The sequence below is a fragment of the Papio anubis genome, chromosome X (assembly GCF_008728515.1).
Source record: "Papio anubis isolate 15944 chromosome X, Panubis1.0, whole genome shotgun sequence".
NCBI classification, from domain to species: Eukaryota; Metazoa; Chordata; class Mammalia; order Primates; family Cercopithecidae; genus Papio; species Papio anubis.
In genome coordinates, this window is record NC_044996.1 from 100193702 (window position 1) to 100336492 (window position 142791).

The following is a 142791-nucleotide window of genomic DNA, read 5'->3' on the forward strand; positions in this document are numbered from 1 at the left end:
CTGGTTGTTCAGGCTCCATTCATGGCTCAAACAGCCTCAGGTACTGCTCAGGCCCCCACTCCAGAGACCTCAAGACATCAGCCTTGATGACTTCCATGTGGTGTTAAGTCTGTAAGCATTGAGAACTCAAAAATAATAGAGGTTTGGCAGCTTCCATTTAAATTTCAGAGAATATGGGAAAGTTTGTGTGCCCAGGCAGAAGCTTGCCACAAGAGTTGAGTCACCACAGACAACCTCTACTAGGGAAGTACCCAGTGAAGCTGTGGGAGCAGGACCACTTCCCTCCAGATTCCAGAATCATAGAGCCACTGGCAGCATGCAACTCAGCCTGGAAAAGCTGCAGGGCATCAGATTCCAACTCGTGAGAGCAGTCACATGGGCTTCACCCAGCAACACCTGAGACCTCAAGAGCCCATCCCTTGCACCACTGTGCCCAGGATGTTAGACATGGAGTCAAGGGAGATTACTTTGGAGCTTTAAGATTTAATGTCACTCCTGCTGTGTTTTAGGCTTGCATGGGTCCTCTTACCCCTTTCTTTGGGCCAATTTCTCCCTTTTGGAATGGAAATGTTTACCAAATGCCTGTACAACCATTGTGTCTTGAAAGTAAATAACTTGTTTTTTATTTTACAGGCTCATTGCTGCAAGGAACTTGCTTTGAGTCTCAGATGAGACTTTGGACTTTGGACATTTGAATTGATACTAGAACAAGTTTAAGACTTTTGGAGACTATTGAGAAGGGATGATTGTATTTTGCAATGTGGGAAAAACACAAGATTCAGGGGTCATGGGCAGAATGCTATAGCTTGGATGCTTGTCCACTCCAAATTTCATGTTGTAATTTTATCCCCAATGTTGGAGGTGGAGCCTCATGGGAGGTGTTTGGGACATCGGGGGCAGATCCTTCATAAATAGATTAATGCTTGGGTGGGGAGGGAGTGAGTGAATTATCACTTTATTAATTCCCATGAAACCTGGTTGTTAAAAACAGCCTGGCACCTTTCCCCTCTCTCTGGATTTCTCTCTTTCTCTGTCTTTCTTTTGCTTCCTCTCTCTCTCTTGCTTCCTCTATCACCATGTTATCTCTGCAGACAAGCTCCCTTTCACCTTCCACCACGAGTGGAAGCAGCTTGAAGCCCTCATCAGAAGCAGATGCTGGCAGCATGCTTCTTGTACAGCCTGCAGAACCATGAGCCAAATAAACCTCTTTTTTTTTTTATAAACTACTCATCTTCAGGTATTCCTTTATAACAGCATTAAACACACTAAGACAGTATAAATCTAACAAAACATGTACAGGACTTGGTTGCTGAAAACTACAAAATGCTTTTGAAATAAATCAAAGATAAAATACATGGAAAGACATACTGTGTTTATGGATTGGAAGACATTACACAATAAAAAGGTCAATTCTCCCCCAAATTAAAATGCAGATTTAATGTAATTTCTGTCAAAATCTCAACAAGGTTTTATAGCTATAGATAATAGTCTAAAATTTATATGGAAATACAAAGGATATAGAATAGCTTAAGACAACTTTGAAAAAGAAGAATAAAATGGAAGGAATTACTCTACCTAATTGCCATACATATTATAGAGTTACAATAAAGGCTTGTGTGGTATTGGCAGAGGGATAGACATATAGATCAATGGAGCAAAAGAGAGAACTCAGCCAAATACAAGTACAGACAACTGATTTTTGACAGAGATGCAAAAGCAATTCAATGAAGGAAGGATAGTCCTGTCAACAAATACTGCTGGAACAATTGGATATTCACAAGCAAAAACACATATGTTTCCTAAAACCCACATTTCCTACAAAAGTAAACTCATTAAATGTAAACCATAAACTATAAAATTTTTTAAAGACAACATGAGAAAATCTTCAGAACCTGAAACTTAATGAAGAATTTTTAGACATAACACCAAGAGTATGATTCATAAAAGAAAAAAAAATTGAACTTAGATTTCATTAAAATTAAAAATGTTTGCTCTTTGAAAAACCTTGTTAAGAAGATTAAAAGACAAGATACAGCCTCTAAGGAAATATTTGCAAACCACATATCTGACAAAGAACTCACATCTAGAATATATAAGGAATTCTCAAAGCTCTCAAAGAGAAAAACAAATCTTATTTAAAATGGGCAGAAGGCATGAAGGGAAAGTTCACTGAAGAGCATATACAGATGGCAAATAGGCATGTGAAAAGATGTTCAACATTACTATCCATTTGCTAAATGCAAATTTATACCAAAATGAGATGTTACTACACACCAATTAGAACATCTAAAATAAAAAATAATAAAAATACCAAATGATGGCAAGAATATAGAGAAACTGAATCTCTCACACATTGCTAATGGGAATGCAAAATTGCACAGCCACTCTGAAAAACAGTTTGGCAATTTCTTAAAACAAACAAAAATCCTGAATATGCAATTACAGTATAACTCAGGAATTGCACTCCAGGGCATTTATCCTAGAGATGAATGAAATGAAAATTGTATTCACACAAAAACCTATACACAAAGGTTTATAGCCATTTTGTTCACAAAGCCAAAAACTGGAAATAACCCAAATATCCTTCAACAGGGAGTTGTTAAACAAACTGTAGTACATCTACACCATGGAACACTCCTCAGCAATAAAAAGGAACAAACTACTGATACACACAACAACTTGGATAAACATCAGAGCTTTGTGCTGAGTGTGAAAAAAGTCAATCTCAAAAAGCCCAATACTGTATGATTTCATTTATATTACATTCTCAAAATGAAAGACTTCTGGAGAAACAAATAAGTAGTTACCAGGGTTTAAGGATGGTGGCGTAACTACAAAAGGGTAGGAAGAAGGAGATATTTTTGGTGATGGGACAGTTCTGTATCTTGATTATGATGGTAATAAGACAAATCTACACATATAATGAAATCACATAGATTTATACACATAGCTTGCGCCATGCCAATTTCCTGGTTTTGATATTGTACTACAGTTATAGAAAATGTAATTATTGTGGGAAACTGGGTGAAGGGTACACAGGACCTCTCCATACCCCCTTTGTAACTTCTTGTGAGCCTATAATTAATTTAAAGTGTGTAAAAAGGTTCTAAATAAAGAAGGTAGAGCAAGATAGTGGGGGAAAAAAAAAAGCTCCACCAATCATTCCCTCACCCCAATAAAGACACCAAGTTAACAACTTTCTGTAAACACACACACACAAACACTTCCATAAGAACCAAAAATCCAGTGAGCCCTCATAGTATCTGATTTAAACTTCATATTGCTGAAAGAGACACTGAAGAGATAGAAAAAAGCAGTCATGAATCATTGATGCCATCCCTTTCCCATCCCTGGCAGTGGTGGCGTGGTGAAGAGAGTATCTCTGGGTGCTAGGGGAGGGAAAACATAGCGATTGTGAGGCACTGAACTCAGTGCTGTCCTGTTAGAGCAGAAAGGAAAAACAGACCAAATTCAACTGATGCCCATCCACAGAGGGAGCATTTAAAGCAGCCCTAGCCAGAGGGGAATCTCCAATCCCAGTGGTCCAAACTGGAGTGTCTAAAACACTCATCACTGAGGGCCAAAGTGCCCTAGGTCTTTAAGTAAGCTTGAAAGGCAGTCTAGGCCACAAGGACTGCAACTCTTAGGAGAGTCTTAGGGCTGAACTAGGCCCAGAGATAGTGGACTGGGTCGGGGGGGCGGGTGCCACACGACATACTGAGACACCAGCTGGGGAAACAAGGGGATTGCTGGCATCACCCCTCCCCTAACCCCAGGCTGCACAGCTCATGGTTCCAAAAGAGACTCCTTTCTTCTGCTTGAGGAAAGGAGAGGGAAGAGTGGGGAGGACGTTGTCTTGGATCTTGGATACCAGCTCAGCCACAGCAGGATAGGGCACCAGTCAGAATAGTGAAGCTGTCATTCCAGGCCCTAGCTCCTAGATGACATTTCTAGACACAACCTGGGCCAGGAGGGAACCTGCTGCCTTGAAGGAAAGGACCCAGTCCTGCCAGCATTCATCACCTGTTAACTGAAGAGTCCTACCAGCAGCAATACCCAGGTACTATGTTGAGGGCCTTGGTGAGCCTCTGAGACTTGCTGGCTTCAGGTGAGACTTAGCACATTACCAGCTGAGGTGACTATGGGGCAACACTCCTTCTATAATAATTGAGAAAAGCAGAGGGCAAAGTAAAGGGGACACTGTCTTGCACCTTAGGTACCAATACTGCCACAAGGGGGTAGAGCACCCAGTGGGCTCTTAGGGTCCTGATCCCAGGACTTGACTCTTGAATGGCATTTCTGGACCTGCCCTAGGCCGAAGGGGAGCCCACTGCCCTGAAGGGTTAGTCCCAGGCCAGAAAGCATTCACCATAAGCTGACTTAAGAGACCTTGTGCCTTAAGGGAACATCAGTGGTACTCCGGCAGTACTATTCATGGCCAGGGGTGGTGGTGGCTATGAGATGAGGCTTCCTTGCCTTTGGAAAGGGGAAGGAAGAGTAGGAAGGAATGCATCTTGTGGTTTGAGTGCCAGCTCAGTCACAATACAATAGAATACAAGGTAGACTTTCTAAGGTTTTTGACTCTAGTCCCTGATGCCCAGATGGCACTTCTGGAATCACTCAGGGCCTAGAGAACCTCACTGCCCTGACAGGAAGGATATAGGCCTGGCTAACTTTGCCACCTTCTGATTGCAGAGCCCCAGAACGTTGAGTGAACACAGCGGTTGCCAGGGAGTGGTTACATCAAGCCTTAGGCGAGACTCACTACTGTGCTGGCTCCAGGTTGGACACAGTGCAGTCATAATGGTGATGGCCACAGGAGTGCTTTTGTCACTCCATCCCCAGCTTTAGGTGACTCAGAACAGAGAGTCTCTGTATGTTTTAAAGAAAGCAAGGGAAGAGAACAAGAGTCTCCACTTGGAAATCCAAAGAATTCTCCTATATCTTCTCCAAGACTATCAAGGTGGTACCTCTAAGAGTCTACAAAAGCCACAGCATTACTGGGCTTGGAGTGCCCTCTAAAGCAGAAATAGCTTAGAATACAACATCCAAATGCTTTAAAACATCTGAAAGGTCTTCCCAAGAAGGATGGCTACAAATAAGCCCGGACAGTGAAGACTACAATAAATACCTGATTCTTCAATGCCCAGACACTGAAGAACATCTACTAATATCAGCACCATCCGGGAAAGCATGAATTCACCAAATGATCTAAATAAGGCAGCAAAGGTAGTACTAAGAGGGAAGTTTATAGCTGTAAGTGCCTACTTCAAAAAAGAAGAACAATTTCAAATGAACAATCTAATGATGCATCTTAAAGAACTAGGAAAGCAAGAGCAAACCAAATCAAATATTAGTAAAATAAAATAAATAATAAAGATCAGAGCAGAAATAAATGAAACTTAAATACAAAAATACAAAAGATCAATGAAATAACAAAAAGTAGTTTTTTTGAAAAGTTAAAAGAAATAAATAAACCTTTAGCCAGACTAAGACAAAAGGAAAGAAGATCCAAATTTTAAAAATCAGAAATAAAGAAGGAGACATTATAACTGATACTGCAGAAATTAAAAGGATCAGTAGTGGCTACTATGAGCAACAATATGCCAATAAATTGGAAAATCTAGAAGAAATGGACAAATTCCTAGACACATCCAACCTACCAAGATTGAACCAAGAAGAGATCCAAAACCTGAGCAGACCAAAAATAAGTAACGAGATCAAAGCTGTAATAAAAAGTCTCCCAGTAAAGAAAAGCCCAGGACTTGATGGCTTCACTGCTGAATTCTACCAAATGGTTAAAAAGAACTAATACCAATTTTATTCAAACTATTCCAAGAAATAGAGGAAAAGGAAATACTTCCAAATTATTTCTACAAGGCCAGTATTACCCTGATACCAAATCCAGAAAAAGCTGCATCAAAAAAAGAAAACTACAGATCAGCGTCTCTAATGAATACTGGTGCAAAAACCCTTAACAAAATACTAGCAAACCGAATTCAATAATACATTAGAAAGACCATTCATCATGACCAAATGAGATTTATCCCTGGGATGCAAGGATGGTTCAAGATATGCAAATCAATCAGTGTGATTCATCATATCAATAGAAAGAAGGCCAGAAACCATATGGTCATTTCAACTGGTGCTGAAAAAGCATTTGATAAAATTCAACATCCCTTCATGATAAAATCCCTCAAAAAACTGGGTATTGAAGGAACATACCTCAACATAATAAAAGCCATATATGACAGACCCACAACTACTATCATACTGAATGGGGAAAACCTGAAAGACTTTCCTCTAAGATCTGGAAGATGACAAGGATGCCCACTGTCACTACTGTTATTCCACATAGTACTGGAAGTTCTAGCTAAAGCAATCAGATAAGAAAAGATATAAAGGGCATCCAAATGAAAAGAAATAAGTCAAATTATCCTTGTTTGTAGATTATATGATCTTATATTTGGAAAAACCTAAAGACTCCACAAGAAAACTATCAGAACTGATAAACAAATTCAGTAACGTCATAGGACAAAATCAACATACAAAATCAGTAGCATTTCTATATGCCAGTAGTGAACAACGTGAAAAAGTAATAAAAAAGTAAGCCCATTTACAACATAAAATTAAATACCTAGGAATTAACCAAAGAAGTGAAAGAGCTCTGTAATGAAAACTATAAAACACTGATGAACAAAATTGAAGAGGACACCAGAAAATGGAAGAATATTCTATGTTTGTGCATTGGAAGAATCAATATTGTGAAAATGTCCATACTGCTCAAAGCAATCTTCAGATTCATTGTAATCCCTACGAAAATACCAGTGACATTCTTCACAGAAATAAAAAAAAATCATAAAATTTATATGGAACCAGAAAAAAAACAGAATAGTCAAAGCTATCCTAAGCAAGAGGAACAAAACTAGAGGAACCACATTACCTGACTAAAAATTATGCCACACAGCTATCGTAACCAAAACAGCATGGTACTGGCATAAAAACAGACACATGGTCCAATGGAACAAAACAGAGAATCCAGAAACAAATCCACACATCTACAGTGAACTCATTTTAGACAGAGGTGCCAAGAACATACATTGGGGAAAAGACAATCTCTTCAGTAGATGCCGGGAAAACTGGATATCCATATGCAGAAGAATGGAACTAGACCTCTATCTCTCACCATATACAAAAACCAAATCAAAATGGATTAAATACTTAAATCTAAGACCTCAAACCATGAAACCGCGACAAGAAAACATTGGAGAAAATCTCCAGGACATTGGTCTGAGCAAAAATTTCTTGAGCAATACCCCACAAGCACAGGCAAGGCAGAAATGGATAAATGGGATCACATCGGGTTAAAAAACTTCTGCACAGCAAAGAATACAATCAACAAAGTAAAATGACAACCCACAGAATGGGATAAATATTTGCAAACTACTTATCTGACAGGGGATTAATAACCAGAATATATAAGGAGCTCAAACAACTCTATAGAAAAAAGTCTAATAATCCAATAAAAAGATGGGCAAAAGATTTGAATAGGCATTTCTCAAAAGAAGACACACAAATGGCAAACAGGCATATAAAAAGGTGCTCAACATCACTGATCATCAGAGAAATGCAGAAATGCAAAAACTACAATGGGATATCATCTGACCCCAGTTAAAATGGCTCATATCCAAAAGACAGACAATAAATGCTGGTGAGGATGTGGAGAAAAGGGAACACTTGTACACTGTTGGTTGGAAAGTAAATTAGTACAACCACTGTGGAGAACAGTTTGAAGATTCCTCAAAAATTAAAAATAGAGCTACCATATTATCTAGCAATCCCATTACAGGGTATATATCCAATAGAAAGGAAATCAGTATATCAAATAGATATCTGCACTCCTATGTTTGTTGCAGCACTGTTTACAATAGCTAAAATTTGGAAGCCACCTACATGTCTAACAACACTGGAATGGATAAAGAAAATGTGGTACATTCAAAAAATGGAGTACTATTCAGCCATTAAAAAGAAAGAGGTCCAGCCATTTGCAGCAACATGGATGGAACTGGAGATCATTATGTTAAGTGAAATAAGCCAGGCACAGAAAGACAAACATTGCTTTTTCTCACTCATTTGTGGGATCTAAAAATTAAAACAATTGAACTCATGGAGATAGAAAGTAGAATGATGTTTATCAGAGGCTGGGAAGGGTGGTGGGGGGCTGGGAGGAAGTGGAGATGGTTAATGGGTACAAAAATAATAGAAAGAATGAATAAGACCTACCATTTGATATCACAATAGGGAGACTATAGTCAATAGTGATTTAACTGTACATTTTAAAATAACTTAAGGAAGGTAATTGGGTTGTTCACAACTCAATGGATAAATGCTTGATGGAATGGATACTCCATTCTTCATGATGTGATTATTATTCATTGCATGCCTGTATCAAAACATTACATGTACCCCATAAATATATACACCTACTGTGTACGCACAACATTTTTTTAATAAAAAGGTTCTCACATGGACACAGGGAGGGGAACAACACACACCAGGGCCTGTTGGGGGTGGTGGGGGGCAAGGGGTGGAAAAGTATTAGGACAAATACCTAATGGATGTGGGGCTTCAAATCTACATGATGGGTTGATAGGCGCAGCAAACCACCATGGCACATGTATACCTATGTAACAAACCTGCACGTTCTGTACATGTATCCCAGAACTTAAAGTAAAATTAAATTAAATTTAAAAATTAAAAGACTCTAAAAAACACTTGGAAATCAATTTTAAAAATTGTGGTATATCCATATAATGGAATACTACTCAGTAATAAAACAGAATGAACTGATGCACACAATGATATGGATGAATCTCAAAAACATCATGCTAGCCATAAAAAAATAGCTCATGTCCTTTACAGGAACATGAATGAAACTGGAAGCTATTATCCTTAGCAAGATAATACAGGAACAGAAAACCAAATACTGCCTCTTCACACATGTAGCAGCTAAATAATGGGAATTCATGGACACATAGAGGGAAACAACACACACTGGGGCCTGGGAGGGTGGAGGGTGGGAGGAGGGAGAGGATCAGAAAAAATAACTAATGGATACTAGGCTTAATATATGGGTGATGAAGTAATCTGTACAACAAGCCCCTGTGACATGAGTTCACCTATAAAACAAACCTGCACATGTACCCCTGAACTTAAAAGTTAAATTTAATAAAGAATATGTATTAACAATTAAACTAAATAAATGACAATATGCAAAACCCCAAGTGTATATCTTAATTTCATTAATCTTGGCCCAGAAATTTTTGTTAATAATTTTATTTTTTTATATATATATATGTGTATATATATATATATATATTTTTTTTTTTTTTTTGAGACGGAGTCTTGCTCTGCCACCCAGGCTGGAGTGCAGTGACCTGATCTCGGCTCACTGCAAGCTCCGTCTCCCGGGTTCACGCCATTCTCCTGCCTCAGCCTCCCGAGTAGCTGGGACTACAGGCACCTGCCACCACGCCCGGCTAATTTTTTTTGTATTTTTAGTAGAGATGGGGTTTCACCATGTTAGCCAGGATGGTCTTGCTCTCCTGACCTCGTGATCTGCCCGCCTCGGCCTCCCAAAGTGCTGGGATTACAGGCGTGAGCCACTGCACCCGGCCTGCTAATAATTTTTTATCTCTCCTCTTGCTATCTTCTTATGCTTTTTTAATTTACAAAAGATGATAAACAGTTAAAGTAATTGTATTAAAAACATCATGCTAAATAAAATTAATTTTATACAAAAGAATATATATTGCTTGATTCCATGTAAATTAAGTCTAAAATAGAAAAAAACTAATTCATGAAGAAAACAATTAGAAGAGGTTTTGGAGAATGGAGATTAACTGGGAAGGGGCATGAGAAAGCTTTCTGGGGTTGTAATATTCTGTATTTTGATAAGGGTTACGGTTATATAGGTATATGGAGCAAGGATCCAATAAATGATACTGGGATAATCTGTTATTCTTATAAAAGACAGAAGTAGATGCCAATACAAGCATTAATTCCTAATAGATTAAATACCTAAATATGAATAATGAATCTTTTAACTTTTAGAAGAAAGAGAATGAAACTTTGGAGCAAGGAAGGCATTCTTGATAATAGTGTAAAAAGGAGAAACCAGAAAGAAAAAAATTATAAAAGTCACCATAAACACAGTGAAAATATAAGCCCCAGTTTGGTAGAAGATATTTGCAGCTCACATATCTAGCAAAGGATTGGTACCCAGAATATATATAAAGAACTCCTAAACCAACCAACCAGTCAAATAGAAAAATGGGCGTAGGCTATAAATAGAGAATTCTAAGAGGAAGAAGGTCAAATGGCCAAAAAACATTTTAAAAGATTCCCAAGACAACGGTCTTGAAGACAATGAAAGTTAAAAAGAATAAGGAGACAGCGTTTTGCACTCATCAGATTGGAAAAAATCAGTGACTGTTAACACCAAGGGTTGTGAGGATCTCGGGGAAGGGAGAACGCAGTACTGGTGGTAGGGTAAATTGGACCAATCACTTTGGAAAACAGTCTGGCATTGCCTATTAAAACTGAAGATGCTCCTACCCCATCACCCAATAATTTCTCTTGCAGATAGCTGCACTACAGAAACTGCCACACATGTACATGAACAGAGAAATGAGACTGTTCACTGCACCAAGGTTTGAAATAGAGAAAAATGAAAACTATCTGTTGCAGCATTTGACACAACCAATCACTTCCTCTTTCTGGAAACATTTTCCCCATTTGACTTCTAAATAGCCCACCTCCTGTTCTTCCTCTTACCTCACTAGCTGCTCCTCTTGACTGTTGGATTCTCCTCCTCTTCCTGGTCTTTACATTTTGGAGTGTCCTAGCAGTCATTGTACATCTGTTCCCTAGTTGATCTCATAAATAATCTTGGCTTTAAATACCGTCACCAGTCACCAGTCTGGACTCCCTTCCTGACCTTGACTAGGATATCCAACTACTTATTTGACATAACTAATTGGATATCAAATTGGTAGTGCAATGTGTTAACATGTCCACAGCCAAAGCCTTAATTTCCTTCCAAAGCCCAGTCCTCCCCCAGGCTTTCCCATCTTAGTACATGGCATCGCCATTCACCCAGCTGCTCAGGAAAACCTGAGTCCTCTCTTTTGCACACATTCTTGCTATATTTCTTTCCTTTGAATTCTCCATTGCATCCCGTTTCAGGCCATGATCACTTCTTATCTGGACTGCTATGATTGCCTCCTTTCTATCTCCCAATCTCTACTCTAACCCTCCTACAGTCTGCCCTCCTCCAGCAAACAGATTGATCTCAGAAACACGTATATACTCTGAGGCCAGAGTAGACCTATGACTTCCTACATTTCTTACAAAACCCAAACTCTTCTGACCACTGATAACTCTCTGAGTTCATCTTCTCTATAACTCCCCACCCAGGGTCACTATCCTCCAACCACACTGGCTTTCTTGCTGTTTCTTGAATGCATCAAGATTATTACTACCTCAGGGTCTTTGCATTTGATATTCCTTTTGCCATGGGCATGGGTAAATGTGACTGACTCCATAGTATCCTTCTGCATGACCTGGAAGAATCCTCACTGTGTGTCTCATACAAACTGGGAGGTTCCAATGGAAATAGGATTTGGAGCACCCTGCAATGTTGCAAACTGTTGTATGGAGAATACTTCTTGACTTAAAGAAACGTACCATTGCATACCACCATGTCCTAGAGAGCACATGATGGGGCCAGAGGATGAATCTAAAGCCAAGATCAACCTCTGGCAGGGCCTCTGTGAAGGAAATGAAGATTCGTACAGTGTACTTCTGAAAAAAAGCTTTCCTTTCAGAAGGCAGATCTGAGAATAGGGAAGCATGGTCAGGAAGTGGAATATGCCCCTGAGGGTACAAGGCCAGGAATCAGGGTATCTCCCTACTTGAAAAGTATATTAATCTCCTAAAGCTGCCATAACAGAATACCACAGAGTGGCTTCAACAACAGAAATGTGTTTTCTCACAGTTCTGAAGGCCAGAAATTTGAGATCCAGGTGTTAACAGGGCTTTGTCTGAGGCCTCTCTCCTTGGTTTGTAAATGGCCATATTCTCCCTGTGTGCTCATGTGTTCTTCCCTCTGTGCCTGTCCACGTCCTCACCTCTTCTTCTTATATGGACACTAGTCATACTGAATTAGGACCCCTCAATAATGACCTCATTTTACCTTAATAAGCCTCTGTAAAGGCCCTATCTCCAAATACAGTCACATTCTCAGATACTGAGGGTTACGGCTTCAACATATGAATTTTGAAGGGACAAAATTCAGCCCATAACGAAAGAGTTAATGTATTCTTCTTTGAAGCACAGGGACAGATATTTGAAATATTTCTGTTCTTATTTTACTTCTTTACCCCCAAGACTTCAAAAAAGTCTAATTAACATTGTTGAAAAAGAACTGTGGGCTGGCCGTGGTGGTTCACGCCTATAATCCCAGCACCTTGGGAGGCCTAGGTGGGCAGATCACCTTAGGTCAGGAGTTCGAGACCAGCCTGGCCAACATGGTGAAACCTCATCTCTACTAAAAAATACAATAAATTAGCCAGGCATAGTGGCACATGCCTGTAATCCCAGCTATGCAGGAGGCTGAGGCAGGAGAATCGCTTGAACTCAGGAGGCAGAGGTTGCAGCGAGCCAAGATCGTGTCACTACACTTCAGCCTCAGTGACAAAGTGAGAGTCTGTCTCAAAAAAAAAAAAGAAGAGAAAAGAAAAAGAAGTGTGATTTTTACCACATTCACCCTTTTGCTGACTCTGAGTAGCAGAAATGTAGCAGATTATAAAGGAGACCATGTTGAAGAGCCAGTGCTTGGACAGCGCAGTTGGATGTAGAGATCCTCCCTTGGAAGAGCTGACAGCCATAGTAGGCAGAGGCAGGACTGCCAAAGCCGCACACTCAGCCACGTAACCCAAGCTCCCTCCCCACTATGTGCCACGGCAAGGAAATGAGAAAGGAAGGGGTTCAAGTGATCCAGATTCATGTATTTGTTTTGTCAAAAATATTTATTGAACACCCGTCATGAGTAAGACAGTGTACTCAGTTATGGGGACATTTAAGAAACAAAACAGACAGGGTCCCTGCCTTACACTGCAGTAGAAGGGAGAGACAATGATGAAATTAATACATAGTATAATTGTAGGTCATCAAATACCAATGTAGAAAAAAAACAATAAAGGGAAAATAGAGTAGAGAAGGGGTAATATTTAAAACAGAATGGTGAGAGGAAGCTTCTCTGAGGAGGTGACTTTGAGAGAAATCTGACTGAAGTGAGGGAGGGAGCCATGTAAGGGTTGTAGGAAAGCATCCTAGCACATGGAGAGAGACAGAATTGGGGGGGGGGGGAGAGAGAGAGAGAGAGAGAGAGAGAGAAAGCCAGAAGATCTCTATTCATTCTTAGGGTAAATAGATTGGGTTATGTGTCAGATACAGGAATGTGACTCTCAGACCCTCCTTCTAGAAAGAACTTGCTATCCAACTATGAACAGTATGGTTAAGTGGGAGCTTCCACCTATTAGCTTTGTCAGGGTTCACTCAGCTTTCAAGCTGAGGTCATATCTTTCTCAGGGTATGACAGTCATTGTGCCTGGCCAATGACTGAGTAAGGAGGTGATAGCTGAAGACACACTCTTCTTGGAGCAGCTTCCAGAAACTAACTGAGCAAAGCAGTGCTAAAAGGGCCTGGCCATCTCCACACAATGCAGGACTCCTTGAGTGTGCAATCTCTGCCCCAGAGTTCCCGCTTGAACTGGTAGAGGTCTCGTCACAGTCTGATGGCTCCCCCTGCCTCGTTCTGTTTCCTCTCTTTTCCTGGCACAGTTGCTACTCCTCAGTGGAACCTCTTCACTCCTACCTCTGTCTCAGCATCTGCTTCCTGGAGAAAGCAAATTGCAACAGTTTTAGAGAAGAAAATATTTCCCCCAAGTTCAAAATAATCTACCAGAGCAGGATGTTACATGGAAATGTCTTCCAAGACCATAAGGTGATAGATATCACACTCAAAGTGAATTGTGAGATTTCAAGATAGGTTCTGAAAACCAATTAGATGACTCACCTTCATTGAGTGAGTGCATAAAACAGTTGGCTTGTTGGAGACTAAGAGAAGAAGGAATTTATACAGAATTATTCTAGAGATAACTGTGTTCTGCATAGCCCCTCCCCGAACCATGTCCCCAAAAGAGATGGTAAGGTTTCCTGTTTCTCACCTCAAGCCTATGAAAGGCTTTTAATAAGTCCACTTGGAGTATGTTCCCTGGAACCTGGGGGAGAAAACAATGGCGCAGTGTCCAATTCATTCCAAAGAATTTTCAGAGGAGAGACATTTGCTAGCTGGAAGAGCTTGCTGTGTTGAGGTAGTTAACACTCCGAGTTTGTGGGAACAGAGGATGGTGTTGGAGATACGACTGACCTGGAATCATTTAAATCCTGCCAAGAGGATCCCTGGGAGAGGGAAAACCTCCTCAGGGAGAATCTGAGCTGACTGGATTGGGAGTTGAGGGGAATATCAGAACTTAAGAAAATGTATTCCCCGCTTATTAAATGTCCTCATAGGGCCTCTGAAGACCCCTATTTCCCCACCCCACTGCACCCAGAAGGAGTCTGCTTAAAACTCGCCAGCTGAGTTTGGAGAATTTGGGTTAAAAGTTCCAGTAATTTGAGAAGGACTAGACAGAAGGGATTTTTACTTGCTTTTCTCATTTGCTGCCAATCCTACACTCTGCTTTAGTTGGTATGCTTTTCATTAGGTTCTCACCAGCATAAAACATTTGCGTTTAATGCACTTATTAGAAAAAAAAACACATTTTCAAAGGACTATTGGAGGTTGTCTGAGACTCGCCCTGTTTTATAAACACCTTTAAAAGGTAGGTAGAGGAGTCAGAGAGACAAAAAAACACCGACCATCTCCAGGTGCCATTGAAATCACTGCTGTTTATCCTCCAAAGCTTCATTGGTCAAGTCAATGAGTCTCAAGGCAATTGTAAATCTGAAAAATTACTACTCCTTGATGAAACCTACCTGCATTTTAATCCTGCAGGTAAAGAGTTTGGAGAAGTGTGAAGTGTATCTTATTTCTTCCTAAAGACACATATTCCCCTCTCATTGACCACAGCTGCTTTGGGGAAAACTTTAAGCGCCTATTCATTCCTGGCCCCCAAAGTACTTCCTTTTCAAAAAACCATTTGGATCTCCTTCTTCATCCTACATTGATTTAATGTGAGCCAAGGATGTCTGAACTTGGGCTTGTTACCAATGGGATCTGATGTTTTACATCAAGAACTGATGGCTGCCTTGTGAAATGCTGCATTTCCCTCTCTCACATAGTAGAATCTTGCCAAGTTCATGGACCATGACTAATGGAAATGCTATAAGGTGGAAAAGTTTTTCCAATTAAAATATTGGTCAAATTTACAGGTGATAATAGGCCATATTGGGAACGTGTACTTGTGACCATTAGCCAGGAGACACTCATGTTGTTTGTGTATCTGATGGTTTGGGCCTATGAGGAACTGGTTGAGGTGGCCTAATTCACTCAACTCTTCCTCTTCCAACAAAGGGTCAAGGCACAGAAGCCAGCTTTACTCCTCCACAACAAAAAGGTGCCTCCCTTGACTACTTCACAAGCAAGGAAAGGAAGCTGCAGTTTAAAAAATGCTTTGGGAATGAGACGGCTTCTAAAGCAAGCACTGAGGGTGTTCATCTGAGTCTGACAACCTGCCACTAAGGACTACATTTCAGCCATCCTTGGCAACTCTGCAGGGAGTGTGCCTGTTGGCTCTCATCTATGGCCAGCAAAGAGCCTTGCAAATAGAAGGGATTAATTGATCGATCTCACGTAGACCACAGAAGCTTTTCTAAGGGAAGACACTTAGGAAACATAACTGAAAGAAGCCAGAAGAGTCATCCCCAGTATTCAGATCTCAGAGACTACTGACATGTATTTTACTGGTTCAAACACAGCCTCTGTAGCTCATCTGATTCCACATTTTGCCTGGTTCAAGTCAACTGGTTCTGATCACAAGGTAAGCATAATAAGTGACTATAACTGGAAACCATTCCTGGAAAACTAAGCAAAAATGTTCTCTATGATAGCATCAATAATATTATGCTCCTATGGGAAAGATGACATAACCCAAGCCTCAATTCCTTATTCAGGGCCTTTTCTATTACAAGACAAAATCAGGCAACCTAAAATGTTCACAGGAAGTCTGTTGTCTTGGTCCGTTGTGCTGCTATGACAAAATACTCAAGACTGGGTAATTTATAAACAACAGAAATTTATTTCTTATAGTCCTTGAGGCTGAGAAGTCCACTGTGAAGGGGCTGGCAGGTACAGTGTCTGATGAGGGCTGCTCTCTGCTTCAAGATGGTACCCTATTGTTGCATCCTATGGAGGGGATGAATGCTGTGTCCTCACATGGCCGAAGTACAGAAGAGAGAAAATCCAATCCCTTGAGCCCTTTTTATAGGGGCCTAATCCCATCCATGAGGGCAAAGCCCTCCTGATAACATAATCACCTCCTAAAGGCCCTGCCTCTTAATACTGTCATACTGGGCATTAAGGTTAGGCATACGAATTTTGGAGGACATATTCAGACCATGAGAACTGGTCAGGTAAAGACCACATTAACATTTGTAAAGGGTGAGGTGGTATGAGGAATACTAGCCTGTGAGAGTTTCTGCTAGAAAGTGTTCCTTGTTCAAAAAATTGTGGAAAACACTGAATACTATTCCTCTTCTTGGAATTTTGTAGAACATTTTGACATTCCAAGGATTCTAAAAAGCTCATCAGTTACACACAACAACAAAAACCATACTTATGCAACCATGAAAGGCTTTATTATAAAACCTATGCACATTCTTGCAGATGTGTTTTTCCATAGAACACACTTTAAGAAACACTAAAACTCCTCTACATGTATCTTCCCACTAAATAGCGTAGATCCAGATGCTGAGTCAATCTGGAGGGCAATGCTCCCAAAAGAGCAAGGTGGCTCCAGGCCCACTCATATGAACCTGGTGTTGACACTGGCCATAAGGAGAGCAATGAAAGTTCTTCCCTGGGGAGAGTCAGCCTGATGTCATGCAGTGCTCACTAGGTCCAGATTAGGAATTTCGCAAGAAGCCCAAAACCCTAAAAACATTAAATGTTCCACTATGTATATATAATAATTCCAAATAAATTCAACTCTAATTTGTAAAATAAATATAAGCAAGCTTAACAGAATTCTGAGTGGTTCCATAATGACAGCTTCAACATTTAAATATTGAATTTTTTCCAAAAAATTAATACACCTGCTTTGCTGGTGCCCTAAGCACATGTTTAGTCTGTGTTAGGTTACTAATATTGGCAGAATTTCTATCCCAGCATCTGCTATTCATTGACCCTAAACTTATCAATTCACTTTTTTTTTGGCCTCAGTTAAAATGGCATAGATTAAACTAGGCTAGATAGTTATTGATATTACTTCCAGCTCTAAAGTTTTGTGATTCCTCCTGTTGTATTAACTAGTCCTTGGTCTTCAACATGACATTGGAGCATTTCCCAGGTGCTGACTGTAGTACACACTGTCGGCTTCTCACCTAAGGAGGCACTGTGGATGCCCACCCACATACCTTTGGCACTTCCTTTATTCCCATACTTTCCACCTAACTGATGGCTTCCAACTGCAGACACTACAACGCTTTGTCTGAAATCTTCTTCTGACCATCAGAGCTCACTCAGCCTAGGTGGAGCAGCCTGGAACTGCCCCAGAGTTCATATTCTTCAGTACAACCCTCAACCAATGACTGGTGAGAGTTGGTCTTTAAATACTCCAGCTCTCTACCTCTCAGTCAGGGTAACTCTGAGGTGTGTGCTCCACACTGTCTCCCAAAATTCCCCAGAAAGATAGAACCCCAGTTGTCTGCAGTGGTAGTTGACCTGATAATGCATCTTTATTGGTTTCTTTTACTACCCTATCTCAGCTGTCCTCTCTCCTACCAGTATTTCTGGGATCATCGCCCAAATAATCTACTTGCACTCAAATTCTTGTTTCAGATTTTGTTTCTAGGGAACCCAAACCAACATACTAGCCAGAATTCATTCCTCCACCTGACCCTCTCCACTTTCTTCCTCTGTATCCACACCTTGTTCTGGTTTAGCTACCCACCCGGCAAAAAAAATATAATTATATCCCTAACTCTAAGGACGGAGCCAAGCCAACCACAGTAATCTTACTCCTCTTCCCAGTGATGGGGTAGGATTTAATCCAATTCTAGCCAATGAAACCTGAAGGGAGAATTCTGGGAAATAGTTCCTTCCTCCAAAATAAGAAACACAAAGACAGAGACACCCCCTATTCTTCCACTGGAAGTTGACATGTCTCAATATAATGCTCAGAACTGCAGCTACTAACTTGTGCCTAGGGGAGCCATCTTAGAGGAAAAAGTGACTCATTGGGTTAGGCCATTCTTGCATTGCCATAAAGAAATAACTGAGAGTGGGTAGTTTATAAGAAGGGTGGTTTAAATGGCTCATGGTTCTGAGGGCTGTACAGGAAGCATAACACCTGCATCTGCTTCTGGGGAGGCCTCGGGAAGCTTACAATCATGGTGGAAGGCAAAGGAGGAGCAAGTGTCTGACATGGTAGAAACAGGAACAAGAGGTGGTCAGCGGGTAGGGGTATCACACCACTTTTAAATGACCAGATCTCGTGAGAATGCACTCACTATCAGGAGGATAGCACCAAGTGATGAGGGATCCACTCCCATGATCCAATCACCTCCCAGCAGGTCCCACTCTAACACTGGGGATTACAATTCAACATGAGATTTGAGAGGGACAAATACTCAGGGCAGAATTGTCAAGATAGCCATTTATCTTGCTACTCAAGAGTTATGGACAATGTGAGAAGGCTTCCAACAACCTAACGTGCATATCTATGTTTGTCTTCCTGCCCAAGGCACTCACCATTGGGAATGCTGTAGATACGAGCTGGTCTCCTGGTTTCAGGAGAGGTGGTAGGGTTGAGGAATCTTATGTGAGCTAACTTACTGGAAAGAAAGTAGAGATTTTGCAGGATGGAAGAAAAATATCCAAAAGTAAAGCCAGAATCAGAGAGTAGAGAGAAATTAAAACCAAGATCATGAGGGTTGAATGGAAAAAAATAATCCACAGTTAAAAAGAAAGAGGAGAAATAGTACCAAGAAGCCAGATCTCTGGCTCCCTCTGAAGGGTGAGGCTGGACACTTGAAGTTTCTGACACATGGCAATATAGAAGCCTTTGTAGGCACCAGTAGCTCATACAGTGATCTCTGCTGGGTAGAGTAGAGAAGGCACAGGTCAACCTCATGTGGCCAATTCAGAAGCATGCCATCTTCTTGGATGTGTTGCCAGAATATGTGGAAAGCCTTCTGAGAACCCAATGTCACTTCTACGCATCTGGGAATTCAAATTCCACCAGAACCCCTTGGAGTAGATGGTACTGGCAGAGAGAAAGTTGAATCCTATTGGATTGCCGTCTTATACATTAAGGAGAATAATTTTCAAATATTAAAGAGTAGGGCCAATATTGTTGGGAAAGAATTAAAGCCTAAGCAATCTGAGAGAGCTATATGAGACCTCTTCCTTGGGATTCCATGCTTAACAAATTATCTTTGAGTCCCTGAAAACACTTAGACGTTTGATCCCGAGACCAATGTCAGGAGAGCATAAAAGAATAATGCTTGTGTTTGTTGGGTCTTCCAGGAAGCAGACACTGTGATGCAGTTAAAAGTGCAAGAGGTTTATTGGTAGGAAATGCTTGTGAAAGATAAAAGGGAAGGAAGCAGTCTGGGGCAGGGACAGCGTCAAACCACATGCAGATCTGACAAAGCCTCAGCCAACCCAGGCAGCTCTGAAGCAAAGATTACCCATTAAAGGAATCCCATGTTGGGGAGACATGGCCAAACCTTAACACCTCCATCATGCTCAGTCATTTGTCGGGGGATGCGCAGAAAGAGTGTATTCTCAGCTCAAAAGCCATGATGGATTCTGAAGTGCTAACAGTTGGAGACCATCAGCTAACTGCACTTCTCATGGTTGACCTGCAGTTCTTTCTTGACCTACATAGAGTGCACCTCCATGACTGTCATAATGTGGAATAAGAGAGGTGCCAGGAGTCTGAAGATGTTCAGACATACTGTGGATTGTTTTAAGGTGGCCTCTAGAAAATCTAGAGTGGATTATTGAATGGAGTGTTTGTGAGCTCTTACAATAGGCACTGAAGATCACCAGGGACCAGGAAGTGTTCACCAAGAAAATGCCATTCCCGTTTTTAGCATTACCAATTGACACACCAAGAGAATGCAGATGATATAGTGTAATTGGATTTCACTAAGATATTTATGAAAATCATTATCATCAAGATGAAAACATTGGACCTGGGTAACAATTGGGCAAATTTTTATATTCTTGGGCAATCATATTTATGGAGATTAATTAATAAAATCTATATTATGAGTAGCTAAAGTCTTCTCCCACTACAAGCTCCTCTTCCACATTCTTAGCTTCAGGCAATGGTACTATATTTTCCTAGATAGCTAGATTTGAAAGCTCTAAGGTTTATGGATTCTTGTTTCTCCTTCATTCCCTTTGTTGACTCGAGTCAGGCATCATAGGCTTCTTATTAACCTCTCGTGTTCATTCCTTCACTTTTATTCCCACTGCCATGTCTCTGGCACTAGGCACCATTCTTTCAAACTGATCCCAAGCCATGGTCTGTCAAGTACTCTTAATACATTAGTCCATCCCACACTCTGTTCACATTGGCCTTCTCTGCCTCTCCAAATAATCAGCCTGCTAGCCAAGGGCCCCACAATGGGGCCCTCCATTTATGCACCCTGACCACCACTTGCTCAGATGCTCCACCCCTGGGATCAGACAAATCTAAATGCTGCCCTCACTGTGCCTCTTCCTGGCTCTTGGCTGCACTGCAGATTTCCTCCATGCTGAGCCACATATTTTTAGAGTCTTCCAATGTTTCTGAAATTAGGAAGTACTTTATAATCAAGGTCAGAAGAAAACCGTTAGTCTCAGGACCGAAGAAGAAGTTATAAAAGGCTCCCTGCTGTCTGTGACTATAAAAATTTTGTAAAGTTTGGAAGGAATCAGTTCATCTAATTGTCGTTAAAGCTGTATATTAACTTTGGATCCTTAATTTTTACTTAAAATGAGGCAGCATATGCTAGAAACTGCTCTGGATGCTTGAAGCAAAGCAGACATAAATCCCTACCCTGGTGGAGTGTATATCATGAAGAACTGTTGCCAGGTTCTGAAAAATCTATCTGTCACAGGATCTGGTTGACTGTTAAGAGAAACTCTTTAACTTCTAGTGACAAGTAATTCAATAAGTGGGGAAAAAAATGAAACTGTGGCTCCAACCGTATAGACATGCAGATAAAACCTGTTATACTTTGTGTGGCAGAAAAACATTTGGAGACAGTAACCCATGCATTAGTTACTCCTGTATTTCTTCTTCTTTCATCCACCCCATACCCCACCACCAATTCAAGCAAATAGTTGTTCCCTTTCTCACTTCCTCTGGGGAAGAATGTGGCAAGTCAGAAAATAGCTATAACCTTAGAGAGAGGGGATCTAGACCCTGTGTCTTGGCCATAAGAGGAACACAGGGGGAAGGAAGTGACAGGACACCCCAGAAAGGAAAAGATACTTAGGTACATCTAAAGACATGGAAAGCCAAAGCCCCAAGTGGAGCTCAAAAGGATTTAGGAGAAACTTGAAACTGGACATGACAGGGCACTTGGAAGGGGCACAGTAGGGTTTCCTCCCTGATCACCTTTATGCAGCAAGGACTCAGATATCAAACAGCCCTACCCAGTGACTGCACGTTGAGTAAATCCCCCAGAACCTCAATAAAATTCCTTCAGAGAAGGAACTCAAGAAAAAGCCATGCTAGTATTGCAGACCAACCCAAAATAGAAGGCTTAAAATGGAAATTAAGTTATAAACTGTAAAGTTGTATGTCTTACACATCTGAATTTATACACTGAAAATCTGCTATATTTGCCATGTCATGAAATGAAAGGTGTCAAAGAGGTCAAGAATCATGATTAGGGCAGCAGCAGGCCATCTGGAGTGGCTTCTGCCATCACACCAACTGCAGCAGGAAGACCCTTCCAGGGCTGCATGCTCCACGGAGCTGGTGGGAGCTGGGGGCAACCTGCCCCTTCCAAGTTGGGGTGGGAGCTCCCAGAGTGCCACTACAGTCACCCAAACCACAGCTGCGGACCTGGGCATCCCTATGCTCATAGGCTGGGAGCGGGCGGGAGCCTGGCCTTCCCAGGCACAGCTGCAGCCACCCAAGTCACAGCTGAGAACCTGGGCCCCTGCTCCACTAAGGAGCTTTGCCTTCCTGCACAGGGCTGCAGCCACCCAAGTCATGGCTGCAGATCTGTGCCTCCGACTCCACAGGGCAGGCAGGAGCCTGGGGTACTGGGAGTAGGCAGGATCCCCGCACTCTTGAGTGCAGCTGCAACCACCCAAGTCGCAGCTGCAGACGTGGGCCTCGTGCTCCATGGAGCAGGCAGGAGCCCAGCCCTCCTGGGTGCAGCTACAGCCACCCACGCCGCAGCTGCAGAGCCAGGCATCTCTACACTCTTGGGGACCCAGGAAGGCTCTCTGTGACCCCAGAAGCTCAGAAGTGTCCACTCCCACTGCCTGACCCCTTCCCGCTCCTGGCACCCACTCTAATCTCAGTTGGAGTGAGCCCAGGTGCAGTCACAGCCTGGCCAGGTGTGTGTAGGCTCAAGGCAGTGCTGACATGCCAGGTCTCTGCCACCTTGGCCCCTTCTGGACTTTGGGCACTGATAAGCATGGGAGGGAAGCCAAGACAGTGTTGAGGGCAGCTTGGTGCTGACCTGAAGGTGCCCCTTGGCACAAACATCCTGGGTGCCATGAATGGCAGTGGAAGGCAGACAGGCTCCTGGGTGGAAGTGGGTGGGTCCCCGGTGAGGCCCCACCTTCAAGCCTGGGAGGGCCTGAAGGTTGGGGGCTGGAGCTGCCAGTCCCATGGACAAAGTTGTAACTTGTGGAGCCTTTTCTAGGTCTCCCAATGGCTGCCTCTGAACCAACTGGCACGCACGCTTCTTCACCTTTAAGGCCTTAAAAGCCCTGGGCTCAGCCAGAGCTGAACAGATGATGGGGCAACCAGCTGCAGAGAGGAGCTACCCTCTTCCTGAGAGCTGGAACAGATGATGGGATGACAAGCTGTAAAAAGGAGCTACCCTCTCTGCTGAGAGCTGGAACAGATGATGGGATGACCAACTGCAGAGAGGAGCTACCCTCTCTGCTAGGAGCTGAACACTCAATGGGACACCCTGGCTGCAGAAATAAGCTGCCCCTTGTGGGAGACTGAGCTGTTCTATCACTCAATAAAGCTCCACTTCATTTTGCTCACCCTTCACTTGTCTGCATACCTCATTCTTCATGGTCACAGGACAAGAACTCAGGACCTGCCAAATGATGAGGCTAGAAGAGCTGTAACACAAACAGGGCTGAAACTTGCCCCTTGCTTGACATGTTGCAGGTGAAGAGAAGGAGAGAAGAGCTGTGGCCCTTCGGGGAGCCCAGACCTGGGAGCTCCCTGAGCCAGGGCTGTGACTCCCTCTTCAGGGCCCTGCAGTTTCCAGTGTCTCCAAGCTTCCAGGCACCACTGCAATCCTTGGCGCCAGCCGGGGAAGCTGCTTGCAGTGTGCCTGGTCCACCCACAGCCTCGCAGAGAGCTGGCACCCATGCCGGCATGTGGAGCTGCCCACCCTGCTGCAACAGCTGGTATGTCTGACTGCACAGTGACCAGACCCCATGCTCACTCACACACTTCTTGCCACTCCACGCCTGAATCACAGTCTCTTGTGGAGGCGTGGGATCTATGCCAGTAACATGAGCTGAGTGCAAGTAAGCTGCCAGGTTGAGTGGGCAGAACAAGTCCAGTGGGTCCAAGCAAAACTTGGGCAAAGGTGCCACTGCCACAGGTTTCCAGCCAGAAAAGTCACACCCCAACGATCCTGTAACAATGAGAACATTATGAAAAGCAAGTCACTTGGAATGTTTGAGGAGAAAAGCAATTCAGGAAAATATTAAGAGTCTATGAAAAAAAATTCAAAATTTGGTTTTGATTCTAAAAGGGAAAGCAGTCTATTTAAAATCTTTTGAATAAATTTATGCTGTCACTTTTAAATGTATATTTGATACAGAGTTCCTTATACTTTCTCCTTAAAAGCTTTTATTTAAATTAATGGTGCATCTTACAATTGGTAGCATTTTAGAACTGAGTAAAAATGCTGGTTTTCATCATTTTCAGGATTTTCAGCTGTCAACAACTTACCCATCAGCAACCAAAATGTTCAACAATAAGGGATTTATTTAATAAATTGTGCTACATCTATATAATGGAGTACAGTACTTAAAAATGGTCCTATAGACCATTTTTTGTTTAATGACATAAGAAAATGCTAAAGTTAACTAAATTTAAAAGAAAATGTGTGTGTGGTGTGTGTGTGTGTGTGTGTATGTGTAAACGTGCATGTGTGTAATCTACAGCTCTGCCTCCAAGGTGTCTCCCAAGCCATCTACCCTCAAAGATTGTTATTTCATCTAATTGCAAAATGGCACACCTGAAGTCCCATCTCATACACTTCATACAGAAGGTCCACCAATGCTAGAGTGATCAACCATTCAGGTTTTCCTGGGATTCAAGATCTTCAAGGCTAAAACATGAATAGTCCTGGGCAAATTGGGACAGTTATTCCTCCTAGTCGGTGGCCTGTCCAATGTCTCAGACGCTGAGTCAGTCCTCGCTGCTTTCCCTGAGTCCTTGGCTCCTGTGCTGCAGAATCAACCTTCAGGGCCTAAAACAAAGCCTTAAAGTCACAGTAAGTACCAATACATATTTTATTACACCACATTGAACCTGGAGCACCATTTCCAGGACTTTGCTTGGGGCTCTGTACTTGGCCTTGTACCTCTTCAATACTTTTGTACTTTTTATCAATGCCTCAAAAAAACAAACAAACAAACAAAAAAAGACATGCCTGTAAGAGTCACAGATGACAGAAATTAGAATTAACAGACTCAAAAGTCCAAAATATCTCCAATAGTTGAAACTAAAGCCAGACACAAGATATAATTAAACAGGGGAAAATATCAAGATCACAAGTTAAGGCTTTCTTTAAAAAATCAATAATACATGTATAGGCTAAGGACACTTGATGAAGCCGTTCATACGGAAAATAACCTGGGATTTTAATCGCTGAAAGCTCATATGAAACAAGATGATATGCAGCTGCCAAGAAAAGGAAATACAATCTTTCAATATATCAATAGAAATAATGTGCCTGAATTAGGAGTAAAATCCAGACCACATTTACTCCCTAAGTTAGGAATCAATGAGTTATGTCTTTGGTTCTCATTATGCATCATAATCACCCAGAAGGCTTGTTAAATCACAGATTGCTGGGCCCCACCACAGAGTTGCTGATTCAGTAGATCAAGGTGAGGCCCAGGAGTATGTATTTCTAACAAGTTCTCAGATGAAAATGGCCCAGGGACCACACTTTGAGAACCACTAAGAATGTTGTCAGAAAAAACACCATACAATGGTGAATGTTCTAGAAGCCGTGACAGGAGGAAATTTTGAAAGATCTGTATATATTTATCTTGAATAAGAGTTACATGGTAACTTCACACTCATATTTGAAGACTTTTATGGCAAAACAAATGGGTTTTGTAGTGCTAGAGGCAAAATTAAAGCCAATGATTGGAAATTACAAAGAGGCAAAATTGAACTCAGCGTAAGGATACGCTTTCTGTTAAACCACTCAAAAACAGAATAGGTTATGTAAAAAAATGAATTATAAACTTGTATTTATGGTGTAATCCCTTTTTAAAAAGGATATGTTGGCCGGGTATGGTGGTTCACGCCTGTAATCTCAGTCCTCTGGGAGGCTGAGGTAGGAAGATTGCTTGAAGCCAGGAGTCTGAAACCAGCCTGAGCAACATAATAAGATCCTACTCTTACAAAAAAATTTTTTTTTAATTAACCAGGTGTGATGGTGTATACCTGTAGTCGTAGATAGGATCTAGTAGTAGTAGAAGATCACTTGAGCCTAGGAGTTCAAGGCTGCAGTGAGCCATGATGACACCACTACACTCCAGCCTGGGTGACCGAGAGAGACTCAACAAGATAGATAGAAAGAAAGAAAGAAAGAAAGAAAGAAAGAAAGAAAGAAAGAAAGAGAGAGAGAGAGAGAGAGAGAGAGAGAGAGAGGGAGGGAGGGAGGGAGGGAGGGAGGGAGAGAGAGAGAAAGGAAGGAAGGAAGGAAGGAAGGAAGGAAGGAAGGAGGGAAGGAGGGATGGAGGGAGGGAGGGAGGGAGAGAGGGAGGAAAGAGAGAAAGAAAAGGCTATATTTTTTAAAAATCTAGAATCATAATATATACCAGAAGTTCAGTGGTAGTTATCTTTTGGTGGTGATGGTAAGGCAGATTTTTTCTGTACTATCTGATTTTCCTAAAATAAATATAGATTATTTATACAATAAAATACTGAGAGTAAAAGAATGAAATAGGCTGCCTTGTAGGATAGATGGGCTTTTCCTGTCACCTGAAGTAATCAAACACAAGCTAGAAAAAAGGCTTAGTAAATTGCTTAGAGAAGTGGTTCTCAAACTTTAGTGTGCATCTGAATTCCCTGGAGGGCTTGTTTAAAACACACAGTGCTGGTCCTAGCCCCAGAGTTTCTGATTCAGTGGGTCTGAAGTGAGACCCAAGGATCTGCATTTCTAACAAGTTTCAAGTGATGCTGATGCTGCTGATCCAGGGGTCACAGTTTGAGTAGCTCTGGTGTGGTAGGCATATTTATAAAATGGCTCCCAGTGATTCTCATCTCCTGGTATTCATGCCCTTATATAACCCTGTTCTCTTGTGTGTGAGTTGGACCTATTGACTTGCTTCTAGCAAATAAAATGCAACAAAAGTGATGGGATGTTGCTACTAAGATTGGGCTGTAAAAGACTGTGAGGGACTTCTGCTTGCAGAAAGATGAAGTAGAAGTACTTTAAAGGTGAAGTAGAAGTACTGTTTCCTATTCTTTCTGCTAAGTACAACTAAAAATCCTGGACATTACAGTCAACCCTCAGTATCTACAGGAGGCTGGTTCTAAGACTCCCACAGGTACCAAAATATGCAGATGCTCAAGTTCCCTATATAAAATGTCATAGTATTTGCATGAAACCTATAGACATCCTGCAGTATGCCTTAAATTATCTCTAGATTATTTATAATACCTAATATAAGGTAAATGCTACATAAGTGGTTATTATACTGTATTTGTATTTTTTATTTTGTATTGTTTTTAGGTTTTTTCCTTTGTTTAATTTTTCAATTTTTTTAATTCCTTTTACTCATTCTTAATTTTTTTTTCCAAATGTTTTTGATCTGAGATTGGTTGAATCCGAGGATACAGAACTCATAGGTATGGAGGGATGACTGTATATGTAAACCAAACATAAGAAGATACTGTAGGTTGATTAGTGTGTACAAACATACAGTTAAATAGAAGGAATGAGTTCTAATGTTCAATAGTAGAGTGGGATGACTACAGTTAACAATATATCGCATATGTCAAAATAGTTAGTAGAAAGGACTTGAAGGCTAGGCATGGTGGCTCATACCTGTAATCCCATCCCTTTAGGAGACTGAGGCAGGCAGATTGCTTGAGTCTAGGAGTTCAAGACCAGCCTGGGCAACATAGTGAGACCCCATCTCTACAAAAATTAAAACATTAGCCAGAAGTGGTGGAGCATGCCTATAGTCCTAGTTGCTCAGGAGGTTGACGTGAGAGGATCACATGAGCCCAGGAATTCGAGGCTGCAGTGAGCTATAATCATGCCATTGCACTTTAGCCTGGGCAATAGAGTGACACTCTGTCTCAAATTTTAAAAAGGGAGGGGGAGACTTAAAATGGTCCCAGCACATCAAAATGATAATTACTCAACGCAATGGACACCCCGAATACTCTCACTTGATCATTACACAGAATATGCATGTAACAAAATATCACATGTTCCCCATAAATATGTACAAATATTATGCATCAATAGTTTTTTTTTAAGGGAAGACACTGAAAAGTGAAAATAGGACAGATGGGCTAGGGACCTTGGGATCCAAGGAATGACATAATTGTGAGTTCCTTGTTTTCTTTTTGCCTCATATATCCAAGACCTGGAGAGTCTTGGATAAGTGCTGGAGAAGCTGGCAACTTGGAAATGCCAATGGACGGAGTTTTTTTCAAACCACAACAAAGGCCATATCTCTCTTGCCAAAGGACTAGGAAAGGGGATAGCCTAGAAGGACAGAAAAAACTGTGGCCTTACTCAAACCAGCAAGGCCAAGAGGAGAGCCCAGATTTCCATTTTTGCCAGGCCATAATGAAGCACCCCACCCTCCCCCAACCCCTCATCCACTGGGGTGGTGTCAGAGAAGGTTACTGGGGAGCTAAGATCTTCTTTGCCCCAAAGGCAGTAGCAAGGAATACCACTCTAACTGCATCATCAGTGGAGTCCAGGTAGGGAGCCTGGATTTCAGCCTCCACCCTCCTCCATCAGTGACCTCCACTGATACTGCAGGGGAATGGTGGAAAAGGATCCCCTTCACTTGGGAAAAAAGGAGAGGGATGTGAGCACTGGACTTTGCGTTGGACCCCAATACTGGGTCTGCCTCAATAAAGCCCAGTGTTGGGCAGGCCCCAGTGGTCCCACACTCTATGCCAGTACCCATAGGCTAAGCCACCAGCTCACCCCACCACCAAGCTAACACCAATGGCCCTGAAGCTTCAGGCCAACCCCAGAACTAGGCTGGTCCCCACAGCTCTAGTCATCAGGCCACCACTCATGGACTCAGCCTCCAAATTGGCCCTTGTTATACAGACTTCAGCCCTCCTGGCATGAAAACAGACACATAGATCAGTGGAACACAATAGAGAGTCCTGAAATAAATTAACACATTTATGGTCAATTAATTTTTGACAAAGGTGCTAAGAGCACACAATCAAGAAAGGACAGTCTCTTCAATAAATGGTGTTGAGGCAACTGGACAGCCACATGCAGAAGAATGAGACTTAAATGTAAGACCTGAAAATATAAAACTACTAGAGGAAAACATGGGGAAAAACTCTATGACATTGGTCTGGTCAATATTTTGTTAATATGACCCCAAAAGCACAGGCAACAAATGCAAAAATAGACAAATGGGATTTCATCAAACTGAAAAGCCTCTGCACAGCAAAGTAAAGAGACAACCTATGGTATGGGAGAATATATTGGCAACCATACATCCGATAAGGGGTAATATCCAAAATATATAAGGAACTCAAACAACAAGAACAAGAAATCAAATAACTCAATTAACAAATGGGCAAAGGACCTGAAAAAAACATTTCTTAAAAGAAGGCATTGAGTAGCCAACAGGTACATGTTAAAATGTTCAACATCTCTAATCGTTGGGGGAAATGTAAATTAAAACTACGATGAAGATTTGGGGCAGAACAAGATGGAGCAATAGAAGACTCCTGCAATCATCCCCCTCAAAAGGACTCCAGTTTAACAACTGTCTACACAAAAAAGCACCTTTATAAGAACCAAAAATCAGAGGAACACTCATGGTACATGGTGGTAACTTCAAGCAGATACACCATAGATCACAACATCCAAGCCCTTTTGGATATCTGGAAAGCCTTCACAAGAAGAACAGGTACAAACAAGCCCAGACTGAGAAGACTACAATAAATACTTACATTTTCACTGCCCAGACACCGAAGAACATCTACAAGCACCACTGCCATCCAGGAAAACATGACTTCAACAAACTAAATAAATAAAGCACCAGAGACCCATCCTGGAGAAAGAGAGATATGTGACCTTTCAGACAGAGATTTCGAAATAGCTGTGTTGAAGAAACTCAAAGAAGTTCAAGAGAACACAGAAAAGGAAGTCAGAATTCTTTCAGACAAATTCAACAAAAAGATTGAAATAATTTTTAAAAATCAAGCAGAAATTCTGGAGCTGAAAAATGCAATTGGCATATTGAAGAATGCATCAGAGTCTCTCAACAGCAGAATTGATCTAGCAGAATGAAGAACTAGTGATCTTGAAGACAGGCTATTTGAAAATACACAGTCAGAGGAGACAACAGAAAAAACAAATTTTTTAAGCCTACAAATCTAGAAAATAGCCTCCAAAGGGCAAATCTAAGATATATTGTCCTTAAAGAGAAAGTACAGAGAGACATGGGGATAGAAAAATTATTCAAAGGGATAATAACAGAGAACTTCCCAAGCCTAGGGAAATATATCAATATTAAAATACCAAAAAAATTACAGAATACCAAGCAGATTTAACACTAAAAACATAGGCCGGGCGCGGTGGCTCAAGCCTGTAATCCCAGCACTTTGGGAGGCCGAGACCGGCGGATCACGAGGTCACGAGATCGAGACCATCCTGGTTAACACGGTGAAACCCCGTCTCTACTAAAAATACAAAAAACTAGCGGGGCGAAGTAGCAGGCGCCTGTAGTCCCAGCTACTCGGGAGGCTGAGGCAGGAGAATGGCGGGAACCCGGGAGGCGGAGCTTGCAGTGAGCTGAGATCCGGCCACTGCACTCCAGCCTGGTCGACAGAGCGAGACTCCGTCTCAAACAAAAAAAAAAACACTAAAAACACTACCTCAAGATTCAATAATCAATCTCCCAAAAGTCATGGATAAAGAAAGGATCCTAAAAGCAGTAAGAAAAAAAAAAATAACATTTAGTGCAACTCCAATACATCTTATGTAAACCATAAAAAATACACCTACTATGTATCCAGAAAAAGTAAAAATTAAAATTAAAAAAAAAACCTATGATGAGATAATAGCTTACACCTGTTAGAATGGCTATTATCAAAAAACTAAAGATAACAAGTATTGGTGAGATTGTGGAGAAAATGGAACGCTGGTACGCTGCTGGTGGGAATGTAGATTGGCATGGCCATTTCAAAAACCGTATAGTGGTTCTTCAAAAATCTAAAAGGAGAATTACTGTTTGAGGCAGTTATCCCACTTCTGGGTATATGTGCAAAGGAAGTAAAATCGGTATGTCAAAAAGATATCTGTACTCCCTTGTGGCAATCTAATTGTCCATCAATGGACGAACGGATGAAGAAAAGTTAGTATATATACACAATGAAATACTATATAGCCTTTAAAAAGAAGGAAATTCTGTCATTTGCATCAACATGGATGAACCTTGATGTCACTGCTAACCTAAATAAACAAGGCACAGAAAGACAAATACTACATTACCTCACTTACATGTGGAATCTAAAAAAGTTGAACTCATAAAAGCAGAGTAAAATGGTAGTTACCAGGGGTTACGGGTGGTGGTGAAGGTATTGGAGAGATAAAGAATAAAAAATTTCAGTTAAATAAAAGGAATAAGTTCCAGGAATCTATTGCACAACACAGTAACTATTGTTAATAAAAACATATTCTTGAAAATTGCTAAGAGAGATTTTAAGTGTTCTCACTGCAAAAATGGTAAGTATATGAGATAATGCATATAACAATTAGCTTTATTTAGCCATTTCACAAGGTATGCATATTTCAAAACATGTTTTATATGATAAATATGTATAATTTTATTTGTCAATTTAAACAGGTAAATAGTTTTTTAACTTTTATTTTAAGTTTAGGGGTACAAGTGCAGGTTTGTTACACAGGTAAACTTGTGTCATGGAGCTTTGTTGTACAGATCATTTCATCACTCAGGTATTAAGCCTAGTACTCATTAGATGTTTTTCCTGATCCTCTCCCTCCTCCCGCACTCCACCCTCTGAAAGGCATCAGTGTGTCTTGTTCCCCTCTTTGTGTTCATGTGTTCTCATCATTTAGCTCCCACTTACAAGTGAAAACACGTGGTATTTGGTTTTCTGTTCTTCTGTTAGTTTGCTAAGGAAAATGGCCTCCAACTCCATCCACGTTCCTGCAAAGGCCATGATCTCATTCTTTCTTATGGCTGCATAGTATTCTGTGGTATACATATATATCACATGTTCTTTTTTGTTGTTGTTGTTTGTTTGTTTTGTTTTGTTTTGTTTTGTTTTAATTTATTTATTATTATTATACTTTAAGTTGTAGGGTACATGTGCATAACGTGCAGGTTTGTTACATATGTATACTTGTGCCATGTTGGTCTGCTGCACCCATCAACTCGTCATTTACATCAGGTATAACTCCCAATGCAATCCCTCCCCCCTCCCCCCTCCCCATGATAGGCCCCGGTGTGTGATGTTCCCCTTCCTGAGTCCAAGTGATCTCATTGTTCAGTTCCCACCTATGAGTGAGAACATGCGGTGTTTGGTTTTCTGTTCTTGTGATAGTTTGCTAAGAATGATGGTTTCCAGCTGCATCCATGTCCCTACAAAGGACGCAAACTCATCCTTTTTTATGGCTGCATAGTATTCCATGGTGTATATGTGCCACATTTTCTTAATCCAATCTGTCACTGATGGACATTTGGGTTGATTCCAAGTCTTTGCTATTGTGAATAGTGCTGCAATAAACATACGTGTGCACGTGTCTTTATAGCAGCATAATTTATAATCCTTTGGGTATATCCCCAGTAATGGGATGGCTGGGTCATATGGTACATCTAGTTCTAGATCCTTGAGGAATCGCCATACTGTTTTCCACAATGGTTGAACTAGTTTACAATCCCACCAACAGTGTAAAAGTGTTCCTATTTCTCCACATCCTCTCCAGCACCTGTTGTTTCCTGACTTTTGAATGATCGCCATTCTAACTGGTGTGAGATGGTATCTCATTGTGGTTTTGATTTGCATTTCTCTGATGGCCAGTGATGATGAGCATTTTTTCATGTGTCTGTTGGCTGTATGAATGTCTTCTTTTGAGAAATGTCTGTTCATATCCTTTGCCCACTTTTTGATGGGGTTGTTTGTTTTTTTCTTGTAAATTTGTTTGAGTTCTTTGTAGGTTCTGGATATTAGCCCTTTGTCAGATGAGTAGATTGCACAAATTTTCTCCCATTCTGTAGGTTGCCTGTTCACTCTGATGGTAGTTTCTTTTGCTGTGCAGAAGCTCTTTAGTTTAATTAGATCCCATTTGTCAATTTTAGCTTTTGCTGCCGTTGCTTTTGGTGTTTTAGACATGAAGTCTTTGCCCATGCCTATGTCCTGAATGGTACTACCTAGGTTTTCCTCTAGGATTTTTATGGTATTAGGTCTAACATTTAAGTCTCTAATCCATCTTGAATTAATTTTCGTATAAGGAGTAAGGAAAGGATCCAGTTTCAGCTTTCTACTTATGGCTAGCCAATTTTCCCAGCACCATTTATTAAATAGGGAATCCTTTCCCCATTTCTTGTTTTTGTCAGGTTCATCAAAGATCAGATGGCTGTAGATGTGTGGTATTATTTCTGAGGACTCTGTTCTGTTCCATTGGTCTATATCTCTGTTTTGGTACCAGTACCATGCTGTTTTGGTTACTGTAGCCTTGCAGTATAGTTTGAAGTCAGGTAGTGTGATGCCTCCAGCTTTGTTCTTTTGACTTAGGATTGTCTTGGAGATGCGGGCTCTTTTTTGGTTCCATATGAACTTTAAAGCAGTTTTTTCCAATTCTGTGAAGAAACTCATTGGTAGCTTGATGGGGATGGCATTGAATCTATAAATTACCTTGGGCAGTATGGCCATTTTCACGATATTGATTCTTCCTATCCATGAGCATGGTATGTTCCTCCATTTGTTTGTGTCCTCTTTTATTTCACTGAGCAGTGGTTTGTAGTTCTCCTTGAAGAGGTCCTTTACATCCCTTGTAAGTTGGATTCCTAGGTATTTTATTCTCTTTGAAGCAATTGTGAATGGAAGTTCATTCATGATTTGGCTCTGTGTTTGTCTGTTATTGGTGTATAAGAATGCTTGTGATTTTTGCACATTAATTTTGTATCCTGAGACTTTGCTGAAGTTGCTTATCAGCTTAAGGAGATTTTGGGCTGAGACAATGGGGTTTTCTAAATATACAATCATGTCATCTGCAAACAGGGACAATTTGACTTCTTCTTTTCCTAACTGAATACCCCTGATTTCTTTCTCTTGCCTAATTGCCCTAGCCAGAACTTCCAACACTATGTTGAATAGGAGTGGTGAGAGAGGGCATCCCTGTCTTGTGCCAGTTTTCAAAGGGAATTTTTCCAGTTTTTGCCCATTCAGTATGATATTGGCTGTGGGTTTGTCATAAATAGCTCTTATGACTTTGAGGTACGTTCCATCAATACCGAATTTATTGAGCGTTTTTAGCATGAAGGGCTGTTGAATTTTGTCAAAAGCCTTTTCTGCATCTATTGAGGTAATCATGTGGTTCTTGTCTTTGGTTCTGTTTATATGCTGGATTATGTTTATTGATTTGCGAATGTTGAACCAGCCTTGCATCCCAGGGATGAAGCCCACTTGATCATGGTGGATAAGCTTTTTGATGTGTTGTTGAATCCGGTTTGCCAGTATTTTATTGAGGATTTTTGCATCGATGTTCATCAGGGATATTGGTCTAAAATTCTCTTTTTTTGTTGTGTCTCTGCCAGGCTTTGGTATCAGGATGATGTTGGCCTCATAAAATGAGTTAGGGAGGATTCCCTCTTTTTCTATTGATTGGAATAGTTTCAGAAGGAATGGTACCAACTCCTCCTTATACCTCTGGTAGAATTCAGCTGTGAATCCATCTGGTCCTGGACTTTTTTTGGTTGGTAGGCTATTAATTATTGCCTCAATTTCAGAGCCTACTATTGGTCTATTCAGGGATTCAACTTCTTCCTGGTTTAGTCTTGGAAGAGTGTAAGTGTCCAGGAAATTATCCATTTCTTCTAGATTTTCCAGTTTATTTGCGTAGAGGTGTTTATAGTATTCTCTGATGGTAGTTTGTATTTCTGTGGGGTCGGTGGTGATATCCCCTTTATCATTTTTAATTGCGTCGATTTGATTCTTCTCTCTTTTCTTCTTTATTAGTCTTGCTAGTGGTCTGTCAATTTTGTTGATCTTTTCAAAAAACCAACTCCTGGATTCATTGATTTTTTGGAGGGTTTTTTGTGTCTCTATCTCCTTCAGTTCTGCTCTGATCTTAGTTATTTCTAGCCTTCTGCTAGCTTTGGAATGTGTTTGCTCTTGCTTCTCTAGTTCTTTTAATTGCGATGTTAGAGTGTCAATTTTTGATCTTTCCTGCTTTCTCTTGTGGGCATTTAGTGCTATAAATTTCCCTCTACACACTGCTTTAAATGTGTCCCAGAGATTCTGGTATGTTGTATCTTTGTTCTCATTGGTTTCAAAGAACATCTTTATTTCTGCCTTCATTTCGTTATGTACCCAGTAGTCATTCAGGAGCAGGTTGTTCAGTTTCCATGTAGTTGAGCGGTTTTGATTGAGTTTCTTAGTCCTGAGTTCTAGTTTGATTGCACTGTGGTCTGAGAGACAGTTTGTTATAATTTCTGTTCTTGTACATTTGCTGAGGAGTGCTTTACTTCCAATTATATGGTCAATTTTGGAGTAAGTACGATGTGGTGCTGAGAAGAATGTATATTCTGTTGATTTGGGGTGGAGAGTTCTATAGATGTCTATTAGGTCTGCTTGCTGCAGAGATGAGTTCAATTCCTGGATATCCTTGTTAACTTTCTGTCTTGTTGATCTGTCTAATGTTGACAGTGGAGTGTTGAAGTCTCCCATTATTATTGTATGGGAGTCTAAGTCTCTTTGTAAATCTCTAAGGACTTGCTTTATGAATCTGGGTGCTCCTGTATTGGGTGCATATATATTTAGGATAGTTAGCTCTTCCTGTTGAATTGATCCCTTTACCATTATGTAATGGCCTTCTTTGTCTCTTTTGATCTTTGATGGTTTAAAGTCTGTTTTATCAGAGACTAGTATTGCAACCCCTGCTTTTTTTTGTTCTCCATTTGCTTGGTAAATCTTCCTCCATCCCTTTATTTTGAGCCTATGTATGTCTCTGCTTGTGAGATGGGTCTCCTGAATACAGCAGACTGATGGGTCTTGACTCTTTATCCAGTTTGCCAGTCTGTGTCTTTTCATTGGAGCATTTAGTCCATTTACATTTAAGGTTAAGATTGTTATGTGTGAACTTGATCCTGCCATTATGATATTAACTGGTTATTTTGCTCGTTAGTTGATGCAGTTTCTTCCTAGCCTCGATGGTCTTTACATTTTGGCATGTTTTTGCAATGGCTGGTACCGGTTGTTCCTTTCCATGTTGAGTGCTTCCTTCAGGGTCTCTTGTAAGGCAGGCCTAGTGGTGACAAAATCTCTAAGCATTTGCTTATCTGTAAAGGATTTTGTTTCTCCTTCACTTATGAAACTTAGTTTGGCTGGATATGAAATTCTGGGTTTAAAATTCTTTTCTTTAAGAATGTTGAATATTGGCCCCCACTCTCTTCTGGCTTGGAGAGTTTCTGCCGAGAGATCTGCTGTGAGTCTGATGGGCTTCCCTTTGTGGGTAACCCGACCTTTCTCTCTGGCTGCCCTTAAGATTTTTTCCTTCATTTCAACTTTGGTGAATCTGGCAATTATGTGTCTTGGAGTTGCTCTTCTCGAGGAGTATCTTTGTGGTGTTCTCTGTATTTCCTGGATTTGAATGTTGGCCTGCCCTACTAGGTTGGGGAAGTTCTCCTGGATGATATCCTGAAGAGTGTTTTCCAACTTGGTTCCATTTTCCCCCTCACTTTCAGGCACCCCAATCAGACGTAGATTTGGTCTTTTTACATAATCCCATACTTCTTGCAGGCTTTGTTCATTTCTTTTTCTTCTTTTTTCTTTTGGTTTCTCTTCTCGCTTCATTTCATTCATTTGATCCTCAATCGCTGATACTCTTTCTTCCAGTTGATCGAGTCGGTTACTGAAGCTTGTGCATTTGTCACGTATTTCTCGTGTCATGGTTTTCATCTCTTTCATTTTGTTTATGACCTTCTCTGCATTAATTACTCTAGCCGTCAATTCTTCCACTTTTTTTTCAAGATTTTTTGTTTCTTTGCGCTGGGTACGTAATTCCTCCTTTAGCTCTGAGAAATTTGATGGACTGAAGCCTTCTTCTCTCATCTCGTCAAAGTCATTCTCCGTCCAGCTTTGATCCGTTGCTGGCGATGAGCTGCGCTCCTTTGCCGGGGGAGATGTGCTCTTATTTTTTGAATTTCCAGCTTTTCTGCCCTGCTTTTTCCCCATCTTTGTGGTTTTATCTGCCTCTGGTCTTTGATGATGGTGATGTACTGATGGGGTTTTGGTGTAGGTGTCCTTCCTGTTTGATAGTTTTCCTTCTAACAGTCAGGACCCTCAGCTGTAGGTCTGTTGGAGATTGCTTGAGGTCCACTCCAGACCCTGTTTGCCTGGGTATCAGCAGCAGAGGCTGCAGAAGATAGAATATTTCTGAACAGCGAGTGTACCTGTCTGATTCTTGCTTTGGAAGCTTCCTCTCAGGGGTGTACTCCACCCTTTGAGGTGTGGGGTGTCAGACTGCCCCTAGTGGGGGATGTCTCCCAGTTAGGCTACTCAGGGGTCAGGGACCCACTTGAGCAGGCAGTCTGTCCGTTCTCAGATCTCAGCCTCCGTGTTGGGAGATCCACTGCTCTCTTCAAAGCTGTCAGACAGAGTCGTTTGCGTCTGCAGAGTTTTCTGCTGCTTTGTTGTTGTTGTTGTTGTTGTTGTGTAGCTGTGCCCTGTCCCCAGAGGTGGAGTCTACAGAGACAGGCAGGTTTCCTTGAGCTGCTGTGAGCTCCACCCAGTTGGAGCTTCCCAGCAGCTTTGTTTACCTACTTAAGCCTCAGCAATGGCGGGCGCCCCTCCCCCAGCCTCGCTGCTGCCTTGCCGGTAGATCACAGACTGCTGTGCTAGCAATGAGGGAGGCTCCGTGGGCGTGGGACCCTCCCGGCCAGGTGTGGGATATGATCTCCTGGTGTGCCTGTTTGCTTAAAGCGCAATATTGGGGTGGGAGTTACCCGATTTTCCAGGTGTTGTGTGTCTCAGTTCCCCTGGCTAGGAAAAGGGATTCCCTTCCCCCCTTGCGCTTCCCAGGTGAGGCGATGCCTCCCCCTGCTTCAGCTCTCGCTGGTCGGGCTGCAGCAGCTGACCAGCACCGATGGTCCGGCACTCCCCAGTGAGATGAACCCAGTACCTCAGTTGAAAATGCAGAAATCACCGGTCTTCTGTGTTGCTCGCGCTGGGAGTTGGAGACTGGAGCTGTTCCTATTTGGCCATCTTCATATCACATGTTCTTTATCCGATCTATCATTGATGGACATTTAGGTTAATTCTATGTCTTTGCTATTGTGAATAGTGCTGCAATGAACATACATGTGCATGTGTCTTTATAACAGAATGATTTCTATTCCGCCCAGTAATGGAATTGCTGGGTCAACTCATATTTCTGTCTTTAGGTGTTTGAGGAATCACCACACTGTCTTCCCACAATGGCTGAACTAATTTACACTCCCACCAACAGTGTATAAACATTTCCTTTTTTCCACAATCTTGCCAGCATCTGTTATTGTTTTACTTCTTAATAGTAGCCATTCCTGACTGGTGTTAGATAGTATCTCATTGTGGTTTTAATTTGCATTTCTCTAATAATCAATGATGTTAAGCTTTTTTTTCATATGCTTGTTGGCCACATGTGTCTGCTTTTGAAAAGTGTTCATGTCTTTTGTCCACTTTTTAATGGGGATGTTTTTCTCTTGTATATTTATTTAAATTCCTTATAGATGCTGAATATCAGACCTTTGTTGGATGCATAGTTTTTAAAAATGTTCTCACATTCTGTAGGTTGTTTATTCTGTTGATAGTTTATTTTGCTGTGCAGAAGCTCTTAAGTTTAATTAAATCCCATTTGTCAATTTTTGCTTTTTTTTGCAATTGCTTTCAGCATCTTCATCATGAAATCTTTGCCTGTGCCAGACTCCTGAATGGTGTTGCCTAGGTTGTCTTCCAGGGTTTTTATACTTTTGGGTTTCACATTTAAGTCTTTAATCCATCTTAAGTTAATTTTTGTATATGGTATAAGGAAGAGGTCCAGTTTCAATCATATGGCTAGCCAGTTATCCCAGCACCATTTATTGAATAGGGGATCCTTTCCCCATTACTTGTTTTTGTCGGGTTTGTTGAAAAGCAGATCGTTGTAGGTGTGCAGTCTTATTTCTGGGTTCTCCATTCTATTTCTCCATTCTATTCCATTAGTCTGTATGTCTGCTCTTGCACCAGTACCATGCTTTGGTTACTGCAGCTTTGTAGTACAGCTTGAAGTTGAATAGGGCAATGCCTCCAACTTTGTTCTTTTTGCTTAGGATTGCCTTGGCTATTCAGGCTCTTTTTGCTTCCATATGAATGTTAAAATATTTTTTTCTAATTCTGTGAAGAATGTCAATGGTAGTTTAGTGAGAATAGCATTGAATCTATAAATTGCTTTGGGCAATATGGCCATTTTAATGATGTTGATTCTTCGTGTCCGTGAGCATGGAATGTTTTTCCATTTACTTGTGTCCTCTCTGATTTCTTTAAGCAGTGTTTTGCAGTTCTCCTTGTAGAGATCTTTCACCTCCCTAGTTAGTTGTATTTCTAGGTATTTTATTCTTTTTGTGACAATTGTGAATGGTAGTTCATTCATGATTTGGCTCTTGGCTTGACTGTTGTTGAAGTATAGGAATGTTAGTGATTTTTGCACATTGATTTTGTATCCTGGGACTTTGCTGAAGTTGCTTATCAGGTTAAAAAGCTTTTGGGGCCGGGCGCGGTGGCTCAAGCCTGTAATCCCAGCACTTTGGGAGGCCGAGACGGGCGGATCACGAGGTCAGGAGATCGAGACCATCCTGGCTAACATGGTGAAACCCCGTCTCTACTAAAAAATACAAAAAACTAGCCGGGCGCGGTGGCGGGCGCCTGTAGTCCCAGCTACTCGGAAGGCTGAGGCAGGAGAATGGCGTGAACCCGGGAGGCGGAGCTTGCAGTGAGCAGAGATCCGGCCACTGCACTCCAGCCTGGGCGGCAGAGCGAGACTCCGTCTCAAAAAAAAAAAAAAAAGCTTTTGGGCTGAGACTATGGGTTTTCCTAGATATAGGAGTATGTCATGTGGGTAGTTTGACTTCCTCTCTTCCTATTTGAATGTACTTTGTTTCTTTCTCTTGCCTGATTGTCCTGGCCAGAACTTCCAATACTATGTTGAAAAGCAGTGGTGAGACAGAACACACTTCTCTTGTGCCAGTATTTCAAGGAAAATGCTTCCAGCTTTTGCCCATTCAGTATGATGTTGGTTGTGGGTTTGTCATATATGGCTCCTATTATTTTGGGGTATGTTCCTTTAATACCTAGTTTATTAAAAGTTTTTCACATAAAGGGTGTTGAATTTTATTGAAAGCCTTTTCTGCATCTATTGAGATAATCATGTGGTTTTTGTCTTTAGTTCTGTTTATGTGATGAATCACATTTATTGATTTGCATATGTTGAAGCAAACTGCAAACTTGCATCCTGGGGATGAAGCCTACCTGACTGTAGTGGATAAGCTTTTGGATGTGCTGCTGGATTCAGTTTGCCAGTATTTTCTTGAGGATTTTTGTATTGATGCTCATCAAGAATGTTGGTCCAAAGTTTTCTTTATTTGTTGTATCTCTGCCAGGTTTTGGTATCAGGATGATGCTGGCCTCATAGAATTAGTTCCTTTTCAATTTTCAGTTTTTTTTTTTTTTTTTTTTTTCTTTTGGAGTGGTTTTGTTAGGAATGGTACCAACTTTTCTTTCTCCATCTGGTAGAATTCAGCTGTGAATTTGTCTGGTCCTGAGCTTTTTTTGCTTTGTAGGCTATTTGTTACTGCCTCAATTTCAGGACTCATTATTGGTCTGTTCAGGGATTTAATTTCTTCCTGGTTTAGTCTTGGGAGGGTGTATGTGTCCAGGAATCTATCCATTTCTTCTAGATTTTCTAGTTTATGTGTGTAGAGATGTTTATAGTATTCTCTGATGGTTGTTTGTACTTCTGTGGAGTCAGTGGTAAACTCTCCCCTATTGCTTCTGATTGTGTTTACTTGAATTTTCTCTTTTTTTCTTCTTTATTAATCTAGCTTGTGGTCTATTTTACTGTTTTTTGTTTTGTTTTGTTTTCCAAAAACAAAAGAAACAGCTCCTAGATTTGTTGATCTTTTGAATGGTTTTTTTGTGTGTGTGTCTCTATCTCCTTCATTTCAGCCCTGATTTTGGTTATTTTTTGTCTTCTGTTAACTTTGGGATTTGTTTGTTCTTGGATCTCTAGTTCTTTTAGTTGTGATGTTAAGTTGTTAACTTGAGGTCTTTCTAACTTTTTGATGTGGGCATTTGGTTATAAATTTCCCTCTTAACAATACCTTAGCTGTGTTCCAGAGATTCTGGCATATGTTTGTTCTCATTAGTTCATTAGTTTCAAAAAAAATTCTTGATTTTTGCCTTAATTTCATTATTTACCCAAAAGTCATTCAGGAGCAGGTTATTCAATTTTCATGTAATTGTATGGTTTTGGATGAATTTATTAGTCTTGATTTCTAATTTGATTGTGCTGTGGTCCAAGAGACTGTTTGTTATTATTTCAGTTATTTTGCATTTTCTGAGGAGTGTTTTACTTCCAATTATGTGATCAATTTCAGAATAAGTGCCATGTGGTGATGAGAAGAATGTATATTCTGTTGTTTTGGAGTGGAGAGTTTTGTAGCTATCAATCAGGTCCATTTGATACAGTGCTGAGTTCAGATTCTGAATATCTTTGTTAATTTTCTGTCTTGATGATCTTTCTAATATTGTCAGTGGGGTTTTAAAGTCTCCAGCTACTATTGTGTGGGGTCTAAGTCTTTTTGAAGATCTCTAAGAACTTGCTTTATGAATCTGGGTGCTCCTGTGTTGCATGCATATATATTTAAGATAGTTAGATCTTCTTGTTGAATTGAACCCCTTTACCATTATGTAAAAATGCCCTTGTCTTTTTTGACCTTTGTTAGTTTAAAGTCTATTTCTTCAGAGCCTACAATTGCAACCTCTGTTTTTTTGTTTGTTTTTGTTTTGTTTTGTTTTGTTTCTGTTTTCTAGTGCTTGGTAGATTTTCCTCCACCCCTTTATTTTTAGTTTATGTGTGTCATTGCATGTGAGATGGGTCTCTTGAGACAGCATACCAACGGATCTTGGTTCTTTATCCAGCTTTCCACTTTGTGTCTTTTAATTGGGGCATTTAGCCCATTTACATTTAAGGTTAGTATTGATATGTGTGGATTTGATCCTGTCATCATGATGTTAGCTGGCTATTTTGCAGACTTCTATATGTGGTTACTTTACAGTGCCACTTATCTGTGTACTTCAGGGTGTTTTTGGAGTGGCTGGTAACAGTCTTTCCTTTCCATATTTAGTGCTTCTTTCAGGAGCTCTTGCCAGGCAGGTCTGATGGTAATGAATTCCCTTAGCATTTGCTTATCTAAAAAGGATCTTATTTCTCCTTCACTTATGAAGCTTAGTTTGGCCAGATATGAAATTCTGGATTGGAATTTCTTCCCTTTAAGAATGTTGAATATTGGCCTTCAATCTCTTCTGGCTTTTAGGATTTCCACTGAGAGGTCTACTGTTAGTCTGATGGATTTCTCTTTGTAGGTGACCTGGCCTTTCTCCCTAGCTACCCTTAACATTTTTTCTTTCATTTCAGCCTTGGTGAAACTGATGATTATGTGTCTTGGGAATGATCTTCTCATGGAATATCTTGCTGAGGTTCTCTGCATTTCCTGAATTTGAATGTTGGCCTGTCTGGCTATGTTGGGGAAGTTCTCATGGATGATATCCTGAAATATGTTTTTAAATTGGTTCCATTCTCCCATCTCTTTCTGGTACACCAGTCAGTCATAGTCAGTCTCTTTACATAATTCCACATTTCTCAGAGGTTTCGTTCATTCCTTTTCAGTATTTCTTCTCTATTCTTGTCTGCTTGTCTTCAAGATCTCAGATTCTTTCCTCCACTTAGTCTATTCCACTTTTAATACTTGTGATTGCATTATGCAATACTTGTAGTGTGTTTTTCAGCTCTATCAGGTTGGTTACATACTTCTCTGTACTGGCTATTTTGTCTGTCAGCTCTTGTAATGTTTTATTATCATTGTTAGCTTCCTTGCATTGGGTTATAATGTACTCTTTTAGCTCAGTGAAGTTTGTTTTTATCCATATGCTAAATTCTACTTCTGTCATTTCAGCCATCTCAGCTTCAGCCCAGGTCCACATCCTTGCTGGAGAGGTGATGTGGTCATTTGGAAGAAAGAGAGTTTTCAGTGTTCTTATGCTGATTCTTTCTCATCTTTGTGGGCTTATCTACCTTCAATCTTTGAGGGTGCTTTGGATTTTTTTTTTAAAGTCTCATCACTTTTCCACAGGGCTGCTGTAGTTTTCTGGGGGTCCACTCCAGTCCCTAGTCACCTCAGATTTTCCAGTACCTGCAGGTACCACCAGTAAAGACTTCAAGACAGCAAAGATGGCAGCCTGCTCCTTCCTCTGGGAGCTCTGTCCCAGGAAGGTAAGGACCTGTTGCCGGCATGAATGCACCTGTACAAGGTGGCTAGAGACCCCAGTTGAGAGTTCTCACCCAGGCAGGAGGAACAGGATCAGGTATCTACTTAAAGAACCAATCTGTGCTGGGCGCAGTGGCTCATGTCTGTAATACCCACACTTTGGGAGGCCAAGACAGGTGGATCACCTGAGGTCAGGAATTTGAGACCAGCCTGGACAACATGGTGAAACCCCATCTCTACTAACACAAAAATTAGCCAGGCATGGTGGTGCATGCCTCTAATCCCAGCTACTCAGGAGGCTGAGGCAGGAGAATCACTTGAATCCGGGAGGTAGAGGTCACAGTGAACCAAGATCACACCATTGCACTCCAGCCTGGGCAACAAGAGTGAAACTCCACCTCCAAAATCAATCAATAAATAAGTAATCTGGCCACACTTTTGTTGAACAGCTGTGCTGTGCTGGGGCACCACTTCCACCCCAAGTTGGCTTGGGCTTTCCAAAGCCTGGAGGTTGAAACAGCTAAGTCACTCAAATAGCAAAGATAGTGGGCTGTGCCTCCATCTGGGAGCTCTGTCCCAGGAAGTTTTCAAATCTCTGTCAGCCAAAAAACACCAGTGGGGGTGACTGGAGGCCCCAGTTGGGAGGAAGAGATTGGGCACCCACTTAACAAAGCAGTCTGGCCATATTTTGGTAGAGCAACTGTGCTGTGCTGGGAGACCCCTTCTGCCTTCAGTCTGTTTGGACTCTCCAAAGCCCACGGACTGGAATGGCTGAGTCATCAAGGCAGCAAAGATGGTGGCCTGCCCCTCCCCTCTAGGAACTCCATCCCAGGTAGGCACAACACTGCTGCTGGTTGCTGGCTGGAATTGCAAGCCAATGGGTCTCATCCCATGAGGTGCTATGGAAGTGAGGCCCATAGACCATCGCTGCTCAGCCCTTTAGATTCAGCTTATTTCCTAGGGGTATGTGTGGAGGTCTAACCTTCTGCTCCATTGGAGTTGCAGTTACTTTTGCTGGGAAGCCCAGAACTGGAGTATGTAAAGCTCCTGGATCTCTGTGTGTGCCTGAGCAGCTGCTCTGCCAAGACTTTATGTAGCTCTGTGTGTTAGACTTATGGCCCTGGTGGAGTGGGTTCACAAGGGGATCTCCTGACCTAAGGATTACAAAGATCCATGGGAAAAGTGTGGTTTCCCAAGGTTGCACTTTCACTCACTGCTTCCCTGGGTGAGAGAGGTTCCCTTGGCTCCATGTTGCCAAGGATGGAATGGGTGGGCTGTTGTATTGACTTAGTTTTCTCCATTCTCCATGGGTTAAATTGTTTCCTTTATTAGTCCCAATGTGAGTACCTGGATGTTTTAGTCAAAGGTGTTGTATTTACTCACTCCTTTCATTCCTCTCCATGACAGCCAGGCACCCTAGCTGTTTCTAGTCAGCCATCTTGGCCAGTCCCACCAAATAATTTTTTCAGTACAATTATTTATAGGATTTGGATGCTGAAAGCTACAAATAACTGATGGAAAAAAATAAAATAAGATCTAAGGTGAGAGACAAAAAGTGTTCATGGATTTGAAGACTCAACATAATAAAGATGTCAATTCTCCCCAAACTGATACACAGAATTATCTAAATTCCTATAAAAATTCCAGAAGATTTTCTACAGATGTATACAAGATTATTTTAAAATGTATACATGGAAAGTCAAATAAACTAGAAGAGCTAATATAATCTTGAACAAGAAGAATAAAGTGAAAGAAATCACTACCCAAATTTAAGATTTCATATAGCCACTGTAATCAAGATTGTGTGGCATTGACAGAGGAGTAGACACATAGATCAGTGAAATAGAGTAGAGAACCTAGAGAACCCAGACATAGAAACATACAAGTACAGATAAGTAATTTTTGGCAAAGATGCAAAAGTATTTCCATGGATGAATATCCTTTTCAACAAATGGTGCTGGAGCAATTAGATATCTATCAGCAAATATATAAACCTTGACTTAACCTTATATGTGATACAAAAATTGACTCAAAATGGATCATAGATTTAAATGTAAAACTTTAAGCTATAAAAATTTCATAAGAAATCATAGGAGAAAATCTTTGCGACCTAGGGTCAGGTGAAGAGTTCTTACACTTGTTAAATATTTCTAATTGGGACACCATTAGACTGGGTCTAATTAGGAGACTATTAGACTGTGGCTTTGGCACTTTAAATTTTCACATGAACAAACCAAGGCCCAAGGTACACAGTAAATTAAAACTAGAAATTTTACCAATCAGAAATCACCAACTAACCTCTAACTAGGGATTTTCACTCTAACCAATCAAAATTATTTATTTGTCTTGCTTCTGCAAACAAGCAGGTGAAAAAGTCAAATATTCAGAGTACACAGAGGGGAATAGAAAGATCTATCTTTCTGTTCTCAAACTGTATAACCTATGTGACAATAGAGGCTTCTAAAAGTCTATCTTCCTCTCTATTCTCAAGCTTTGTGGAAGTTTCCCCTCTTGCTCCTCCTGGCAGAGTGCTAGCTGTTTGCAGTCTGATGCTGCTCCAATTCATGAATCACTGAATGCTCAAATAAACTTTTAAAATGGAAATGTACCAAAGTTTTTCTTTTATTAGATCTGATGTCAGAAGTTGGATCCCAGGGAGACTGCCTGATGATGACCTCTAGGAGGAACAAGTGAACAGATATAGGTACCCCGCTGAACTCCTTGTGCTCATTGCCTCTTGCTTTGTACTTGGAGGTCATCACCAGTAAGATCTCTCAGATGCACTAGCTCTACAACTTGTGTCAAGTTCACAGAATTTATCTGAGCATTTTTTAATCCAGATTGGTTTCAGAAGTCATGATAGAAACTAGACTGTGTCCTGTAGAGAGGCTTCAGGTGTCTGATTGGGTCAAACAGAAACTGAATTGGGTTTAGTAAAGGACCCCGGTAGGAAAGGTTCCAAGAAGATAGAAAATAAGGAATTTATTTAAATACAGAGAGCCTGAGAGTTCATCTCAGCACCTGTGCCTTTCTAGAGAAATGGGTGAATATTACCAAAAATAATTCAGAATTTTGATGGCTGCAGTGTGGAAGTTTTAACCTAAACAAAACTGCTTATCTGCTGGGCACAAAAAAAGGGGGAGAGATCCTGAATACCTCAGAAACAACTGGATGTATTTTTAATCGGCACATAGAGGCTTCTAAGGTGTCTTCCTCTCTGTTCTCCTCTGTGTACTCTGAATCCTCTGACTTTTTTACTTGGTTACCTACACACCCTTCATAAAAAGAAGCAAAAGCTAGATAAGCATTTACAAAAGTTAGAACAACCAGATACGCTTTATAACCACTCTTATGCCTTGGACAGAATCTTAAGCTCAGAACAATAGTGAAACGTATCCCTGTTCAACATAGAAAATGCTTTGCCTAAAAAAACAACAATGACAAATAATAGGGAAGGAAGCTACAGGTTTAGCTAAATTAGCTTAACATTTCAAAAGAAAAGATATGAAACAAAAGGCTTTCAAATTATTGCCTTGCAATAACAATAACAACTCCAGGTCAACCAGCAGCCTAGAATGACCTTTGGACTTCTCCTAATAAGCGACTTTTAAATTGGTTACTTATCTGCTTCTGTTCATATGTTTATATATGTCTTTGTATGAATGTATGTACATTTGAACATTACATATATGTGCTATTTTATGGTATTACTAAACCATTTTGTAAAATCTTTTAAGGGAGTTTCATTCAAATTGGCTGGGGGATAAATGAGAGCTCATGTAAATTAACTAGTTCAAAAATCTCAGATATATAAAACTAACTCAAATGTATTTTTTTCTAAGTTCACATGATTTAGGTAGATCATTGGTAAATAAAGCTTGTTTTAAAATTGTTGATAAAATAAAAATAGGAATGTTTTCAAAATTGTTTGTTTTTCCTGGGTTGCTGGTCAGACAGGTTTGTGTCTGCTAGATGTTTAAGACCACAAAACCATAAATCCAAACTAAGAGCAAAACATGCAGTAAAAATGAATGCACGTCAATCACAGACATAAAAAGTTTTAAAAACAAGAGGGAAGAGTGATGTTTAACATTTTAAGTTTCTTCGCTTCTGTGATATTTTTCATACTTGCCTGATTTGTCAACAAAAATATAATAAATAAGATGATAGTGTAGAGAACAGAAGACTTTTCCCTCTGAGGCTTTGATAACTGACAGCAGGCAAACTAACAGAAAAAAAGGTATACAGATTTATTGGGATGGGGTTGGCAGTTATCAAAGGAAAGAAAACAAATCCACCCACCCCACACCAAAAAGCAGTGAGATTTAGGAGCTTGTATGTCCTCTTCATAGGGAAGAGAGGAGGGAGAATGCAGACCATTTAGGGGAGATAAATGATTTGAGGGAAAGACAAGTAGGCCGCAAGAGGAATAGATGATGATTTGCGATAGTTTGTCTGGCTATAGTGTCAACTTCTAGCTTTCTCTCCTGTGATAGGAGTTGGTCTTCTGTGGTTGGTGGATCTCTATTTAGGCAGATAAGGGGAATGCAGAGAAAGGCTCTCCCTGCATTTGCTCTTTTTTAAGTACCTTGAGCCTGAAGAGATTATATACCAAAGTGGCATATTTCACAGTGGCCTTCTTTGAAGTCCTTCAGTGGCTAGCTTTGTTTAATGTCTCATGAAATTTTTCATGAGCAATTCAAGCATAATTGTTAAGAACAAGTGATAAGGAGGAGGTGGAGCAAGGTGGCCAAATAGAAGCCTCCATCAATCATCCTCTCCACAGTAACACCAAATCTGACAACTATGTACACAAAAAAAGTACCTGCATAAGAGCCAAAAATCAGGTGTATGATCAAAGTATCTGGTTTTCACTTCACATTGCTGAAAGAGGCACTGAAGGGGGTAGGAAAACCTGTCTTGAATTGCCGACACCACCACCCCCATCCCCGTGGCAGCAGCCACATGGTGTGGAGAGAGAACCTGTGTGCTTAGGGGAGGGAAAAGTCAGTGACTGTGGGACTTTGCATTGGAACTCAGTCCTGCCAACATCAGATAGAACTCAGCCAATGCCCACAGAGGAAATATTTAGACCAGCTGTATGCAGAGGGAACCACCCATCCTAGTGTTCAAAATATGAGTTTGGCAAGCCTCACCACTATGGGCTAAAGTGCTATGGGATCCTAAATAAACTTGAAATGCTATCTAGGCCACAAGAACTGCAACTCCTAGGCAAATTCTAGTGCTGTGCTGGGCTCGAAGCCAGTGAATGTGGGGGACATGCAACCTAATGAGACACAGGTTGAGGTGGCTAAGGGAGTGCTTGCATCACCCCTCCTCCACCTCAAGGCAATGCAGCTTGTTGCTCCAAAAGAGACCCCTTCCTTCCACTAGAGGAGAGGATAGGGAAGAGTAAATGAGACTTTGCTTTGCAACTTGGATACCACCTCAGCCACAGTAGAATGGAGCACCAACCAGAGTTGTGAGACTCATTCCAGACCCTAGCTCCCAGATATTTCTATACACACCCTGGGGCAGAAGGGAACCCACTGCCTTGAAAGGAAGAATTCAGTCCAGGCAAGATGTATCACCATATGACTAAAGAGCTCTTAGGCTCGGAATAATCAGTAGTGGTAACCAGGTAGTATATGCCGTGGCTCTTGGGTGAGACTCTGAGATGTGCTGGCTTCAGGTGAAACTTAGCACATTCCCAGCTGAGGTGAGTAAGGGGCAAAACTCCTTCTGTTTGAGAAAAGTGGAGAGAAGAGTAAGGAGACTTTGTCTTGCATCTTAGGAACCAGCTCAGCTACAGAGAAGCAGAGCACCAAGCAGGCTTCTTAGGGTCCCTAATCCAGGTCTTGGCTCTTAGATGGTATGTCTGGACTGACTCTGGATGACAGAGAAGTCCTGAAGGGTGAGTCCCAGGCCAGGCAGCATTCAGCACAAGCTGACTGAAGAACCCTTGGCATTAACTGAGCATCAGTGGTACCCTGGCAGTACTTTCTGTGGGCCTGTGATAGTGGTAGACATAGGGATAGACTCCTCTGCCTTAGGAAAGGGGAAGAAAGAGTGGGGAGTGTCAGGTCTCTGAGCCCAAGCCAAGCCATCGCATCCCCTGTGACTTGCACGTCCGCATCCCCTGTGACGTGCACATATACACCCAGATGGCCTGAAGTAACTGAAGAATCACAAAAAAGTGAAAATGCCCTTCCCCGCCTTAACTGATGACATTCCACCACAAAAGAAGTAAAAATGCCCTGCCCCGCCTTAACTGATGACATTCCACCACAAAAGAAGGGAAAATGGCCGGTCCTTGCCTTAAGCGATGACATTACCTTGTGAAATTCCTTTTCCTGGCTCATTCTGGCTCAAAAACTTCCCCACTGAGCACCTTGTGACCCCCACTCCTGCCCGCCAGAGAACAACCCCCCTTTGACTGGAATTTTCCTTTACCTACCCCAATCCTATAAAACGGCCTCACCCTTATCTCGCTTTGCTGACTCTCTTTTCGACTCAGCCCACTTGCACCCAGGTGATTAAAAAGCTTTATTGCTCACACAAAGCCTGTTTGGTGGTCTCTTCACACGGACGCGCATGACAGGGAGGACTTCATCTTGTGGTTTTTGGTGCCAGTTTAGCCACAGTATAGTAGAGCACCAGGTAGATTTTTAAGGTTTCTAATTCCAGGCCCTTGTTCGTGTACAGCATCTCTGGATCTTCCTAGGGCCCTGGGAAACTTGCCACCGTGAAGGAAAGGACACAAGACTGAATGGCTTCACGAGCTGCTGATTGTAGAGCCCTAGGACCTTGAGTAAATATAGATGGTAGCCAGGTAGTGGTTATGGCAGGCCTTGGGTAAGACCCAGTGCTGAGCTGGTTTCAGGTCTGACCCGGCACTGTCCCAGTTGTGTAGTCACAGAAGTGCTTGTGTTACACATCCCTCAGCTCCAGGCAGCTCAGCATGGAGAGAGAAACTCTGTTTGTTTGGGAGAAAGTAAGGAAGAAGGACAAGAGTCTCTGGTAATCTAGAGAATTCATCCAGATCTTACCCAAGACCACCAAGGTGGTAACTCTATGAGTCCACAAGAACTACAGCATTACTGGGCTTGGGATGCCCCCAATGCAGATATGGCTGCAGTGACCAAAAACTTAGATCACAACACCCAAGTCCCTTCAAAAACCTGGAAAACCTTCCCAAGAACTTCAGGTAAAAATAAGCCTAGACTGTGAAGACTACAATAAATACCTAACTCTTCAATGCCCAGATACCAAAGAACATCTATAAGCACCAGTACCATTCAGGAAAACATGACGTCATCGAGTGAACTAAAGTAAGTGCCAGGGGCCAATTTGGGAGAGACAGAGATATGTGACCTTTTAGACAAAGAATTCAAAATAGCTGTGTTGAGAAAACTCAAAGAAATTCAAGATAACATTCTTGAATATTTCTTTTCCAAATACCTGGTTTTAACTTCATATTGCTGAAAGAGGCACTGAAGGGGGTGGGAAAACCAGTCTTGAATTGCTGACACCACCACCCCCATCCCTGAGGCAGCAGCCACATGGTATGGAGAGAGAATCTGTGTGCTTGGGGGAGGGAACATTTCTTTTCAGGGAAGGAAATCAGAATCTTGTCAGATAAATTCAACAAACAAACTGAAATAATTAAAAAGAATCATGCAGATATTCTAGAGTTGTAAAGTGAAATTGGCATGCTGAAGAATGCATCAGAGTCTCTCAACAGCAGAATTGATCAAGCAGAACAAAGAATTAGTGAGCCTGAAGTCAGGCTATTTGAAGATACACAGTCAGAGGAGACAACAGAAAAAAAGAATTTTTAAAAAGCATGACTACAAATATAGAAATTAGCCTCAAAAGAGCACGTCTAAGAGATATTGCCCTTAAAGGGCAAGTAGAGAGAAAGATGGAAATAGAAAGTTTATTCAAACAGATAACAACCCAGAACTTCCCAAACCTAGAGAAATACATCAATATTCAAATACAATAAGCTTATAGAACACCAAGAAATCTTAATACAAAGAAGACTACCTCAAGGCATTCAATAATTAAACTCTCAAAGGTCAAGGATAAAGAAAGGCTCCTAAAAGCAGCAAGGGAAAAGCAACAAATGACATACAATGGAACTCCAATACATCTGGAAGCAGACTTTTCAGTGGAAACCTTGCAGACCAGGAGAGAGTGGCATGACATATTGAAAGTGCTGAAGGAAAAAAACTTTTACCTTAGAATAGTAATATCCAGTGAAAATATCCTTCAAACATAAAGGAGAAATAAAGATTTTCCCAGACAAACAAAAGCTAAAAGATTTCATCAACACCAGGTCTGTCCTACAAGAAATGCTAAAGGGAGCTCTTCAAGCAAAAGAAAAGAACATTAATGAGCAATAAGAAATCATATGAAGTTATGAAACTCACTGGTAATAATAAGTACATAGAAAAATGCAAAATATTATAACACTGTAATTGTGGTGTGTAAACTACTCACATTTTAAGTAGAAAGGCAATAACATAAACTGATCAAAAATAGTAACTACAACAATTTTTCAAGATGTAGTACCATAAGATATAAATTGAAACAACAAAAAGTTAAAAAGCAAGGAGACAAAGTTGTATAGAGTTTTTTTTTTTTTTTTTTCTTTTTTTTTTTTTTGAGACAGAGTCTCGCTTTGTCGCCCAGACTGGAGTGCAGTGGCCGGATCTCAGCTCACTGCAAGCTCCGCCTCCCGGGTTCACGCCATTCTCTTGCCTCAGCCTCCCGAGTAGCTGGGACTACAGACGCCCGCCACCTCGCCCAGCTAGGTTTTTGTATTTTTTTTAGTAGAGACGGGGTTTCACCGTGTTAGCCAGGATGGTCTCGATCTCCTGACCTTGTGATCCGCCCGTCTCAGCCTCCCAAAGTGCTGGGATTACAGGCTTGAGCCACCGCGCCCGGCTAGATTGTTTTTGTTTGCTTGTTTATGCTATCAGTGTTAAGTTGTCATCGGTTTAAAATAATGGGTTATAAGATACTATTTGCAACCCTCATGGTAACCCCAAACCAAAAAACATACAACAAATACACAAAAAATAAAAAGCAAGAAATTAAAACATACCACCAGAGAAAATTACCTTCACTAAAAGGAAGACAGGGAGGAAAGAAAAAAGGGAGACAGGGAGGAAAGAAAGAAGGAAGAGAAGACCACAAAACAATCAGAAAAAAAATTAATAAAATGACAGGAGTAAGTCCTTACTTATCAATAACAACATTGAATGTAAATAGCATAAACTCTCCAATCAAAAGTTATAGAGCAGCTGAATGAATAGAAAAACAAGACCCAACGATCTGTTGCCCACAAGAAACACACTTCACCTAGAAAGACACACATAGACTGAAAATAAAGGGATGGAAACAGATATTCCATGCAAATGGAAAATAAACAAGAGCAAGAGTACCTATACTTATATCAGACAAAATAGATTTCAAGACAAAATCAATGAGAAAATACAAAGAAGGTCATTATATAATGATAAAGGGGTCAATTTAGCAATTTTAAATATATGTGCACCCAACACTAGAGCACCCAGATATAGAAAGCAAGTAATAGCCAAAGCTATCCTGGGCAAAAAGAATAAAACCAGAGGAATCATATTACCTGACTTCAAATTATACTACAGAGCTATAGTAACCAAAACAGCATGGTACCGGCATAAAAACAGACACATAGAACAATGGAACACAATAGAGAATGCAGAAACAAATCCATACATCTACAGTAAACTCACTTTAGACAAAGGTGCCAAAAACATACATTGGGGAAAGGACAGTCTCATGGTGCTGTGAAAATTGGATATCCATATGCAGAAGACTGAAACTAGACCCCTATCTCTCACTGTATGCCAAAATCAAATCAAAATGGATTAAAGACTTAAATCTAAGACCTCAAACCATGAAACTACTACAAGAAAACATTGGGAAAATCTCCAGGACATTGGACTGGGCAAAGATTTCTTGTATAATACCCCACAAGCACAGGCAACCAAAGCAAAAAATGGGCAAATGGGATCACATCAAGTTAAAAAGCTTTTGCACAGCAAAGGAAACTATTAACTAAGTGAAGAGACAACCCACAGAATGGGAGAAAATATTTGCAAACTATCTGACAAAGAATTAATAACCAGAATATATAAGGAGTTCAAACAACTCTATAGGAAAAAATTCTAATAATACGATTGTTTAAATGGGCAAAAGATTTGAGCAGACATTGCTCAAAGAAAAAAAGATGTAGAGATGGAAAACAGGTTTATGAAAAGGTGCTCAACACCACTGATCATCAGAGAAATGCAAATCAAAACTACTGTGAGATATTATCTCACTCCAGTTAAAATGGCTTTTATCTAAAAGTCAGACAATAATAAATGCTAGAGAAAATGTGGAGAAAAGGCAACCCACACACACTGTTGGTGGGAATGTAAATTAGTACAACCACTGTGGAGAACAGTTTGAAGGTTCCTCAAAAAACTAAAAATTGAGCTACCATGTGGTTCAGCAATTGCACTATATATCCTAACAGGGTATATACTCAAAAGAAAGGAAATCAGTATATCAGAGGGGTATCTGTACTCTCAGGTTTACTGTAGCACTATTCACAATAGCCAAGATTTGGAAGCAACCTAAGTGTCCATCAACAGACAAATGGATAAAGAAAATGTAGTACATGCACACAGTGGAGTACTATTTAGCCGTTAAAAATAATGAGATCCTGTCATTTGTATCAACACAGATGGAACTGAAGATCATTATGTTAAATGAAATAAGCCAGGCATAGAAAGACAAAATTCACTTGTTCTCACTTATTTGTGGGAATCTAAAAATCAAATCAATTGAATTCATGGAGATAGAGAGTAGAAGGATGGTTACCAGAGGATGGGAAGGGTAGTGAGGGTGTCGGGGGAGGGGAAGTGGGGATGGTTAATGGGTACAAGAAATAGTTACAAAGAATGAACAAGATCTAGCATTTGGTAACACAACAGGGTGACTACAGTCAATAATAATGTAATTGTACATTTTTAAATAACTGAAAAAGTATAATTAGATTGTAACACAAAGGATACATGCTTGAAGGGATGGATACCCCATTTACCCTTATATGATTATTACACATTGTATGCCTGTGTCAAAATATCCCATATACCCCATAAATATATATACCTACTATGTGCCCACAAAAATTAAAAATTAAAAAAAAACAAGTGAATTGGGTAAATGTAAATGAAATAAAAGTCTATAAACTTCAAAAATAATTATGTTTTATAAAACATGTCTACTAAAAATTGTTTCAAAAATCTTTTTTTGTAACTTGAAATCTTTTTTTTTTGAGACAGAGTCTTGCTCTGTCTCCCAGGCTGGAGTGCAGTGGCACAACCTCAGTTCGCTGCAACCTCTGCCACCTCCGGGGTTCAAGCAATTCTCCTGTCTCAGCCTCCTGAGTAGATGGGACTACAGGCGCATGCCACCACGCCTGACTAATTTTTGTATTTTTACTAGAGATGGGGTTTCACCATTTTGGGCTGGTCTCAAACTCCTGACCTCAAGTGATCCACCTGCCTCAGCTTCCCAAAGTACTGAGATTACAGGCATGAGATACCACGCCTGGCCAGTAACTTGAAATCTTAAAGTTATATTATGTTCCATTAAGTAATAAATATTCATTAAATATTGAAGCCATTTCTGAGTAAGTTAAAACATTAAAACATTAGTTGCTGAACATAAGATTAAAGTATGTATACTTTGGCATCTTGTTTTTATACACTATAGAGAAGCTAAATATATTTGGGTCTGCTAATAAACATGAAATATTATATATGACATGGTGTTTATTTACAAAATGCTGATACGAAACTGTTTATAATGCTTACTAGTTTTCACTAGAAATTAAGGTTACTAAGAATTTAAAATTCTAATTAATGTGTGTAATTAAAACTTCTAGAAATAATAAGGGCAACAACTGTATATGTGAAGGAAGTAAGGCATGTTTTATCAAGGAAGTTGTAAGTATAAGGGTGTATTTTCATTAAGGGGAAAAAAGAATAATTTTTGTCCTAAATTAGAGTGATAAATTGTTTCACAGTGGGAGAGAGGAAGAGTATAGGACAAACTAAATTGATATAAGAAAGGTATAGACAGTTTAAAATTTGAAAAAGGAATTTCATGTGGTGTCAAGCTCACTAAAATTGAATGAATTTATTAGACAGGTTTTTAAAAATTAGCTTTAATATCAAAAGTACATTGATACAAAGCTAGACACTGGCTTTTTTTCTGTTGAAAGAACAAAGTTTTCCTGGTGAAAGGTTTCTCTTATCTTTTAAGTGATCTACCTTACAAGGATTTGTGTTTTATCAAGATAATTTCTTGTGCTTCGTGTTGTCTTTTACTAGGTCTTTGTTTTTACACACATACATACACACACACACACACATATATATATATGAGTCTTCTCAATATTAAAAGAGCTAAGTTTTTTTTACAGCTATATAACCTTTCTGTATTTGCCTCTCATTGTTTCATAATGACCAACAATCCTATTTAATCAAATGTTTTAGACCTTTTGATATTTTTTACAAACTTCCCAAAAGAAACTTCTAAATTAAGTCTTTTTGACCTAGAACTAACTTTAGGACATGCCAGAGGACCCCTGTAATGTCTGAAAAGATCTGTGCATAATTTTTGATAGTAGACTGTAGCCATATTTGTTGTTTTTTGAGTGTTATTGTCTATTTGTAGACTGGACTGAATTTTGAATTCATCTTTATTCCTCCAATCCAATTTTTCCCATTTTTCAGACTTGAAATCACTCAGAACAAGACGTGCTCTGTTCCTGAAACCCCGCCAGACAGTTATAGACAACTTGATGTGACTTCTGAGGACAACCCTTATGCCTGATATGTGGACCACTCAGGGAGATCATTGAAACCCTCAGTGCCATAACCAGAGACATTCAAACTGCAAACCAGAAAAATATGTTTCAAGCTCAAATCTAGAAATCTTGCTAACTAAATTTCCTCTGGACTCAGACTGAATTTACAGTTTGCTCTGGTCATTGACCTGTGATTTTCTTTTGTTTCTCTAGAAATGTTAGTTGGGTTGGTTTGTGAGGACCTTGGCTAAGGAACATACTGCAGTCTCTCGGTATTATCCTCCTGGTAGTCATCATAATCTCCCTGGTGAACTATATTCACTTGAGGGTCTTAAATGTGTGTTCACAGTCATCAACGGTATGCCAGATGGTCTCACTGTAATAAGAGCAACAAAAATGAGATGAACAACAAAAGGAATCTCTCCTCAATGAGCGTGATGTTGTGACTTATGAGTTTCACACCGAGACAAGGACAGCTTAGCCATGATGGTCACAGAGAGTGGAGCTTCCGCCCAAGTTTTAGTGAAGAGGCTGATCAAAAAGGATGAATTCATTTTTTAAATTCTAATTGGGAGGCCATTAGACTGCGGTGGCTCTGGCACCTGTGTGAACAAACCAAAGCCCAATGTAAATAGTAAATTTAAACTAGAAAATATATCAATCAAAAAAATCATCAATTAATCCGTAACTAGGGACTTTCCACTCTAACCAATAAAAATTTTCTTTGTCCTACTTCTGCAAACACGATGAAAGTTTCCTTTCTTGCCCCTCCCAGCAGAATGTTTGCAGTCTGATACTGCCCTGATTCATGAATCGCTGAATATTCAAATAAACCCTTTAAAATTTAAATGTACTTAAGTTTTTCTTTTATCACACCTGACACCAAAAGCATGATTCAAAAAGAAAAAATTAACAAATTGGACTTCAAAATCAAAACTTTCACTCTGCAAAAGACTCTGTTAAAAGAATAAAAGACAAGTTAGCCCCGGGGAGAAAATATTTGCAAGCCACATATCCAACAGGGGACTCGGATCTAGAATATATAAACAAGTGTCAAAACTCACCAATAAACAGCAAACATGACCAGACATTTTACTAAGGAGGCTATACAGATGCTAATAAGCACGTGCTTTATCTTCAGAAAACTGCCTTTACCAGCTCTTCCCACCAATGTCTAGCAAAACTTGTCAAGTGTCTAGAGGCAATCCCCACTCCTTCTTACCTCCCTTTTCCTCACCCCCAGCCCCATCTTCTTATGCACTTTCTCATATTTTCAAACTGTGCCCTGCTCCCCACCTCCACCCTCTCACAGAATGTGAGGCAACCTGACTTCCCTGATTTGGTTCTCAGAGGTTCTCTCTGTTCCCAAATTAGCACTCCCATCTACTCCATGCTGTGGACCTTATCTTGGTATCGGGAGGACGGCAATCCTGGAGCAGTTAAATCCTACCAAATCCGGCCAAGCCACTGAGAAGCGAAGCAAGTTGGTAAAGGAAGAGAAGCTTTCAGGTCTGTGGGAGAGGGATAAACACAGCTGGGTGCAGTCAGAAGGCTCTTTCTGATGCTCCCCTCATCATGCCACAGAGGCCACCGGTTTCTTTCCGGTCTCTTGTTCTCAGACCAGCAAGAGAAGATGGACTAACCTGAGGTTTTCTCTTCCCTAAGCAGTAAAAAGCCTTTGCCTTTCAAATCAGTGCTAAATGTGCCGGTTAATGGCAAGCAAACTAACCTCTAGTTATTTCACAGGCAAATATGGTAAAAGTGAGGCAAGTAGGGCTGATTAAGGGGCAGGACAAATGACCTAGCACAGAGGGGTCAAAAATTGGGGTGCACGTGTAATCCATAGGGACAGATAAACCCGGGATTAAAACAGTGGAGGGCGGAGGCTTTCAGGATCCTTTGAAAGTCCCAGGTGGAACGCAGGTTGGACACACATCCTGCACGAACCTTTCCTGCCCCGCCGGGATATCCTGTATTTGTCAAAAGGACCACACAGGGAAGCCCTGACAATTGTCCTTCCCGAAATCTGCCAGTGAGCCCCTCCCCAGCCTGAAGCAGCCACCCCCGGCAGAGGAAGAGTAACTCTGGAAACAGCGTTATCAGCATCCTCCACTGACTTCCTCACCTCCTCCCCAGCCTCATTAGCCCCAAGCACCTCAGCATCCTCAAAGAGAAACCTGCGAGGCTGGGATGGGGTCAGCACCCCGAAGCCAGCCCCCTCTGACAGCTTCCTCTTCGGCCAAGCCCTGCCTCTGTGCAGCCCCGAGTGGGCAGCCAGAGGCTGCAGCTGGAGTCCGGAGCCCAAGATGGAGCCCCAGCTGGGGCCTGAGGCTGCCGCCCTCCGCCCCGGCTGGCTGGCCCTGCTGCTGTGGGTCTCAGCCCTGAGCTGTTCCTTCTCCTTGCCAGCTTCTTCCCCTTCTTCTCTGGTGTCCCAAGTCAGAACCAGCTACAATTTTGGAAGGACTTTCCTCGGTCTTGATAAATGCAATGCCTGCATCGGGACATCTATTTGCAAGAAGTTCTTTAAAGAAGAAATAAGGTCAGAATATCAATCAAATAACTCTGAATCACAAAATTATGTTCCCTTCTTGTGAAGATGTCCAGGAATTTGTTGAAAAGGAATCAGAATGTAATATGGGTGGGAGCTGAAACAAATCCATTTAATCAGAGTGGTAATGGTCTGAGGTTGGGGTGGGTAGGAGGGCAAGATGTGAAGCCAAATTCCAGCCCTAAATGCTAAATCCAACATTTCCTTTTGGAGTGAAAGCTTGAAGTTTTCTTTCCTATGAATGGAGTAGCCTGGGACTGTTGAGTTTATCAAGTTCATTTCTCACAGTGGGCAGGAAATAAAATTTATAGAAAGCCTACAATGTGACACCTATTTTAAACCATTGTGAGAGATAATGATGTGCACCCATTATTAAGGTGGTAAACTGAGACATAGCCAGATAAAGTGACTTCAGTGGGGAGAAATGGGTAACTCTGTGCCATTTCACCATATATATGCATCTTATAACATCGTGTTGTATACTTTAAATATACACAATAAAATTTATTTTTTAAAAAAGATCAAGTAACTTGCACAATGTCACCTAACTGGCAGATGTGGAATTCAAACCAGAACAGTTTGCTCCAAAGTTTCTGAACGAGCTTTCTGTTGTGAGAGATTGCCACGATCAGAGGAAAACTGGAGTTTAGTAAATTGCAATGCACATGGCTCTCAGCAAAGAATGGCGTCACACTTGGAATTTACACCTATCAACACACAGTCGATGAGCCTTTACCACGGCCAAACTCTAGCAGGTACTGTGGTGACAGCAACTATAACTCCGGTCATTGCCTTCTAGGTGGTCAGGATGAGGGGTCATGTTATAAATAATAATAATAAAGCTTGGTCTGATGCAGGGCAGTGTAAAGGACCTCCAGGAGCTCCATTAATTCCAAATGGGACCTGGGGAAGGGCTTCGCCAGGAGAAGGCAAGAGAAGGTATTCTAAGCAAGGCCTTTTAAAGGATGAGCTGAAATGTAACGGGAGGTGAAGGTGGAAGTAACATCTTAAGCAAAGGTGTGGGAAGAGGTGAGAGGTGCTTAGCTAGAGCATGGGGTGTATGTGGAGGCATGACAGAGGAGGAGGTTGAAGGGATATGTGGGGCAGGGTGTCTTTAATTGTCATGCCAAGGAATCGGGGCCTTAATCCTGTGGACCAATGGGTTGCAGTCTTTTCAGCACCAACGATCCTTTGTCATATATATGCCCTTTCTCCTCCATCTTCCTCAAAGGACCTAACTTATGTTTGTAAGATTTGGTGACCAAACAAAAGGCATTAATTAACAATGATTTTATTTGCAATCTGTATTAATCAAAGACATCTTTGCTTACTCAACCAAATTACTAAATAGAAATAATAGATAGAAAATACCAATCAAAAATGTTGAACTGCTTTTGTGAGGTATTTTATGGAGTTGGTGTGGACTTTTCCTATTATGCCTTTTTAAAAGCATATTAAGCCTTTTTAAAGGCATATTAAGCCTTTTTAAAGGCATATTAAACCGTTTTAAAGGCATTTTTGAAAGGCCATCCATTAAGGAATCTCTATTGCAGTCCATGGTGAGTGTTAGGCTGGGGAGTGGCAACGTGAGACCTGTGATTTAGGAAGAGCTCGTGCAAAGTGGACAGGACGGACTGGTGGTGTTGGCAGGGGCTGTGAGACCAGTTCCCATAGTCCAGGACACAAGTCATTGGGAACAAAGTAGAACAGGAAGGATACAAGTCGATTCAGCTATAGAGTCATTCTGTTGACCAACACCATGCGAGAGGAAATAAATATGCAGATGTTGAATGTGAATTCAAGGTTCTCCGCCTAGGAAATGAGATAAAAAGGACCAAGAACACAGGTGAAGGGGCGTTGATTCCTTGGAGGGAGGCAATGAGGAGACAGGCATATTTTTAAAAAGGAGGGAGAGAAATTTAAGGATTCAACTAAGGAAGAGCTCTAGGGTGACTGCATATTCACCAAAGGGCAATAAATGAAGGTTTTCTTACTAGCATTTGGCAGATGCTAGCCAAAATCAGAAAGCATTTCCCTAAATAGGTTTGTGTTCCGTTAGAGTCCAGGATATTACTTCATCTCCCTTAGAATTCATTTTCCATGTGCCTGTGAAAGGGAAGTGTGCAGATACAAGCAGGAAAACACCAGGCAGGGCAGATTGGGGTTTAGAGCTCTGCACGTTGAGAATGGTCATCCTCAGCACAAAGAGGCAGAGAGAGGCAGTCAGTGAGTCTGGGGACGTGGTCCTGTTTGGAGTCCTTTTCTCTATAATATAAATACCCTTTTTCTTATTATAAAAGTCATGCCTGTTTATTTTAGTATTTTCGGGAAAGATTGATTAAAGAAAGCACAAACTAAAATCACATATAATTCTTCCACCAAGAGATCACCCCTTAGTCAACATTTTGTTGCATATCCTTGCCACCCTTTTTCGAAGTGTGAATTAAGAAATGTTTTGACAAAAATGTGAACATGCTATGTATACTTTTCGGAAAGTATTATTTAACAATATATCAGGAACATCTTTCCACATTATTAAATGATCTTCTGCACACTTTGATTTTTAACAGCTTCATGGTATTCAATTGCATCAATCAACCATAATTTATTTAACTATTTAAGCATAACTTATTTAATTATTTAACTATAATTTATTAAAACCACCATTGTGAAACTAGAGTTTTTTATTTCATTTTTTGGTATTATAAACAGTTCTATGTTAAACATCCCTGTAGCTATATATTGTGCACATGAGTGATGAATTCCTTATGACAAACTCCTAAAAGTGAAATTTCTGGATCAAAAAGACAAAATTGAAGGAGATATATATATCTAAATGGAGACTTCTACTTATAAAGCTCACTTTTTGCACACTTACAAATATTTAATACCTTTTTTTAAGTTTGAATTTCTTCTGAGTTGAACCTTTTTTCAGATTTATTGACCATTTGTATTTCTTCTTTGCTAAATTGTCTACAGGTTCACATCCTTTGCCTCTCTTTCTAAGGGTATATTTGTTTATTGTGTTCTTGTTGCTCTCCAAACACTTTCCTACTTCAAAAAAGTGATTACCGGCTGGGCGCGGTGGCTCATGTCTGTAATCCCAGCACTTTGGGAGTCCGAGGCAGGCAAATCACGAGGTCAGGAGATCAAGACCATCCTGGCCAACATGGTGAAACCCCGTCTCTACTAAAAATACAAAAATTAGCCAGGCGTGGCAGCGTACGCCTGTAGTCCCAGCTACTGGGGGAGGCTGAGGCAGGAGAATTGCTTGAACCCAGGAGCGGGAGGCTGCAGTGAGCCAAGATCACGCCACTGCACTCCAGCTTGGGTGACAGTCTTATGTGAATCCATGCACCTATTCATCCACCATCCATATTTCATCCAGGTGGCCCTCCATGCGTTCTTCCACCCAACCATCATACTGTGCATCCCACCATCCGGCCCTCCATGCATCTCTCTACTCACTTATCTATCTATACATCTAAATACCTATCCATCCATCCACCTGTAGAGTATTGAGCACTAACTTGGTACTCCGCTGAACACTGAGTTGCAAAGTTAAAAGAGGTCAAATCTTTGCTCTGAAGGAGTTTACTTTCTATCAGGAAGACAAAGAAGTAAATCAATGGTTAAAACAGAGTATAGGAAATATTTTTAAAGGTCTTACACGGGGTATCATGGGAGTGTGTGGGAAGGTCCCCACTTGGGGATGAGGGAGTGAGTTCCAAAGAGGTGGTATCCATCTGGATTTTAAAGGGCTACATTGGGATTTTCCAGACAAGAAAGAGGAAGAAACTGTCTCAGACAAAGGTGTCAGCATATGACAGGTGACTGGAACCTCAGAGGCCTGAAAGAATGTGGCTTATCCAAGGATAGTCAGTGGTTTGGTGAGACCAAAGCAAACTTGTAAGAAGAGCAGCAGGCAATGCAGCAGGCAGAGCATTGTGAACTAAGCTCTAAGCACTAAGGAGCATGAACTGTAGCCCAAGAGCTTTGGAAAGACACTAAATGGGTTAAGGGTTCAGTGCAGAGCTATAGGATGAGAAGAGGGAAGGGAGGAAAAACAACTTAGAAAGGCATATCTACAGACTTCATGTTTGACTAGATTCAAGCATGAGAAGAATGCATGGGAAGAGGGCATTTTATTCTAATTCCAAAACTGTCGATCTCTCCCACTCCCCCACCCCATGTTGAGGGACTTGGCGGGATTGGACCACATGGCCTTGATGCTTTTTTCCAGCTCTGAGAAACTATAATTCTGCTTGTCCCTCTTTCAACACAATCAGGAACTTGGCCAGCCTCACTTCAATCAGGCCCATGATCTCAATTTAGAAGGAAGATGAGAATGCTGTCTCTGCTTTGTGGTTGTCCAAATTCCAGGATAGTAACATTTTAGTGAATAAAAAGCACTGACATTTTCTCACTGACATTCTTCTATTCAATAAAGTAGGTAGTCAACACTGTAAGAATACACATTTTTCCCATTCAATGCAATAAATTTGTTACCATTTTTGAATGAGGGTAGAAGTGCAGCCTGCGATCCTGTTTATTTGTCTCAATTGGTCCTTGTGGAATGCCTCAAGTCAATGAGTGCCTGAACCTGCCCAGGCACTCATTACAGGTCATCTGCCAAGGCAGTGCTGTTGTCTCAGCGGAGCCTCCTTAGGAGGTGGGGACAGAAAAAAAGGACAATGAACTTGTCTCACAGGGCAAGGAATCTCTTCCCACACCACCCCCACCAACTGGGAGAACAAGAGCCCTGAGACCTGCCCTCCTCTACCACTAACTGTCTGTGAGTCTTCAGAAAAGTCACATATGTATTCTGCTTTCAATTTTCTCTTTTCAATGTTCTCATCCCTTTCAATTCTCTTTTCAATTTTCTCATCCTCAAAACAAGATGGGGAAGGGACAAAATAATCTTCAAGGATCCTGCCGCCTATAAACCCTAATAATGTTACTAATCTGTTTCTATGAGCTAATTCATAAAATGGGTGATAGAGGAATAAGCAAGCACAAAGTGGTGAAAGAAACAAGATTAAAATTAATGGGACCAGGCGCAGTGGCTCACGCCTGTAATCCCAGCACTTTGGGAGGCTGAGGTGGGCGGATCTCTTGAGGACAGGAGTTTGAGTCCAGCCTGGTCAACATGGTGAAACTCAGTCTCTACTAAAAATACAAAAATTAGCCGAGCGTGGTGGTGTGTGCCTGTAATCCCAGCTACTCAGGAGACTGAGGTAGGAGAATCACTTAAATTCAGGAGGTGGAGGTTGCAGTGAGCTGAGATCATGCCATTGCACTCTAGCCTGGGTGACAGAGCAAGACTCTGTCTCAAAAAAAAAAAAAAAAAAAATTAATGGGATTCCTTGGGGTTGACTATGGAAGTCTAGTGGTGTCCCCACTGCAAGCTCTGGAGCCTTGAATGCCACTTCCTGCAATTCTTGATCATGTGACCTTGGGCAAATGATGTAATCATTCTGTGCCTCAGTTTCCTCATCTATATGTTAATAATAGTATCAGTCTTGTAGGTTTATTGAAAGGATTAAATGAATCAGTACATATAAAGTGTTTAGTAAAGTGACTGGCACACTTCAGTGTTTCACAAATGCGTGTTACTATTATCATTATCTAAAAGAGCCACCGAGTGATAACTTTCCAGCTTCAGTCCCTTTGGTGGCTGGGGGGTGGGGGTGGGGAGTGGGGGTGGGTTTGAAACTCCATGAGCAAGAGCAGCTGCAGGATAAAGGCAGACAGGCCTGTGTCTGGGTCCTGGGCCTTCCTTATCCACCTAGAGGGGAGGATCTTTTCCCATAGTTGTCCTGAAACTTCCAGTAAAATGGACTCATTACAAGGTTACACTGTTTCATCTTTTTAAATACATTGATGCCAATGTTCTTGTACAGAATCCTTCGTGCCTGCTTCCAATGCAATTTGCATTGTCCTGCATTGCAGAAGTTGCTCACTGACAGTTTCCATTGGAGCACCTTCCCAGATGTGAGACTGGAGCTCTAGTGCATAACTCAGGGATTCAGAGGCCTGGGCTGTCCAGCTTCCTGAACAAGTCCCTTGACCTCTTTGCTCTTGTAATTTTTTTGTGTGACTTTCTTTGCCATCAAAACAGTAGGAAAAGCTTGCAATCTCTTAGGGTAAAGTCGTGTCAGGTAAGAGAAAAAAACAACACAATCTAGGGTTTGGGTCTAATGGAAAAGCTAATTCTTCCAAAATGCATTATCCAAAACTCATTATCATGGGGCAACCCAATAATGCCCAATAATAAGAATTTAAATATTCTTAATTAAATTAAATACATAGCATGTTGTATGCTGCCTGATTTTCATTTGCAGTATGACCTTCAATTGTTAATAATAATGAAGGTAAACTTTTTCTGAGTAATTTTTCATACATAAATCAAAAAGAGATTTAACATTCTTCCCTAACGGAAAACACAGCTGGAGAAATGACTATGGAGAAAATATAACTGTGGGGCCTAGGAAACTGGCAGGTGATAATAGGCCAATGCCTGCCAGGCACAGTGGCTCACGCCTGTAATCCCAACACTTTGAGAGGCCGAGGCAGGCGGATCACATGAGTCCAGGAATTCAAGACCAACCAGGCCAACATGGTAAAACTCTGTCTCTACTAAAAATACAAAAATTAGCCAGGCGTGGTGGCGCGCACTTCTAACCCAGCTACTGGGGAGGCTGAGGCAAGAGAATCGCTTGAATCCAGGAGACAGAGGTTGCAATGAGTTGAGATGGAGCCCTAGCACTCCAGCCTGGGCAACAGAGTGAGTCTCCATCTCAAAATAAATAAATAAATTAGCCAATGCCTCTCTTCCAGGAGGATTAAGGACTGGCCAGGCCATCATGTAGAATCACCCACCTCCTGGAGCCCAGGTAGCTTCTAATTTGATGACCATTTAGTAGTCACTCTTGTCTGCGACTTTATTGGTGCTGAAGACTTAAATTTTTAGACTGGAAACAAAATGAATTGGACTGCTTGGGGTTTGATATGGAGGTAGAGTGGTCTCCCTAGTGCAGACCCAAGAGCCTCTTCAAGAACCTCTGTGGTTCCAAGACCCAGCCATTGGTCAGAGGGTGAGCAGTTTGGGGAACCAGTGTAGGGGAAGGGAGAGATACTGGGGTTTGCTGACTGACAGCCTGGGGTCCACACCTCTGATTGACAACATATTGTCTGATCTTGGCTAAGGTACTTAAGCTCTACAAGCCTGAGTTTCCACCCTTGTAAAGTGGAAATTGGGAATTAGGGGAATCAAAAATGTCAGTGTATGTAAAGCTGCTATCTTTACAGGGAGTAAAAGTTCAGAGAGCTATGGCTAGACTTTCTGTGCCAGTTGTATGAAGAGGATAATGTGTGTGCATGACTCACACCTCCGTCACCTTTTCTGATATGACATATACACTACCATAAGTTTGAAGAAGCAAAAATAGTCCTCTCACAAAAAGAATTTCGAACACCTCAGTCTAAGTAGGAGAAATGGATCACTTGGGCTATTGTCCCCTGTCTCCCTGTCCCTGGGCTCTGCGAGCCTCCAGCTCACAGGCCAATCCTCAAAGGGCTATTCCTCCAACAGGTCTGACAGCTGGCTGGCTTCCCACCTCGGACTGCCTCCCGACTTCTTGCTTTCTTATCCTGCAAATTACTCAGATGATTCCAAAATCTGGCGCCCTGTGGAGATCTTTAGACTGGTCAGCAACTATCAAAACGAGATCTCAGACAGGAGAATCTGTGCCTCTGCATCAGCCCCAAGGACCTGCAGCATTGAGCGTGTCCTGCGGAAAACAGAGAGGTTCCAGAAATGGCTGCAGGCCAAGCGCCTCACGCCAGACCTGGTGCAGGTGAGTATGAAGGCCATGGAAAGGGGATGTGAAGGGGATGATGAGAAAGAGACAGAGACAGAGAGAGAGAAATTCATTCCCATCTCATATCTCAGTTTGAGAAAAAGGAGAAGCTGTGGTCTGTCTAAAGTGTGACAAAACACTGTCATAAAACACAGTGGCTTACGGTAAGACAGGAACTAAACAAGGTTTACTTGTAAGGTTCCATCCCATTGTCATTTCCCATTCTCTCTGATGTGATCCTCAGTGACAATTCGGGAAAGTTCCTAGCTGCGACCTCTGGCCTAAAGATCTGACAGGATGACCCTTGCCAGTCCACCCCCCTACCAGGGCTCAACTCACCTGCATCCTTCTCTGACAGCTCTTTGCCAGCTCCCGGGCTGGCTAAGTATTCTCTCTTAGAAGCTCCCATATATATCCTGTTTCACAATACAGAGAGATCACTTTGAAAGTCAGGTTCCTCTTCTATCTCCCACTGTAAAGAATAACCAAACCTCAGCCATTACAGAAGCCAACTTTGATAATACAGCATCCTCTTCCCACCTGACAGCCTCCCACCCACTCCCATGGACATGCTGCCCTGGGAACTTCAGCACCTTGCTGGTGCCCTCATCATATTCTGCATTGGTTCCCTCCTGTACTATCATCTCAAGTATCAGCCTTCTTCATTCGAACCAGCACAGCCATGACCCTCCACACACATCTAGCTGAGCCCCTTTGTGCAGAAGATGCCACCTCAGAGGACTGAGTGGCTCACCTTCAGCAAAGATGAGGAAAGAGAGGCTCACCCCAACCTCCCTGCCATGACAAAGAGAGAGGGCTTGAACCGACCTTCTCATGGGGATGCTGAGGCTGCTTCTCACACTCCCTGGGCCACTAGGTCCTTTATATGGGTACCTCAGGCTGTCTAAGTGAATTCTGAGCGCTAACAAACGCGCTGTTGGCTTCTGCAAGATAAGAGACATAGAGCAAAGAAGAATCACTGGTTCCTGGCTATCTCATCCATGTAATAAGACCTTCTGGCTTTGTGCTTAGGTTGTGTGGTGTGATGGTTAATTTTATGTGTCAACTTGATTGGGCCATGGGATGCCCAGCTATTTAGTCAGACATTATTCTGAGTGTTTCTGTGAAGATGACTTTGGATGAGATTAACATTGAGATCAGTAGACTGAGTCAAGCAGATTATGTGTGTGGGACTCATCCAGTCGGCTGAAGGCCTCAATAGAATAAACGCTGACCCACTTCCTAATAAGAGGGAACTCCTCCTGCCTGACTGGCTGCATTTGAGCTGGGACATTGGCTTTTTTCCTACCTTCAGACTCACACTGAAACATCAGCTCTTCTTGGGTGCCAAGGCTGCCAGCCCTTGAAGTAGAGCTATACCATTGGCCCTCCTGAGTCTTCAGCTTGCCAACTGCAGATTTTAGGAACCGTCAGTCTCTATGGTCACATAAGCCAATTTCTTATAATAAATCTCTCTCCATCTATCTATACATCCTATTAGTTCTGTTTATCTGGAGAACCCTAATACATGTGGAAACTATTTTGAAATCAGGAGGAGTCAGGTTGCTGGCAATATGGCCATCATGGAACATTGAATAAAACTGAGCTTTCCAATATGGTGCTTTTGCAGTCTGCACTCTATGAATTTATTGACACTGAGTGGGAACAGAAAAAACCGGAAGAAGTCACGCTGTCCCCAGGCTGGGGAGGTGTTGGCAAGATCTAATATGAGGATCTTGGAGTTTGTGCAGGAGACAGGAAGTGGAGGCTTAGGTAGAAGAACCCCATGGTGGATGCTCAACACAGGGCAGAAGCAGAACAGAGGTCATATAACAAATCTAACACCATGATTAACGTGCAACCCCCTGTGCCTCTCTTTCTGTCCTGCAGACAGACCCTTCATGCACTAGCTTTGGTACCCACCATATGTCATTCACAGGCTGGGGACAGCGTGACTGTCTAGTATGAGGCATGGGAAAGACCACTATGAGACCTCCTCCATTTTGCCTGAAATATGTGCTCAGGAACAAACAGAAGTCCCCAAGAAGAGCAAAACAGGGTAGACAAAGAATTGTTTCAGAACCCCTTGAAGATCCTATGACCTCTTACTGCCCCCATCATTGTTGAGTCCCATTCTGAAAAGCATAATTTCTAAAAGGCAAGCCTACCTCTACCTACCTGGGACCTGGACAACATACCAAAGGAAGGAACTTTCCTTTTCTTTTTTTTTTTTTTTTTTTTTTTTTTTTGAAACAGAATTTTGCTCTATCACCCAGGCTGGAGTGCAGTGGCATGGTCTCTGCTCACTGCAACCTCTGCCTCCCAGGTTCAAGCGATTCTCCTGCCTCAGCCTCCCGAGTCGCTGGGATTACAGGTGCGTGCCACCACACCTGACCAATTTTTGTATTTTTTGTAAAGATGGACTTTCACCATGTCGGCCAGGCTGGTCTCGAACTCCTGACCTCAAGTCATCCACCTGCCTCAGCCTCCTAAAGTGCTGGGATTACAGGCATGAGCCACCGTGCCCAGCCAGGAAGGAACTTTCTGGTGTGCAAGATACACTTGAGATTCTACCTAAGGTAGCTAGACTGGCATTGGGCTTTGAACTAAGGAAAATGTCCTCTTTCTCTCACCTTCTAGATACTTCCATAATAACAGTACAGTAGAGATTATCCCAGGGGGCCTAACAAGTCCAAAGCAACCCGCCAGGTACATCTTTTGCAGTCTGTACTCTATGAGTACACCTTGATGAATGTAGACACTATCTAGGGAAAAGATTCCTGGAGCCTGGAAACTATGGTTGAGTTTTGTATCTGCCACTAAAAGCTGTGGCAAAATGAGAAGAAGGAGCAGAGACGCAGTAATAACACAGAGCTTCCATTCCTGTTCATCCATCCAACAAGTTTCATCAACTGTACTACAGCATCCTGGGTATTCAAAGATGAATCAGACCCAAGCTCCACCCCTAGAAGCATATGGCTCAGTGGTAGAGACAGGCAAGAGCACAAATCGCCACCCAGCATTGTAGTTAATATGCTGACGCTCTGTACTGAAACAAAGGACACATTGCTGACTTGGGTCCTTCACTCCTTGACCAATTGACCTTGGATTTAAGCCCAAAATTTCCCCAAACTGCTCTGACATTCCTTCTCCAAAATTGAGGTGGGAAGAGGGCTTCTGGATGATCTCAAAGACCCTCCAAGCTCTGATACTTTTTAACTTGATATGACTCTGCTTCATTTATTTAGCAAATACTGACTGAATATCTACTAATCACCAAGAGCTGTGCTGGGTGCCTTGATTTTCTTATTTCTCAAATGACAGAAAATAGTACCTGCTCTGTCTGATTCATTTATCCTAATGAGCTTATAGACAAGAATATGCTTCAGAAGTCCATCACTATAGAAATGCACAGCAGTATTCTTGTAATAAGTGAGTCCCTTTCTCCAATTTGTTATGCTAAAATTTGCTCCACCAATTTTGTCATCTCGCATTACATGCAGCTAAACAAGCTTTTCTTCTTTCTGCCAAAACAGCATCTATTAACAACATGCTGGCAATACATGGCCAAAAGCAGAACAATTTTTGCTTTACTTTGGCCCTCCCCTAACCCACCTTTTCATCTCCACCATAGATTTTTCCCTTCCTTATAAAAAAGGAAATATTAGCAGCCATTTTATAAATTCTGCACAAACCCATTCTTCTCCTATCCATTAAGCTCAAGGTCATTACTGTCTTATTTTGACACCATCTTCTCCATCTCTCCTCACCTCCTTTCCAGAGACCCTTTGCCCTTAGGATTCCACGGCGGGCCCAAGGTGTTCTGTTACACTCTTTCCCACTTTCATGCCTCATCCAGGCTGCACTCAAACATCTGCTCTGTTTTTTTGCTTGTTTGTTCTGGTTTGGTTTTCTTTGAGACGGAGTTTCACTCTTGTCACCCAGGCTGGAGTGCAGTGGCCCCATCTCGGCTCACTGCAACCTCTGCCTCCCAGGTTCAAGTGACTCTTCTGTCTCAGCCTCCCGAGTAGCTGGGATTACAGGCGCCGCCACCACACCCGGCTAATTTTTGTGTTTTTAGTAGAGACAGGGTTTCGCCATGTTGGCCAGGCTGGTCTCCAACCCCTGACCTCAGGTGATCCACCCACCTCTGCCTCCCAAAGTGCCGGGATTACATGCGTGAGCCACTGTGCCCAGCCACATCTGCTCTTTTCTTTGTAGCAAAACTCACCTATCAGTTTCAAATGGTTCTGTCTTCACCAAAGGTGGCCAAAAAATACCTTCACCTATTCACCCAAGAGAATTGAAAACAAGTGTTCAAACAAAAACTTGTATGTAGGCTGGACATAATGGCTCACGCCCGTAATCCAAGCACTTTGGGAAGTTGAGGCAGGAGGATTGCTTGAGGCCAGGGGTTCAAGACCAGCCTGGGGACGATGGTGAGACCAAACCTATTTAAAAAAAAAAAAAAAAAAAAAAAAACTTGTATGTGAATGCTTATAGCAGCACTATTCATAATAGCCAAAAGGTAGAAACAACCCAAATGTTGTTCATCAACCAATGAATGGATAAAAAATATATTCTATCCATACAGTGGAATATTATTCAGCCATAAAAAGGAATTAAGTGCTGATATATGCTACAACATGGGTAAACCTTGAAAACATTGTGCTCAGTGAATAAAAAGAAGTAAAACACAAAAAGCCACATATTCTATGATTTAATTTATAGGCAATGTCCAGAATAGGCAAATCCATAGAGACAGGGAGGAAATCAGTGGTTGCCAAGGGCTGAGGGGAGGCGAGAATTAGGAGTGACTGTTTAATGGGTTCAGGATTTCTTTCTGGAGTGATGAAATGATTCTGGAATTAGGTAGTGGTGATGGTCGCACAGTCTTCTGAATGTATTAAAAGCCACTTAATTGTATAATTCAAAATGGTTTAAATGGTGAATTTTATTGTTATGTGAATTTTACCTCAATTTTTAAAAGGAAGAATAAGCCATAGAAACAACTTCCCCTATTCTGTGACCCATTCTCTTGTGATGGGCAGCTAATGTCATAATTTAATTTGTGCCGGGAAGTTAACAGCTAATGGCATTTCACTGTTAGCCCTCTAAGAAGCCATTTGCATGAAAAGCAAATATCGTGATGCTTTCACTAGTTCATGCATGACTATCTCAGGCCTTCCTAATATATTCCTACATTCTTCCCCTACTAAACCCAGATGTGGCCCAGAATTCTTCTCAACAGTGTTCTAAGTTAGCAGGCTCTGTGTTTGATCTCAGCTGGAATAAGAGACGAGCCCTCTGAGTGATCATTCATCCCAGATTTGGCCAAACAGCTCTGCCCTGTTTTTCTGATAACCCGTCAGACATAAGTCCTAATTTCTTGTTTGGAAATCATGATCTTTCTGTATTTATATGGGAGTTTCAAGAGCCAACTGGGGAGCTATTATAGGATACGTGGTTGGGAGATTTGCCTCATCCTTCAACTCACACCAAATGGCCCAGTGTCAGCTCAGCCTACCTGTCAGGCCAGCCCCCTGGGACTCTCTCTGTGTGTGACTTAAGTGGGTTTTCTCTGATTTCCTCAAGCGCCATTTTCCAACTGGGATCTAAGCCAGAGCCTTCAATTGTGCCTATCTGCTTGTGTGTGTGTGTTGCTGTGTGTTTAGGGGAAGAAAAAGATGCCACAAGGAGCTCACAGGCTCTGCTCAGAGAACTGACAAGGCAGAGATGAGAGGAGAAAAAAAAAAAATCAAAGAAATAAAAGTAAACGAAAGGGAGGAGGGATCTGGCCGGTTCAGGGACCTCAGAACTTTGACTGTCAGCCCTGCTTATGAATAAATAAAGTCAAGTTGGATGAAAAGCCCCAGTAGTCATCATCAGAGGCTGAGCCAGGGAGTCCCGGGCTCCCCTCCTGCAGGGCCAAATGCAGTTTTGTATTTAAGGACACTGCATCTTGAGCCACAGTGCAGTACAGCTACGGCAGGGCTGCTAAGGAAGATGACAGGACCAAGAATTAGGAAGAAAGTGAAACGATGCAGTGTGTGTGTGTGTGTGTGTGTGTGCGCGCGCGCGCACGCACGCGCTCGAGCATGTTTAGCACTTATGCTAATAACATCGTGACTTTTCTCCTCTAAAAGCTGCATTGTTCTGATGGGAATATCCCACAGCCTAAATTACTACCCCACAAACAGAACCACAGCCAAGAACAGCGCTCAGAGTTTATCATGAGGTGCTTGTTCACAAAACCACAAAGAAGGCTTCCTCTGCTTTTATGCCAAGAGGCAACCACCCTAGGCAGCACGTGGCTAATCAGGGGGAAACACATATCCTCCACTGTGTCCGGCTCCCATCCCCTCAACTACGATCCGATCTGACATTGTTCTAAACAGTGTTACTCCCTCCAAACGGGAATACACCAGATGGCCGCAGAGCCTTTTCTCCCACTAGATGGCAGTACAGAGTGTTCAGTCAGCTTTGTTTAAACAAGGATGGTTGACTATTTTACTTCCTACGTCTCCATTATTTTTTTAAATGCATAGAATAAGGGAAATCAGCAAATGAACCAAAATGCGTGTTCATTATATAATCTAAATGTGGGTTCAGATGTAACTAATAAACAAGTGAAATTCACTTTTGTTTAAATGTGACTCAAAAATATGTAAGAGATGGTTATAGGACCTGTGCTAGGCGCTAGGAGGGCATACGGGTATCAAGAGAAGGTCCTTGCACTCTGGGAGATGACACCCCAGTGAGGGAGACAGACCATATTCGATTCGTTCTGATACAAGACACCCTGTGATAAAGTGCTTTAACGAAGATGAAAATTTTATATTGGATTCACAGTTGGTTTTCAGACTGTAAATATTTTGATGCCTCACAGGCTACTAGGTCAAGGATGCTTCAAAAAAGTTCCATTTGTTTGTTTGTTTGTTTGTTTGTTTTAAAAGAGAACATGACTATATTGGTGCTGAAAAAGAAAAAATAGGCTGACTGGTGGCTGTATTATTTTCACACACATCTAACACTGGAGTCAAAGATGAAATGACTATTAGCGGAAAAGGAAATTTAAGCAACTAAGAATGCCTCCACAGTACCACACAGGGCAATATTCCCTGGATGTCAGTGCACATCTTCTGGGGAATGGTCTTGGAGGAACAGAGCCCCTTCAGAGGTACATCCTCACTATGAAATCAGGAGACCCCGTTCCTGTGACCCTTGGGAGGTATTCAGAGGGCTGTGTTTCTCGCCCATGGGAGTTGGGGGAACCAACTGGAGAGATATTACGGAATAGATACAAGTCCCCTCTCAGCCCATTTTCTCCATCCAGTCATGGAACTGGAAGTGTTCAGAGTTAAAACAACTAAGATTTTGAATCATCTAATTTATTTAAGATTACAACCATGAAGACTTTGCCATCTCAACATTTGTGGCAAAGAGGTTATTTGGAATGGGTCAGAGACTAACCTACTCATTTCCAAACTTCCATTGTGTCATAGACTCATAGAAAAGGGCCTAATAATCACCCAGTGTGCCCACTCAAATGACCCCTACATTATTCTTGATGGAGCTCATGAATGAAAATGAGACAGTTGGCTGGGCGTGGTGGCTCACACCTGTAATCCCAGCACTTTGGGAGGCTGAGGTGAGCGGATCACGAGGTCAGGAGATCGAGACCATCCTGGCTAACACGGTGAAACCCCGTCTCTACTAAAAATACGAAAAATTAGCCAGGCATGGTGGTGGGCACCTGGAGTCCCAGCTACTCGGGAGGCTGAGGCAGGAGAATGGTGTGAACTGGTAGGTGGAGCTTACAGTGAGCCAAGATCACGCCACTGCACTCCAGCCTGGGCAACAGAGTGAGACTCCGTCTCAAAAAAAAAAAAAGAAAGAAAAGAAAAGAAAAGAAAATGAGACAGTGAAAGGCTTCCCCAGTCCTGATACAGACAAGTTGAGAAAGAAAAAGGAGGCAAGAGAAGACTAGGGGAAAGATAGACATGAGACAAGTCACCAGTGGCTCCTTCCAGATGATGCTCAAATACAGAATACAGGCAGCCCCCAGCCAAAACGTAACCAAAGCCTGAATAATCATCAGAACAGACCACACAAAGCAAGCTTTGCCTTTACAGGGCTTTAAACTTTCCCTAAACTTAGATGTTACCACTCAAGCCCCTTTTTAAAAAAATCAAGGCATCCTTTGTTCTATACAATTCTTCCTTTGATATCTCATTATCCCTATTCTGATGTACTCAGAAGAAAATGCTTTTGCCGTTAAGTGTGACTTGGCCCAGAGGTCTCTGGATTGGCTGTCCCTCTATGCATGTCCACATACTATGAAGTAAGCAAAGGTTAAACTATATAATATATAGTATATACCTATAAAGAAAGTCACTTGGAAGACATCAATTAATACAGTGATTGTCTTCTAACACAATATTTGTGGCCTAATAAACAGAACATAATCACTATATCAATTGATTGTGATATGGTGATTGTGTTCTGTTTATTAAGCCACAAAACCCCTCAATACATTTTTTAAAGTAGAAATATTAAAGATCATTTTATCTAATCAAAAAGGAATCACATCAGACATTAACAATAATAAAAAGGGGGGGAAAAAACCTACCAAACTAGAAATGTAAAAACATTATCTTTTGAGCCACAGAGCAAATAATTGAAATTGTAATAATATCAGGATAATAACAATGATGAAAACTCTGTATTTCCCCAATCTATGATTTAGTCTTTGCCAAATCTCTGCTCAGAGGAAAATTGAAAATCAATCCAGGGTTCTGTTAGGCTGCTGTCGACACAAGTTTGGTCATTAATGTGGAGAAATAACACAAAAAGATATTAAAAATGCATATTAATTTGTTCCTAACTCAAGGCCACTTACGGCAGTAATAGTTTTTACAATTGCGTTAGCTCTTCTCTCTTAGGATTATCAAGAGGTCTATGGAAGGCATAATTTGGAAACCTTTTGTGTGGGTTAAGCAGGAAATGAGTATATTTATTCCTAGTTTATATATGAGAGCAAACCACAGAGAAATATATCAATATGTTAAAGATCAAAATCTATCTCTACTTACTGAATTACACGTATGTCATAGATTCCTGGGGTTGAAATAAATTTGAAAGCTCAGCAATTTGAACTCTAACATATTTGCATCCTTTCTGTAAGGCAAAGGGTCATCTATCTTATCATACAGTGACAGGAAACTCACTACCTTCAGCTTATGCCTTCTTTGGACAGAACAGATACTTGGAAAGTTCATCTCAAATCTGTCTTCTTGTAGCTCTCACTTGTGTAAATTATTTCTACGCCTTGGAGTCATACAGATTATACATGACATATGCCCTCCCATACACGCAGCTCCTAAATCCTGGCTTCCGCATTGTAAACATCCCCAATTCTCTTTTTCATCTCGGCATTCCCCTCATATTGAAGCTTCTTAAATGTTATGTCAACTGAAACCCCTTCTGTAGCTAGATTTTAGTTTACAAGGACAGAACCTGTTGTTTATCCTGTTATATATGATCTTCTTATATTAAATCCATTATTCTAGCCTGTCAACTTGATTCTGATACTTATCATACCCACTGTCACCCCAAGTACATATTATTCTCAGTTTTGATGAACACTATTTTTATCTATGTCTTAGTCCTCAATAAAAATGTCAAAAAGAACAGGGCCAAATAAAAAGCTTTCTTTCTCTAGAGGGGTTAATCCATTAGTTGTTAGGTAAACTCAGTTAACCAATTACGAATCATCTTAATTTTTCTATGCAGCCCAAATCTTGTTTCCCCTTTTCTTTTATAGGGGTCTCATGAGAATCACTGTTGAATGCCTCACTAAAGTTCATATATTCTAAGTCTATTGCATTTCTCTGATTAAAAATCAAATAACCAGGTCAAAGAAAAAAAAAAGTTGTTAGTCTGGAATGATTTGATTAAAAGAATCCTCAGTGACTCCTTAAGATCATCATTTCCCCTTCTCGAGGCTCCCAAATTATCCTATGAATAACCTGTTTTAGAATATTTCCTGTGATCCAGGATCAGCCCACTAATCACTAATTTGTGAAATCTACCCTCTTGATCCTTTTAAATATCAGAAATGGATTTTCATGCCTTTTCTGTTCTCTACATTCACCGCCCATGGTTCAACAATATCATTTGCCAGGTCTTTGTGAATCTCCCTGGCTGGGAAACTCACTCAGAACAATGAAGCCTTCCTTTGTTCATTCTGGCTTTTCATTCCTGTTTACCACATTTTGCCTCACCTTTTTCACATCAAAGTCCCAACACCTGAAAGAGAAAACAAGCAAACCTTAGAAATGAAAATCAGGCCTTCATTTTGTTGTCCACCACAATTCTCCTAATGGTCCTATTGTCTTTGCTTTCTTCATACTCTGAGCTTTGTAACATATAGCTATTTTTCAAGATTTTCAATTAAAGTATAAACTGCATACATAAACACATAAATCTTAAGTACACAGCTGGATAAATTTTCACTCGTATATTCACTCATGGCCACCATCCATATCAAGATACCGAACATTTCTGGCCCCTCCAAAGGCTCCTTCATGTGCCTTTCCAAAAAAGACCACATCCTAGGGTGACCAAGCATCCCAATTTGCTTGGGACTATCCCAGTTTTCACACTGAAACCTCTCGGTTGCAGGACAACCTGAACAGTTGGTTACCCTGCCCCTTCCCAGAGGTAGCCACTATTCTGACCTAACTCACCATGGATTAGTTTTACCTGTTTTTGAAGTTCGTTTAAATGGAATCATACAATATGTACACAACACATCATGCTATTTATCTATGTCGTTGCATGAATCAGTGGTTGGTTTTCTTTCACCGCAGTGGAATATTCCACTCTGTGATGGTTTCACACTGATGTATTCTGCTGTTGATGAACATTTGGGCTGTATTTAGTTTGCACTATTGTGAATTAAAGTTGCTACAAACACTATTGTACATATCTATTGGTGAACATAAGCACACAGAAGTGGAATTGTTGAGTACATATGTACATATGGACAGATTTAGTTGACTCTGCTAAGTAGTTTTCCAAAGTTGCTATGCTGATTTCCTCCTATTAGCAATGGGAGAAAGAATTCCATTGTTTCATATCTTCATCAACACTTACTACTGTTAGTTTTTAATTTTTGTTATTTTGGTGGGAGTCTGGCAGTATATCATTGTATGGCTTGAATTTGCATTTTTCTAATAACTGATTATATAGAATCCTTTTTCATATATTTACTGGCTTCTTTGATCTCATCTTTGGTAAAGTACTGGGTTTAGTTTGTCCATTTTTATAGGGTTGTCTTTCTTATTAATTAGTACAAGTTATACAAGTTGTATTTATATTCTAGATACAAGCTCTTTGTCAGGTATGTATTACAAATATCTACATCCAGGCTAAGGCTTGACTTTTCCCCCTCTTAATGGTTTTTTTTGTTTGTTTTTTTGTTTTGTTTTGTTTTGTTTTTTGTGTTTTTTTGCGACAAGGTGTCTCTGTCACCAGGCTGGAGTGCAGTGGCATGATCATAGCTCACTATAACCTCAAACTTCTGGGGTCAAGCAATCCTCCTGCCTTCAGCCTCCCAAGTAGCTGGGAGTACAGTTGTACACCATGCTCAGCTACTTTTATTTTTTTGTAGAGACAGGGTCTCACTGTATTGTCCAGGCTGCCATAATTGCTTCGTTTGATGAATTGGAATTCTTAATTTTAATGAAGTCCAGTTTTTTAATATTTTATTTTATGGTTAGCGCTTTTAATGTCCTGTTTATGCTGTGTTCATGAAGATGTTCTCTCGTTTACTTCTAGAAGCTTTAATATTTTATCTCTCATATAGAGGTCTATAATGCATCCCAAATTACTTTTTATGAGTGATGTAGAGTAGGGGTTAAGGGTTTTTTTCCCCATATGAATATCCAATTGACCAAGCATTATATTTTTAAAAAACCACTATTTCCTCACTGAATTTCAATAGAATGTGAGAAATCAGATGACTATGTATGAGTGAATCTGTTTCTGGAATCTCTGTTGTATTCCACTGGTGTACTATCTAGCTTTGTGTCAATATGAAACTGTATTAATTACTGTAGATGTATAGTAAGCCTTGATATCCTGTAGCATAAGGCCCTCAGATTTATCCTTCTTCATTGGAATTCTAGCATTTCCAAATAAATTTTAGTACCATTTTGTCAGTTTCCACAAAACCTGCTGTAATTTTGATTCATTAAATATATAGAGCAATTCGAAGAAAAGTGACACCTTAACATCATTGAGACTCCCAATCCATGAACATGGAGTAGGTCTCTATTTCCTTAGGTCTTCTTTAATTTATCTCATTGTTTCATGGTTTTCAGCACAGCTATGTTGCACACGTTTTGCTAGCTATCTTGGACATTTGATGTTTTTTGGTGTTACTGTAAATGATATTGTTAGATACACTGGATATTTGATATTTTTGCTGTCACTATAATTTGTATGGCTTCAAATTTTATTCTCCTAGCCTCTGTTGCTAATACATAGAAATACAGTAGTCCCTCCTTTATCCCTGGTTTTGCTTTCCACAGTTTCAGTCACCCATGGTCAACTGTGGTCTGAAAATAGGTGAGTACAATACAATAAGACATTTTGAGAGACAGACACCACAATCACATAACTTTTATTACAGTATATTGTTATAATTGCTTTGTTTTATTATTAGTTACTATTGTTAAGCTCCTACTATGCTTAATTTTTAAATTAAGCTTTATCATAGATATGTAAGAATAGGAAAAAAAACAGTGTATATAGGGCCTGGTACTTTCTGTGGCTTCAGGCATCCACTGGAGGTCTTGCAATGTATGCCCCATGGATAAGAGGAAACTACTGTACAAATGATTTTTGTGTATTTACCCTATATCCAACAATCTTGTTAAATTTACCTATTATTTCTAATAGCTTGCCTATAGATTTTTTTTTTATTTTTCCATGTATACCATTATGTCATTCCATCTTCAAATAATTGTAGTTTTATTTATTTTTTTCTCACATTAAAATATGTTCTATTTTTTGCCTTATTGTACTGGCTAGAGCTTCCAATACATTGAAAATAGCAGTGGTCCTAGTAGCATAACCATTTTGTTCCAAATTTTAGAGCAAAAGAACTCTGTATTTGAGACTCATCAAGAAAGAATCCACTGGTGACCTATCTCATGTCTAGTATTCCCCTAGTCCTCTTTTGCCTTCATCTTTTATTCTCAACTTATCTGCTTCAAGGCTGGGTGAGCCTTTTCCGGAATCTTTTTCATTAATGAGATCTATGAATTATAATTAGGTATCTATTTTAGCAGACAAACCAAATGATTTATTGGTCTCCCCTTTTTAAATAATCCTATAATATGACGAAGACCTGGAAATTGATAGGTTATTCTTTGTCCCATTCAAAACAACCCCCTTAACACAAATGCTGATGAGGTGATGTTCCAGTGGCTCCAACACCGAGTTATTCCATCATTTGAAGGAAAAAGATGAGCTGTGTGGGGGCTTGCTCACACACTCTTTCTGGGCAATGAACAAGCACTGTGATTAAATTCATAGGTATCACAGGAATGTTAGCTATAAGATTTTTAATATACCCTCAGTATGACTAAAGATGTTTCCTTCTACTTCTACTCTAGTTTATTGAGAATTTTTCATAAATTTTATAAAATGCTTTTTCTGCATATATTAAGATGACCATATATTTTCTCTCCTTTATTCTATCAATGTGGTAAATTACATTGACTTATTTTCAAATATTAAACCAACCTTGAATTCTAGTATTTTTTCAGTTATTTTTCTCTTTATGTTCTTCGTTTGGACATTCTCTGTTTTTTGATTTATTTTGTTTTGCTTTGTTTTAGCTCACTAATATGTTCTACTGTGCCCAATTTTCTGTTAAAGCCAGTAAAGAAGTTCTTAATTTCAGATATTGCATTTTGCATTTCTAGAATGTCTATTTAATTTTTTATAGATTCCAACTATCTTGAAATTCTCCCTTTTTCATTCATTTGGTCTCTTTTCCTCTATTTTCTTAAAATCTTAACCAGACTTACTTTTAATTCCTCATTTCTACTCTAATATCTGGATTATCTCAATTATCTCTGGTTCCACTTCTGTCTGTGTTGATAGTTTTCCTTTTTCTTGATTATTAGTTATTCCTTCTTCTTCACATTTTGGGGGTAATTTTTAATGGGGTAATTTTTTATTGTATGCCAAATTTTAAGTGTAATGCCTTATAAAGGTTCTGAATTATGTCATCTTCCTTTAAAAATTGTTGAGTTTTGTTCTAGTAGCCAATTAAATTGCTCTCAAATCACTTAAAGCCAGGATTTTGCAATCTCAAGACTATTGACACTTTGAGCTGGATCATTCTTTGTTGGGGGAAAGAGGCTGGCTTATACCTTATAGAATGTTTAGCAGCATCCCTGGCCTCTACCCACTAGATGTCAGTAGCGTTACAACCCCCCGTTGTGACAACCAAAAATGTTTCCAGGTGTGGTCAAAAATATCCCCTGGGGAGAAAAATTTCTTCCAGTTGAGAGCCACTGCCTTAATACTGTTGAGAATGGATTTTAGACTTTGTTCGTGTAGCTTTCCTGGTCTCGCCCTTACTCCTAGGACATGGTCCCTGCTGATAAGGCGTGATCCTTACTACTAGAATGTGGACTTTCTGAGGTCCAGTTGAAAGCCCAGGATATTCACTAAGATGTCTAGCCAAACTTCAACCTTCATCTCTCCAGCACCATGCAGCCTCTGAAATCTCTGCTTAGCAATACATTCTTCTAATGTGGTTCTCTGATAGGTCTCTAGAGGCCTACCCTACTCACATGCTGCTTAGGAGCTGGCCAAGGACCTGAGGGAAATGTTTACAAAGTTACGGCGGCTCCTTCTCTGTGAATTTCTCCTTTACAAGACTGTGTCTCCCAAATCCCAGCCATTTTGGCAGCCCCAAATGCTGATCTCTGTTTCCTTTACCTAACACAAACCTACACTGCAGCTTGGAAAATGCTCTCAGGGAAAAAGATAGTGTGAATATGGGGCTCACCTCGTGTGTATCCTTTCTCATAAGGATCATTGTGCTGTGTTGGTTGTGGTTCAATACCTGCAAAGAGTTGTTTCATATATTTTGCCGAGATTTTAGAGCTATTTACAGCAGAAGGGTAAGTCTGATACCAGGTATATTTTGTCATGGCCAGAACCAAAAATCCCAGAATTATCTACTCTCCAGGAAAGAAAAAAAAAAAAAAAATGCTACTGCATGCATATATCAAAATCCTAAATATAGCTATTAAAGCCATCTTTCTTAATTTTGAGAATCCGGCTTTATTCTAAAACACTTTGGCATTTTGGATACTATTTCAAGGCTGAAGAATGTGTGAGGAACTCCTGTGGTTTTCAGCCCAGTATATACTAAGGGAACTGAGGCCTTCCTTGCTTTGGCCAGGACCCAGCTGGGCATGGGATCCAGAGGAGAATCTGACTTAAATAACATACTTACAGCAGATGAGAAAAGCGCTTTATATAGAGTACATGATGGCTTTCTTTCTGTTTTCTCTCCAATCATATAGGCAGCTTCTTGAGGGCAGCAATTGGATCTTTTATCAGTGTCTTTTCTCACACATGTCTGACATAAAGTAAACACTTCATAAATGTTTGGGAAATAAAGAAAAGAATAAATGAATGGATATGACATCATTTACTATTCACTATTCACAACTTAAAGGTGACCCTTGATCCATACCTGTGCTAACTCCTGATACAGCCAACTCTACACAGTTTCACTGGAGACCTTCTGATTTTAGACTCCCTGAAATTTTTGTCTTTCCCCAAGTGAGAATTTTTACTGGCTTATCTTAGGCATTAACAAGCAGAAAACCCCTGTATTAGTCCACCTTGCATTGCTACCAAGGAATACCTGAGGCTGGGTACTTTATAAAGAAAAGAGGTTTATTTTGGTTCACAGTTCTGCAAGCTGTACAAGAAGCGTGGTGCCAGCATCTGCTTCTGGTGGGGCCTCAGGAAACTTCCACTCATAGTGGAAGGGGAAGCAGTAGCAGGGATCACATGGTGAGAGAAGGAGCAAGAGAGAGGGAGGGAGGAGGTGCCAGGCTCTTTTTAATAACCAGCTCTCATGGGAACTAATAGAGTGAGAATTCACTCACCACTGAGGGAGTGAATTTATCTATTCATGAGGGATCCACCTCCATGACCCAAACACCTCCCATGAGGCCCCACCTCCAACAGGAGGAATCACATTTCTTTTCTTTTCTTTTTTTTTTTTTTTTTTTTTGAGACAGAGTCTTGCTCTGTCACCCAGGATGAAGTGCAGTGGCACAATCACAACTCACTGCACCTTCGACCTCCTAGACTCAAGAGATACTCCCACCTCAGCCTCCCAAGTAGCTGGGACTACAGGTGTGCACCACCATGCCTGGCTAATTTTTGTATTTTTTTGTAGAGACAGGATCTCACCATGTTGCCCAGGCTCTTCTCGAACTCCTGAGATCAAGCAATCCTCCCACCTAGGCTTCCCAAAATATTGGGATTACTGCACCTGGTAGGGATCACATTTCAACATGAGATTTGGAGGGACAGATATCCAAACCATATCAGTCCCACAGTTCATACTCCATGGAATATGACTCTTGATACAGAAATGTCTACCCAATTTGGGCAAGAAGGGATGGTGGCACAATGATTCATTAGCATTCTTCAGAGACTGATCTCACCATAGTTAACTTGGAGAAGAGACAACTGAGGTATTTTGACAAAGGGCAGGAGAAGAAGTTGATGGGGAGCCTCTTGCTCAGGAGGACAAAGGGTGATTTCTCCAGGGGGTTGCCTAGTAAGCCAACCCAAGTGCTTCTGAGGATTGTGCTTTAAAGGCAAGGTAAGACACCAAAAGGAAAGGCAAGGGGCAAATACCGATTTCCCTTCCAACATTGTTTCTCTAGGATCAAAACTGTCTCCCCACCAATAATCTTCTCAGAAGGCTTCCCCTGCATCTAGAGCCCCAACATGTGCTAACTATGGTGGAGACTTTCTGCACACCATCATGTTTTGAGACTCAGCAGATAGCCATTTACCTGTGGCACTTGCCAATTCTAGGGACAAGACAGTGGACACTATGTATGCTAGGGTTGGGGAAGGGACTCTAGAATATAAATGGCTCTCTAATTAACAAACAAATATAACTACCTTATAGCTTCTTGAGATTGATGCTTTCTTGTCATCCTAAAACTATAGTCCTTCCCTCAGTGTTCTGGATCTAAAGAATTCTCTATAGGACCAGGAGGGCTACAGTAACATGTGGAAACTCACGAGGCTCACTTCATTCTTGACATTCATTGTTCTCGGATGCATCTGATCTCTCTGGCCTCCCTGAGGTCCTGTCCATGGCCCAGTGGTGAAAAATGTATGCCTCCCACCTTTTTATTGTCTGTTTTACCTTAATACTTCAATCTCTCACAGCTCAGGGGGCCATCAGATTGTCTAAGCATATTTTCCTGCAAGAGGTCCCCATTACAGACCCCCTTCCTTCTGCATAGACCTCCCGGCTGTGCACAGAGAATTCTTCCAACAAAGTGCTCCTCCCCTACAGCAGCCTCAGAATCACCCCATTCATTGTGAGGTGGAAAAGCACCACTTCAGGCCTGCTTCGAAGAGCAATGTGACCCATCTCCTTGCTTCTCACCTTCCCTTTCTCAAATACATGCTTAACCTGGCCACCTGCTACCCTCCCAAAAAAATGGATCTTTCCCTTTCCAGTTCAAAAACTTTCTTTTCTTCAATTTTTTACTTTTATTTGTTTTTATTAAAGTGATATAGACTCATTGTAAAAATGTATAAAGTATATATACATATATGTGTGTGTATGTATATACATGTATGTGCGTGTGTGTGTGTATATATATATATGAGAACACAAAAAATAGGGGGAAAAATCACATATAACTCACCACTGGGTTGCCACAGAGGCAACCACTGTTCACACAGTGGTGTTTTTTCTTCTAGTCTTTTTTCTAGTCATATTTAACATGATTAAAAGTAAGTTGTATATGTAATACTGAATATTCTTCTATGGCTAAATATTACATCTCATAATAACTTCCATATCATTAAAACTCTTCACAAGCATCATTTCCTCAAATGTATGGACCACAGTTTTATTCACTATTGTTGACTATTTACATTTTTTATTTTTATTATCATAAATAATGCTTTGATGAACATCCTTTTGCAAAGTCTTTGTCTGAATTTCATGTTAGGTCTTTGAGACAAATTTCCTTTTAAAAACTACCACGTACCTGCCACTTTCTGTGGGCCAGGCATGCTTCACATACATTTGTCACAGTTAATCTTCAAACCCTCTAAGATATTCTTGTTCCCATTTTACAGATGGGGAATCTGAGGCTTAGAGAGATTTACATACATTGTCGAAGGTCACCCAGCTAGTAAATTTTGGAATTGAGATTTGAACACAGGCCTGTCTCCTGACTGCAGAAGTCACACCCTTAAATACTATGCTTTGTGGCTTCCCTACTTCCCCGTAGTGGAACCACTGGGTCAAGGGGTATAAAGGTTTTACACCTTTGAATACATATTGCCAAACTGAATATAACTCCCTCTAAAGAGTTTTTTGGGGGGTGCCCATGGCATCTTCATGAACAATCATCTTTGCCTACAACATTACGCACATTATAAAATAAAATCTAAATTCCTACATGTGGTATTCAAAAGTCCCACCGTTTTCTCCCAAAATACATTTCCAATCTTCTCCCCTGATAAACCCAAGTCTGTGTCCCATAGACCAGACATGGCCTTTAACTCTGCTCCTTGCCTTTGCTCAATTCTGATTCTTCAGTTAAAATACATTGACATTAGATCTCCACCTGCCAAAATCCTACTCATTCTTCAAGGCCGTGCTCATACCACCTCTTCTGTGAAGCCTACCTGGATTTCTCTGCTGCTTTCTTTTCTGTATTCCCATAGCACCTTGTTTACATCTCTTACAGCATTTGTCATATTCTGCCCCGTATTGAACTTTGTGGTATATATGTCACTCTGCCCCACGAGGGTACCTTGGGTGTAGGGGCCTTCTCTTATTTATCTTTGTGACCTCAGTAGGTCCTACTTTATATAAGGCTCAACAGCTTATACAAAACAGAGCACTGATAAGCTTTTGTTGAATAAATGACTTACAACAACCTCAGATGGGAGCTGTTACAAGTTTCCTAACACACAGGCATGGTTGCAGCAGTATTTGGGTTGAGGGAAGAGTCCCCAAATTCTTTTTGTGTCTCCCTGCAATGCACTTCCAAAGGACCACTGAGCCTAGTGACAGACCTGGGTTGGAACTGACAGCACTTTGTTCTCAGCTCAGGCCCTTCCGGGCTTTGCGGCCTCTCTCTCTAGTGCTTCTGTGGCTAATGTCTCACACCCAGCCTCTAGGAAGGTGCCTGCTTTTCTTTCTCCCCAGACCCTTCCTTCTACCACAGAAAGGACCTGGTAGACAGTACCTTGTGAAGGTACCCAGGGTGCAGAGGAATGAGGGCAGTGAAGAAGGGGAAATAGGGGTTGGGATGGGAGATAGAAAGGAGGTTCAGGCTGGGCACAGTGGCTCACACCTGTTATCCCAGCACTTTGGGAGGCCAAGGTGGGAGGATCGCTTGAGCTCAAGAGTTTGAGACCAACCTGGGCAGCATAGCAAGACTCTGTCTCTACAAAAATTCAAAAATTTAGCTGGGTGTGGTAGTATGTGCCTTTAGTCTCAGCTACTTAGAGAAGGCTGAGGGAGAGGATCACTTGAGCCCACACCACTGCATTCCAGCCCATGTGACAAGATGATGAGACCCTGTCTCTACCCGCATCCCGCGAAAGAAAGAAAGAAAGAAAGAAAGAAGAAGAAGAAAGAAAGAAAGAAAGAAGAAGGAAGGAAGGAAAGAAAGAAAGAAAGAAAGAAAGAAAGAAAGAAAGAAAGAAAGAAGGAAGGAAGGAAGGAAGGAAGGAAGGAAGGAAGGAAGAAGAAGAAGAAGAAGAAAGAAAGAAAGAAGAAGGAAAGAAAGAAAGAAAGAAAGAAAGAAAGAAAGAAAGAAAGAAAGAAAGAAAGAAGAAGAAAGAAAGAAAGAAAGAAAGAAAGAAAGAAAGAAAGAAAGAAAGAAAGAAAGAAAGAAAGAAAGAAAAAAGAAAGTAAGTTAGTTCAGTGCTCCAGGAGCTTCTCTCAGGTACCCAGAGAATGCATCACCGGCTCCTCCATGAGCTCTGTCTGCACTATGTCCATCTACTGGAGAGCTCCTCACCTGAAACCTGGCCCAGAAGCTGCCTACCCAAGCCTGCTCCTCTTTCCAGCCTTTTCTCAGGACAGTAAACCTCCATACCCCAAATACAGACTCAGGGCAGTTAGGCTCCAGTGAGCTAGCTAAGTCTAGCTGAAGAAAGTCACCACGGGATATGCAAAGAAAGCCAAAGGTGATGTGACAGCTTTGTAATGCGTCAACTTGGCTAGGTTGAACTACATTTCCCAGAATTCCTTTCCCTCTATGCTTCGAATTAGAGTGGACCACAGATAGATTCTGTCAGGAGTCTTGGAGGGTGGAAGTGAAACAGGGGTTCTTTGATAACTCACACACATTGCCACTTACCTGCTGGCTCACCTTGCTGGTGTAAAGCATGGTCAGGCCTGCAGCTGCTCTACCTTTCCCCGTCCACTTCTTTAGTCTCAACAACTCCTGAGCCAGGTTTAGCTCCATACTACAGGACTCCAGCCTCTGCAGGCCACCACACCACCAAGGTCAAGGCAACAAGAACTGACACGGTTTCAGTCAGTCCTCATGGGCTCCAGCTTGCGCTATGGGTTCAATCTTGTCCTTGGTCTTCCCCCACTTTGCATCTATCTTCCCTTCCCAACTGTCTGCCCAGTGGACTTCAAGCTCCAACATCAGATGGGAGGACAGCAGCCCTACAGAGACTGCTTAGCCAGCTCCCATGACTGTATAAAGTCAAAACCCTATAAAACTGAAACAATCTCCTGGTGCTCCTGTCTCTGACTGAACCCTGACTCATACAGGTGATGCAATCTCAACAGAAGGGCTGGGGGGAACTAGAAGCCTGGCAGCGCCTGCTCTCAGGCAAGTGTGAGGGTTTTCCTGACAATCAGAATTCTGTCTCCTGGGCCAACAGGCCCAGAATGAGCCTCCTGGGCCAACAGGACCTTTGCACAGCAGAAGCCACTGGGCTCCTATGGATATTTCTGCAAGCTTTGGATGCACGAATGAGTTGTCAGAAGCACTTGGTTTCCTGTATTTTGATTTAAGAAAGAAGAAGAAAAAAGAAAACCAACAGCCCGTATAAAAAGAAATGGCCCAGTGGAGAATTATGATGAGCTTTAGCACACCTGAATCGAAATGACAGACCATGAAATAATGTGTTTTACTCTGCCTCAGCTGCCCTGCTCGCCCCGGCTATTAGCTCAATTGCCTGCCAGGATGATTATCTCATCTGCCACAGTGAAAATCTTTGAGCAACCCACAAATGCTTCAGTGACAAGTTTCCAGAGGCCCTGGAATGGAAGAAGATGGTGGACAAAGTGGGAGGTGAGAGGAAAGAAAGAGTCTTTAATGGGAAGGGAAAGTTAGCTACCACCTCCACCAGAGGAGTCATCCAAGGTGTGGGCTACCCAATGGAAGAGGAGGCCACGCTCACTACTAACTGAGCCTCTGGCTGCCAAAGGTTTGACAGCAAGGGGCACAGGTGGGCAAGGGAAGTAACCTTGACCAGGGCTACTGCTACATAGATACCATGCATGACACTGTGTGGTATTCAGCTAAGATGGTCGCCTACTTAACCAAGACAACACATGTCCCTCAAAGCAACCATTCGCTTGTATCTTAATCGGGGATCAGTAGTTGCAAGGATCAGAAACCTCCTCAGAAATTAAAGTGAAAAAGGGGTTTATTCTGTCGGAAGTACATCCATCCAGCCCTCCTGGTAAGAAAGATATTGTAAGTTCCTATCTGGCTCCAGACCTGCATTGCTTCTCATCTCTGCTGCCTTCTGGGTGTCTGCTCCATTATCTCTCAGCAGACTGGATCTCTCTGTTAGTCATGCTCCCTGCTCCTCCAACATTACCTCTTGTACTGTTCCTGGACAAACCACCAGCTGCCTAAGTCAGCCTCTCAGGAATTGTGGGTTGGGGCACACACCCCGAGTAAGTGCACTGCAGTGCACCAATCAGTGTGTGGACAAGATTTGCTTACTAAGGACCTCTTAGGTACCCACCCACTACTATTTGCTGAGGCAGAGGTATGATTACCAAGGTATGATTATTCAAAGTTCCTGTGCACTGAACAGCTAAGGAGAGACCCGACGTGCATAGCACGAGGCCTGTGTAGCACAGAATGCAAAAGAAGGAAGAAAATGAGAGCTGGAAGGGCCAGGAAATCTGCCTGGAGGAGGTGTGGCCTAAACTGGGAGAGGAAGGATGGGACAGGGAAAATGTCCATGATGGATCTTCCACAGGCAAAGACGTGGAAGTGAGAATAAGGCGTGACTGTGGGAAGAGCAAGTGTCACGGCCCTCCATTAGAGTGTCAGAGAGCGGTGGGTCGGGCAAGGGCTGGGGGTGGGGAGCTAAACTTCATTCTATAGGACAGTGGTTCTCAAACTTGAACAGGCACCAGAATCCCCAGAAAGGGTTGTTGGCACACTCGCCCTAGAGATTCTAATTCAGCAGGTCTGGGGCAGGGTCTGAGAATTTCCATTTCTAAAGAAAAATGACTTGAAGACAGTGGATCTTTTCAGAAATGGGTCTAAACATGGTATGCAGGGACTGGCAAGGGTTCAGAGCGGGGTCAGGAAAATGGTGCTGAACCTTCATGGCAAAAGTAGGGCAGGGCCACGCTCACACAGGCTACTGGAGAAAGAGGGAAAGGGAGGGCACATCCAAGACTCGTGACACCTGCCATAGGCCGGATGATGCCCAGGGTTCCTGGAAAGATGAGAGCACATGAGATCCGCTGCCTGCGCTGGAGGCACAGACCACCTGACAGTGCCAGAGAGAGAAGACCCAACAAGGAGCCTGCAGGTTCAATGCCCCAGAAGACAGTATGACCTGGGCTGGGACTCAGGCAGACGTGGGTTCAAATCCTGGCTCCACCCCCATGTGCAAAGCCCTGGATGTGTTGCTCAGCTTCCAGGCACACAGAATTCTCATTGCAGGCGAGCACAGTGCCTGCCCTCGTGGAAGTGTGAGAACTAACCAAGGCACCACATGCAAGGCACAGAGCACCGGGCCTGAAAACAGAGCAGGCAAGCATGCAATAATGTTAGCAACTGGTTTTCATTGTCATCATTTCAAAGGCTGTACTCTGCAGTAACACATGGGTGTGTCTCCAGAAAAGCCACCCTTTCTGTTGGCTCCCAAAGGGTGTCTCAGGCTGGCATTTATCCTGGTAAATTCACCACAGTCCAGAGTTGGGGTTTCAATCATTCCTCCTCTGATTTAACAACACTGTATTGAGTATGAACTTTCTACAAGGTGCTAGGGACACAGAGGTGAGCAAGACAGACAAAGTCCCTGCTCTCTTAGAGCTCACATTTGGTGGTCTTCCCAGCACACCCTAAAAGAAGCCAATTCACACTGGCCAAGTCACAGAACCAGCAATTGAAATGGTATTTACAAAGTGTCACTCTCCCATACAGTGGAATGCACTTCTCTCTGCACGAAGGCCAGCTTCCGAGTAGTCAGAAGGCTGGTGGGTGGGTGCTGATCTAAGACGGGAGTCGGCCAGGGACGGCCTGGCCACCTGTCCCTGGGCCACAGTGCTGGAGGTCATGGACTGGGGCATCCTCTTTCTGGATGCCAAGGTCAACACTTTGTTTTTTTTTGTTTTTTTTGTTTTTTTTTTTTTTGAGACGAAGTCTTGCTCTGTCACCCAGGCTGGAGTGCAATGGCGCAATCACAGACAGACTGTGACCTCTGTCTCCCAGGTTCAAGTGATTCTCCTGCCTCAGCCTCCTGAGTAGCTAGGATTACAGGCACCCACCACCACGCCCGGCTGATTTTTGCATTTTTAGTAGAGACAGGGTTTCACCATGTTGGCCAGTTGGTTTCGAACTCCTGACCTCAAGTGATCTGCCCACGTCAGCCTCCCAAAGTGCTGGGATTACAGATGTGAGCCACCATGCCCGGCCTCCCAAGGCCAACTTCTGACCCTTGGGTTATCCTGTCTTAATGTCCAGTCTGATTAACGCTTTGTGTCCATTTGGCTTCTTCAAATGGCTGAGAAGTTGATAACACTCGCCCCCCAATCCTTCTGCCTGAAATGATTTCCTGACTAGTGTTTCCCAAATATTTTCCCCACATTTCAAGACTGTCCTGTGTCAGTTATTTGTCACAATGTGGATGTTGTTTGTTTGGCCCTCCACAGTACCTTTTGTGTTTACAAAGCACTCCACAGTCTGTAAAGCACAGTGACATATTTATCGCGAATTCAAGAAGGAAGTAACAGTGTCTGTGATGTCCAGAGGCCATGCCAGAGCCTGGCAATGCGGGTGTCCTTGGTGGCAAATACCATCGTCCCCACCTGAGAGATGAGGGAACAGGGGCTCAGGAAGGGAAGGAACCAGCCTGGGCCAGCTAGAGGAGAGGTGACTAAGGTCACAAGTGGACATGACACAATGCATATGTTACAGGTCACAATGATGACACTGCAAACTGATATGGGGAGCCAAAGATCCAAGAGATCAGCCAATAAGATAAGGAAGTCAAAAATAGCTTCAGATATTCTGACCCAGAAGATTGGGAGAATGGTGGAGTCACTTACAGAAATGGAAAAATTAGAAAAGGGTGTTGCGTTTGGGACAGATGATAACAGAAAATGCTTCTAGAGCCCTTCCCATGTACCAGACACTGTTCTCACAACCTTGACCCTCTCAACGCCCTCATGAGATGGGTACCGTAATTATGAGGATAACCATCAATTTACGTTTGCCTGAGACAGTCCCACAGGATGCCTGCTGTCCTGATTTAATTCTTAAAACCACCCCCATTCACTCTCAAAAATATTCTGGCTCAGAACATGAGTCCTATGGGTCCCTTAATTATTATCTGTCAGTTATAGGTGAGGAAACTGAGGCATAGCTAAATTAAAGAACCTGCCTCAGGTCATGCAATTGTTAAGTGACAGAGCTGGGATTTGAACCCAGGCAGCTTGACTTTCAATGACATAGTTGTAACTACTTGATTGTACTGCCTCCCAAAGGGAATGTTGAATCTAATTTTTCACCTTTGAAGTTTGGGGTGAAGGCTGTCCATCCATCCTGCAGAGACCCCTCCACAGGCCGATGGGAATACAAGATGGAATGAAGGGACGCAGACTGTTGGCCTGAAGAGGGGAGACAGGGAGAAGACATGCCAGGAGGCGCTGGGAGACAGGAGAGTGGATAAAGCCACATTTGGGACTCCTCTCCTGGAGACTCTCCCCAGGGAATGAAACAGAACTTCTCTCAAGCCTTCTGCTCCTGGGAGAACGTTCCATCAGGGCTCAACCCAGAACCTCTGCAGAATACCAAGAATCTAAACAAAAAGAAGCTCTGCCCAAGGAAAGGATGTCACCCGGAGTTAGGAGACCCTGTCTTCCATAGAAACTGTAGGCCTATAAGACAGGCTTTCTGCTGCAAGGGAAACCTTTCATATCCCTGACCCCGCCCCACCAACTCTGTTTTATGTGATTTTAACATCTATTCAACCCTCCTGGATATGTTATTCATTCTGAGATGATCCAAAGAAAACTCCAAATTCTATGTCCACTCTTGGTTCCTTCCTGTCTCTGCTTCTACCCTTTGCATCTGACTTTCTTCCTTTAGTGACGGAGTGTCAGGGAATCTGAACTGATCAGCCTAGGCCAACGGTAACAGAGAGAAACTTCTAAAAGGAGAAAGGGACCTATCGTAAACCTGCCATATCTTAGGGATTTCAAAGCAAAATTGAAACGATTTGGGAGCTATCTACTTAATAGATTTTCCTCCCTCCTTCAGTACCTGGGACAGTGAGCTAAGAGGGTAAGCTTTGCCTATAAACATGACTGAGAGTTATGAGGTGTCTACTTTTTAAATCACCCAAGTGGTTTCTCAAAAATAATCGCTCTGGGACGGGCGCAGTGGCTCACGCCTGTAATCCCAGCAGTTTGGGAGGCCAAGGCAGGCGGATCACCTGAGGTCAGGAGGTCAAGACCAGCCTGGCCAAAGTGGCAAAACCCTGACTCTACTAAAAACACAAAAATTAGCCAGGCGTGGTGGCGCACGCCTGTAATCCTAGCTAGTCGGGCGACTGAGGCAGGAAAATCGCTTGAACCCGGGAGGCAGAGGTTGCGGTTGCAGTGAACCAAGATCACGCCACTGCACTCCAGCCTGGGTGTAAAACAAAAAGACTCCATCTAAAAAAAAAAAGAAAAAAAAGAATCACTCTGGTGGCCAGACACTTATAGAATCCAAAGTTAACACACCAAAAAGCTTTGTGCTATGTCCGGGTTTCAGTGGAAAATAATCAGAAAGACCTTTAATAAAAGAAAAAAAAAAAATTCATCTACTGTAGTAGGAAAAGAATCGTGAAATGTTTGCCTTCTCCAGTAGATGAATTTTTTTTTTTTTTTTTTTTTTGAGACAGTCTTGTTTTGTTGCCCAGGCTGGAGTGCCATGCATGGTATAATCACAGCTCAGCGCAGCCTCAACCTCCCAGGCTCAAGCGATCCTCTCACCTCAGCCTCCCAAGTAGCTGGGACTACAGGTGTGGCACCACCATGCCCAGCTAATTTTTCATTTTTTTGTGGAGACAGGGTCTCCCTATGTTGCCCAGACTGGTTTGGAACTCTCGGGCTCAGGCAATCCTCCCACCTCAGCCTCCCAAAGTGCTGGGAATATAGGCATGAGCCACTGCACCCAGCCAAGATGCTTCTCTTAATGACACAAACCAAAAAAGAGTTTTCATTATTTTGAATACAATACAGCTTGGAGAAATGTTCAGTAACTTTTGGTTTAATTATCCACAGCTGAGACAGTTATTGAATCAACATTGTTTTAATTATAGAGCATTGATTAACTTATGATGCATGATTAACCTAAGTCCCATTTCACATGCATATTTAACAACTAAATCATGTGAATGGTGTTCGGGTGTGTAACCAGAAAGGAAACTCATAGGTTTATTAGCGTTAGCACGTTCTCTTCTTCTCCCTGGGTGAGCTTGAGAACAGTAAGTCCACTCAAAGTAAAAATTCATTTGTTCAAGATTTCCCTCAGCCTTCCAAATCTAGCTGGCAAGGAAAACCTTCTTACTGAGACAAGCTGACTTTTAATCTGGGAAAAGCCACATTTCTGGTCTTAGATTTTCTTTCTAAGAGGAGTTCATGTTCTTTTTTTCACACACTTATTTCTATCTGAGCAAATATTCAAATATGTTCAGTAGTGGTGAATCTTTGTCTTTTGAGAAACATTTGCTTTTGGAAACTGCCAAAAATCAGGCAGAAGCAAGTTGCACAATTAGGATGGAAGATGGGCTTCAGGATAATACGGCTATACAGGGGCACAGGATGGTGAATGCTTTAACGAGGTTCACGCACATTATCTTCCATGCCATTCCCATGAGGTTTGAGAAAAGACACTGTCATCCCTCCTCTTACAGAGGCAGGAATTGAGTCTCAGTAGGCCCAGGACTTCCAATCCTAACCCGCTGCCCTTCCCTCATGCCTCAATAAAAACCCATTTTTCTGGGTTGGCGGCCTGCCTGGCTCTCCTGGAGACAAAAAGACTCCACGAGCCCACAGAAGCTTTTAAGACCCGAGGCAGCCCTGGCATCCAGCGACCATGCATCTGGTGCTTCGGTCACTGTTTCATGGGGGCCCCCAATCACCCTCACTCATGGCATCTCTGCTTCTTTCCATAGCACTGCCCCATCCTCTCTTTCTCAGATAGATCCCAAATCAAAATCTCAAAAGGGAATCAGAATAATTGGCTTAACTCTTTACCAACAGCTCATTAAGCAGAGCCTTTCACACCGGGTACCCCTTATCCATCAAAGATGGCCTTGCCCTGCTGCCCTGAGCAGTGGCCATAGAAGGGGAAGCTTCAGCTATAAGGGTACGTAGGGCATGGAGAGTACCATGGCTCTGTATGGAAGGCACATCTAGCACGTGGCAGTGACAATGTCGATGCTGATGACCAAGATGGTGACAATGATAGGTACTAATGTACTGAATGCAGAGGATGTGCCTCTCACCAGGCCAAGCCTTTTGCATGCATGTTCTGTGAGGTTTGTAAACCAAGTTTGTGCTGAAATTCCAAAGAGAGAGCTGGACAAGCAGCAGCAGAGAATTCCAACAGTGTCTCTGGTTCTTTTTACCATGCTAAAATGGACTATTTTAGCATGGTAAATAGCTATGTATTGTCACACAATGGGTAGTGTGACAGTATCTTCACTGACCCGATATAGGACGTCTAAAAATGGAGGTGTCTAGGATGCCAGCTCTCCTTTGGTTCTTGTCACCCCAAGTTGCAGCATGGGGCTAGTGGCCAGTTGGAGTCAGTACACGGCCCTTAGACAGTCAATGCCTTTCCAGCCGCCACCTGGCACTCCTGATTCTTCTTTCCACTCAATCCTTCCTTGGAGTAGGCTCTGCAGTGTGATGTGAGGGGTCGGCAACCCCATCTCTCCTTCAAGCAGCTATGATTTCCTCCCGAGAGATTCATTCGGGTGGTTTTGAAGATTGTGTGGTTTTCTGGAGCACCCCTATTACAGTGCGCACATCCCTTTTTAAAGGGTAACTTTGGGCTTTTACCAGCCAGACCTTTCTGGGGACAGATGATAGCCATCTGAGGAGTGATGGGGAAGCCATTACCAGCTGTCTTTACCATCAAGAATGCACAGTCATTTTTATTTGTGTCTAAGCTAAAGAAAGAAGTCTGCCCAGGGACTTCTTCCAAAGCTCCTGAGATGGAAATGCTGAATTGCATCTCAGTTTCTTATCTCCCTTGCTCCCCTTCTGTTCCCTAGGCTTGGCTGGTAACAAGAACAGCTCATGATATCTGTCTAAATCCAGAGTTCTAAGCCTCCAACAGACCTACCTTTCCAGAATTTCTAGGTGGGGACCTAGGAATCTGTAGGTTTATAGCATTCTGAAGGCTGGGATTGTCAGCCAAGTTTGGGACACACTGCCCTATTCTGAAATCACTGGCTTTTTCCCCCCATCTTTCTCCCCATTAAATCCATGTAATACCCTATTGGAATCTGGGTATGAAAGCAAACTTGGACACCAATAAGGAGCATTGGAGCGACCATGGCTCACTGCAGTCTTGAACTCCTGGGCTCCAGTGACCCTCTTGCCCCAGTCTCCCGAGTAGCTGGGACTACACCCAGCTAACTTTTAATTTTTTTCTATTATTATTATACTTTAAGTTCTGGGATACATGTGCAGAACATGCAGGTTTGTTACATAGATATACATGTGCCATGTTGGTTTGCTGCACCTATCAACCCGTCACCTGCATTCGGTATTTCTCCTAACATTATCCCTCCCCTAGCCCCCCAACCCCTGACAGGCCCCTATGTATGATGTTCCCCTCTCTGTGTCCATGTGTTCTCATTGTTCAACTCCCACTTATGAGTGAGAACATGTGGTGTTTGGTTTTCTGTTCTTGTGTTAGTTTGCTGAGAATGATGGTTCCCAGCTGCATCCATGTGAGCCACCACACCCAGCCAGGAGCATGATCTTTAACAAGCCACTTCCCTCCCGGTCCTTATTGCCGTCTGGAACATGGGAGTATTTTACTAGATCACTGGATAACGCTGTCTACCATTTGCATTTACCTGCCAGGGCTGCGAAAATTAATGTCACGTTTTCCACAAATCTTTTGAAGCCTTTTTTTAATCAATCATTTTAAATTTTCAGGACTGTCACCAGGGCCAGAGAGAACTAAAGTTCCTGTGTGTGCTGAGATAACACCAGTGAAAAAGCCTGGCATAGGGCCCAGCACTTAGAACTTACAGAAAGTGTTAGCGTTCTCCCAACTGTGTTATACCAACCACATTTTCAAATAGTAGTCACTAAAGAGGCTTCTGCATCAAGCCTTCACATGCAGCTCCCATGCCACCCTCCAGAATTCACCTACACACAGGCCCACCAGCAACAGGCTACCTTTGCACAATATTCTCTGATGGCTACTCCAGAGCCCCAGCTCTTTCCACTACACTGTGGTCCCCTAGATGGGGCCATTGCTCAGCACACCCCAATCCAGATGTGATCCCACTGTCATCTATTTCTGGCGAGATTCTCAGTCTGGACAGGTCTTCCCATGAGACAGAACCTGATAAGGAGCTAGGGCAATTCTGACAACATTACCGAAGGTCCACATAACTTCTAAATTTCAGTCTGGTCTGAAGGAAAACCTGTTCTTGCGCTAGTGATGGATGAACTGTCTTATCTCTAGCTTCTAGAAGGAAACAAAAGCATATCTCTTTTACTTTTTAAGTACCTCCATCAGAGTCATGAAATCATCTGTCAAGACTATTTATCTTTTACGTTTCCATTCTGGTAAGAACCCTTTAAATGAGGACACTGCTGATTGCTGGTGATGTGTTTTGAGCAAACACTCCGAGGTATGGATGAAAGCCAATCGCAGGTCAAATGACTCCTTGGGGAAGTTACTTCTCCTCTATTCAGATTTCACTAAAAGCTTCCAAGATGAAAGCAAACTTAGATTTCAGTCTTAGTTGCTGTCCGTTTTTGTAATAAACAAGTGTTTTTCCTTTAGCTAGTGTTATCAGGCAGGGTCCTACCAGAGAAACAGAACCAGTAGGAGATACATATACATGTCCAGATTTATTTCAAAGAATTGATTTACATGATTGTAGGGACTGGCAAGTCCAAAATCCATATGGTATACTAGCAATCTGTAAACCTTTGGGCAGAAGCTGATGCTGTAGTTTGCAGATGGAATTCCTTGTTCCTTAAAAAAATCCGTTTTGCTCTTAAGGGCTTTGAATGATTGGATCAGGCCCGCCCAGATTATCTAGATAATCTCTTTTACTTAAAGTAAACTGATTGTAGGTGTTAATCACATCTATGAAATGCCTTCACAGCAACACCTAGACTAGCATTCGATTGAATAACTGGGGAAAACAGCCTAGCCAAGCTGACACAAAATTAACCATCACAGCAACATGTCTGCTAAATTTTATCGACCGTCTTACAGACTGTTAAGGATTGTGGTAGAAAACTGTGATAGCCACTCTCAGTATCACCCTGAACCAAAGGCCCCTATCAAGTAACAACATAGCCAAGCAAAATTCCAGTCGATGGAGACATTGACTGGTCAGCTGGCTCCCCAAGGGATAGCACCAGACAGGAAATGCAAGGATGAGGAAACCAGGCACGGGAGGGAGAGGGGCAACAGAGGTCCAAGGTTTGGTTATCTTTTTATTTTTCACTGGGAGGTGGTAAGTTAGCCCTGTTGCCCATGTATGCAGATGCGAGAAGTGATTTAGAAACTCCAAAGCAATTGGTAATCCCCAAAATGGGTGTATCTGGTTTGAAATGAAACCTTATTTTATCGGAAATGGCTGGTTTCCCAATTCTGCTTGCCATTGGCCAATATAATTGTGGGTTTGCACATGGCCAGCACATGCCAAACAGAAGTAGACAAAGGTCTCACTCTGTAAGTGGGACCTTGGGGAGAAGCTGCCTGCATCATAAAGGGAAGGGGTAGTACAAATGGTCTCTTAAGCCTGTTCCTGCTGTAGTTAAAGAGGTGGTTCAGAACCTTCTCAGCAAATATATCAGTTATCTATTGTTGTGTATTAAACCATTTCAATACATAGTGGCTTAAAACAGCAATCATTTATTTTGCTCATGAATATGCAACTTGAGCAGGGCTTGGTGGGAAAGGCTCACCAAGCTCCACGTGGCATCAGCTGGGGTGGTTCTATAGGGCATAGAGGTTCCACTTCCAAGATGGCTCAATCACATGGCTGGCAAGTTGGGGCTGGCTGGCAGTTAGCAGCCCTGCTGCAGTGAGTGGGAGACCTTGGTTTTTCTCTCCACGTATGGCTCTCCATGTGACCTGGGCTTCCTTACAGCATGGTGGCTAGGTACAAAAGCAAGCATCCAAAGAGAGAACCAAGTAGAAGCTGTATCACCTTTTAAGACCTAGGCTCAGTGTTTTGTATCTTCACTCTTGCACCGTGCTATCCACCAAAAGTGAGTCACCAAAGGCAGTCCATATTCCAGGGGAGGGAAATGAGACTCTATCCCTTGATGGGAGAAGTGACAAAGAGTTTGCAAACATGTTTTAAAATCACCTCAGCAAACAATATTCTTGTTATCCACCCTCACGTTGAGTACTATCTCTGACACCTCCTTTCTTCTCACCAACAGCCCCCAACCATTCTGCTTATCACTAAGAATAGTATATTCTGCTACCAACAAATATCTTCAAGTCTTTGCATTCTCTCATCTCACACCTCAATCATTGCATCTTCCTAACTGACCTTCCTGCCTCCATTATTTCCTCCTGTGATATTTAGGATTAAGTTCAGTTGCATGTAACAACAAATCCAAGTAACAGTGGCTTAAACAAGATCAAAATACACTTTTATTCATTGCAACAGGGTCTCACTCTGTTGCCCAGGCTGTGCAGTGGCACAATCATGGCTCACTGCAACCTCTACCTTCTGTTCTCAAGTGATCCTCCTACCTCAGCCTCCTAAGTAGCTGGGTCTACAGGCATGCACCATCACATCTGGCTAGTTTTTGTATTTTTTTGTAGAGGCAGGCTTTCACCATGTCACCCAGGCTGGTCTCAAATGCCTGGAGTCAAGGGACCTGCCTACCTCGACCTCCTAAAGTGCTGGGATTACAGGCATGAGCAACCATGCCTGGCCAAAATACACTTTTTAAAAACATAAAAGAAACTGATACATAGCTGTCCAAGGCCAATATAGTGGCTCCATGATTGTCAGGGATCCAGGCTACTTTTATTCTGCTGCTTCACAGCCCTTAGTGTGCCCTGATCCAAGATGGCTGCCTGAGCACCACCCATCACTTCCACATTCCAGCCAGGAAGAAAAGAGTGAAGAAAGCTACATCCTCTCCCTTTAAGGACTCTTCTCAGAAATTTTTACTTATATCTCATTGACTGGTACCTAGTCACATTATCACACCTAGCTGCAAAGGAAGCTGGGAATGAAATCTTTATTTGGGGTGGCCATATGCCTAGCTAAAATGCAGGGGCCAATAACTAGCAGTATTGGCCACACTCCTCTGAATCTATTGTCCGCATAACAACCCAGAATCGCTTTCCTAAAATGTATAGCTGAGCATAAAATGTGTATCTGCTTAAAGGCTTCAGTGGTCCCCTATCCCTTCTAGATAAAAGATAAAATCAAAATTCCTTAAAATGACTTCATCTGTCTTCCATTTTGGGATTCCTTTCTGTTCACTCTCACTAGTGATACTCTAGCTTCAAAAAGCCCTAACCACCTGTAGCTTCTGGCACATTCTCTCTCCTCTCAACATTTTTGCATATACTGTTCCCTCTGCATGAAATACTCTTCCACCCTCAGGTTCAGGCTTCAGCTTAAACTCACTATCTTTCAAGAAATCTTCTAGCGTCTGTATTAGTCTATTCTCACACTGCTGTAAAGAACTACCTGAGGCCAGGCACCATGGCTCATGCCTGTAGTCCCAGTACTTTGGGAGGCCGAGGTGGGTGGTTCACCTGAGATCAGGAGTTTGAAACCAGCCTGGCCAACATGGTGAAACCCAATCTCTACTACAAATACAAAAAAATTAGCCAGGTGTGGTGGTGCATGCCTGTAATCCCAGCTATTTGGGAGGCTGAGGCAAGAGAATGGCTTGAACCTGGGAGCTGGAGGTTGCAGTGAGCTGAGATTGCACCATTACACTCCAGCCTGGGTGACAAGAGTGAAACTTTGTCTCAAAAAAAGAAAAAAAAAAAGAACAAAAAGAACAAAAAGAACTACCTGAGACTGGGTAATTTATAAAGAAAAGAGGTTTAATTGGCTCACGGTTCTGCAGGCTGTACAGGAAGCATGGCTGTGGAGGCCTCAGGAAACTTACAATCATGGCAGAAGGCGAAGAGGAAGGATGAAAACTCACTCCTTATCATAAGAACAATAAGGGGGAAATCTGCTCCCATGATCCAATCACCTTCCACCAGGCCCCTCCTCCAACAGTGGGGATTACAATTCCACATGCGATTTGGGCAGGGACACAGATCCAAACCACCACACCTGCATGGTGTTAGTGGCATCTGTATTAGTCTGTAAAGAACTACTGGAAACATTCATGAAAAAAAAAGCCTAGGTTCGTATCTCCAAGTCTTATCCCAAGAACACAGTGGTGCATATAAAGACGCTCAAGTGCAGCCTCATAGTTGTGATATCGAAGTCAAATGGCAGAAGGAATCGAAAGAGCCCATGGCAGGGAATTAATTCAACCTGGGATCAGCCTTCTTTCCAAGGGCAGGGTGGGGGTGCAATGGTGGGTAGAGACACAGGCAATGCAAAACTCAGATGGCCAGCTGAGGGCTGGGGAAAGGTGGGGTCCACCTGCTCTCCCATTCTTCCTCTCCCCTGCCCTGTCCTCGGCCTGCCGAGTGCCCTCCTGCCGTGCTGCCCAAGAGAGCGCATTCCCTTCTCTGTTCCCTGGGTCTCTGTGCCCCACCCCAGTGTAGCCTGTGGTGGGGGAGGAGGCCTCCCATCCCGCCCCCGCAGAAGTGCTCTGGCCCCTCTCCCCAGCCACAGGGATCTGCCCCCTCTTCCCCCTGGGCGGAGCTACCCAACACCTCCCATCCCGCAACCCCTACTCCTGTAGGTCTTTCCCCCACGCCTCACCTGGCCCCTCAACCTCAAGGTCTCCCTCACCCCCAACACAGGGTCTGCCCATTCCCCCTCCTGCTAATCCCCCACAAGAGCTTAGCATCCCTCTGTCTTCTCCCACCTCTCTCCCACTTGCGCGTAGGGCCTGGCCAGTCCGCTCCTGCGCTGCCCTTCGCAGCGACTCCTGGATCGCGTGGTCAGGCGCTATGCAGAGGTGGCCGACGCTGGCAGCATCTTCATGGACCATTTCACCGACCGCGACAAGCTGCGCCTGCTCTACACGCTGGCTGTCAACTCACACCCCATCCTCCTACAGGTACGCAGGGACCTGGCAAGCCCTCTAGGTTGGGGGTCAATCTTGGACTTGCAGAAACCGCCCTGGATTGAGCTCTCTCCCTCCTTTTACTGCATGTCTTGGGGCCACTAGCCCGTGTTAGGTCCTTTCTGGCATGTGTTGGCTTCTGCAGTGTGAAAGTGCTGTGGCTGCTGTAGAGGAAACAGGTGTGGGAGCCCAGAGCTGGGAGGGGGATGGGGATAGGAGGGAACAGTAGCCACCTTCACTGCCTGAGCAGCCATGAAGGGCTTTGTGAAGGAGGCCAACTTTGACCTGTGCCTCAAAGATCAATCAGATGGGATCAAGCTCAGGAAGTGGAGAAATAGCCAAGGAATGACCCACCCAGAGATGTACCTTGCAGCTATGCTTGGAAAGGAGGGGGGGAGGAAAAAAGGAAGTAACTCCTACATGTCCATACACAGGGGAATGGTCAAATAAATGAAGATGCATTAAGGGCCTGGAGATACACTGGTCAACCAGACAAGTATGGTGTCTCCTGCCTTCATGCAGCTTCCAGTCCAGTGGTAGAGACAGACACTTAATATGGAAACAAACACCCATAAAATATGTGGAGCCCAATCACTCCGACTGACCCCGGACCTCAAGGGTTAGGACACAGGGGTCACATAATGGACACAAAGGGAACTAGAAAGTGGGGGAAAGGAGGTGGAAAAGGAAGGGGAGTAGAGAGAGAAAGAGAGAAGAAGAGGAAGGAGAGGAGGAGAAGGAGGAAGAAGAGGACTAAGAAAAGGAAGAGGAAGGAAGGCGGGAGAGGAGGAGAGGGAAAGGAAGGAGGAAAGAGAAGGAAGAGGAGGGGGAAAAGGCGCAGGTAGAGAAGGAAGAAGCCACAGCAAAGACAGTTAATAAACACTGGCCAAAGGGATGATGACTGAACACATAATAACAGCTCTCATTTACTCAGTCACCTGCATTGTGCTGAAGGTTTGACATCATCTCATTTAGCGCTCACAGCCACCCCCTGAGAATATTATTATTGTCTCCTTTTCCAGATGAGATTCAGTGGAGTCCTGAGATGTGAAGTGACTTGGCCCAAGTCACTTTTAGCCAACATCAGCAATAGAACCCAAATGCAGAGCCATCTGCCCTCAGAGTGTGGCCCTCAGAGGCCACACTCTTCCCGTTAAAACCTGCCTGGCGACATTGGCCTTTGAAATACTAGAGAAGGAAAAGGAATTGCCAGTTGTCCTGCACTCTCACAGATCTTTTCTCCCAGACCTTGGCTACTTCTAGGCCTGGCTCCTGAGAGGCGGGGGATGAGAGCATGGGGCTGGGACTCAGCCCTGGGCTCTGCCCAGGAAGGGCAAGGCATGGAACCCAGGAATGGCTATGTGGCCACACCTGTAGACAACAGTAGGCCCAGGACTTCCCTCTGCGGTACATAGTAAGAAAGGTCCCCTCCGGGCCAGGTGCTGCAGCTCACACCTGTAATCCCAACACTTTGGGAGGCCGAGGCGGGTGGGTCACCTGAGGTCAGGAGTTCGAGACCAGCCTGGCCAACAAGATGAAACTCAGTTTCTACTAAAAATTACAAAAAAAAATTAGCCAGGCACAGTGGGGTGCCCCTGTAATTCCAGCTGCTCAAGAGGCTGAGGCAGGAGAATCGCTTGAACCCGGGAGGTGGAGGTTGCAGTGAGTCAAGATCACACCACTGCACTCCAGCCTGGGCAAGAGACCCTGTCAAAAAAAAAAACAAAAAACACAAAACAGGTCCCCTCTAGGCAGGGGAAACTCAAATGGGCACGGGTTCTTCACAGTGCAGTTATGTGGGTTAAAATGGGCAGAGGACTGCAGAAAACCATCAGAAAAGGGGATGCCTTTATTTTTTAAAGAAGGAAAACAAGGAATAAAGTGCTGATGTAGCCATTCTAGATATAGCTGCTTCAATAAATAGTCAAGAAAAGGTTAGCCAGGATTCCTCCCCACTTTTCATCTCACAAATTCACAGGTTTGGACCTCTTTCAAGGAGGCAGAGGAGACAGGTCAGGGCTTCATGCTTCCCTAGGCCAGTTTTAGGCTGTCTGAAAGGTTCCAGTTAGTTGGGGAACATCTGTACGATGAATGTAGCTACCCCAGCCAGACAGATTCATGCATGGCTGGCAGGAGAGAGGCTTAAGGCCAGTATAGTAGTTCCCAAAACTTCAGTCACCCACAGACCACCCTTATGATTTTTGCCCTGTCCCAGAACAAGGTACCTGTACTGTTTATTTTTATTTATTTATTTATTTATTTATTTATTTATTTTGGAGACAGTCTCACTCTGTCACCCAGGCTGGAATGCAGTGGCATGATCTCAGCTCACTGCAGCCTCTGCCTCCTGGGTTCAAGTGATTTTCCTGCCTCAACCTCCAGAGTAGCTGGGATTACAGGCATGCGCCACCACTCCTGGCTGATTTTTGTATTTTTAGTAGAGACAAGGTTACACCATGTTGGCCAAGCTGGCTTCAAACTCCTGTCCTCAAGTGATCCACCCACGTCGGCCTCCCAAAGTGCTGGGATTATAGGCGTGAGCCACTGTACCCAGTCGCTGTTATTTTTAAAAATATTTTTCTTTAGTAGCCAGGCACGGAGGCACGTGCCTGAAGTCCTAGCTACTCAGGAGACTGAGGTGAGAGAATTGCTTGAGCCCAGGAGTTTGAGGCTGCAGTGAACTATGATCGTGCCACTGCACTCCAGCTTGGGCGGTAGAGCAAAACCTTGTCGCTTTAAAAAAAAAAGTTTTGCTTTAAATCAGACTTAAGTTGATCCTCTATTATTTTTCCCGTAGCCTCTTCCTAAGCAGTGATATCTGTGAAATCTCAAATAATCCTATTTTTTTCAACTATACAACTCTTAAACGTATTTCCCTGAATCCCTGATACTATCTAAAATTGTGGCAAATCCATTAACATTCTCATACCCTGCTTGGAGGAACTCTGTTGAAATGCAGTCTACGGCCGGGCGCGGTGGTTCAAGCCTGTAATCCCAGCACTTTGGGCGGCCGAGGCGGCAGATCACGAGGTCAGGAGATCGAGACCATCCTGGCTACCACGAAACCCGCCTCTACTAAAAAAATACAAAACTAGCCAGGGCTGCAGGTGGGTGCTTCGTATCCCAGCTACCGAGGCTGAGGCAGGAGAATGGCGAACTGGGAGGTGCGCGGAGCTTGCAGTGAGCTGGAGATCCGCCACTGCACCCAGATGCACAGGAGTGAGAGACTCTGTCTCAAAAAAAAAAAAAAAAGAAAAGAAATGCAGTCTGCTACAAAGAAATGACAGCAGCCTCCTTTTCTGAATCTTCCCATCTGTAACAGAATTAAAACATGGGGAAGAGGAGGGACGGGGCATTGCCATGTTCCCAGAGGTATAAAAAAGGTTGAGAGACTCTTCGCTGATGTGTTTTGAGATGCTGATCTTTCTGTACTTGCAGTGAGAGACAGAGATAGAGAGATGATAGATAGATAGATAGATAGATAGATAGATAGATAGATAGATAGATGATAGATAGATGATAGATAGATAGATAGATAGATAGATAGATAGATAGATAGATAGAGATGGATAGATAATAAACAGATAGAGAGCTGTCACCAGATTTTTCTCTCTAATCCTCCTCCTTCTGGCTTGGCAGATCTTCCCTGGGGCTGAGGGATGGCCACTGCCCCAGTACCTGGGCTCCTGTGGCAGATTCCTCGTCAGCACCAGCACCAGACTGCTGCAGGAATTCTATGGTGCACCCCCAGATCAGGCAGCCGACCTTGCCTACCAGCTCCTGGGTGTCCTGGAGTCTCTGAGGAGCAACGATTTGAACTATTTCTTCTACTTCACCCATATTGATGCAGGCATGTTCGGCGTCTTTAACAACGGGCATCTGTTCATCCGGGATGCCAGTGCAGTGGGTGTCATCGACAAGCAGGAAGGTACTCAGCATGGGCCTGGCTGAACAGCTGTCAGAGGGGAAGTCAGGGTGACAGGAGCTAGGGAAGGGTGGGTCAGGGGTCACACTATTGGGCCTTTCCCATCTCCGCGTGTCACAGTGAGAGCCACTCAAGTTCAGAGAATGTTGGATTTCATGTAAAATGTCCCTCACTCCTATCTGAATTTCTACTCTAACTCCATCTCCAAAGGGGAAGTGGATTTGACCTTGTCCATGAGAAGCATTGTGCAGAGTGGCACAGCCCCCAGCTGCACCCTCCCAGGGCAGTGCTGTTGTGCAGTTGGGTCTATGTGGCCCAGGGACCTGCCTTGACCCTCCTTTCTCTCTCTCTCTCTCTCTCTCTCTCTTTCACTCTCTCTTTCACTCTCTCACTCTCTCTGTCCTCTCTCTCTCTCTCTCACACACACACACACACACACACACACACACAAGCACACACCTTTTGGGTCCATCTCCCTCTCAGAGTCCTTCTCATCAGATGCTTTTACCCTTTATCTAAAACTTAAATTATCAGGTTGATTTACTGGTATATTTTGCAATCCATTTTGGCATAATTGCTGTGTATAAAGTTTTCAAAGCAAAAAAGCATGGAACCGAATGAGGCAGATGACTGAATTGTGTTTCTCACTATGTGTAAAGTTTCATTCAGGGTTCTAGAACCCTTCGAACACCCTAATCTCTCATGCTGACCAAATTTTCTGAGCCCAATAAGAGGACAAAGGATTTTTTTTTCTAACTTCTGATTTTGTTTGTATGCAAAAGCTTACAAAAATAGACAAATTAAACCACACTTATTTATTTCCTGATTTGCCTTTATTAAGAAGAATCAAATCAGAAGAAATGAGGCTGATTCCAGAATATTCCGGATATGTAAATCATGAAATGTCATTCACACTACAACTCATTGAATACATATTTGGGATTACTTGTTTTTTCTCCTAACTTTGCATTTAATTTTGTTTTTCGTTTTTGTTTTGTTTTTGAGACAGAGTCTCACTCTGTCACCCAGGCTGGAGTGCAGTCGTGCAATCTTGGCTCCCTGCAACCTCCGCTTCCTGGGTTCAAGTAATTCTCCTGCCTCAGCCTCCTGAGTAGCTGGAATTACAGGCGCCTGTCACCACACCCAGTTAATTTTTGTATTTTTAGTAGAGACGGGGTTTCGCCATGTTGGCCAGGCTGTTCTCGAACTCCTGACCTCAGGTGATCTGCCCATCTCAGCCTCCCAACGTGCTGGGATTACAGGCGTGAGCCACCGCCCCCAGCATCAACCAGTAGTTCTAATTAGTGGTGCCCTCCCTCAAGGAGCCCAGGTGGCAGGGTGTATAATATTTCCCATTTCTTTTCTAGGCAGCCAAGAAGCCACCAGAGCAGGAGAGAATAAAGACATTTTTAGCTGCTTGGTTTCCGGCTGCCAGGCCCAGCTGCCCTCCTGCGACAGTGTCTCTGAGAAGCAGAGCCTGGTGCTGGTGTGTCAGAAGTTGCTGCCTCGACTTCTCCAGGGGAGGTTCGCCTCACCAGTGCAAGACGACATAGACTCCGCTCTTGCTCAGTGTGGGGACAGCACCCGCCCAGACCCAGAAGTCCTTGGAGCCGCCAGCTGGCTGAAAGACATCTTGAGGCCCCTGAGAACCTGTGACTCTAGATTTGCCTATCGTTACCCAGATTGCAAATATAACGATAAATTCTGAAGGGCTGGTGTCTAGCTGGCCTTGGGGACAACACGCTTGGCTCTCCATTCCCCCTGTCGGGTTGCTGCAAGGTTGAAAGAAGCAGCACTTTTTTAAAGACGAGAAGAAAGGCACATTCGTTTCTCAGGGACTGAGAGAGGAGTTGTGCGATACCATGTGGCTGTCTCTGCTGGCTGGGACATCCTGGCAAAGCCCGGGGTGGGCATCAGAAGAACTGGGGATGGATGCTCACTCAATGTCTTTGAGCCTCAGTTTCCTCTATTCTCCACCAGACTCTCCTGAGTGTGAAAGAAGACAGAGATGGAACCACCATTGAGCGTATATCCCAAGCATGGGTCTTGGGACACATGCTCACCACCTCCATCCCAGGTGGTTACAAAGTGTGTTCTGGAAAAGCACAGAGGCGGGGAGCATGAGAAAGAGCCGTGCAGGTCAGGAGGCTGGAGTGGAGGGAAGGCAGGGGAAAGACAGGCTCCCTGCCGCTACCACTTTAGACTCAGACAAGAGGGGTCCCCTTCCTGCTCCCTATGGCCCTGCCTCACTCCCCACACCATCACAGGATGAGGAGACTGCAGGCCAAGGGGACATGCCTGCCACCGCCTACAGCCTGGTACCTGAGGCTCCATACACCTGTGCATGGAGCTTCTCATGGTGTGGGAAGAAGCCAGGGGTAAGAAGATAAGGGGGGGCCAGTGGGGGACCAATGTGTTAGCCCAAGTCCTCCAAGAATAGGTGTCAAGATAGAGTGAATGGGACAAAGATTTGTTAGGGGCAGTGCTTGTGTGAAAGGAAAGGAGGAGGGAGCCGGAGAAGACTGGGAGGACCATTAAGTTGAGCCCCAGTGAAGGAGGGCCCGGCAGGAGTTTGCTAAGCTCAAAATCGAAGAAAGGTTCAGTAAGACTGTCGGGGTGTCCTCAAGGCAAAGGCAACCATCAGAGGAGCCCTGTGTCTCCCACAAATAGACCCCGTTAGCATCCCTGCTGCACTCAGTGGTTGGCGGAAACAGCAAAGATAGATTTCAGAGCACAGCAGCAGGGGCCCCTGGTCAGCCCCGCTCCCTAGAGCAGGAGATCTGGAGTGGGAGAACATTCTTTTTGTAGCCACAGCTGAGGCCCTGGACCAGCTCTCTCCACACCACATGCTCCAAGTTGGGACTCTAAGGAGTCTAGGAATTTTCCTTCAAACTTGGCCTTACAGGTCACTCATCAGAAAAATATTTTTTTCAAGGTCAATCAATAGAACATACTTGATTCAACAGTTTGTTTGTTTGCTTTTGAAATATTTAGCCACATGATATGTAGGCTTCCATGTACTCTCTTGCCCTGGCCCCTGAAACATAAGCAGGGGGCTCTTCTCTACCTTTGCCCAGCCTCCCTGCCAGCCTTTAACCCCAGGAACCTCTCAGTCTACCTCCTCTTTTACCTCAGATTCAGGTATCTGAATCCCCTCCTTTAAAGTCAAAACAGGCTGGGCATGGTGGCTCACACCTGTAATCCCAGCACTTTGGGAGGCTGACGCAGGTGGATTACTTGAGGTCAGGAGTTCAAGACCAGCCTGGCCAACATGGTGAAACCCCATCTCTACTAAAAAATACAAAAATTAGCCAGGTGTGGTGGTGTGTGCCTGTAATCCCAGCTACTCGGGAGGCTGAGGCAGGATAATCGCTTGAACCCAGGAGGCAGAGGTTGCTGTCAGCCAAGATCACACCACTGTACTCCAGCCTGGATGACAGAGCGAGACTCCGTCTCAAAATAAATAAACAAAAATAAAGTCAGAAGACCTGGCTTAACAGACCTCACTGTGCAGATAAGGAAACTGAGGCCCAGGGAGGAAGAGTGATCTGTGGAGATATTTCCAGAACCCCTGCAAGCTGAGCCCCAGTGAAGGAGAGAAGGTCCGGCAGGAGCTTGCTAAGCTCAAAATCGAAGAAAGGTTCAGCAAGGCTGTCAGGGTGTCCTCAAGGCAAAGGCAGCCATCAGAGGAGCCCTGTTGCTATTAGGAGGCTCCTGTTGCCCTCCCCTTCCGCCTCCAACTTTCACCTGTGCTACCCAATTCTGGTCCCTTCACTCCCATTCAAAAATGGACTCCAGAAAAGCCTTATTTTGTGGAGTACCTGGTTCCCTTTTGGGTTTGTCTCTTGACTGCTACAGGCACTGCCCCAGGGCAACCATGACAGTGAAGATGACTGGCCAAGCTTGTGGACTGGCCAGCAAGCTTAGGCTGCCTGAGACGCTTTGAAATGGCTGCCTTCTGGCTTGGTCTGGAGGATGAACACCCTTCTCACCTGCACAGCCGCAGTCCCTCTCCTGCTGGCCTGACTGCAGCTGTCCTCCCAGCTGGCCACCTGACCAGAGACCAGGAGAGAGGCCACAGCCTCCAGATCCTCCAGAGTCCCATGGAGGAAGAAGGCTTACCAGAGAGACCCTCTGATGCACGAGCCAGGCCCCAGCCCTTCTCCCTGCATCCAGGTGTTTCCACCGCAAAATGCCTCCACACGATGCGTGACTTTGGCCCTGTGTGGGCCAGTGCGTGGTCTGAGGTAACCCTCGAATCCCTCCACCACACATCTGTCCACCTGCACGGATTCAAGGTGAGCACTTGCCCCCTTCTCTCCTCCAGACCAGTCACCTGAAACTCTGAGCAACATTCCTTCGAAACCATCATGTAACCCTTGGTGATGCTGAGTCCAGACAGGAAATGCAGACTTGGGACCCACCTGTATCAGCAGAAAGAGACCTTGTGCCCCACTTGTCTGAGTCCCAGGATGGAGTAAAGGAGAAAACTGGCGAGCTGTCCCCTGAGGAGCTGCTGGGAGATTGGTTTTTAGTATAAATTACAATAAAATTCTGTGTAAGCTGTGATATGGTTTGGATGTTTGTCTCCTCCAAATCTCATGTTGAAATGTGATCCCCAGCGTTGGAGGTGGGGCCTGCTGGGAGGTGATTGGGTGATGAGAGAAGTTGCCTCAGGAATGACTTGGTGACCTCCCGGAGGTGATGAGTGAGTTCTCTCTGAGCTCACTCAAGATCTGGTTGTTTAAAAGAGTGTGGCACCTCCCTCCCCCACCTCTCCCACTCTCTCACTTCCGCTCTCACCATGTGACACGCCTGCTCCCCCTTCGCCTTCCACCATGATTGGAAGCTTCCTGAGGCCCTTACCGGAAGCAGATGCCAGCCCCACACTTCCTGTACTCCCTACAGAACCATAAACCAAAATAAAGCTCTTTTCTTTATCAATTACCCAGCCTCAGGTATTTCTTTATAGTAATACAAAAATGGCCTAATACAAGCTGGGTGCTAAGGAGAGCAGGGCAGATGTCAGGCAGGTCCTATACATGCTTAGGGGTGACTTAGAAATAGTTCCCCAGCTAGTGACTTTTCCTGGGTTCAGGAGATCACAGAGTCCTTTTCTCATACACCTTCACAACAGAGCAGATGTTCTTGTCAACATGCCTGAAGACCACAGGTCTCACTCAGCTGCCTTCACGGAACATATCCCCCCTCCCCACAGCCACCTGCTAACCCTCCCCCACTCACCCTGTGGTGGACACGGAGCTGGGCCACCCAGCTCTCCCTTCAGGAAACAATGCTCTTCCTAGTGCGGGAGCATGGTTGACACGCAGCATTAAGCCATCAGGCCCTTTGGGCTCTGCCTCAGCCACACAGAGTGGCTTCACTAGAGGTCACACCCTTCCTAGGGCATATCTAGACCAAGTAACTAGGCATGGAGAGGTGCGAAGGCCCAGCAATTTTGGCCCATTGAGCAACAACTCTAACAGGCAATTCTCCTTCCAGAACTCCCCACCAAGCTGATCAAGGCTTGCCTCACAGTTTAACGTCCCTCTGCCCGTCCTGCTTCCTCTGCATTCTTTCTTTTTTTTTTTTTTTTTTTTTTTTTTTTGGTGAGACAGGGTCTCACTCTGTTGCTAAGGCTGGAGTGCAGCGGCACAACCTCGGCTCACGGTAGCCTCTGCCTGCCGGGTTCAAGCGATTCTCATGCCTCAGCCTCCTGAGTAGCTGGGGTTACAGGTGTGTTACTCCCAGCTAATTTTTGTTTTTTGTTTGTTTGTTTGTTTGTTTTTAAGTAGAGATGGGGTTTCAACATGTTGGCCAGGCTGGTCTCAAACTCCTGGCCTCAAGTGTTCCCCATAGCAACCAGAGCAGATGCTGGGAAAATGTTCTTGCTGAGGGTAATGACTGCGTTCTTTAGCCCTTTTCACTTGGAGTACTTCATACACCATACTGGCCTTACATGGGATAGAGTCACTTCCTCAGGAACTATGCCTTCCCTTCAATAGCCAGGAGACAGGAGAGTCAACACTCCAGTGACTTCAGGCGGAAAGAAATTACGTGTTGTGTATTCTCAGTCCCCCGGAATTTGACTCGAGGCGTTAGGGTATTTTTATGAATTATGTCAGCCATTGTCTTTAAGCCCGCAGGACACGCTACACAATTTGTGGCGCCTGATGCAAAATGAAAGCATGAGGTCCCTTGTCCAACAATGATTAAGAATCTCAAGACAAGACAGCAGAATATTAAACCAAACTCAAGCCGCCTGTGATTGCATTGGTTGCAGGTCCACAAAGCTGACCCCGGGTGCCTGTAAATACTAATTCTCCCTACTTTTGGCATAGAGTGTTCTCAGCATTTGCTGGGGTCTCATTTGACCTCCACATTCCAGGTGAGTAGGTGTGGGACTAGCAGCAATACTTAAAATATTTAGGCTGGGCACGGTGGCTCACGCCTGTAATCCCGGCATTTTGGGAGGCTGAGACAGGAGGATCACCTGAGGTCCAGAGTTCATGACCAGCCTGGCCAACATGGCGAAGCCCTGTCTCTACTAAAAATACAAAAATTAGCCAGGCGTGGTGGCACCTGCCTGTAATCCCAGCTACTCAGGAGGCTGAGACATGAGAATTGCTGGAACCCGGGAGGCAGAGGCTACAGTGAGATCGCACCACTGCACTTCAACCTGGGTGACAGAGTGAGACTTTATCTAAAAAAAAAAAAATTAAAATAAAATAAAAATAACAACCACCATGGGGCAAAGGAACTGACCTATGAAGACAGGCTCCACCAGCTGCAGCCATCAGGAGAGCCAAACCACAGCCCTGCAGGCAAGATCTCCTTTTCAAACAAGGAAAGTGATTTCAGTGATTTGCACGAAATGACAATTTTTAGGTCTCCTGCTTTCCCAGTCCTCCCCTGTAACATCTGACTTCTGCCTGTAAGTGATTCCATGAGCCTGAACATTTCTTCTGGAGTTAAAATAAATACTTTGTTGGATGTATGTTCTTTTTTGGAAAGATCTAGAGCTCTGGAATCAGACAGACCTAGTATCAAATCATGACTTTGCTGGTTACTGTGTAATCTTGGGCAGGTTACTTAGCCTTTCTGAGCCTCCCTTTACCCATCCATAAAACCTGGAGAAAAAGATTTATCCTTTCCGAGTCATCATCCTGTGTAAATAACATAACATCCCTCAAGAGCCCGGCACACACGGGAGGTCGATATTTGAAGGCAAATGTAGGGAAAGAGCAGAGGGTCTGCCCCGGCAGAAAGGCTTCCTGGCATAGCCAAGGCAAGCACAGCAGCGTCTTGGGAGGGACTCTGGTCCCTACTCCAAGCCTCTACTTCTGCTCAGAGGAGCCAGGATGCCTCAGGCTGCTACACAGTCTGACTGGGGCTATTTTTCTTCCCTCCCTCAGCCAAATTCTGGGTGGATCATGAATGGCAGCAGAGCAGCCACTAACCTTGGCTCCCCAGCCCGGCCCTCCGCCAGGCTCAGAAGGGGATCCTCTTTAAGCAGGCAATGTTGGGGGCCTGAAGAAGTTTGTCCATGCTCAGTACGTGAAGAGAAACGAGGAATGCAGTTTGGCCCGTTGAAAACTCCAGCCTCACTGCCAGTTCATGATGATGTGACTTTTCTGCCCACCTTGGGGCCTGTTGCTCACATATATTGGCAGAGCTGAGCTCACATACTCACATGCACATAAGTATACTCTCCGCTCTGTCCACACTCTTTTTTTTTGAGACAGGGCTTTGTCCAGTCTGGAGTGCAGTGGTGGCACCATGAATTTTAAAAAATTGTTTAAAATTTTTTTTATAGAGGCAACGGGGTCTCACTCTATTGCCCAGGCTGGTCTCAAATTCTTGGGTTGAAGCAATCGTCTTGCCTTGGCCTCCCTAAGTATTGGAATTACAGATGTGAGCCGTAGCACCCGGCCATGTCTGCCTCTCTTGATGACATTGTTGAAAGATGGTCGTGGGCTGTGTGAGAGGGTCAACACACAGGAAGGGGCTACGGCATTTGCAGATACAATGACCCTTCAAAAAGGCAGCTTCGGTGTAGCAAACCATCATGGCACGTGTATACCTATGGAACAAACCTGCACATTCTGCACATGTATCCCAGAACTTAAAGTATAATTTTAAAAAAAAAAGGTAACTTAGGCCAGGCATGGTGGCTCACACCCATAATCCTAGCACTTTGGGAGTCCATGGCAGGAGAATCACTTGAGCCCAGAGTTCGAGACAAGCCTGGGTACTATAGTGAGACTCTATCTCTACCAAAAAAAAAAAAAAATAGCAAGGCATGGTGGTGCATGTGCCTGAAATCCCAGCTCCTCGGGAAGATGAAGCAGGAGGATCACTTGAGCCTGGGAGGTTGACGCTGCAACGAGCTGTGATTGCACCACTGCACTCCAGCCTGGAGCCTAGGTGACAGAACAAGACCTTGTCTCTAAAAATAAAAAATGAAAAAAAAAGGTAACAAAGTAATCGACCAGCAAAGGTAGGCTAGGCAGCTGTGCAAGTGGCCCACCCATTATAGCTCTTTTAGAATCTAATAAGGAGACAGTAACACTCCTGTTCCAATCAAGTGACTAGAGAATAGTGTCAGTCCTGGACAATGACTCTAGAGGCAGTGCGCCACTGCAGAGGGAGCGTTGGCTCTGGAAACAGACACGTGTGCCTTCAGATCCCGCACCAGTCCCTCTTCAAAAGTCAGTGCTTCAAAGTTGTTTACTACCATGGTGTTCATTGCAATTGAGTAATGAATAAGCAAATATTTGCAATGAATAAGCAAAGTTACTCATTATAACTGCAAAATATTTGGACCAACCTATATGCCTGTACATAGGAGAGTGTTTGAAAAAACTACAGTTCATCTACACAATGGAGTGCTGTGCAGCTGTACAAATGAATGAGGAAAAGCTCTATGACCTGATAGGGAATGTATTGCAGGATACAGTGCTAAGTGAGGAGGAGAAAAGCAGGGTGTGAAAGCGTATTTACGGGATGTTACCTTTCATATAAAAAAAGAAGGGGATATAAGAAATCATTTAGGCCAGGCACAGTGTCTCACGCCTGTAATCCCAGCACTTTGGGAGGTCGAGGCAGGTGGATCACTTGAGGTCAGGAGTTTGAGACCAGGCTGCCCCATAAGACAAAACCCCATCTCTACTAAAAATATAAAAAGTATTGGGACATGGTGGCGGGAGCCTGTAATCCCAGCTCCTTGGGAGGCTGAGGCAGGAGAATCACTTGAACCCAGGAGGCAGAGGTTGCAATGAGCCAAGATCGTGCCGCTGCACTCCAGCCTGGGAGACAGTGAGACCCTGTCTCAATAAATAAATAAATAAATAAATCATTTCTATATCTGCTCATTTGTAATGCTCTGGATTGGATGCTGTCCGCGAGTGGGGGTAATTCTATGCTTGAATATATCAATAAATCTTATCGATAGGACAGGAGAAATGAAGCATGGCTAAAGCTCTAATTAGTAAAGTCACAGCAGTCACTCCTATTCTCATACTAACCAGGATAAGGGGATGTTTCGGTCATTTCTGTTTGAACAATGTTCACATTGTTGTTTGTGTTCAGACATGAGTACAGAGTGGCCTTGTTTTGTCTTGATCTATCTTGGTCACAGAGCAGCTTTGTTTGATGGCATTCTGAGAAATTGTTTATGTTCAAAGAGACCACAAAGACCAAGCTACAAGGGCCAAGCCAGCTCTGAGTGACACCGAGGGTAAGGCCTAACTGATAATGCCAAGCCAGTTCCCAGCTGGCATGAGCTGCTTTTCTCTTTCTCAGTGGGACAACTGGTGAAATTTGAATAAAGTCTATAGATTAGTAAATAGCATTTTATCAGTGTTCATTTCTTAGTTTCAGTCATTGTACTATGATTATGTAAGGTGTTAAGACAAAGGGAAGTTGGCCGGGAGCGGTGGCTCATGCCTGTAATCCTAACATTTTGAGAGGCCGAGGCAGGAGGATTCCTTGAGCCCAGAAATTCGAGACCAGCCTGGACAGCATAACAAAACCCCATCTCCATTTGTATCAAAAAAAAAACAGAGGAGAAGTTGGGTGAAGGGTATAAAGGAACTCTGTATACTATTCTGGAACTTTTTTAAAGTCTAAAATTATTCCAAAATAAAAAAATTAAAAAAAAAAAACCCAGTGTATGAAGTGGAAGAAGTTGACTTGTATATCCGGGCCACGCTGTATAAAACCAAATGCATATCTCAAAACACTAAAGCATTACCTGTGTGACAAGATGGTCCCAACAACACATAGAAATTGAGTAGGATTAAAAGGAAGATTCCGGGCTCCCATTTAGGTCTTACTCTAGGGTAATCTCCTTGGTAGATTCATCACTGCCTCGTTTTCACTGTTATTGCTCTTTCTCTCCCTTTCTTTTATTTAATTTGCCCAAGTGACTATGCCCATGCTAGAACCAGGACTGCCCCTACCACCCTGGAAAGCAGCAGAGACCTGGGCCTTCCACACGTTCACTTCCAATTCCTTCCCTTCTACACACAGACCACAGTGCCTCTTGTAGAGAGGACACTGAGAATGAGTTGAAACTCACCCCACACCCCACTTCGGCCAATTTAGCTGAATCCACCTTTCTGCCTCCTGCCCATACCTGGAGCTTCTCTCTAAAAAAAATCACCCTTTAAAGAGAATTGTGCCAAGGTGAGTTCATATTCCTCTTGTCAAAATAACAAATATTTTAATATTTCATTTGTGTAAGGGATCCTATGCAAGGCAGGCAAAAATTCAAGAAAAGAGGCAAGTCATGGAAACTTGGTGAGAATATAATCCTATTGAAAAGCAATTTGGCAAAGTTCATCAAGAGCCTCAAAAAGGATGGCACACTCTACCCAGTAATTCCACTTCTGGGATGCTATCCAAAGGAAGTCATCAAGAATGCAGAGAGATTTATGCACAGACTGGCTGTTAAAAATCATGGATTGAACACTTGTAACCCCTACTAAAATGAAAGTAAGTGGAATTTTTAATAGGCATAAAGTACAAGACAGGAGAAAATGAGAGAGGAGAAAAATAGAAACACAATTTTGAAAGCTGGAAAGCAAATAACTTAGCAGGACCAAAAAAACTAAATCCTATACTGGCAGCAAAGAATGCTGAGAACCAACCTGATTCACACCACAAAATCCCTGAAAAGGTTAAGGAATTGATGGCACTAGATCCCTCAGGAAATGAGGGGGAAGAGGTAGCTGAAATATGGATGAAATTTAAAAGGCTGTTTTAAACAGTTGGATCCAGTTCGATCTCCCAACTCCTCACAGTCAGGTAATGGTCCTCCAAGACCAACAAAAGATTGGAGGCTCCTTCCCTAGACAGAGGCAATCAAAGGTCTTCAGGGACAATAAGGAGATATCGGGGCAGCAAGTCACACTGAAAACCAGGGGATCAAGGACTTGTGCGCACATTGGCTGTGGGCTCCCCATCCTCATCTGCACTGGCAGCAGGGCCTTCACCTCCAGGCAGGAGAATGGAAGAGGGAGCCCCCAGGGTAAAGAGCAAAAGACCTGTCATCAGAAACCCCTCAACCACCCCTCCTACCCAGCCAGGTCCTCACGGGGAAGGCCACAGCTAGCAAACCCCACTGCCTGTCCAGAGCACCCAGTCATCTTTTTAATTTCCCACTCCTTTTATTTCCTGGATTTTTTTCCCCCCAACATTATTTTGAAATAATTTCAGGCCTTTAGAAAAGTTGAATGACAAATACAAATCCATATTCCCAATTGTTTGCTTCTTTCTTGTGTTTGCTTTATCATTCCCTCCCCTCCTCCATCTCTCTCTCTCTCCCTCCCTGTATGTTCCTCCTCATACTCTCCCCCAACCACTCTGCCCAACTCCCACCCATTTTTTTCTGAGCCATTTTACAGAAGTGACAGACATGCCCCTAAATACTTCAGAGTATATATCCTAAAAACCAAATATAATCTTACCTAACCACAGTATGATTATCGGAATCAGGAGATGAATACTGATACAATGCTATTATCTAACTACAGCCTGTTAAAAGAAAGATTTTAGACAAATTAAATTTCGTAGAGTTTAACGGAGCAAACAACAATTTGAGAATCAGGCAGCACCAGAACCAGAATAGGCTCAGAGCAACTCCAGGGTTGCCATATGGTTGGATAACTTTTATGGACAGAAAAAGGAAAGTGTGGTAGAGAAAACGGAAGTGAGATACAGAAACAACTGGATTGGTTACAGCTCAGGGTTTGCCTTATTTGCATAGGCTTGAACAGTTGGCGACCTGTGATTGGCTGAAACTCAGCTGCTGTGATTGGTTGAGACTCGGGCTACTTGTTACAAGAGTACTTTACAGTCTGTTTACACATCCAGTTAAGTTACAGTTCACTGTGTACAGAGAAACCTTTAGACAAAACCTAAACTGCTGGGTGTGGTGGCTCATGCCTGTAATCCCAGCACTTTGGGAGGCTGAGGGTAGATTGCTTGAGGCCAGGAGTTCGAGACCAGCTTGGCCAGCAGGGCAAAACTCCATCTCTACTAAAAATACAAAAATCAGCCGGGTGTGGTGGCACATGCCTGTAGTCCCAGTTTCTCGGGAGGCTGAGGCAGGAGGATAGCTTCAGCCCTGGAGGTGGAAGTTGCAGTGAGTCGAGATTGTGCCACTGCACGCCAGCCTGGGCGACAGAGTAAACATAAATTAGGTAAGGAGGCAACTTTAGACTAAACTTAATTTAACAAGCCCTTATTTAAATGTTGCCAATTTCACCAATAATGTCCTTCATAGAAATTCTTTTTTCCTGGCCCAGGATCCAATCCAGGATCACACATGGCATTTAGTTATTGGGTCTTTCTAGTCACCTTTAATCTGGAATAGTTTCTCAGTCCTAACAGAAGATATTTGAGATCAGTTTGTCCCATTTTTGGTGATGTTCACTTGGTTAAGCTGAGGTCTACTAGGTTTCTCCACTTAAAGTTATTACATAACTGAGAGAAAATACTTTGGGACTCTGTAAATATCCTGTATTCATCAAACTTTCATCCGTTCATTTTAACATCATTGATGATTCTTGCCTGAATCAATTATTACTATGATGTTGCAAAATGGTGCTTTTCTAATTCTATTACTTCTTCTACATTTATTAGTCGACATTCTTTTGTTAAAAAAAAAAAAAGAACTTTTCCTTTCCCCTACTCAGTTATTTATTAATACATTTATATAAGTATGGAGTAGCAGATTCTTATTTTATTTGATGGATTATAATATATTCTTACCATTTATTTTGATGCTGCAAATTTTCCCAGGTTCGACCAATGGGAAAACTCCCAGAAAGTAGAGCAAAAAGTCAGTCTAAAAGCAAGAGGAAAAACATAATTACAGAATTAGTCCAAGTAATAGGAGCTCCAAACACACACACACACACACAGTGACAAACACAAACACAGTGACACACACAGGCACAGATGTGTACATAAACACAGACACCACAAAGTGACATAGGCACACACACAAAGACACATAAACATCAAAGACACTCACAGACACACATACTGAAACACAGAGATACAAACGTACAGACACACACACAGAAGGAAATAATCAACAAGAAAATTTGTTTTCCCATAATTAAAGGCCATTAGTGTTTCCATTGGAAGGACTTTTGGAATGCCCATCACAATAGATGTGGCAGGAACTTGGTGGGGGGTGTCAAAAACACCAGAAGCCAGAAGACAATGACTTCAAAATTCTGAAGGAAAATTATTTTCAACCTTGAATTTACTTTTCCAAGCAAACTATCAATCAATTTTATATCTGTGCTAACTATCAATTTCAGACATCTAAGTTCTCAAATATTTTTGTTTTCAAGCATCCTGTCTTAGGAAGGATTGCTAAGGATATTGGAAGATATGCTCTATCAAAAGGGTGCAGTAGGCCAGGTGCTGTGGCTCATGCCTGTAATCCCAGCACTTTGGGAGGCCGAGGCAGGCAGATCACCTGAGGTCGGGAGTTCAAGATCAATCTGACCAACATGGAGAAACCCCGTCTCTACGAAAAATACAAAATTAGCTGGGCGTGGTGGTGCATGCCCATAATCCCACCTACTCAGGAGGCTGAGGCAGGAGAATCTCTTGAACTCGGGAGGGGGAGGTTGCGGTGAGCCAAGATCATGCCATTACACTCCAGCGTAGGCAACAGGAGTGAAACTCTGTCTCAAAAAAAAAAAAAACGTGTGCAAAGACCAAGATAAAGGAGACCTGAGTTGTAGGAAACAAGGGCTCCAACACAGGAGACAGAAGAATGGGATCCTAGGAGACAGCTGTGTACCAGGCATGGACCCACCCAGTCCACAGGGGAGCAGGTCAGAAGGCTTCAAGAGCCATTCCTTCAGAAAGATGAAACCGTTAAAAACCCAATATATCTGAATATTTGTTTGTTTGTTTGTGATAGAGACAGGGTCCAGTTTAGCTCTATCTCCCATGCTAGAGTACAATGATGTGATCATAGCTCACTGTAACCTCAAACTCTTAGGCTCAAAGGATCCTCCCGCCTCAGCCTCCTGAGTAGCTGGGACCACAGGCGCACACCATTAGCTGGGCACAGGCCCAACTAATTTTTTAATTTTTTGTAGAGATGCGGTCTTCCTCTGTTGTCCAGGTTGGCCTCAAGCAATCTTCCCACATCAGCCTTCCAAAGTGCTGTGATTATAGGCGTGAACTATGCCTGACCTATGTCTGACTTTTCTGAGAGAAGATTTAGACAACTGGTGAAGAATTTGGACTTGAATTCATGATAAATACATAGAAAACCAAGTAAGGCACTAACAACACAATTAAGAACTTCTGAGAAACGAAAATATATGCAGGAAAGAAAAAGTGGGCCTTGTAGACCTCATGGCCCAGCTTTGAATGGTGTTAACATAACCATAGTTATTTAAACACAAAATACTGATTTAACCAAATAATGATATATTGATATTGGGAGTATAGGAAGGATATGCATGGGAAGAGGGGGCCAGGAAGAAGAAAAATAAAGCTAAACAAATCATCTTCCATGGAGAGATTCAATAGACAATGCCTACAACGGAAAAAAATTGAGAAGTTTCCACTCAAACCCGTTATTTAGAAAAGTGGCAGTAAGTATGCAATGTAATTAGCTAAAAGATGCCGTGTGGCAAGGCAAATGGTGAAGGAGAGATGAGAGATTGCTGGGTTTTGTAACAAACACTGCAGATCCGTATGCCTCTCCAGACTATATATTATCTATAACTTTGCTAAAAAAATTTGTAAATGCAACACTAAAAATTTTTCAAATAAAATAAACAGGAGATTTATGCATTGAAATTATAATTACATCATTATTTTAGATAACAAAGAGTTGTATATAATTTACATACCCAAGAGTGGAGAAATGGCTAAGTAATTATAGTGGTATCCACACAATTATATATACAACTAAATTAAAATACTTCTTATAGAGAAGTTATAATGCAATAAGAAAATGCTTGTGACCAAATGCTAAGTGAAACCAACAGGTCACAAAATGTTCTACAGATGTCAAGCTCTTTTTGTTTTTGTTTCTTCTGTTTGGCTTCTTTTTTTTCAATAAATAGTTTTGCACAGAGATAAGACTGGAAGTAAAGATATCAAAATATTAACAGTGGTTGGATTTAGATCATGTGGCTTTTGATTCTTTAAAAATTATTTTTACTCATCTGTCTTTAACAAGTATTCTTTCGGAGCATATTATATATATGTATGTGTGTCTGTGTGTGTGTGCATGTATATAAATATATATATATATAGAGAGAGAGAGAGAGAGAGAGAAAGAGAAGAGACAAGGTTTTGCTTTGTTGACTGGGCTGGTCTCGTTTTCCTGGGCTCACATGATCCTCCCACCTCACCCTCCCAAAGTTCTGGGATTACAGACACGAGCCACTGCACCCAGCCAAAAAATATTTTTAATAATATTAATATGTGTTTATTATATAAAAATATCAACATGGTCTAAGAAAACAATGAAAATCATCCATGTGTATTGCCTTTATTATGGAAAAAACAAAAAAGACATTTATGAAGCATGGGAATTTCTCCCTTGCGAGAAAAAAGCAGCCATACCCGTGACAGTTTGGCCAATGAAGACTTGACCAAGGCCTTAACCTTGACGTTGAGACAGACTTCATCTGAGGCAGCAATATTACTGTTTTTTCAAACTGAGATAAAACCTGATAAAATTGTTGTGCATGCCTTCATAATGGCTAGATATGAAAAAAAATTTGAACCAGTTTTGACATTAATTTTCAAGTCCCGGGAACTTAAAAAAAACACCCAACAATACAAAGTTTCGGAAAAATTTCAGAAACTGGGTAACTACAATGAAAGCTGGAAAAAATGATTTTCACATTGATCATTCCTTTTGTTTTATTTGCTTCAGTCTTAAATCTGCAGCTTGCTTTTCCTGGATTTCCATTTGATAGTGTGCTGCTTCTTAGAGTCATGACTTACGTATTATTAGTCCATTTTCACTCTGCTGATAAAGACATACCTGAGACTGGGTAATTTATAAAGAAAAAGAGGTTTAATGGACTCACAGTTCCACGTGGCTGGAGAGGCCTCCCAATCATGGCTGAAGGCAAAAGGCATGTCTTACATGGTGGCAGACAAGAGAATGAGAGCCAAATGAAAGGGGAAACCCCTTATAAAATCATCAGCTCTCATGAGACTTATTCACTACCATGAGAACAGTATGGGGGCAATCGCCCCCATGATTCAATTATCTCACACCAGGTCCCTCCCACAACATGTGGAAATTATGGGAGCTACAATTCAAGATGAGATTTGAGTGGGGACACAGCCTAACCATATCAACTTGTATGGTGAACTAGAGTTTATATTGCCTTCGCATATTCATAGAAAAGGAGGAGGGGGCAAGACTGATATACATAAGTAATTTTTGTTTAGGTTGCATCTGGACAATTTTTGCTTACTGTTCTATTAAGAGTAATTGTCCACACAGATGTCCACAATAGAGCTTTTCATGGATAGATGCATGAAAAATACATGTTGAATGCATGAAATGGGAGAGAAGGAGGAAAAAACAGAAGGAGAGAGAAATCCAACTTGCCATCACACCATTGGGACCAACAGGAGGAATCAAACAGAAGCAGGGACAACTCTAGGCTGAATGAAAGGGAACAAATGATGTCTGCTTATTGAACATGTAGCTCAGTGTAGACAGAGCAACCAAGCAATACAGCATTGTTGTTGGGAGCTAGGAATGTGGCAGGATGGAGGAAAGGGGAGGGGAGAAAAATCGAGAGCTGTGTTCACAATAATTTCTTCCTCATCTATGGTTTAGAAAATCAGAAGAGCCAAGTCCTCTGAGAATAGGACACTGCACCCAATACAGAACTCAGCTGTGGTTTTGGGAGATATTCTGGCCCTTCATTAAAGCAATCTCAGCCTCCAACTACTATTTCTTTGTCTTTTTTTAAGTTGCCATTTTTCCTCCCTGTTTGGCAGCAAATCTGTGGGATTAATGCCCACTCTGTTGTGCTCTGGAAACTGTTTCAGCCAGCTCTGTGATGCTCCTGAAGCAGCTGCCAAAAAGTTAAGAGGCCGAAATGTGGTTGGCAAAAGCTCCTGTAATTTTTACAAAATTATCTGTCTTCCCAGAAAGACTGTCTGATAACCGTTTCTGGTGGCTGAGGAGCCTGTGGCCTGTTAGAGCCAATCCTCCCGCAAGATCAAGTCAAGCCGTTCTCCCCACAACCTTGGGCGAACTCTGCAACAGGCCCCAGCAGGAAGCGGCCAAGCAAGGCCTCTGAGCCCAGAACACTGGCTCCATTCACAGGAGCACCACACTACAGCTGCCTGTCTCCCCACTGCAGGGGATAAGCCTGCATGGCAGATCCTGCTAGCCTTGTTTTGTGCTTTGTTGGGTTTATTGATGGCTTAACTTCCCACTTCCTACTCCTGTTCTTTCTTTTCTTCTCCTTCTTTTAATTGAGGTATAAATTAGACACCATAACAGGTGTACTTCTTCAGTATTTAGTCTGATGAATTTTTCATACACACACATACGTACATACACACACACACACACACACAATTAAGATATAGAACATTTCCATTCCTCAAGAAATGTCTTCCATGCAACTTCCCAATCAATACTGTGTCCCCTCCCATCTCCAACAAAGGTAACAGTAATTCTGGATTCTCATGCTATAGATTAGTTTTGCCTATTCTTGAACTTCACTTAAATGGAATCATACAGTATGTACTTGTCTGGATCTAGCTTCTTTCACTTAGCATGTTTTTGAGGTTTATCCTCAAAACAAAGTATCTGTACTTTGTTCCTTTTTCTTGCTGAGAATTCTGTCCTATGGAGATATCAGATATTGCTTATCTATTCAGCCATTGCAGAACATTTGGGTTGTTCCCAGTTTAGACCTATTATTGACAAATCAACAGACAAATGGATAAAGAAAATGTGGCACATAGATACACAACAGAGTACTATTCAGCCATTAAAAAGGATGAAATCCTGTCATCTGCAACAACTGCAACAACATGGGTGGAACTGGAGGTCATTATGCTAGGTCAAATAAGCCAGGCACAGAAAGACAAACATCACATGTTCTCACTTAGTTGTGGGATCTAAAAATTAAAACAATTGAACTCGTGAAGATAGAGAGTAGAAGGATGTTACCAGAGGTGGAGAAGGGTAGTGGTTTGGGGAGGGGAACTGAGGATGTTTAATGGGTACAAAATATAGTTAGAATGAATAAGACCTACTATTTGATAACACAACAGGATAGCTATAGTTGACAATAATTTATTGTACATTTTAAAATAACTAAAAGGGTGTAATTGGATTGTTTGTAACACAAAGAAAGGATAAATGCTTGAGGTGATGGATACCCCATTTACCCTGATGTGATTATTATGAATTGTATGCATGTATCAAAATATCTCATGAACTCCATAAATATATACATCTACCCACAAAAATTAAAAATAAAAAATTGTTTAAAGAATTTTAAAAATAAGCTGTTACAAATGTTCTTGTAAAGGTCTTTGTGTGACTTATGCACACCCCTGTTTTACTGAAGAATCCACTTCTCCTGGGGGAAAACCATGGCAGTTAAGTCTGAGTCCAAGGTCTGCATCAAAAGCAACAGAACGTTGGGGGCATGGCCTCATGTCCAGAGGCCCAGCTCATAGATAAATTCAGAGTGTCAAAGAAGCTGCCCTGATTTGTCCCAAGTAAGCTGTCCAGTTCTTCTAACAGTCGAAAGGCATCTGGGCCTGGTAGCAGTAAAATGCAATGGCAATGGGAGCTGTGATTGGGCTCAAATTTTTTATTTTTAATGAAAATTTTGTGCTTGGCTGAGTTTCTTCAGCCTGTAGCCTGACAAGTCTAGTGTCAATTACGTGGACACCATGGGTGGAGTTTCAACCAACCTAATATAGTTTGGATATTTGTCCCCTCCAAATCTCGAAATTTGATGGCTAGTGTTAAGAGGTAGGGACCAGTGGGAAGTGTTTGATCCACAGGGGTGGATCCCTCAGGAAAGCCTTGGTGCCATCCTTGTGGTAATGAATGAATTCTCACTCTGGTTGTTAAAAAGAGCCTGGCACCTCTTCCCCTCTTCTCTCACTTCTTCCTTCCTGTCTTTTGTCATGTGATTCTCGTTCCCCTTCACCTTCCACTGTTAATGGAAGCTTGCTGAGGCCCTCATCAGATACAGATGCTGGTGCCATGCTTCTTGTACAGCCTATGGAACTGTGAGCCAAATAAACCTCTTTCCTTTATAAATTACCCAGCCTCAGGCATTCCTTTATAACAATACAAAGGGACTAAGACAGAACCTCTTCATGGATGACCCTGTCTTATCCATTTGTCTCTTAGCTGTCCTATGGCACTCAAGAAGGGATCATTAATCATGGCCATGGAATAAAAACTACCGATTACTCCCCATGCCATGGAGACTGAGGAGACTGATTTAGTCTCCTTTGCAGAATTTATGATGCTAAAGAGGGTACCCTGCATTCACTATAATTCCTGGATATTCACCCTGCCCCCTATTTCTAGTCCCTAACAGTAATTCCACCTCACCTCTCATAGCAGATTTGTTGAGTGTTTACTGTGTGCCAGGAACCATTCTGACTTTTGTTTATTTGCTTGTTTGTTTTTTGCCTGTGTTTACTCCCCACTAAGCCCTTGAAGGTAAATATATTCTTTTCATGGGTGAGGAAACTGAGGCTTAGAGAATGCATATATCTTAGTCTGCTCAGGTTGCCATAACAAAATATCATAGACTGGCTGACTTACACAACAGAAATTTATTTTCTCACAGGCCTGGAGGCTGGAAGTCCAAGATCAGGATACCAACATGGAAGACAGAGAGAAAGGAAGCAAGATCTCTGGTGTCTCTTCATATATGGGCACTAATCTCAATTATGAGGGCCCCACTCTCATGACCTCACCCAAGCCTAATTGCCTCCCAAAGGCCCCATCTCCAAATATCATCACATTAGGGGATAGGGATTCAACATATGAATTTTGGGGTGACACAATTTAGTCCATAGCAGTAAGTAACTTGCCTGTGGACACATACCCCGGCAGCAGTAGCCCTGGGATTTGAGCCTAGGTCTGACTCTAGAGTCCATGCTATACTGCTTTAATGCTATCAGGACCTTTGTTCATGCTGATGTCACACAATCAACTCCCAGGATGGGCTCCATCCCAGAACAGCACAGAAAATCTTCATGTGCCAAGCCACAAGATCAGATTGCAGGGGCCAAGGCTACTAACCTGAATGTCCCACCAGATCCCATGCTAAAGCCCACTCCTACATTTGTTCTTTTCCCTGTTCAGGATTCCTTAGGCCTCACCATCCTTCAAAATTCAGCTGAAACCTACCTCCTTTTGGAGGCCTTTCCTATAGACACTGCCTCTCAGTACTCTCTCTTTTTAAGCACTTCTTATATTTACTATTCATATTATACAATCAGCCCCATGTTTGCTATCTTGTTTGCCGTCTCTACAAAACATTTTGCTGTGTTATCTATGATTGTCGGTAACTTATTGTTTCATTGCCCCAAGGACTGGATCTCACAAATATATATGTAAATTATAGTAAAGGACACCTTATTTTGGTATGTTAGTAAGCAAAATAAGTGATATAGATACTAAGTGCAGAGATGGTCATTCAACAAGCAAACATTTATTAAGCATTTATGATGTGCCACTAACCAGAACATATGCTTTGTGTAGGTTGGACTCAATTGCTATTTTAACAGAAATATGTTGAATACCTACTCAATGCTAAGCACCAAGAATTCAAAAATGAATATGAGAAAAGAAAGGTCAAAGCCATTGGATAAAATAGAAAGGCCAGAGCACTGTGTTTGTAAAGGGACAGAGGAGAATATAAGGCAAGAAATGTGGAAAGACCACAGCCTTCCTAAAACTTGATGACAAACTAGCGTGTTAAATTCTATCCTTAAGGTCATGGGAAACATAGGTAAGGTTGGCAAGAGGAATAATACAATGAATTCTGAATTTTAGAAAGTGATGAGTATTATATTATGTGTAGGTATTATGTATGATGGGTGTTTGGGTGAGGCAGATAAATCTCCATCCCAAGTGAGAAAAAGATAAGATCTGAACTATGTTGATTTAATGAGAATATAGAAGTGGGGAGAAGTGCAAGAGAGTGCTCAGTTGAGGCCCTTCATTAGATGTAAGGGGAAATAATGAAAGATCACTGCTTATATGAGATTTGTCTGCCTGAAAGAGGCTAACAACCTGATCTCTACCTCACACCTTACGTAAACACTCTGGTGGGTCATAAAACTAAATGTGGGCAACACTTTAAAGCTTTTTAGAATACAATAAAGAAAATTATCTTCATGATGTGGGACCAGGAAGAGTTTTCTTATGACACAAAAAATAGTAACTATAAAGCAAAAGATTGATACATTTCACTACGTTAAAATTAAGAAATTTTATTCATCAAAAGACTCATTCACCAAGAGACACACCACACTGTAGTGAGCCATGATCACACTACTACACTCCAGCCTGAGCAGCAGAGCAAGACCCCATCTCAAAAAATTTGTTTAATTTAAAAATTTAAAAATAAAATAAAAATTAAGAAAAAGAGATACATGTCACAGAGAGAATATATTTGCCATATACTTACTGACCAAGTACTCATATCCAGAATATATAAAGAATACCTACATATCAATGTGAGGGTAAAATATAACTCAATAGAAAAGCAGGCAAAACACTAAAATATGCATTTCAAAAAACAAGGAAATCTAAGTAGATGATAAACATATGAAAAACTGTTCAACTTCATTGTTAAAGAAGGAATACAAATTAATACCATGGTATACCACTAGACACGTATCATATTGGCAAATACTTAAAAGACTGATAATGCCCAGTGTTGGAGATGTTGTATAGCAAAGGTAACTCTTGTACACTGCTGATGAGTGTGCAAACTGGCACCATGTCTTTGGAGAATGGTTTAGGATATTAGGCAAAGTTGAAGACACACTCAAGACCCAGTAGTTCTACTCTTGGGTATACACTACAGAACCTCATACGTACATTTACCCCAATACTATGTACATGCTCCTCATGGTTTTCATCTTTGTCTTTTTGCTCTTTTCATATGAGTTTGCAGGCCACCAAGATGTGTCCTAGTAATGACCACATTTTTCTTCTAACCAGCTACTGCATTGAATAGTTGGAAGGTTATGCTGACTCAGAAAATATTTTGTACCCTATTACATATTCCTAAGTGTTCATATATTTTTACTCAAGTGCTTATCTTGAACAAGTTTTATTGGATACGTGTTATACTTGTTTTGATTGACCTTTTTCTCTAGCTTCTGGGACCCATCGGATGAGTCAGTTCTACTTGAGACTACTGAGGTCCAATTATTAAAGAATGGGGGAAGTGGGCCCCAAAGTGGTGGAAGACATGGTGACCTCACCCGTCATGAGCTCCCCATAGCAGCAGGCAGGATACCAGTACCCCACTAAGGCCTCAGGAGAAAACGTCCTGCCACCAGCTCTCCTCATACTTCTTTATATCCAGAGATATAAGATATATATGGAGAGGACACAGTTCACCCTTTCAGCTCCCTTATGCCTCTTGGAAGCCCAGACAATCAAACCTACCTGAAGGGATCTAACGTAATTCACCTCTCTCTCGCTTGAGATTCGTGTCTTGTTAGCCTTAGCTTTTTTCAGTATCTATCTCATTCTAATTCTCTCCCTGGGGTTTTCTAACTCCAGTTTCCAAGGTTTGACCAGTCTATCTATGAGAAAGCTCCACCCAAGTTCTCCCTGCTAGGATTCCCATGAGAGTCAAAGCCTAATTTGCCCCCAACTGTCAGTCCCAGAAGAGGATCAGATTTTGATTGCTACTCATATCCAGTTTGTTACCTTTACAGAATTCTAACTAATGCATTTTTCTGTTTTTTTGTTTTTTCTTTTTTTCTTCTTCTTCTGATACGGAGTTTCATTGTTGTTGCCCAGGCTGTAGTGCAGTGGCACAATCTCGGCTCACTGCAACCTCTGCCTCCCAGGTTCAAGCGATTCTCCTACGTCAGCCTCCTGAGTAGCTGGAATTTCAGGCACATGCCACCACGCCCGGCTAATTTTTGTATTTTTAATAGAGACAGGGTTTCGCCATGTTGGCCAGGCAGGTCTCAAACTCCTGACCTCAGGTGATCCACCTGCCTCGGCCTCCCAAAGTTCTGAAATTACAGACGTGAGCCACCACGCCTGGCTAATGCATTTTTCAAAAGGAGCAACATCTTTATACCAAAGGCTGCCAATAATAGCAAAAAAAGAAAGAAACCTATAAACCAATCTCACTAATAGCTTAGAGATGCAAAAATACCAAATGAAATATTTTCAATTGAATTTAGTGTCATATGAGAAAAAATGCTTCACCTACTTCATTAATTGCCAATTGCAAGATCTCTATTCATAGACACAGGTCTCCTCACTGGTCTCCCATAGGGCTGCTTCAAGATTAGGTCATGAGGTCATGTTCTTAATATTGAGAGATTTCTTCCCCACCAGACTATATGAATAGCCTTTTCATCTTTATGGTTTCCCAGAAGGAAAGATGTACAATCCCAACCATTTGCCACTTAAACAAGTGAAATACAGTGTATGACAAAGATAAGCATCCAGCTGAAGATTTGAGAGACTCCCCAGGTCTCCTATATTCACCATCTCTTCTGCTTCTTCAGGGAATCATTGCAGGTTTCTCATTCAGCCTCTAGAAAGCATCCAGAAAGAATAAATTACATTTTTCTATTGTGTTGTTTCCCAGCTGTCTCTGATCTCAGCAGTTTCAGTAGGTCAGGGTTATGGTTTCTACATACTTGTAAATCAGCCTTTCAAAATGACCCCTGGGGCCAGGTATGGTGGCTCATGCCTGTAATCCCAGTACTTTGGGAGGCCGAGGCAGGCAGATCACCTGAGGTCAGGAGTTCAAGTCCAGTATTTCCAGTGGTGAAACCCCATCTCAACTAAAAATACAAAAAAAAAAAAACTAGCCAGGCTTGGTGGCATATGTCTGTAATCCCAGATACTTGGGAGGCTGAGGCAGGAGAATCGCTTGAACCAGGGAGGCAGAGGTTGCAGTGAGCCAAGATCGCACCACTACACTCCAGCCTGGGTGACAAGAGTGAAACTCCATCTTAAAAAAAAAAAAAAAATGGCCCTTGGGGTGGGACAAAGGGAAATTTTTAGGGTGATTGAACTGTCCTATATGGTACTAGGATGGTGGATACATGACTCTGCCCATACAGAGTACATTTTGTGGACATTTTAAAAAATCAATAAAGGTGTCAGGAGATCCCAGAATGGAATGCAGACTGTAACAAATGAATCTAACTGTATTACAAATATATGATATAACTTCATTCAAGAGGGTGAGGAAAAAAGGAGATGACCAAAGTAACTTTGGAAAAACAGTGCTTTAATTAGCTATTCCAAGACTAAAGACAAAAAGAACTATGAATTAATACTATCATTTGTAAAGTTTTCCTTTCTTACGGAGCTGCAGGATAGCAATTCTGAAACTATTTTACATGTATTCTAGGATTGAAGAAATAAGTAAATAAATTATAGATAATAAGAGTCATAGTACCAGAGTAAGTAGTTACAAATAAACAAAGTGGTGAGGCAGAAGGCTAGAATAAATTCTGCAGTTCTGGATTCAAGTTAGAAATATTAGTATGAACTTGTATTTATTTTATTCATTTTTAAATAATGATATTACATTTGTTTTCATTATAAATAAAACAATTATGGAAGATTGGGAAGATAAGGCATGATTTTAATTTTTTATATCCATATCCTCATACATTTTTAATGTCAGTGAACTAATGTTTAGTTTAATATATATGCATATAGGAACATAATTATGGATATGTATATACATGTGACAGTACACACATATATTTCCTAGTTCTGTTCATTTAGAATGTGTAGAAGCAGTGTCATCACAGTAGCAATCAGTATACCTATTACCAAGATCTTGGTTTCTAAAGCCATTCATCAAAGGAAAAAAAAAAAAGAACCAAGGCTCCTAGGAGAAATGACTAAGTCTAGGGCCAATGTAGAGAAGAAAACACAAGATGAGCCTGGAGCATCCTGTGGTGCCAGAAAGAAGAAGTGCTCCAAACAAAGTGGATGAAGGTATGCCAAAAGTACACAAGTGCCAATGTGAAAGAGTTCCGAATGGCCAAAACTTGAATAGTTTGAGCAACAACAATAGATAACAAAATAAATAGCTAAGCACCACACATGATGTTTAGTTTCACTGGATACAAAATTCCTGGCTGATAATTGTTTTGTTTATGGAGGCTGAAGATAGGGCCCCAATCCCTTCTGCCTTGTAGGGTTTCTGCTGAGAAATCTGCTGTTAATCTGATAGGTTTTCCTTTATAGGTTACCTGGTGCTTCTGTCTCACAGCTCTTAAGATTCTTTCCTACATCTTAACTTTGGATAACCTGATAACAATGTGCCCAGGTGATGATCTTTTTGCGATGAATTTCCCAGGTGTTCTTTCAAAAAAAATTGAAATAATATTAAGCATCTTCTCTGATCACAATGGAATAAAACTAGAAAACAATAATGAGTGGAAATTTGGAAATTATACAAACACATAGAAATTAAACAATATGCTACTGAATGACCAGTGAGTCAATGAAGAAATTAAAAGAGAAATTGCAAAAATTTTTGAGACAAATAATAATACAAACACAACATACTAAAGCCTAAGGGATACAGCAAAAGCAATACTAGGTATAGCTATAAGTACCTACATCAAAAAGAAAAAAAACTTCAAATAAGGAAACCTAATAATGAATCTTAAAGAACTAGAAAGGCAAGAGCAAAGCAAACCCCAAATGAGTAGAAGGTAAGAAATAATAAAGATCAGAGCAGAAATAAATTAAAGAAGAAGACAATACAAAAGATCAATGAAACAACAAATTGTTTTTTTGAAAAAATAAAAGTGACAAAATTGAGCCAGGTTAACTAAGACAACAAAAAGAGAAGACCCAAATAAATAAAATTAAAGATGAAAAAGGAGACATTACAACTGACACCATCGAAATTTAAAGGATCATTAGTGGATACTATGAGCAACCATATGACAATAAATTGAAAAATCTAGAATAATCGGATAAATTTCATAGACCTACAACCTACCAAAATTGAACCATGAAGAAATCCAAAACTCAAAGAGACCAATAGCAAGTAATAAGATTGAAGTCATAATAAAAAGCCTTCCAGCAAGGAAAATCTCAGACCCAATGGCTTAACTGCTGAATTCTACCAAATATTTAAAAAAGAACTAATACCAATCCTACTCAAACTGTTCTGACAAATAGAGGAGGAGGGAATACTTCCAAATTCCTTGTACAAGGCCAGTGTCAGCCTGATACCAAAACCAGACAAGACACATCAAACAAAAGAAAACTACAGGCCAATATCACTGATGAATATTAATACAAACAAAAATCCTCAAGAAAATACTAGCAAACCAAATTCAACAACACATTAGAAAGATCATTCATCATGACCAAGTGGGATTTAGCCCAGTGATGCAAAGATGTTTCAAGATAAGCAAATCCGTCAATGTGATACATCATATCCACAGAATGAAAGTCAAAAACCACATGATCATTTCAATTGAGGCTGAAAAAGCATTTGATAAAATTCAACATCTGTTCATGATAAAAACTCTCAAAAACTGGGTATAGAAGGAACATACCTTAACATAATAAAAGCCACGTATGACAGACCCACAGCTAGTATCATATTGAATAGAGAAAAACTGAAAGCTTTTCCTCTAAGATCTGAAACACAACAAGGTTGCCCACTTTCACCACCGTAATTGAACACATTACTGGAAGTCCTAACTAGAACAATCAGACAAGAGAAAGAAGTAAAGGGCATCCAAATTGGAAAGGAAGAAGTCAAATTATTCTTGTTTACAGATGATATGATATTATATTTATGAAAACCGAAAGACTCCACAAAAAAAACTATTAGAACTGATAAATTCAGTGAAGTTGCAGAATACAAAAATCAACATACAAAAATCAGTAGCTTTTTAAAATTATTATTATTATACTTTAAGTTCTGGGGTACACGTGCACAACGTGCAGGTTTTGTTACATAGGTATACATGTGCCATGTTGGTTTGCTGCACCCATCAACTTGTCATTTACATTAGATATTTCTCCTACTGCTATCCCTCCCCTGGCCCCCCACCCACCGACAGGCCCTGGTGTGTGATGTTCCCCTCCCTGTGTCCATGTGTTCTCATTGTTCAGTTCCCACTTATGAGTGAGAAAATGCAGTGCTTGGTTTTCTCCTCTTGTGTTGCTTTGCTGAGAATGATGGTTTCCAGTTCCATCCATGTCTCTGCAAAGGACATGAACTCATCATTTTTTGTGGCTGCATAGTATTCCATGGTGTATATGTGCCACATTTTCTTTATCCAGTCTATCATTGATGGACATTTGGGTTGGCTCCAAGACTTCACTATTGTGAGCAGTGATGCAATAAACCTACATGTGCATGTGTCTTTATAGTAGAATGAAAAATCTGTAGCATTTTTATATGCTAACAGCAGACAATCTGAAAAAGTAATCCCATTCACAATAGCTACAAATAAAACAAAATACCCAGAAATTAATCAAAGAAGTGAAAGATCTCTAAAATAAAAACTATAAAACACGGATGAAAGAAATTGAAGAGGACACCAAAAAATGAAAAGATATTCCATGTTCATGGATTAGAAGAATCAATATTGATAAAATGTTCATACTACCCAAAGCAATCTACAGATTCAGTGTAATCCCTATCAAAATACCAATAGTATTCTTCACAGAAGTTGAAAAAAAATTCCTTAAATTTATATGGAACCAAAAAAGAACCAGAATAGCCAAAGCTATTCTAAGGAAAAAGAACAAAACTGAAGGAATCACATTATCTGACTTCAAATTATACTACAGAGCTACAGCAACCAAAACAGCATGATATTGGCATACAAACAGTCACATAGACTAATGAAACAGAATACAGAACCCAGAAACCAATTCATACATCTACAGTGAACTCATTTTTTGACAAAGATTCCAAGAACATATATTGAGAAAAGGATTTAATAAATGGTGCTGGGAAAACAGGATATCCATATGCAGAAGAATGAAACTAGACCTCTGTCTCTTGATATATGCAAAAATCAAATCAAAATGGATTGAAGTCTGAAATCTGAGACCTCAAACTCTGGAACTACTACAAGAAAACATTGGAGAAACTCTCCAGGACATTGGACTGAGCAAAGATTTCTTGCATAATACCCCACAAGCACAGACAACCAAAGCAAAAATGGACAAATGGGATCACAGGAAATTAAAAAGCTTCTGCATATTGGGGCTAGGCATGGTGGCTCACGCCTGTAATTCCAGCACTTTGGGAGGCCGAGGTGGAAGGATTGCTTGAGGCCAGGATTTCAAGACAAGCCAGGGCAACATAGCAAGACCCTATCTGTATTAAAAAAAAAAAGCTACTGCACAGCAAAGGATATAATCAACGAAGTGAAGAGACAACCCACAGAATGGGAAAAAATATTTGCAAACTATCCATGTGACAAGGGATTAATAACCAGAATACATAAGGAGCTCAAACAACTCTATACAAAAAAGTATAATAATCCGATTAAAAGCGGGCAAAAGATCTGGACATTTCTCAAAAGAAGACATACAAATGGAAAATAGGTATATAAAAAGGTGCTCAACATCATCGATCATCAGAGAAAAGCAAATCAAAACTAGAAGGAGATATCATCTCACCTCAGTTAAAATGGCTTATATCCAAAAGACAAGCAATAACAAATGCTGGTGAGGATGTGGAGAAAGGTGAACCTTTGTACACCGTAGGTGGGAATGTAAACTTGTACAATCACTATGGAGAATAGTTTGGAGGTTCCTCAAAAAGCTAAAAATAGAGCTACCACGTGATCCAGCAATTCCACTGCTTGGTAGATACTCAAAAGAAAGGAAATCAGTATATCAAAGAGATACCTGCATTCCCATGTTTGTTGCAGCACTGTTTACAATAGCTAAGATTTGGAAGCAACGTAAGTATCTGTCAACAGATGAACGGATAAAAAAAATTTGGAACATATACACCCTGAAGTACTATTCAGGCATAAAAAGAATGACATCCTGTCATTTGCAACAACATAGATGGAACTGGAGGTTATTATGTTAAGTGAAATAAGCCAGGCACAGAAAGACAGACATTGCATGTTCTCACTCATTTGTGGGATCTAAAAATCAAAACGGTTGAACCCTTGGAGATAGAGAATAGAAGGTTGATTCCAAATCTTGGCTATTGTGAAGATGTTTTGATATATGTGTACATCGTGAAATGATTATCATAATCAAGCTAATTAACATATCTATAACCTCACATTGTATGTGAATGAAAGGGAGATGAGAACATTTAAGATCTACTATTAGCAAATTTCAAATATACAATATAGTTACCATGCTGTACACTAGACCTGCAGAACTTATTCATCCTACCTAACTGAAACTTTGTACCCTTTGTGCAACATCTCCCCATGACTGTCCCCTAAGGAAACAGCAGTCTGAAGTCTTAAAAATAAACCTAGCTGATGCAAGTTGAGGTTAGTGTTAACAGTATGTTTGAAACAGAAGAGTGTGAATATTTAGCATTGTATGGAGGTACTAAATAATACAAACAAAATAATATCCAACCAACTTAAAAAGATCGAGGCAGATAGTTCTATATTTAAAAACAGACTTCTGCTTCCAGCAAACATGGAGTAGCAGGACTTACCTTCTTGCCTTAAACAAGTAAAAAACTGGACAAAATATATAAAGCAATGGTTTTCAGACATTGGAAAACAGGCATTACAAGACCGTGCTCACTGAGAAATGGGAAAAGAATGAAGTAAGCCCCAGGTTTTGTTCGTATAGAGTTTCTAGGCTGCAGCCAGGGAGAGAGAACCCGAATAGAGCCCTGTGGTTCCCTTGAGTTTAAGAGACAGAGCTGAGAACTCAAGGGGACAAGACAGCTACAAATTCACAGGGCAGGGCACTAAATGGAGGTACACAGAACAATAGCTCTTGAGATTTGCCTAGGATTCCTTTCAAGTCTTCAACTAAAAGGATTAGTATGGGGTTTGAAGAAACTACTTGGGGCCAGGATGGGTAAAGGAGAGGGGAGCCACTCAACAAAATTAGAGGGATGAATACCTGGAGCTAACTTAGCCAATAATATTTGCTCTTTCCTCCAACTGAATTGGCAAAACCTCACAAATCACATGGTATCTGGTGGAGTACTCTGAATGATTCTACTCCAGTAGTGGGACAAAATTAGAACTTGATTAAATACTGCTCTGGTCTCACCTCACAAAGCTTAAAAGCAAGACCTGAAATGTTCAAACTGTTTTCAAGAAACTGAACAGCATCCTACAAGCATGCCCAAGGATATTTATGGAAATCAAACAATATCCAGAACCCAACAAGATGAAATTTGCACTGTTTGCCATTAAGTTATCAGGCATGTAAAGAAACAAGAAAATCTGACGTATAATGAGAAGAAAAATCATTCAAAAAAGTCTAGAAATGATTCTAATGATAGAATGAGTATATAAGGACTTTGAAAGTGATATTAACTTTTATTGCATATGTTCAAGAAAGGAGAGGAAAGGAGGAGGCATGCAAGATATTAAAATGATTCAAATCAAACATACAGAGATAAAACTTATGGTCCTTGAGATATAAAAATTATACTGGATGGGATTAAGAGCAAATTAGATATTGTGGAAGTAGAGTAGTGAAATCAAAGACAGGATTCAAGACACACAAAATATATTCTCTGACTACAATGGAATTAAATTAGAAACCAGTAAGAAAATTATATTGAAAGTCCTTAAATATTTGTAAGCTAAATAACACACTTTTTAAAAATTTATGTGTAAAAAAAGAAATCAAAGAAGAAATTACAAAGTATTATGAAATAAATGAAGATGAAAAGATATATTCAAATTTGTGGCAGGCGGCATGTGCAAGAAAAGGTTAACTCAATAGGCACACATCATCATAGATGATGAATTTCAAAAACATTATGCTTGGTGAAAGAAGTGAAACACAAAAAAGTACATTTCCCATGCTGCCATTTTAATGCTTTAAGAATAGCAAAATTAATCCATAGGTATAGAAATCAAAAAGCGATTTCCTCCAGGGGCAGGGGAGGAAGGAGATAGAATAAAAAAAGACACAAGGAAACTTTCTAGGGTGATGGCAATGCATTGTTTTTTATTGGGATATAGATTACACAAGTGTATTCATTTGTCAAAACTCATCAAACTGTACACTTAAGATCTGTTCAGCTTACTGTATGTAACCATACCTCATCAAAAAAAGATGAAGTTTTAAAAACAGATCTTTAAATATATTGAAAGATGTTCAACCTTAGTAATAAGAGAAATGCAAATTAAAACTATCCTAAGATTCCATTTTCACCTATCACATTTGCAAAAATCCAAATGTTTCATAATACAGTCTGCTGTCAAGGCTGTGGGAAAAATAGTCATGTTCACACATTGCTGGAGTGAGTGCAACATCATACATCTACAAAGGGCAGTATTGAGCTAAACTGTATCTGCACTTACCTTCTGGCCTGCCAATCAAACTTCTAAGACTGTACCTGGAAGATATACCTCCACAAATACAAAACAATGTAGGTATAAGGTCACTGCAACATTATTTGAAATAGCAAAAGATTGCAATGAAAAAAATCAAGGTATCAACATATACAGTATGCTACGTCTTATGTTAAAAAAAAGGAGAAATGAGGCTATATGTACAAATTTACTTTTGGAAAAGAAAATGGAAAGGAATTTTCCTAATGAGTTGGAAATGGTTACCTACAGATGGGAGGTGGAGGCAATTTGAAGGTGAAAGGGCAAATCTTCTCTAAAAGTACTTTTAATACAGTTTTGCATTTTGAACCATGCAAATGTTATATATTTTGAAAATAAAAACAAAAGAAAAAAGCAAAACATAAGGTAGAAAAAAATTTTAAACCTAATTGTATATCAAATTGGTAACATAATCACATAGACAAAAGAAAATTATAAGTAACTTTTGAATACAGTGTTTCATCCTTAGTGGTATAGATTCTAACAACCAAACAATTGCAGAGAAATATCAAATATCAGTAGGTTTATGGTTGGGAATAATATTAGGCATTGTAATTTCAAAATTTATATTACAGAATAACTTTGCACATAAGAGGGAAAAATACAAAAGAAAAATCCTGTAATATTAAATGTGAATTTAAAATACCAATATAAACTCGATTCATTTTATTTTTTATTTTTTTGAGATAGGGTCTCACTCTGTCACCCAGGCTGGAGTGCAGTGATACCATCTCAGCTCACTGCAACCTCTGCCTCCTGGGCTCAAACAATCCTCCGCCTCAGGCTCCTGAGTAGCTGGGACTACAGGCACATACCACTACGCCCAGCTAATTTTCTATTTTTAAAATTTTTTTGTAAAGATGAGGTTTCACCATGTTACTGAGGCTGGTCTTGAACTCCTGGGCTCAAGCGATACATCTGCCTAGGCTTCCCAAAGTGCTAGGATTACAGGTGTGAGCCACTGTGCCCAGCCTCAATTTTTAAAAATAAAAGCTGTCTAGGAAAACAAACAAACAAACAAACAAACAAACAAAAAACCACGATACCATGGTAGCAATACACATACTTAGCACCCAGACTTTGGTTTCTAAATACCTTTTTACACTGAAAAAAAAAAAAAGAAAAAAGAAACCAAATCAAGATTCTTTGAAAAATGATCCCAGGGCTGAGGCATGGAAAATAGAAGGTGAGAAAGCCTGGGACATCTTGTTTTGCTTTCCAGCAAAACTAGCTGATAGACTTATGAGGGGTGTATCAGAATTGACACAGAAACCAGCTTGAGACAATTTGAGCATAAAAAAAAGTGTAATGACTGTAATTGATGGTAAAACTTTTAAAAACCGGCCAGGTGCGGTGGCTCACGCCTGTAATCCCAGCACTTTGGGAGGCCAAGGTGGGCGGATCACGAGGTCAGGAGATCAAGACCATTCTGGCTAACGTGGTGAAACCCCGGCTCTACTAAAAATACAAAAAATTAGCCGGGCGTGGTAGCGGGCACCTGTAGTCCCAGCTACTCAGGAGGCTGAGACAGGAGAATGGCGTGAACCCGGGAGGCAGAGCTTGCAGTGAGCCGAGATCATCACGCCACTGCACTCCAGCCTGGGCGACAGAGCGAGACTCTGTCAATAATAATAATAATAATAATACTCTTCTTTAGAGAAGAGTACTAGCTAACATAGCTAGAACAATGTAATTAGAAAATAAGCATTTTCAATCCCCAATTCAGCCAAAAATGATCAATGGGTTAAAATACTAAGTGAAATCTTGTTGAGGACAGGATATTTGCATGGTGCCAAAGTATCACCCTCATAATTACCTATTCAGAAAATGGAAAATGTACTTCTATGGTGGAAATATCTGGCAGTCAGTACCTTAACCAAATGAGCAAACAGCATCACAAAGAATAAGACAATCTGACATAATGTGCCTCCTGATGGGACACAAATATCAGGTATACAGCATCATCTATATGAAACTTCACCTAAGTTATATCATACCTTGAGGAAACAATAAGACAAATACAGAATGCAGAATAGTCTCTAAAAGACAACGTCCTGGACTTTTAAGTCAATGTCTTAAAAAAAAAAAAAAAAAAAAAAAAGGGTAAGTTGATTAAAAGAGACTAAACAGAAATAAAAACAAAATACAATGCATCTATCTTGATTGAATCTTAGCTCTAAATAAACAAAAAAGGAAAACAGAAAGACATTTTTGGGGACAATTGAGATTTTTCATTTGAACTGAATATTTGACACTGGAATTACTCTTATATATGTAATTACATTTTTAGCTTCTGCGTTTTTACAAAATGCATGTTGAATATTTAGGGGCAAGCAAACATGAAGTCTGCAACCAACTTTTAAATTGTTCAGTGAAAATAACAAAAAAAATGTGTTTATCTATAAAATGTGAAGAGAAAGCAAATATAAAAGAAGCCAGAAACAAATGAACATGTATCATATGTAAAGTTCAAAAACAGTGAAAATAATTTATGGTGTTAGAGGCCAGGCTGACATTACCTTTGTAGAAGGCATAGTAATAGGAAGGATGAATAAGGGGGCCCGTGGGACACTGGTAATGTTCTATTTCTTTATATGGCTGGTTACATGGGTGTTGGCTTTGCAATAACTAAAGTTGTACTCTTACGATTTGTGCACTTTATGCATGTCATATACAAAGTTTGTCATATACAAAGTTTATAAAAGTTAAAAGGCTCAAATAAAAATTTAAATATTCTGTCATGATTATTTAATAGGAATAACTGGAGAGTTGAATGGGGAGGGAAGCAGGGGATGATAAAAAGGTAAGATGAAAGTAGTGAGAAAAAGGGAGCCAGACAGAGTGGAAGCAAGCCTAAAAGGCAAGTTTCAGAATGTTAGCATCTTGTGGCCTTTCCAAGTTAGCTAGATTACCTACTGTGACACACAGCTCTTCGATGGGCTCTTATTCATGAGACTTTCAGCAGACTGATCTTTTCTGAAGGAGATGGAGACCGTTTTAGAGAAATTCTAATGCATGGACTACAAACTCCATCTGATCTAGAATGCTATATAACTTGCAGGTTGACCAATATTTTTAAACTATACAGATTCTGTACACAGCAGTTGTATTTTCAAATCTTTGGTAGTTTTTCTTTTTTTCCTGAAACGTTTGATGCATCAGTATCTCATATAGTTTTGAACTTGCCCTCCCCCACCCAAATGTTTTATGTACCTTAGGCCAGAAAATCTTGCTGATCATAGATCTGGGTGCTGATTCCCATTTATTAAACAGATTCCTCTCTATGTGCAGTCATCTCAAAAGTTGCATCCAACAACCACATTTCATAGGATAATGGCATTTAAATCACTTGTATCTGTTTTCTAAAGATAGCATTCTTATCTAGTTTCACTCTGCCAAATGTATTATTCTACCACAAAGTAGTGAGCTGAAGTTAATGCTTAACTGCCATAAACTATACAAGCCTCCAAAATCAGCGTATTCACTTTCTCCTCTTTTCTCCATTCTCTTTAGTTGATGTTGTATCTGTGCATTTTTGAAAGAGGGTGTGGTTCAGAGTATTGCTTTGTGTTAATCATACCTTGAATCTATTTGAAGTCATCTTTCTCTCACACACAGTTATAATTTAAAGCCATGAGTATAGTCTTTATGTTCATTAGAAATCTCTGTTGGTTCATATTAAAACATGTTTAATCACTTGGAAGTAAAGTACATGGCACTGAATGGTTTTAAAATCCTGAGAAAATAGTGAGTACATTTTTTTTTTTTTTCAAATTGACACATTTAAAAATCTTACTTCGCATATGTTAAATCAGATTCCCATCTTAGACTGGTAAATTGCCATTGGACCAAGAGTTTAGAAAAATGCATAATCTTTACACTGAGAATATCCTACTCTTGCTCACTTTTTTCTTACTTTTTTTTCACCTGCCATTACTTTAGGGTGGGAAAAGCTCAACAAACATCATTAAGACTTAAAAACAGAAATTTTCTCTTCCTCTATCATTTCCATTTTCTAATTCATTGTATACAACTTTACCCTGATAATTCACCACCTGTTTCAACCACTATTGTGGGTCCTAATGCACGTAAACTCATGTGTCCTTTCCATTCAGAGTGCAAAAATCTAGGATAATGATGTTGGGAGGAGGTAAATGTGACTCCCAAAATGCTGCTTCTGAAGACAATGTAAACACTATGTTACACATATGATGTGCCCAGGAGAGCCCCGTTTTATAGCTGTTGCCCAGGCCAACTATTAATAATGCCTC

General features: G+C 41.9%; 1 protein-coding gene across 1 annotated transcript; it reads left to right on the top strand.

The window, feature by feature from the left end:
* The first annotated feature begins 58804 nt into the window (after window positions 1-58804).
* DIPK2B (divergent protein kinase domain 2B) lies at window positions 58805-110785 on the top strand. The gene is made up of 5 exons (XM_003917613.4): window positions 58805-59157; window positions 66761-67025; window positions 102112-102285; window positions 105931-106219; window positions 107584-110785. The coding sequence occupies exons 1-5, from the start codon at window positions 58925-58927 to the stop codon at window positions 107922-107924; spliced, it is 1302 nt and encodes a 433-aa protein (XP_003917662.3). The 5' UTR covers window positions 58805-58924; the 3' UTR covers window positions 107925-110785.
* Window positions 110786-142791: the final 32006 nt, after the last annotated feature.

What these genes read in the sequence shown, in the direction of transcription:
- DIPK2B (XM_003917613.4), top strand. Translation starts at nt 58,925, where the DNA reads ATGGAGCCCCAGCTGGGGCCTGAGGCTGCCGCCCTCCGCCCCGGCTGG. An exon ending in CACACCCCATCCTCCTACAG is followed by an intron (nt 102,286 to 105,930) that starts GTACGCAGGGAC and finishes CTGGCTTGGCAG; the next exon opens with ATCTTCCCTGGGGCTGAGGG. An exon ending in TGTCATCGACAAGCAGGAAG is followed by an intron (nt 106,220 to 107,583) that starts GTACTCAGCATG and finishes TTTCTTTTCTAG; the next exon opens with GCAGCCAAGAAGCCACCAGA.